The sequence below is a fragment of the Vulpes lagopus genome, chromosome 3 (assembly GCF_018345385.1).
Source record: "Vulpes lagopus strain Blue_001 chromosome 3, ASM1834538v1, whole genome shotgun sequence".
Classification (NCBI taxonomy): Eukaryota; Metazoa; Chordata; class Mammalia; order Carnivora; family Canidae; genus Vulpes; species Vulpes lagopus.
This window is the reverse complement of record NC_054826.1, coordinates 66792939-66923487: the sequence shown is the minus strand read 5'-3', so window position 1 is coordinate 66923487 and position 130549 is coordinate 66792939. Positions and strand designations below refer to the sequence as shown.

The following is a 130549-nucleotide window of genomic DNA, read 5'->3' as shown; positions in this document are numbered from 1 at the left end:
GTAGGCGCCACCACGTTAGGTCCTTTCCCACGGAAGCACACGTGCGATTTAGCTGTTAGTCTGTCCAGGTGATGCACAGTGGGCTGGGTAGTTGCTGGAGAAGCCAGTTGTCCCAGGTCACTTAGCAAGTAAGGGTGTAGCCTGCCATACACATCTGGTCTGGGAGGGCTTGGGGATGCTCTTCCCTCCCGATGGTACCCATAAAGGCCCTTTTGCCCAGTTTCATTGATAAAACAAAGACCATAAACAATGTGGTTTTTTTTTAATAGTTGGGGAGACATATTAGGGAAGAAATGACCATGATGTCTATATCACTGAACTGTTTCCAAGGAAAGCCCTAGTATTATTTTCACATATGCTACAGATTCTAGTCAAGAATAAGCTCCAGTGTGCCCTGGCTGGGGTCCCTGCAGCACCTGCTTCAAGTACCAGAGAGGAGTCACAAGGAGTCACTCAGAGTTTATAAGCTAATTTGCACGGTTTGCTTAATAAGCACATTTGCACAGTTTAAATGGTTTCCAAAGGACTTGAAAGCATTTTGGGTTCTTAACAGAGTCATAGAATTCCCTGCCATCTCATTTGCCCGTGAATTGGTTCTGCAAACTGTATTTTTGTTTTGTTTTTGAAATCACAAACAGATGTTTATGTTTAGACTGCCGGCTCCAGTTAAACACAGGCTTTTCTACTTCTCCTCTGCCCAGCTTGCTCCATCAGGGGTGGGAAGTGGGGTTCCGGCCAGGCTGCAGTCGGTCCCGGCCCCTCCCCTGAGCTACCTCCAGCGCCTGGCTGCTCCCTTTACAGCTCCTGTCCGGGAGGGGATGGCCCTTGGGAAGAAAGGGAGTGGGCTTGCCAGGCCAGTCTGCAGGGCTTTGAACAAGCCCTTGTCCTGTCCTGCCTGCGGAGTCTTTGCCTACCAGCTGAGGTCAGAGTGACAGAGGAGTGTCCGCAGGCCACTCTAGAGAGATGCTCTGCAAATGCGTGCTCCCCACTTTTCCTTCAAGCTTTCTGGAATTCCCAATTCAGCCATCCCCATGGTCTTCTGGTCTAGAAAGCGGGTGTGGGAGCTGAGGGTATATGGCTCACTGAGAGCCCCAGGGTGGGGAACCAAGGATGCCCCTAGTTCTAGCCCCCGGAGAGCTGTGGGCAGCCTGTGTGAATCATTTCCAAATGCCGTGGAGAGCAGAGGGGGTGGCCAGGGTAGGCTTGCAGTGCAGGATGGACCTGGGCCGAAGGAGTGGGGAGCCAGAGAGGAAAGAGGGGCCCCCCATGAGCCCTCAGCTCTGTCTGGGAAGAAAGGAGAGATTTAGGGTGGTGGGCATCGCCTCAGGTCTGCAGCAGCTAGGGGTCTGTTGCCCTGCGAAGGTCTGGGGACTGGTGCAGGACGTGTACTCTGGACCGTTGGCAGCACAGCTTCTGGTTCAAATCTCACCCTTTCCGGCATCCAGCAATGCAGGAATGTGAAGAAGTTACCATGCCTTCTTGAGCCTCAGTTTCCTTATCTGTAAGTGAGGCTTTAGGAAAACAAAATGAAATAATGCATATTTACACAGGGCCTGCCCCATAGCGGCCATTTCAGTCATGGTAGATGAAGGTAAAAGCAAACAGAAACCCCTAGTGTCCCATCCTCACGTTTGTGCCTCTTATGCACCTATGTCTGTGACCAGGGGCACCTTGGCTGGCTCTGGGGGGGTTCCTTTCTCCAAGTATATCAGCTCCCCACACCACCATGGGGCAGCAGGGAACCTGGTCCTTTACAAGGGGAAGCCTTAGAAGGTGAGGATGGGGGAACCCACAGCTCTCCCTCCAGCCCAGCCCAGCCTCAGCATTCCTTGCCTGCCTTCTCAGGAGCTGGGCGCCTGTGTTCACCGTCTCACCCACTCCTGGCTCATAAGTCCTTTGGGGGCAGAAATGTATGTCAACATCTATTCACTCACCAATGCTTATATGCCAGGCCCGTGCTCGGGGCTATGGAGCCAGTTATGATAAGACAGGACGACTTAGCATACTGGGTAAGAGAACCCCGCCACCCAGGAACAGGCGCCCACCCATTCAGCTTCCTACCCCTGCCCCTGCGTGAGTGTGAGGACGGTCTCCCCATTGGTGGATCTGTGTTCGAGTCCTGATTCGAACACAGGAAGGTCAGGGCAGAGACTGGCTAAGACGCCAGTGGCCGGCTACGGAAACAATTTGGTGGTTTCTCAAAGGTTAAACATAGAACAACTGTGTGACCCAGCAATTCCACCCCTCGGTATGTACCAAAAGAAGTGAAAGCAGAGACTCAAACAGATACTTATACCCCAGGGTTCCTAAGCGGCGTTGTTCACAATGGTCAAAAAGTGGAAACAACCCAAGTGTCCATGGACAGATGACTGAACAAACGAAGTGATGGACACGTTGGGTGGAATATTATTTAGCCATAAAAGGAGCAAAGTCCTGCCACGAGCTGTGACGTGGATGGATCTTGGAAACACTGCTTAGTGAGAGGAGCCAGACACAGAAGACAAACGTTGTGTGATGCCACTTATACGAGGCACCTAGAACAGGCAAATGCAGAGAGACAGGAAATGGACTAGGGGTTACAGAGGCTGGGTGGCGGGAAGGGGGGCTCATGGTTCACAGGGCGCAGAGTTTTTGCTGGAGATAATGGAAAAGTTCTTTTTTTAAAAAATATTTATTTATTCATGAGAGACAGAGACAGACACAGGCAGAGGGAGAAGCAGGCTCCATGCAGGGAGCCCGACACGAGACTCAATCCCGGGTCTCCAGGATCAGGTCCTGGGCCGAAGGCAGACGCTAAACCGCTGAGCCACCCGGGGATCCCCAATGGAAAAGTTCTAAGCAGAAATAGGCTTACACAACATTGTGGTTGTATTCAACACCACTGAACTGTGCACCCACAGATGGTTAGAAAGATAGATGCCATACTCTGTATATTTTATGACATTTGTAAAAAGCGATTGGCATAGAGAGACTCATTCCTCCCCCTGTGGGCATCCCCCTAAAGTGGGTCCTGTCCAGCCGCTCTGAGGCATGGAGGTGGTGGTGAAGACGATGACGACGGGGAGACAGTGCAAAATGTGCGCTTGACATCCCAGGAGTCCGACAGTGGCAGGAGTGGAGAAGGTTCGGGACAAGTGGGGGAAGGGACATCATTTCTCAGATGGGGATTAAATGCACCAATACGTGTCTGGTCCTTCAAACGCTACAGCCAGCGCTGCAGAAATGTTGTTAGCATTTCATCTGTGGTGTTGGTGACGGGGAAGGAATGGAAGGGAAGGGGCGAGGGAAGGCAGCGAGTCTCAATTCCTGTGGCTTGGAAAAATGCTTTCCAGAATGAAATCACACGAAGTCCCCCGTCCCCCTGGGAGAACGGTGGGTGTGGACAGTACGATGCCCTCCCTGGGTCACCGCCTCTGCCAGCAGCGACGGGACGTTGGGCAAAGGTCCCCGGTCCTAGAGGTGTTGATTCCTGTGAACATGGACAAAAGGGGGGCAAGGACGTGTTCCGGGGGTGGGGGGAGCAGGATGGTTGAGTGTCACAGGGAGTTTGGGTTTCCCAAGGGAAAAGCCAGTGTCCTGCCAGCGAGCTGACGTCACTGCCCTTTTAAGAGGAAGCTGGGGACCAGCTGTTGTGCAGATTAACGCTGGTCCTAGATGTCCCAGATGTGCAGAGGGAGCCCGGCCGTACGCAGATTCCAGCACAGTCTGCAGAACAACAGCAGCTGTTCTGGGTCCCGCTGGCTGGGTGGTGTGTCTGGGCCTTTGGGAAGAAGCAGGCAAGCGGGGCAGGGCTTCCTCCAAGCAGGGGGAGGGTGGTGCTCAGGGGGTGTGCCCGGGGGAGGTCCAGGTGTTGGGTCCATCCGGCCATGCCCACTGAGGCCCAAGCTGGAAGGTGGTGTAGACATCAGTGTTCTAGCCCCCGTTTTATGGCCGGGAACCCCGGGATGGAGCGGGTGTGTGTGTGTGTGTGTGTGTGATTGCAGTGTGCTACAGGGAACTAATTGAGGTTGGGACTCAGCCTTGGATCAAAATCAAGGTTCATATGATCTGTCTCTGGCTCATCTGGGGTGAATGTGTGGCCGGGATCATTTCATTTGTGGCCTGGCTTGGATGTCAGTCCTCGGCTGCTCTCGAGGGTCCTGTCTGTGATGGGGTTGATCTCCTGTGGTGCGTGACACTCACCCTAGCCACCTGGTGGGACTCTCAGCTGTGCCAGACCCACTCCCCACCCCGGCCCCCAGCCCCGTCCTGAACTGAATGAAGCCAGGCAGGGGCTCAGTCTGTCCTAGTCTCTGGGGGGTCCCGCTCAGGCTATGGAAGCCTTGGCTGGGAAAGGCCTCATCCGAGAGCAGGATGCAGGTCATGGAGAGAGATCCCATGGGGTGGGGCTGCCCTCCTGGGATCACACCTTGCCTAGGCCAAGTGAGCCCCAGCTGTGTCCAGAGACAGAACGGCCGCAGCTGGGAGCGACTTGGTTATGCCTGGGGCCACTGAAAAGAATGAGAGGCCATAGGTAACTGAAGAGCCATCCGTCCCCGTCCAGGAGAGGCTCCCGTGTCTGTTGGCAGGAACAGAGGTGGCAGCCGGGCCAGCACCGCCACTGGGCAGCGTGTGGTCCCTCTGGTGGCCTCACAGAGGGAGGCATGAGAGGCAGCCATGGCCCGCACTGGTCCCTCCACCCAACTAAGTCACCGACAGGACCAGAGATTTAGGTCCACAGAACCCCTGATCCACTAATGAGGGCTGTGCACTGTAAGAAGGCAGGTTTCCGGCTAACGTGATGGCTTGCGCTTAGAGCCTGCCACGTGTAGAAGGGCTGCTTCTGTAGGTAATGAGTCCCCTGCCTGTGGGAGAGTTCAAGCATAGACCGGAAGACTCTTTGGTGGGTTCCATTCATTTATTTATCCATTTCCCAGCTAATCACCCATCTAGTGTTTTTCTTTTTTCTTTTTTTTAAAGATTTTATTTATTTATTCATGAGAGACACACACAGAGAGAGAGAGAGAGAGAGAGAGAGAGGCAGAGACACGGGCAGAGGGAGAAGCAGGCTCCCTGCAGGGAGCCCGATGTGGGACTTGATCCCGGGTCTCCAGGATCAGGCCCTGGGCTGAAGGCAGATGCTCAACCGCTGAGCCACCCGGGTTGCCCCATTCAGTGTTTTTCAAGCATCAATTTAGGCCGCTGCTGCGCTGGTTGATGCAACGGTGACTAAGACAGAGATGACCCTTGGTCTGACAGTGGGCCGTGACCTAGACCTGGAAGCTGAAGAGAAGTTGCAGAAAGAGGAGGCAGCCGTGGGAAGGGCGAGAGAGACGTGGCCGGCAGAGGAGCGGGCTGCTCAGTGAGGCAGGGTGTGCTGAGGGGCACAGTTGAGAGGGAGCCGACATGTGGGTCGCGTTAGGGGGTCTGAGCTTTCTTCCGGGAGCCACAAGGAACCAGTGAAGAGTTTTAGGCAAGGCAATGACGCAGTCAGATGTGTGCCTTAGCTGGTTCCTCTGGAAGCAAAGCCTGAGGCAGGGATTCTCGGGCAGGTAGTCTATGTGGGGAGTGGTTCCAGAAACTACCAGTAGGGGAAGGAGGGGTTGAGACCAGGAGGCAGGCCAGCCAAGAGAGCACGTGTGGGCAAGCAAGTCACCACTGTGGGCACGGGAGCTTCCCCTGTGGGGGGCCCTGGGAGTCAGGGTTGACTGCGTCCCTCAGAGTTATTCCCCCCCATGACGGGGAGGGGGCTGGAGGTTTCTGCACCACCCACCTCCCATCAGCCATTGGGTGAAGGCTGTTCTGGGCCAGTGGCAGGGGCACTTCTGGCTTCCCCGTGGGGCAGGTAGAGGGGGCCTCACTCAGGGCCTCAGGCAGGGGGTGGGGGCCGGCTGGGAGTGGGCCGAGGGAAGGTGGCCTGCGTGCCAGCACCACAGTGACCGTGGGCTGCAGGGACCCCGAGAGGCAGACAGGAGCCAGGGATCCGTGAAGAAGCCACAGGAAGACGTGTCCGGGAGATGTCGCTGTCCGGGTGAGGCTGTGGTTATGAGCAGAAGGGGACAGATGGCAGGATGTGGGTGACGGACGTGGGGCAATCAGGCACATGGTGGAGAGGATGCACAGCCTCCCGAAGCTGCAAGGGCCCCGGCACCTCCCCAGGGCTCTCCCTACCCCCACGCTGCTGGCTCTCCAGCGGGTCCTCCTCTGCGTCAGCGGGGCCGTGCCCCAGAGGTCACTCAGTGTGTTGGAAGGGAGATGAAGGGTCTGGGAAGGAGCTGCTCCAGCAAAGCCCCCAAACTGGGCTGTGCTCAGTGCCAGCCCCAGGTCTCAGGAGAGGGAGATCCCTTGGACCTAGGGGAAGGGATGAGAGAAAAGCAATGCAGCCGAGATCCCCCAGCTCCCCGGCCTGAATGCCACCCTGGTCCCAGTCCGTGGGCACATCTGTCTCCCCGTCTGTCAGGCCGCAAGAGGGCGGGTGCTCTGCATGGCGCATCTGTGGGATGTGGCTGACAGGAGGTGCTCCGTAACCACCTGCTGAACCGTGGGACCTGCGAGGGGTCCCAGCCGTTCCGTGCTCCATGCGCTTGGGCGGGGGGAGGCAGGTGCTGGGGACAACTGAGCCGTGAGGGAGAAGATGGGGTGGTGTCATCAGCCAGGGTTTTGCCAGAAACAGAAGCCAAGCCTGGATTTATTTTATTTATTTATTTATTTATTTATTTATTTATTTATTTATTTATTTTAAAGATTTATTTATTTATTCATGAGAGACACAGATTGAGAGGAGAGGCAGAGGCAGAGACACAGGCAGAGGGAGAAACAGGCTCCTCGCAGGGAGCCCGATGCAGGACACGAACCCGGATCCGGGGATCACGACCTGAGCCAAAGGCAGGCACCCAACCGCTGAGCCACCCAGGCGTCCCTCAAGCCTGGATTTAAAATAAGCAGAAAAAGGATTTAGCTCCAACCAATGACCGATGGGAGGCGGTGTGCTGACACCCAGCTCCCTCCATGCCGAGCTGGGATAACTCGGGGTTCGTGTTCCTCGTTGGCTCTGGTGGCCTACAGTGGCGACCTGCTGAATGGGGCCACCACCCCTTCCCTGGCTCACTCCTCCTCTCCCCTGCCAGGCTTCGTGGAGTTGCCTGTGACATACATCACCTGTTCTCAAATCTTGGGCTCACCTCTGCTTCTGAAGGGACCCCCACACCTGGGGCAGGTGCCTCCTACGGGCCAACCCCGTCGCGTGTCCTTTCCTGGTTGCAGGGGACGATGGGGAAGCAAGAGTCAGGCATTTTCAGCTGCTGAGTGTGGGTGGGGTGGCTCTGCTTTCCACGGGACTCACAGGTGGTGTGTCACCGGAGCCTCTGTGGGTCTGCTGGGGCTTCTTTGACAAAATATCACAGACGGGGGGCTTATAAATAGGAGAAATACATTTCTCTGACTTCCGGAGGCAGGAAGCCCCAGGTCAAGGTGTCGGTGGACTCAGCGGGCCTGTTTGCTGTTTGAAGAGCACCTTCTTCCGTGGGTCCTCATACGGATGTCTCTGAGGCCTCTTTTACCTCGGCAGCCCTCCCATGGCACCCCGTCCTGATACAACCGCCTTGGGCCTGGTGACGTCAGCATATGGATTTTGAGGGTACGCGAACACTCAGACCATAACGGAAGCCAATGAGGCATTTGAATTATAATCATTTCAGGGAGGTCTGTTTGGACGATTGCATTAGAAATCACTAACCATGAGCAGCCCCGGTGGCCCAGTGGTTTAGCGCCGCCTTCGGCCCAGGTTGTGATCCTGGAGACCCAGGATCGAGTCCCCGTGTCGGGCTCCTTGCATGGAGCCTGCTCCTCCCTCTGCCTGTGTCCCTGCCTCTCTCTCTGTGTGTGTGTGTGTGTGTGTGTGTGTTTGTCTCATGAATAAATAAGTAAAATCTTTAAAACAAAACAAAACAAATAAAACAAGGGGCCTGGGGCTCACAGTCTCCCAAGTGTGGGCAGAAGTGGTGGTGTCATACTGGGTCTCCATCGGGGTGGGGGGGGGGGGAGCCGCCCTCCACGGCCTCGGCCATTCCTCCACCTGGGCCATCCCACACCCCTTTGGCTGAGGGGTCTTTTCTCTCGAGCCTGTTGGGCTCTCGATGGCGCTGTCGGGTGGCATCGCCGGGACCCAAAGACCTGGCTCTGCCGGTAACTTCTGCAGCCACAGGTATGTCCTGGGCCTCAGCTTTCCTATGTGTCAAACCAGGAGGGGCAACGAGATGACCTTTCAGTACCCCGTGTGTAACACTGACCTTCTAGAAAGGCTCACGGCCCCCCTTCCAAACAGTCCTGAGAAGGGAGAAAAATCAAGAGTAGCCTTTGGGGAAACCAAGGCCCCGGGCAAGGAGCGATGGCTGGAGGTCACTGGTCCTGTGGGCACATAAACAAAGCTCCCCTCTTTGGTCAGAGCGGGCCCCCCAGCCAGGCCCGCCCTGCCCCTGCTTTCCCAGAGGGGTGCGGCCCACACCCATGTTTATTTTTGATTGGAGCAGCGGCCAGCATGACATTCCAATGTTTTTCCTGTGTTCCTGGGTGTGTGCGTGGCTGTGAAAGGAAAGGTGTAAGAACATGGGCTGCAACCAGGCTTTTAGAGCCAACCAGTCCCTCCTGCCCCACTTGGGGATCCGGGCTCAGTGTAATGTGACTGCTGGGCGTTGGAGAGTCAGGTCCACGCGGACCTCCAAAGGCTGACTTGACTTTGCAGGGAGTTTCAAAGAGAGTCAGGAAGCCACGCCAGCAACTCGGAGCCCCTCTGAAGGCAGCCCCGCACGGCCAAATCCTGCCAGTTCCAGGAGGCTGCCCAAATCTCGCCACCCACCCCCTGTGGGCCTGTGTTCTAAGGCCTGTGTCCCAAGCCCTTGAAACAAAGACCATTTCATTTGATTTCAGAACCCGAGGCTCCAGGGCTTACTTCATGCCAAGGCCAGGAGGCCTCAGATGCCACCTTGTTAGAGCCACAGCCTTCCCCCTCGCACACCTTGTTGGAGCCACCGCCTCCCCCCCTCACGCTGTGGGACAGGGGAGAGCTCTTCAGCCCATCGGACGGGTTCTGTTGAAATTACAGCTCTCAAGCTGATGGCTCTGGGTGGACCGTAGCCTGCATACACATTCTCCTTTGGCTTTTACTGCGCCCACGTGGGTTTATTTTTGCAAAGTGCACTGCATTGCCAACAATTAGAGACATTGATCTGGGGTTTCTGGCTACTTGCAGAAGTTAGAAGACCTGCCAGCCCCCGACTCAACGTTCCTGCCTGGGAATGCTCGGTGGGTGCAGAGCTGCAGCCCCCACTGCCCCCCTCCCGCCCCCGACACGCACAGATGAATCACGTGCCCGTCAGCTCACCGTAGTCCTCACCACCGCTCCCTGTGGCCACCCAGGTGGGAGCTGAACGTCTGTTGCCTTTGGTCATCGAATTTGTGCTGCTGTTTCTTGAATCAAGACTTACGAGGGAAGTAAAATATTTTGGGTCCCCGCATTTCCAATAAAAGGGGGAAAGCCAGTTTGTTTATTACCCAGCCCACCCTGGGGTGAGCCACCTGTCCCACATGTGCAGGGTTGCTGATGGAGAAGTTGGTCTCCAGGGCCGTCTTTGGTCCCCATCCTCTCCTCTGCCACAACCATGCCATGACCGTCACCGTCACATCGCGTTTATTAGTCCTCCTTCAGGCAGTGCACGCACCAGGCAGGTTCAGACAGTTCTCGTTTTGGCTCAGGGGCAAAGCTGGGGGGTGGGGGGGTGCAAAGAAGACAGGGAAGGCAGAGACATCCGGGCAGGCAGGGTTAGACTCCAGAGGGTGAAGGATTGCCCGTACTACCAAGGGCCGCAAAGGAAGGTCTTTTTTTTTTTTTTTTTAAGTATTTTATTTATTTATTCATGAGACACACACACACACACACACACACACACAGAGAGAGAGGGAGAGAGAGAGGCAAAGACACAGACAGAAGGAGAAGCAGGCTCCATGCAGGGAGCCCCATGTGGGACTGGATCCCGGGACTCCAGGATCACACCCTGGGCTGAAGGCAGACACTAAACCACTGAGCCACCCAGGGATCCCCAAGGGAAGGTCTTCAATGACATGAGGCAGCCTAGGAGGAAAGGCCTCCTGGCCTTCTGCCCAGCTCCTGACCCTGTGTAGTAGGGGCTGGAGGCTGTGGCCTGGCCCCAGCTCGTTTCGGGGGCACAAGTGTATCAGAGAGCTAAGGCACCTTGGACTGGAAACTTGGGGCTGGCCTTTCAGGCACTTCATTGGAAAAAAAAAAAAGACCTCAGTTTTCCATCTGTCTAATGGGGGTATGAAGATAGGTCCTGGCTCCCTCTGTGAGAACCCCATTCAGTCCAGGCCTAGGCACCCTAGGTCCTCTCAAGGCCCACTCTTCTCACCACACTGGCCCACTCCGGTTTCCTGGAGGCTCTCCCAGACGACCATGGGGGGCATACTCCAGGCAGGTTGCCCCCGTCAGGTGAGGCAAACACTTGGCAATGTAGGAGAATTTCAGGTGACCGTGGGACAGGTTGCACCTGACCTCATGTGAGCCAGACTGTGCTTTCTGGTCACAGGTGCCAAGGAGGTCATCATCCCAGCCATAGTCTTGGTCCCAGACCTGAACCCTCAGGGGCCCTCCTGTGGACAGGAGCACGTTCCCGAAGTCCAGCCGCGTCATCCACGTGGGGTTATTATTGTCCCACACCGTGTAGGTTCTCTGCTCCTGGCCTCCAAAGAAGACTTTCAGATAGGCATCTGTGGCCGTGAAGTAGTCTCCCCACAGGCCCATTGCCTGGAAGTTCATAACCTCTAAGTGGGCCAGGCCCCTCTGCCGGGGACAGCAGTCCTGGTTGGTGATCCCTGAGTTGTGGCACACACAGTGGCATGGGTTGTGGGGGCTCTTCTGCTGCCCCGGGGGGCAGGGCCTGCTGCAGTTCTTCCAACGGGCTCTGTCCATCACGTACTTGCTCACTGCCTGCCTCAGCGCCTCCCGCCGTGGGTCCTGGCTCTCCAGGAGCACATGCAGAGGCTCCAGGGTATAGTCCACCAGGCCGGGTCTGTCCAGCAGTGAGGCCATCCAGGCTGAGAACTGCTCCGGCCCGGCCTGGTTCCCAAACAGCAGGTCACTCATGGAGGTATGGTGGCCACCAATTATCTCGGAAAAGCGTTCCTGGTAGGCCTGGTGGAAGGAGGTTGTCATCTTGTGCTTCTTCTTCTTTTCCTCACAGGCCTTGAATTCTGATGAAGGGTTGGCGTGGTCACTTATGCTGACCTGGGCCTCGACTGTTAGGCAGTCTGACACCTCATCGGCTGTGAGCCCTTCCAGGGCCAGCTCACACGTACGCAGGGCAGTGAGGGCCAGGATCCGGCCGCCCAGCTCCATGGACCGGATGAAGTGGGTGCCATAGTTGGAGATGAGCCTGAGGTAGTCAGCCTCTGTGGAGGTGTTGAAATTGGGGGGCAGGTCGCTGAGGGCCCTCTGGAAATTGGGGTGCAGTGGTGGAGAGTGTACCAGGTGGAAACTGAAGGAGGAGAGGAACACCAGTTGGTTAGCATTCCCCATCAGCCTTCCCGCAGGATTGCCCAGGGTCACGGGTAGGTGACAGAAAGAGAACTTGAACCAGGTGGCCTGGCGCCGAGCCCAAGCTCTAGCCGCTGAGCCGCCAGGGAAACCCATTCTGTCTGTCACTCCATGGTGACCTACGTGTGCCAAATCTCTCCTTTTCCATTTCAAAATAGTTTTTTCTTCTCTGTTCTTTTTTAGTTATAAAGGTGATGATGCTACACTGATGGTGACCTTCCAGGCTTGGAACCTACATCCTGAGGCCTTGGTCCATCTGGCCTCTAGATTGAGATCCTGACGGCTCTGGCTACCCTGTCTCACTGTGGAAGAAATCAGGGTGGGTGACTTGGGTCCTCCATGGACACCATGTGTTTCTGGGGTGTGAGACCCAGATCCCTGAGGGTGGGGTATAATGCTGCTGTCTGGCACTGTAGCCCTAATTCCCAGCACAGAGCCTGATACGTGGCAGACATGATCGTGGGCAGATGGGTGCATGAGGCCCAGTGATGGGAAGTCTCCTGCCAGGTGACCTGCCCACAAGACAGAGGGGACTCGGCACTCCGTAGATCTGAATGGCACCGTGTTGGGGATCTCAGCACAGCCTTGCTCGCTTCTCCTTCACCTGTTCTCTGTGAGGCTTTTCCTGTTTAGGGACCCCGGGAAGGAGACCTGGGAGCACTGTCCCACCCAGTGTGTGAGAACCAGGGTTGTGTCTCCTCCTGGGGCACTGAGTCCCCACCCTGCCATTCCAGTGCTCCCAGACCACTCCAAGTTTCCCCACACCTTTTCCCAAGCCCCTCCACCCCCACCTGCTACACTCACCTGTAGAAGCGACACTCCACCACGTCAGTGCTGAAGCTGTACCTGTCCTGGTGGGTCTTCTGGGCAGCGAAGTCGGCCACCCTGGAGTGCGAGCCGGCCATGCTCACATGCACATTGATGTTGGGCTTGGGAGACACATCCAGCCCCACGCGCCAGTCGTTGTGAATGTTGCTGGCTGCTTCCCTGGCCACACCCTCGGTGGAGCTGGCCTTGGCCTTGACCACGCGGCGCTGGCAGCCGGAGCCCTGGGCGCGCCAGTCGGTCAGTGCCAGGGGCAGGCGCTGGAGGGCACCCCCCCGTAGGGTGTTGCGGCAGAGGGTGCAGGTGCCGTCGGGCCGCAGGAAGCTCTCTGTGTCGACTGGGAAGGAGCCCGAGCGCTTGAGGCTGGTCACGTCCATGCCCTCCCCGGCCAGCATCGAGCCGGGCACGAACCAGCGGTTGCGCCGGCACTCGTTGCGCGTGGCAGTGTGGCAGGGGGCTGGGGTGGGTGTGGGCAGCAGCAGCAGGACGAGGCCCGGGAGGAACAGGTGGGCACCCATGGAGCTGCGGAAACAGGGGGTGTCTGGGCTCCGGAAGCTGTGGGCAGAGGAGAGGTGCAGAGGCTGAGCCATCGTGGCACATGGAGCGGAGAGGGAAGGGGAGATCTCGCAAGTCACCGAATGTCAGAGCTGCGCTGGCCTTGACAAACCTGGCCCATCCCTCCCCGGTGCAAACGGGCCCAAGGGGCGGAGTGACTTGCCCAAGGGGGTCACACAGGCAGGAGGTGCCCCTTGCTGGGATTTCATGATTTTTTTTAAAAGATTTATTTATTCATGAGAGACACAGAGAGAGAAAGAGGCAGAGACACAGGCAGAGGGAGAAGCAGGCTCCTTGCAGGGAGCCCAACGCGGGACCCGATCCTGGATCCTGAGATCACAACCTGAGCTGAAGGCAGGCGCCCAACTGCTGAGCCATCCGGGCGTTGCTGGGATTTCATTATTTAAGGCGTAATGGGGATCCAGGGAGATGGCTCTGGCCCCAGGACCACAGACGCTGCTGGTGGGGCTCTGTGTATAGCAGAGGGACATCACACATTTAGGGAGGCATCTGCGACCATAGAGAGGCCTGGATTCTGGAGCCCCAGAACAAGCAATGCTTCTCCCACCCTTCCTCTCCCATTCTCTGTCTCTCTCCCACGAAGCCCTTAGCAGAATTGGGAAAGAAAGAACACATTGCCCTTATGGTCCCTACCTTCCCGCTGGGGCTCGCTCTCTGAGCCTCATGGGAGGACAGCAGCCCTTGTTCCCGCCCGGAAGCTGGACATGTGCCTATGCCCTTGCACCTGTGTGGGGAGGGCTTTACGTTCCCTCTCCAGGGCTCCTGATGCCCGCGCCTCCTCTGGCATTCTCTGCCATGCTCTGCAGAATTTTGGCACTGCCTGCGAGCTGCCTGAGGCCTACTGTTGAACAACAATTGAAATTTCTTCCTTATTTTGAGGTGGCTCTGGAGCCTCACCCAGACCTGTTTATCATCTGGAGTCTCCACACTCTACCCCTATCCAAACCAGACCCCTTGGAGGCTGGTCCTTTCTAGCACCTTCCAGGGATCACAGCTTCTCTGAGGCACGGGGGGCTCTGGAAAGCAGGAGCCCTGTGTTCTAGCTGGGGCACCCTGTGCCTCACCCGAAGGAATGACTGGGTGGTAGGATTCCAGGCAACACGCAGGCCCTGGGGAAGTCGAGAGGAGAAGGCCCTGGGGTCATCCCAGTTAGGGTCATCCCATTTGGGAGGCCAGCACAGTTCATGACCTTAATCACAGAGCTGTCTCTACCTGGTCCTCATCATACGATCTCCCAGGCAGTCTGTTTCTAGCTTTACTAGCGGCCTTTCCCTGTCCACATCTGACAATGCCCTATAATGTCTCCACTATCTCTATGAGGACACTGAGGCCCAGAGCGGGCATGAGGCCACCCAGAGAGTCAGTGACAAGGCACAGTCTCATGGGTCACAGCACTTCCTGCTCCATCAGGCTCTTCTCGACATGGAGCAGCCCCACTGCCATGCCCCTCTGTGCCCACCCAGGGGCTCCCAGCTTCCCCGACGCCCTCCTTCTTCCCTACCTGGGGTCCCGTGTTGAGATGCTCTCCACAGATGCTCTCTCTTCGCAGAAGACGCTCCTGAAATGGTGTCAACACCCCGGCAGGCTCACCACCCAGCTCATCAACCAGACCACTGTTTATATCACTTCTGCTTCCTGTCCCGCCCCTCCTGCTGTGGCCACAGGTCCCTTCTGCTCTCCCCCTCCCACCAGCACCCATCCTGTCCTCACCTCTTCATCCGGCCCTTCTGACAACCCTCCAGGAAGCAAGCTGTGGGGGCCAGGGTCTCATCCCACAAGCAGAGCTCCCTGGGGCGTGGGGACCTGGACAGACAGGTGAGGCTCCGTGTAGAGTGAACACAGGCGTCTGGGGACTTTGAGATTCAGTTCTGGGCTTGATGGGCAGTCCCGCAAGGGCCGTTCCCCTGCTTCTGATCTATGGCACCACACACGTGAGACATAAGAGGTGGCGCAGCGTGGGAGCTCACCGCGGGGGCTTCGGAGCCCACTGCCTGGGCTTGGGCCGGCTCTGTTGGGCCCTAGCTGTGTGGCCTGGTGCACTTCTTTAGCCTCTCTATACCTCAGTTTCCTCAGCTAAAAAGGAGGATAATAAGAGTGTAGACCCTATTGGTTGTGAAGAATGAGAGACTTACTACCTGTGAAGTGCTTGGAACAGCTCCTGGCCCTCAGCAAGTGTGAGCTCATGAGAAATCAACCTCCTGGCCCACTTCCTACCCACACCTGCATCCCAGCTCTGGACCCCAAACAACGTACCCCAGGACATGGTTTCCGGTCCCCCCTTTTGTGCGGAGAACAGGTGGCCACATCAGCCCCCCCTGGCCTGAGGTGGCAGCCACAGGGTGGGTGGGTGAACAAATCAGGGGAGAGATGTGGGTGGGCCCAGCGGCCAGGGTCTTCATCCTTTGTCTTACCTGAGGTCAGGGTGGGGTGAGGTTTCCATGGGTTGAGTGACTCACAGGACAACTTCTGGAGGCCCAAATCACACGGTCTGAGGTGAAGACAGCTGGGTAAGTGGGGCGCTATTCTCAAAATGTAACACTCCAACTGGTGTACGTGACTGGAACAAATAGCTACAGACCCCAGACCACGTGTGATACTGTGGGGTAGCTCATCCCTTGAGTGTATGTCCGTCCTCAAGTGCCTCGCTCTTACGGGAACAGGGGCTTACCCAACCTTGTTGGAGGCCCTGTCTCCTCCTCTTGGGGACCCCTCCCCACCAGAAATTGCAGCCTCCTGACCCCCTGCTATCTGTCTGTGCCTAGTTTTGTCACATGGGCATGAACAGGAGTTGGGTTGTTTGCATGGCAGCGGGAAGACGTATATTAACATCTTTGGAACTTCTTTTTTTTTTTTAATATTTGGAATTTCTAAGACACTGTTACTGGGTAAGTGCCCAGGGTGAATTAGTATTCCTGGACTGGCATTCAGAGAAATCTGTCATTTTTGATGAAAACAGGTTGATACCTCTCAATGTCAAAAATTGAGAATGAAATGAAGTTTAAACAGGGAGGGAAAGGCCCTCAGGGCTGAATAATTTAGATATTAGTGCACAAAAGAAATTACATCTCTACGTTTAAGGAAAGGATAGGGACGTGCCATGGTTCTTTCAGAAACATAAAAAATATTTAGAAGCTAGTATGATTCAAAACATACCTGTCGAATGCCCGAGTTACTGCTGCTGTCACCTTTACATAAAAATCACATGCAAATGACTAAAATAAATAAATAAATAAATAAATAAATAAATAAATAAATAAATAAAGTTTTCTGAGACTGTGGATTTAGTTCTGTAGTAGAGACAGGTGAGGTACAGGGAACAAGTTCTAGACTCAGCTTCGCTGGCAACTTTTGGACTCTTGCCAGTAGAGTGTGAATCCCTTGCTAGGTTAATTTGCTCAACCATAAAATCAAATGGAGGACTTGGGCCTTCTAACAATTCTTTAATGAGAGAGACAGAGCAAGCGAGCAAGCACAAGCAGGGGAGAAGGTCAGAGGGAGAGGGAGAAGCAGACTCCCTGCTAAGCAGGGAGCCCGATGTGGGGCTCCATCCCAAGATGTGGGACTTGATCCCAAGACCCTGGGATCACGAAGAAGAAACAAATCCTGTATCACTGGTCACTGCTCGTTTCACTAGACACTGGTCCACTTTCTATCTCTCTGGATGGCCCCGTGTGGGACATTTTATATTAATGGAATCATGTAAGAGGTGACCTTTGTGTCTGGCTTATTTCATGTAACATCATATTTTCAGGGTTCATCCAAGTTGTACCATGGATCGGTCTTTCATTCCTTTTCATGGCTGAATAACAGTCCCTTGGATGGAGATACCACATTTTGTTTATTCATTAATTGTGGCCGTTTGGGTGGTTTCCACTTTTAGGCTGTTATGAATAATGCTGCTGTGGACATTTGTGTATAAGTTTTTGTGTGGACTTGGGTTTTCATTTCTTTCTTTCTTTTTTTTTTAAGATTTTATTTATTTATTTATGAGAGACAAACAGAGAGAGGCAGAGACATAGGCAGAGGGAGAAGCAGGCTTCCTGCAGGGAGCCGATGTGGGACTCGATCCCAGGACCTGAGCTGAAGGCAGACGCTCAGCCACTGAGCCACCCAGGTGCCCCTTTCATTTCTCTTGGGTATATACCTAATCGTGCAATTGCTGGGTCACATGGAAATCCTATGTTTAACCATTTTCCTATGTGCTGCACCATTTTACTTTCCCACCAGCAGTGTAGGAGGGTTCTAACTTCTCCACATCGTTGCTTTTATTGGACTTTTTAATGACAGCCATTCTCGGGGATGTGAAGCGGCATCTCAGGGTGGTTTTCATTTGGATTTCCCCCGTGACTAATGATGGGGACCTCCTTTTCATTTGCTCATAGTTCATCTGTGTATGTTCTTCGGAGAAATGTCTATTCGAGCCCATTGCCAATTTTTGAATTGGGTTATCTGTCTTTTTGTGGTTGATTTATAATAGTTTTTATATATTTTGGATCAGAGACCCTTTTCCAATTTGCCAACATTTTCTCTTATTCTGAATTATCTTTTCACTCTCTTGAGGGTGTCCTTCGGAGCACGAAACTTTTTAAAATTTCATGTAGTCCAAAATATGTGTTTGTCCTTTTGTTGCTTGTATTTTTAATGTCATACACTCATACGCTGAGAGGTCTTTGCCTAACCCAAGATCATGAAGATTGACTCCCATACTTTCTTCCAAGAGTCTCATAGTTATACCTCTTGCATTTAGGTCTATGATGCATCTAGAGTTTATTTTTGTGTTTGGAAAAGGGTCCAACCTCATTCTTTTGCATGTGGGTATGGTTTTGATGTCTATTTTCCTAAGGTGACAAAATATTTACCCTTGAGAGAAAAGCTACACAGAATGCATGAGGAAGCTGTCGTTCCTGATTGCATCTACTACATAAACTACTACATAAACTCTACCTACTGTATTTTTTTTTCTACCTACTGTATTGACTACACACAAAAACCATAATCGGAGAGGTCCTTCAGCAAAACAGAGGTGTTTTGTGTGGACCTGTTGTGTGCTTACTCTGAAGATACCAAATGCAGTCACAGTGGCTTTCCCTTCATCCCATGATTATTCTTGGTCCCCTCTTCCTCTGGGGTTCTTGCTCACTGGCTAGATGTGTCACCATGGTGATGCTGTTTTCTCCTCAGCCTCATGGAAAGACCTGAGGAATCTTTCCTCTTTTTCCATTCTGTGGAGGACCGGCCCCCAGTTTTGTGCTTGGACAGATTTTTAACACTGAGCTCATATCTTCAGCAGTAATGGCTCTATTCGGATTTTCTGGCTTTTTTCTGGTATCACTTTGGCAAGTTACATTTTTCTAGGAACATTTCCAATCTGTGTGAAAGTTCACTGTTGTGGCCATGAAGTTATTTATAGTAGTCTCTGTTTCTTGCTCTTAGCAAAAATATCTTTGAATCTTAGCGATGCCCCCTTTTTGATCAGTTTTTTAAAAATCATTGTTTCTCTTTCTCTCTCTTTTTCTAGATCTTGCTAACGATTTTTCTCTTTTTATTATTTTTTTCCAAAGAACCTGCTCTTGGCTTTATTGATCCTCTTATTGAAGCATTATTTCCCACTTGACCAATTTCATTCTTATCTTTTCATTTCCTTCCTTTTCCCCTGTATTCTTTGGGCTCCTTCTATTTTTCTTTAACTAACTTTTTTTTGAAGATTTTATTTATTTTAAAGAGAGAGAGAGAGAGTGTGTGTGTGTGTGAACAGGGGATGGGAGAGAGGGAAAGAGAATCTGAAACAGACTCCATACTGAGTGTAGAGTCCACACAGGGTTGGATCCCACGACCGACTATGAGATCATAACCTGAAACAAAACCAAGAGTCAGGTGCTCAATCGCCTGAGCCTCCCAGGTGCCCCTTACTAACTTCTTGAGTTTAATCCTTAGCTCATTAATTTTCATTTTTCTTCTCTTTTAATGTAAACATTGAAGGCTCTACATTGCCCTAAAAATCTTTTAAACTGCCTCTCTCTAGTTTTGTAGGAAGCAGTTTCATTATTGCCTGGTTTCTTAACATTTTCCAAATGTCCTGATGATTTTTCTTTAACCTGTGAATTTCTTAAAAGTATGCTTTTTACATTTTCAAGAAAATGGAGTTTTAAATACTATCACTTGGTTAGTGATTTCTTTTTTATTTTTTTAGATTTTATTTATTTATTCATGACATAGAGAGAGAGAGAGAGAGAGAGAGAGGCAGAGGGAGAAGCAGGCTCCATGCAGGGAGCCCGACGTGGGACTCGATCCCGGTACTCCAGGATCATGTCCTGGGCTGAAGGCGGCACTAAACTGCTGGGCCACCAGGGCTGCCCATGGTTAGTGATTTCTAATGCAGTCATGCCATAGCAGGACATGTTATCTGGATGACAGCCGTTCTTTGATACTGGTTGAAATTTTTTCTGTGGTTTGTTTTTGTAAATGTTCCTGTGTGCTTGAGAAGAGTATCCGTTGGCTGACTTTTTGATGCAGGGTACTGTGTTCAAATCTACAGTCTCTTGGGCAGCCCGGGTGGCTCAGTGGTTTAGCGCCACCTTCAGCCCAGGGCCTGACCCTGGAGACCCGGGATCGAGTCCTGCGTTGGGCTCCCTGCATGGAGCCTGCTTCTCCCTCTGCCTGTGTCTCTGCCTCTCTTTCTCTTTCTCTCTCTCTCTCTGTCTATCATGAATAAATAAATAAAATATTAAAAAAACCCAAATCTACAGTTTCTTGATACATGACTAAGGAAATCATGTTCAAGTCTCCCACTGTGAAGACAGATTGTTCAAGACCTATGGATTTATTTCCTCCTGCAACGATAGTTCTGTCAACTTTGGCTTTATATTTTGAGGCTATTTTATTAAACAAATTTAGTATTGCTTTGTCTTCCTGGTGGATGAAATTCTTTAAACCTTTTTAATACCAAATAATGCTTTCTCCCCCAATATCAATTTAGTCTGATATTAATAAAGCTATTCCAACTTTCGTTTTTGATATAATTATTTTTAAATGTGGTAACATACACATAACATGAGGTTTACCATCTTACCTGTTTTTCGGTGTGCCAACCATCTTTGATTAGTACTTACGTGGACATCTTTTGTTTTACTTTTAAATTCCCTTTGTTTCTATGTTTTAGATGGGTGTCTGTTAAACACAATTAGTCAGATTTTGTGATGTCACCCAATCTGAATAGCTGGAAGTGTCACCCTGCATTAAATCCATTTATATTTACTGTTTTATGAGAATTTATTTCTACGATGATGTGTTTGATCACTGTCCTGCTTCCCATGCTCTCTCCTCTTTTTTTAGGATTTTATCTACTTATTTGAGAGACAGCATGCATGAGCAGAGAGAGGGGCAGAGGCAGAGGGAGAAGCTGATTCCCCGCTGAGCAGGGAACCTGACACGGGGCTCCATCCCAGGACCCTGAGATCATGACCGGAGCCCAAGGCAGATGCTCAACCTACTGAACCACCCAGGCACCGCTTTACCTGCTTTCTTTTAGATTGATCGAACTTTTAAAAAGTTACATTTTTTTCTCTATACTGGTTTACTCTTAGAGCCTTTCTGATTCTTTAGCGGTTGCCCATAAAAACACTAACATGCATTCTTAGCAAGGTCTAACGTTTCCCATTGTTTGCCTTTCCAGGGATTTCATGATCTCAGACTGCTGTTAACTAAAATCACCCTTTCTCATTTCAGGGTTATTGTTGTCAGGTACTTCAACAAGGTTTTGGCTCTTGCTTTTCCTGTACCAATTTAGTCATGGGTGCTATTACTAAGGACAGTCAACATTTGTTTATATTTATTCACGCATTTGTCAGTTTCTTTGCTGCTTATTTTTTCATTTCTGAGCCTCCTTGGATAGTTATTTTTTCTTAAGGTACACCCACTAGAAGCGTCTCTGGCAGCACACGCTCTCAGTTTCTGTTTGCTTGAAATGTCTTTATTTCACCCTTAGTTTTGAATCGTAGTTTCAGCGAGTTGACACTTTGAAGTCCCTCTTGGTTGACACCTCTCAACACTTTGAGGTCGTTTCTCTGTTCCTGGCTTTGATCGTTGCTGTTGTTTAACTGCTATTCCCGTATAGAGAATTCATCTTTTTTGAGGGAGGAGAGATTGTTTGTTTCTAAGATCTTTTCATTTTTGATACTGGAAATCTTACTCCAAAGTATGTATCTAGATCTTAATTTCTTTTTAACTTATCCTCTTTGGGATTTATTCTTCCTGAATCTGAGGATTTGCATCTTTCACCATTCTGGAAAGCATCTTGGCCATCATCCTTGAATAAATCCCAACTTCCAGGCTCTCTCTAGTTTTGCCTTGTGGAATGCCCATCAGAAATGCAAAAGACACCCCCACTCTCTCCTTGTCTCTTATACTCTTTTTCTTGTTTTCTGCCTTTTGTGTCTCTGTACTATGTGCTCATTGGTTTTCTCTACTTCTTCCTTCCAGTTCCCTGATGTTTGCTTTCTCTGTGTCTAATCTGCTATGTAATCCACCCATTGGGTTTTTAGATGAGAATCATACGTATCCCAAGATGCAAAAATAAAAACAATATAAAAACATATTTAGTGAATAACCTCACTCCTGCCTCATTCTAGCCTACCTCCATGGGTGCTACTTTTTTTCTTTTTTAGTTTCTTTGGTGTGTTCTCAGAGTTTCCCCCCGGCTCCATAAATGTAAGCAAATACTAGTAAAAACGTTTTCTTATTTTCTTCCTTCCTCACATAAAAGGAAGCATTTATACATCTTGCTTTGTGCTTTTATTTTGTTTTAAAATAGTATACTTTGGAGATCTTTCCTTATCAACATTAGAGAGTTTCCTCATTCTCTTATTTGTTAATGGTTGCCTAGTATTTCATTACATAGATGAAACATAATTAATTTGGACAGCCTCCTATTGATGGCCATTTGAGTTATTTACAGTCTTGCTCTTACAAATAATGTTGCAGTTGAATAACCTATACATAACTCATTTGCTGAATCAGAACATTATGAGTATTTAATTTTGTTGTGTATAACACATATAAAACTATACACACACAGGGGCACCTGGGTGGCTTAGTCAGTTAAGTGTCTAACTCTTGACACTTATTTTTAAATGTGGTCATCTCAGGTCATGAGTTCAAGCCCCATGTTGGGCTCCACACTGGGTGCAGAGCCTACATTTAAAAAAATATATATATATGTACACACACAACTTACATATATACACACACATATATATGCATGTCTATACATACTTTACACACACACACACACACACACACACACACACACACACATTCTCCATAGGGTTGGTATTCAGTTTTCACCCTACCAGCAATGCATGAGTGAGTTGGTTTTCCCTCAGTCTTACCTATAGAATGTGTGGTCTTCCAGATTTTTCTTTAGTTAATTTTTACTTTCAATGGCTTATTTTTTATTTATAAGATCTCTGTTTCATTCTGTTCCAAATTTGTGATTATGTTTTCATTCTGTTCCAAATTTTGTGATTATACTTTGTGACTATATTCCTTAAAAGTTTTTAAAACATTCAAATATACTTACTTCAAGTTTTACATCTAGGCATGGGAGAATAATAAGACTTTGGTGCATCTGATTATTTATCTTGTTATATCAATGGACTCTCACCTCACCCCTTGCTGACTTATATTGTGAGTGTTTTGCTTGTAGTTTAGACTGTGTGCTCATACTTGGCTGCATTTTTTTTTTTTAGTTTTTATTTATTTATTCATGAGAGACACAGAGAGAGGCAGAGACACAGGGAGAGAGAGAAAAGCAGGCTCCCCCCAGGGAGCCTGGTGCGGGACTCCATCTCAGGACCCCAGGATCATGACCTGAGCCAAAGGCAGACGCTCAACCACTGAGCCACCCAGGCGTCCCTTGGCTGCTCTTTATCTGTGGAAATCCTGCAAAGCCTGGGCTAAGAATATTCTTTCAAAGTAGGCTTGCACTTGCTCTTGTGAGGCACCTCCCAGTTTTACCCACCCACCTAGTTATGTTCATTTGTTGGCTTGGCATATTTTGCCCCATACCAGTAGTGTAAATTTGGATCACGAATGTTGAGAAGGTAGGTCTGTGGTTATTAGGTTTTAGGAGAGACTCTGTTCTTTTACTCAGATTTAAGACTGAGACAAACAAGTGTCTTTCTTGATTCCCTTTCCTAGTAAATAGATCCTTTTTCTAGTCTATGCTTTCATTGACATTATTAGCCTACGGAGAATTTATTTAAGTTTTATGTGGGATGATCTCAGCTCCCATTCCCCTCTCCCTTCCCCAAGACATGATTGCCTTCTAGTTCATTGTACGTCATTATAACTCGGATCTGGTTTTCCTGGTTTGGAATGTGCCTCAGGGCATCCACAGCTGGTCTCCCTGCTTTTCTCTCTTGTTCATACTTCTTCAGTTTTGACTCCTTGGGCTATCTATTACTTATTTTCAATCTCATCTATGCTTTCTGATACATGTCATTCTATTTAATTCAGCCTTTCTAGATGTTTTTGCAGCAGGATAGATTTTAAGAATTTGTGATTTGATCTCACAAATATTATTTACTCAATAAATATTTCATTCAATAGCATTGAATGAAATAGCATTGAATAATATAAATATTGGTTGATTGCCTACTATGTGCTAGACTATTCTATTCTATTCTATTCTATTCTTTCTATTCTATTCTATTCTTTCTATTCTTCTATTCTATTTCATTCCAAAAGATTCAAAAGACTGGTAAGGATAGTAACCACCAGTTAATTCACACACTGTTAGATGAAGGGGAAATTTTTTCCTGTTTTAACAAAGAAGTCTAAACCCATGGTAGATGATGGCTATGACTAGATTTGTGGTAGCTACATACTGACAACCTTTTTTTTTTTTTTTTAAAGATTTTATTTATTTATTCGTGAGATACAGAGAGAGAGGCAGAGACATAGGCAGAGGGAGAAGCAGGCTCTTCATAGGAAGCTTGATGTGGGACTCGATCCCCAGACCGGGATCACCCCCTGAGCTGAAGGTAGATGCTCAACTGCTGAGTCACCCAGGCATGCCCTGACAACATTTTTTAAAAAAGATTTATTTATTTGAGAGAGTGAAAGAGCATGTACAAGCAATTTATTTTATTATCTTATTTTATTTTATTTTTATTTAGATGAGGAGAAGAGCAGATGGAGAGAATTTTAAGCAGACTCCCTACTGAGCATGGAGCCCCATGCTGAGCTTGATCTCATGACCCTGAGATCAGAACCTGAGCGAAAATCAAGAGTCGGTTGCTTAACTGACTGCACCACCCAGGTGCTCCTGACATTTTTTTTTTTAATATTCATGAGACACAGAGAGAGAGAGAGAGAGAGAGAGAGAGAGAGGCAGAGACACAGGCAGAGGGAGAAGCAGGCCCCATGCAGGGATCCCTATGTGGGACTTGATCCCGGGACTCCAGGATCATGCCTTGAGCCGAAGGCAGATGCTCAACTGCTGAGCCACCCAGGCGTCCCTCCTGACAACATTTTTATGTGAGATCGATCCAACCTAAGTGGCACTAAAAGGGCATTGGTATTCCCTTGGTTTGCAGTTTATCCCACCTTGTTAATCTCTATTGATTAATAAAACAAGACTCTAGATTGCTAACGTACATATCATGGAAATGAGTAGTAGAAGTAGTCTCTCACTTTTTTATTTATGAGTGAGAGACAGAGACAGAGAGAGGCAGAGACATAGGCAGAGGGAGAAGCAGGCTCTTCATAGGAAGCTTGATGTGGGACTTGATCCTGGAACTCCAGGATCACACTCTGAGTTGAAGGCAGAAGCTCAATCGCTGAGCCACCCAGGTGTCCCTCTCACTTTTTAAAATCAATGAAAATAATGAGGTTGCTATAAGGAGAGCCTACTATGGAAATCTCCCAGAATGCTGGCACTTGTAGAAACTGGAAAGACATCAGGCTCCTCAGTCTCTCCTTTTGTCCGTTCTGTATTTTTCTTTCAGATGACGTAGTCTTCATCTCCTTTCTTTTCTTTGCTCCATTCTTCACTTTCATCAGGCTGCCTTCTTGGCTCCAGCCATCTGCTTCAATGGTCTTGTCATGGCTGTTGAAAAAATGGCAGCCCAGCCTTTGCAAATGGCTCCCACAGCTTACCCTCTTGATTTTGTATGGCACAGACTTTCTAGCTCACAAAGACTATCACATACATTATTTGGCTATGCCTAACAATGTTGTGGCATTAAGCAGAATGTCATTATCCCTCTAATTATTTTTTTAATGGGAAAACAGAGAACCAGCAAGAAGAAGTACTTGCCCAACATTACATAGCCAACAAGTGGCAGAGCAGGGACCAAACCCTAGTTTTTTGGCTCAAGGCCAGTGCTTTCTCAGGAGTCCAGCTCACATACAGCTGCCTAGTAAATCCACATCCAAGTGAAATTCCAATGTCTGGAAAAATTGGATTTCTAACTCATCAGCAAGCTTTCAATTTTCTGATATTTCTATTAAAGAACAGTAGGTCTGGGACTTTTCTGTGAAAGTGGTGGTCCCTCAGATTATAGAATTTAGAAAATTGGTGTGGCTTTTGTGAATGTTCTCAGGGCTGTGCCTGGCCATGTCTGGGAGTTTTGTGATGAGTTAATAGTGGCCAAGGGTTTGTGAAAACATAAATATCTCACCGAGCTCAAACCTGAATGGAAAAAAGAAAAAAAGAAATTCTGAGTAAGAGTCTGACTAATGACTCTTTGGAAGAAATTGAACAGTGTCTGAGACTTTTCCATCTGACTTTCAGCTAGAAAAGTTTCTTCCTAAAACCCCAGATCCCTGTGCATTTAAGCAACACAATGTACTGTGAGCATTCTATTGTACCTCATTGATGAAATCTTTGCTCCACACCTACTGTGTGCTGGGTGCTGCTAGGAACTGATGATTACAGAGAGAGTGTAAAGGCATATAAGCCAGGACTCCATCCTTCCTGGAGACTATAATCCAGAGCTGTAGAACCATGATCAAGCTTATAGTCTCAGGAGCCAGACTGCCTGGTCAAAATACCTGCTTTTATCACAACCAACAATGTTGGGGTAAGTATCTAATCTCTTTCAACCTCAGTGTCCATATATGTAAAATAAGGCCATTAATTATATCTACCCAGTTATACCTATAATCAGGGTGCTGATTAAGAAGTAATATATGTAAAGGGCTTGGCATAGAACAAAAAATCTAGATAAAAGTTAGGTCATTGATATAAAATCTTAGAGCAGTTTTAGTATGTGTGGTTTAGAAATGAGGAGCTACGGTAGTCCAGAGTTTTTGGTTGGGTGTAGTTAGCCTACTCATATAACCAGAATGGGAAGCTCTTGAAGGCTTGGCAGGGGACAGAGATTGTGCAGAGATCTTTCAGGGGAAGGAATAGTAGGAGCAGAGGTATGGAGGCAAGAAAGAGAGCCACATCAAGGAAATAGCTTGCGTTTAGGGGTAGGACTAGTATGTATAGTACAAGGAGGTAGGCATTAATAATTATAACTATTATAAATATTCCATGCCTAATACTATTTGCCAGGCACCTTGGGAAGTGCTTTATTATGTAAATTATGATGTAAATTAATTCTCCCAAGAGCACGTGACATCTCCCTGTGATAGTTGAAACTCATCAGCCAAATATCTCTTGTAGGGCAAAGCCCTATGCTGAAGAAAAATGGCTGGAAGTAAACAACAGGATGGTGTAGTAGGGAGAAGATCCAGATAAAGCAGGGGACCCCAGTTTCTGTGAACACCTGTGTGTACAACGCACATATACATACACACATAGTAGGGAAGGGTAACAGAGCAAGCAGTTCTCGAACTCCTCTGAAACCAGTTTCAAAGACATTTTCCAGTACAACAGAAGATGGAGCCCTAGAGTCATGAATCTTGGCCAAGAAATCCTCTCCCATTTTCCTCACGTAGGAGTACAGGGAAGCATATCTTACTTAAACATGGGCAACAGAATTGGGATTGCAGAGAAGGAAACCAGCTCCATTCAGTGTCTTATAAGAAGAGATATTAATGAGCATAATAACAGGCCATCAGACTATGAAAGCCTCTAGAGAGATTTGCCCACAAAACAAATGAAAATTTTAATTTAATATTTTAAAACAAGCTAAAAGAATTTTTTAATGACTAAAGCTATGAAATTAAAGCTTCACTCAGGATTATAAAAATTTGTGAATGAGGTGATGGCACAAAAGGAAGACTTGAAAAGAACTCATGTAGAGTTAACAAAAACAACTTTTCTAAAAGGAAAAACCATTTCAGAAATGAAAAAAATGAGTGAATATAAGAGTGAACAAATAACACAAATAATGTCATAAGAGAAATAGATAAAAAGGAAGAAAATAAAAAAGAAATAAAAATAAATAGGGAAGTGAAAAAGAAAAGATATTGGAGAAAGTGATAGATATGGAAGACAGAGCAGATCCAACTCTTATGTAAAAGAGAACCTAAAGAAGAAAACTCAAGCAGTGGGACAGAGTAAATACACTATTGCAGTGAAAGACTTTATTCCCTCCTTCTCTCTATAACTAAGTAGACAACAATAAAATTGGTATTGATGTAGACTATTTGAACAGCACGATTGATAAGCTTGGCCCAATTGATGTGCACTGCATCCATGTGCTAAAGAAATACACCTTCTTTTCCAGTGCACATTAAATATTTTTCTAAATTGGCTGTATCCTGGGCCTTAAAATAAGTCTTAAAAATGAATTCAATTTCAATAGGTTGAAATTTTACAGAGAATATTCTATAACTCAGTGGATTAAACTAAAATCAATTCTATGAACAAAAAAATAAAAGAAAATCCCCAAATGTTTGGGAATTAAATTCTTTCAAAATAACCCTAAGTCAGGGAATAAATTGAAAAATACTTTCAACTGAATGATAATAAAAACAGGATATACCAAAATATGTGGGATGTGACTAACATAATGTTTAGAGGAAAATTTATAGTCATAAATGCATACATCAAAAGAAGAAAGACTTACTATCAATAATCAAAATAACTATCTCCAGGTGCTAAAAAGGACAACAGATTAAAACAAAACAGTGTGAGAAGGAAATAATGAAGAGAAGAAATTAATGAAACAGAAAGCTAATATACAATAAAGGAAACCAATAGCCATAGCTTGCTTTTTAAATGATAAATAAAATTTATGAGCCCTTAGGAATACTGATATAGACAAAGAGAAGGAAAAGACAAAAGTGACAATATCAGGAATGAAAAAAAAGTACTATTAGAACACAGCCTACATACATAAAAAAGATAAGAAGTTATGAATAATTTTATACCAATAAATTTGACAATTTTGATAAAATCAATACATTTCCTTAAAGCAATAGCTTACCAAAATTTACATGGAAAGAAATAAAATGTCTGAATAATCCCAAATCTAGAAAAAAAGTTTTTTCTTTTTTTGATCCTGTATAAAATATTGTCTTTATATAGAAATCAACTGATTTATTCAGGGTCACTGTCTCCAATGTGATGTCTTCCTGAGACATTTTTAAGAATAATTTGGATTATAAGTCAATTTAACTGTACACTGGCTATAAAACCGTTTCTCTCTCTCTTTTTTTTAAATTAAGATATGCATACCATCAAAGTCACTTATTTATTTATTTATTTATTTATTTATTTATTTATTTATTGACTTTATTCATTTATTCATGAGTACAGAGAGAGAGAGAGAGGCAGAGACACAGGCAGAGGGGAAGCAGGCTCCATGCAGGGAGCCCAATGCGGAACTTGATCCCAGGACTCCAGGATCATGCCCTGGGCCAAAGGTAGGCACCAAACCACTGAGCCACCCAGGGATCCCCAGGTCACTCTTTTAAAGTTTAAATTTTGTAGCCTTAAATACATGCACAATGTTGTGCAACCATCACCACTATCTACTATCAAAACGTTTTCATTACTCCAGAAAGAAATCTCCTATCTATTAGCAGTCATTCTACATTCTCTCCTCCCCTCCCTGTACCTGTCCCTGGCAACAATTAATCTGCTTTCCTTATCTATAGATTTGCCTATTCTGGGAATTTCATGCAAATGGAACCATAGGACAAGTATATGTGTTCTTGTGTGTCTGGGTGTATTCAATTAGCATAAGGCTTTCAAAGTTTGTCCATATTGTAGCATTTATTAGTACTTTATTCTTTTTATGTCTGAATAGTATTCCATTGTATAGTTATACCAGATTTTGTTTATTTAATGATCAATTGATGGATTGTTCCCACTTTTTGACTATTATGAACAAGGGAGCTATCAGCATTCATGTATATGTTTTTGTGTGGATCTACATTTTCATTTCTCTTGGGTATATACCTAGGTGTGGAATTGCTGGGTCATATGGTAACTCTGGGTTTAACTATTTGAGAAACTTCCAAACCATTTTCCAAAGTAGCTGCACCATTTTATATTCCCACCAACAGTGTATGAGGGTTCCAATTTCTCTACGACCTAGTTAACACTTGTAGTTGTCATTTTGATTATACCATCCTAGTGCATGTGAAGGGGTATCTCGTGGTGGTTTTGATTGGCATTTTCCTAATGATGTTGATCATCTTTTCATGTGCTTACTGGTCATTGTGTGTACTTTCTTTGGAGAAATGTATATTTAAATACCTTGTTCATTTAAAAAGTTTTAAGTTACTTTTCTTATTGTTGAGCTGTAAAAGTTGTTTATATATTCTGGATTTTAGATCCTTTTCAAGTTATAAAAAGCAGCTCTCCCCAGAACGGCCATGCAGGAGGAGGCCACAATGGCCGATGAGATTGCCAAGGCTCAGGCTGCCACGGCCTGGAGGTGATACGATCTTCGGAAAGATCATCCGCAAGGAAATCCCAGCCAAAATCATTTTTGAGGATGACCAGTGTCTTGCTTTCCATGACATTTCCCCTCAAGCACCAGCTCATTTTCTGGTGATACCCAAGAAACATATATCCCAGATCTCTGTAGCAGAAGATGATGATGAAAGTCTTCTTGGACATTTAATGATTGTTGACAAGAAATGTGCTGCTGATCTGGGCCTGAAGAAAGGTTATTGAATGGTGGTGAATGAAGGTTCAGATGGGGGACAGTCTGTCTATCATGTTCATCTCCATGTTCTTGGAGGCCGGCAGATGAATTGGCCTCCTGGTTAAGCATGTTTAGGGATAATTTTCCCTTCTCTAGGTAATGATCAATATTTCTAAGTTCCAGTATGTTAAACAGTATACTTACTTTTGCTTGTGTATGGATAGATTGAGGAAGTAATTTTTAAAACCCATACATAATAAAAGACAATGTTGCATGGTTAAAAAAAGTATATAAAAAGCATTTGATACAATTTAATACCCATTCATGATAAAAACTCTTAATAATCTAAAAATAGATGAGAACTGCAGCTGACATCATACTTAATGGTGGCATAATAAAAGCTTTTCCTTGGAAAATGGGAACAAGACAAGTGTGCTTCCTTTCGTCAACTTTATTCAACATTGTATTGGAGGTTGTGGTTAGTTAGGAGGTTGTAGTTAGTACAACAAGTAAACAAAGGAAATAAAGGCATATGAATGGAAAGTAAGAAATAAAATGATCACTTTATGAAGATGACATATTGAGTACATTGAAAATTAAAAAGAATCTAATAATAAACAATTAAATTAACAATAAATTAGTAATGTCCCTAGATTCCAAGTCAGTGTGCCAGCAATGATTATAAAATAAAATTTAAAATCTTCAAAACAGTACTGAGGTAAATATCGTCATGGAGGGATATACCATGTTCATGAATTAGGAGAGTCAAAGTTGTAGAGAAGTCATTGCTCCCCAATATGATCAATAGATATAATGCAATTCCATAAAATCCTGTTTTAATATGGAACTTTATAGGTCAATTCTAAAATTTATATGGAAATGCAAAAGGCCAAGGATAGTCAAGAATACATAGAAGAAGAATAAAGCTGGAATGGAGAACTTTTACCACCAAATATAAAGCCTTATTTTAATGCTCTAGTAATTCAGTCAGTATGATGTTGGCATACATATAGAAAAATAGACCAATGGATGACAGAATAGGGTCCAGAAACAGACACACATTTATGGTCACCAGATTTCTGAGAAATGTGCCACTGAAATACAATGAAAGAATGTTCTTTTCAATAAATGGTATGTGAAATTTGAGTACCCATATTGGAAAAACATGCATGTTGAACCTTCTTGGACTTCATGTAAAAGTAAATTCTAGATGGATATAGAACCAAATGAAAAAAAAAAAGTAAAACTTCTAAAAGATAACATGAGAAATCATCTTTAAGACCTCGGTGAGGTGAAGATTTATTAAGTAAGATTTTAAAAGGGCTTATTAAAGGAAAAATGGATAATTTAGAGTTTATGAAAATGAAGAATTTCTGTTCATGAAAAGATATGGATAAAGCAAAGAGGATAAGCCACAGAGCAGGAAAAAACTTTTTTTTTTTTTTTTTTTTTAATTAAGTAGGTTCCAAGCCCAGCATGGAGCTCAACGTGGGGCTTGGATTCACAACCCTGAGATCAAGACCTGAGCTGAGGTCAAGAGTCAGATGCCTAACTGACTGAACCACCCAGGCACCCCAGATGAAACCATTTTTAATAGACATGTCCAACAAAGGATTAATATCTAAAATATAAAAAAATTAAAATCTAGAATATAAATAAGCTTCTACTAATCCATAAGAAAAAGACAGACAACCCATGGTCAAACCATTGACACAAGTGTTTAGTAGTATTTTTTAAAGATAAACATACATATATCCTATGGTCAGGTAATCCCAAACCTGGGCATATGCCCCCCAGGAATGATTGCTACGCCCAATTAAAGCTGTGTACGAGAATGGTCATAGTAGTGCTATTTCTAACAGCCCAAATGGAAACCACTAAAATGTCCATTTATAATAGGATGGGTGAATAAATGGTAGTATTTTTCATGCTGTGGAATTCTACACTGCAAAACAAAAAGCCAACAAAGAGTACACGGAACAATTATGAATGAATCTTGCATGTAAAATGTTGAATGAAGGAAACCAGGCACAACAGAATGTAAATTGTATGATTCCATGTATATGAAGTTCGAAATAGGGAAAACTAATCTATGGCAGCAGAGGGCAGAATGGTGGTCATTTTGTGAAGCTTTAGGGATCGGGTGACTACGTGGTGGGGCTTCTAGACAGCGCCCAGTTCTTTATTTCTTGGTCTAGGAGGTACTTATATGAGTTAGATGTGTCTATTTCTTATATTTCTTGAGCACGTGCTCTTTGTACACTTTTCAGTATATATGTTACACTTCAAAAAAATTTACTTTCTTTAAAGAGATCTTATATTTTAAAGATATATACTGAACTATTTATAATTTGCCTCAATATAATCCAGTGAGGATGCACTGTGTGTGCATGTGTGTGTGTGTGTGTGTAGGGGAGTGGGGAGTGTATGAATGAAGCAGATTAGCTACAAGTTAATTATTAAAGATGGCTTATGGGTACATGGAGGCTTATTATACTCTTTGCTTTCGTATATATTTGAAATTTTTCACCCCCAAAGTTAAAAGATAAAAGTAAAAAGCCCCAAACACTAGAGTTTGGCAAGGGACTTGATGGAGATGTAATTTGCATATCCATTCACCTTGGAGAGGAGGGGAAGTCACTGGAAGTCCTATTTGCAGAAGGCCCCAGAATCCTACTGGGCAAATGCATTTTGAGGATGGGAATTAAGTCCCTGGCACACAGGGGCTGGAGATTTATGTGCAAAAGGGGTTGAAAATCAATCCTATCCCAGTAAGATGCTCAGTAAATTGCCCAGGAGTCAGAAAACTCAGAGGACAAGACCTCTAGCTACTAGGAGTCAGTGTTCTGGTAATTTCACCATCAAGCCTCTCTTCTGACTGCGCTTGCCCCAGAGTCAGCTCACCAATCCCTGTGGCTTCTGCTGCCACCCCAAGGCTGATGATTCTCAGATCTCTCCTTGCCTCAGAGTGCCAGGCTTGGGTGCTCACTGCAGGCGGGGGGTGGGGGGTGGGGGAGTGGGTTCCCTTGGTTGTCCCAGAAACTTCACATTCACCTTGTTCCAAAGGAGCTCTATCCTCTCCCTTCTGAACTTCCCTTCTCCATTTCAGGGGATGCTTCCCACCGGCCCCCAGTCACCAAGGCAAAATGCAGTGGGGTCATCTTTATGTGCTCCCTCCCCCTCCTCCTGGCCTCTCCCCTGACTACTAGGAACTGTCTAGTATAGTCACCCAGCTTCTTCTCAGAGAGTCTGCCCTTTCCTAAACCTGCAGCTGGCACCCGGGGCCAGACCTCCCCATCTCTCCCAGGGCCTGTACACAGCCCCTGTCCAACCACCGCCCATGCCTCCGTGTCACCTAATGGATAAATGTCCAATTTGGGAAGGGCACCAATTAGGAGTCATGCATCTACAGGGTGCAGAATCTTGGAGGCAGGAGAGCTGGCAGTGAGGGGAGGGTGCATACTGTAGATATTGGGGGATAAAAGGTTAAATCAAAAACGACTGTTTGGAGCATCTACTGGGAGCAGACACCACATTGAGCGCTTCACCTGCCCTCCCCAGCCACCCAGCAGGCCTCACCCCCGTGCCTGACAACCTGTGGAAGTGATACGCCACCAAGTTTGTGTTGAAGTTGTACCGGTCCTGGCACATCTTTGGGGCTTTGACATTGGCTGCCTTGGAGTGGGGGCCCGCCACGGCCACAGTCAGGTTGACCCCTGGCACCTGGACATGTCCATCCCTACCTGCCAGTCATGATGGGTGTTGTCCGCCAAATACTGGGGACACTTCCTCACAAGAGCTGGATGTGCCCCTGGCGAGGTAATGCTGGTGGCTGGGGAGTGCCAGGGGCAGGTGCTGAAGGGCACCCTGCTGCAGGGCATTGTGGCAGGGGACACAAGGGCCATCAGGCTGCAGGAAGTGCTGTGTGTCCCCGAGGAAGGAGCCCAAGCCCTGGTGGCTGGTCACATCCTTGCTGTCCCCCTCCAGCCAGGAGCCAGGCAGGAGGGCAGCAGCCGGAGGAAGATGCCTAAGAGAAGCACGAGGGAGGCCATGGAGCTGCAGAGATGGAGCGGGGGACACTTGTGTACATGGAGTGAAGCACGCACAAGAAGGGAGGGTAAGAAATAGTTCTCCTTCTCACCTTCTTCCTCACCTCAACGTCCCTGCTACAGACTCAGCCACACCCAGCCCTCTTTCTAGCACCTCCACCTCCTGTGTGGGGAGGTCTCCTAGGCAACGGTGCAGCCGGGATGGGGTGCAGAGCAGGAGCTGAGAGTGGCTCCACTGAGGGAGCTCGGGGGTGCTCCGGAAGGGAATAGGCCCCGTTCTGAAGCCAGTGGGTCTTGGCCACAAGTGTGTGACCAACCACTCCAGGGTGCCCAGGACAGGGATTGTCAATGCCCAAACCGGAGAAGCCCGGGCAAGCGTGGACAAGCTGGTGACCCCCGCCATGTACCCAGCCCTGTACCCAGCTGGTGCTTAACCTGATCTGTGAGAAGTAGGACAGAGGCCCTCTAGATGCTGCAGAGCCACCTGGCTCTGGCCCCACTGTGGCACCTGCCTCCGTGGGAACTTGGGCGCTCTGCTGAATGGGTTCCAGCTCTGGATCTGTGAAACCGTGGGCCAGAGCCTCCATTTCCACACCTGTAAATAGGAGTATTGATCCCCACCTGCCCGACAAATCACGTGGGGTCATTGTGAGCGTGAGAGAGCCTGGTGGGGCCCTCTGATGGACGGCTGCACACGTTGTTGTCATCTTCTCACTTTGGTGAAGTACCCCAGAGGGACCCCAGACAACTGAGTCCAGCCGGTGGTTGCCGTGTACTTCCACCGTTGTGGCATCATGTACTAGCTCCTGCTTCCAGGCCTTTCTGACAGAGGCATGTGTATGAGCCACTTAATCATGGTCAGCGCCCTTTCACCTGTTCACATTTGAGACACAGAATCCACAGAGCCCCCAGATCTGGGTGCCTTCATTTAGAATAATAATACTGAAGGCTAATAATAATACAAAGCTGATATTCGTTGAGTCCTTATTATATGCCAGGCATCTGCTAAGTACCTTGCATCTAGGCGTCCTCACCACGGTCCCATAAACCAGCTCTGTGATTTTTCCTATTTTACATATGGGAAAACTGAGGCTCAATGGGGTCGTTCTGCAAGTCACGAGCTGGTAAGTGGCAAGCCAGCATTACGGACTTTCCTGAAGCCCTTCTGGATTGTGCATTTGACAGGGACAAGCCAGGGACAGTGGGTGAAATCCCGTCGGCAAGGTGTCAAGCACCCAAGGTGGAGGGTGCCAGGCTGCTTGAGGCAGGAGAGAAGAGGTGGAAGGAAGGAGGTGGGGTTGGTGGATTGGGCAGCCCCAGTGGGTGCGGGCATCCCGGGGGGCAGGTTAGGGCAGCCGGTTGGAATACCAGAGCTTACGTTCTCTTGCAGTGTGATCTTGGCCGGTCCACCTCCACTTTCTGCCATTAGTTTTCCCACCAGAACAATCGTTGGGAACCTGGTGGTCATCATTCCTGGTGCTGCTACTTCATGATAGCTTAGCACTTCCCGTGGATTGGAAGGTTACTCTTTATCTCTCATGAGTAGTCATCTTTATCTCTCTTTTAATTTTACATGGAAGGAAAGCGAGGCACTGGAGAGGTGATGTGACTTGCACCAGGTCTGAGGCAGCACTGGGCTTGAGCCTGGGCCAGTCTGGTGCTGGGGCCCGAGGCTGTAATCTCTGGGATAAATCCAAGGAGCCCTCAAGTTCCTACCAGCAGGATGAGCTCCGGAGTCCCCAGGGGCCTTCTCTTTTGCTAGGACCAGGAAAGTCATGTGGGTGAAGCAGGGAAGGAAGTCCCAAGGGGAGGGGTCCTTCGGGAGTGCACACAAACGGGTCATCTAAGTCAGAGGTTGGGCTCCTGGGGCCCCCTTAACAGTTCGATGCCCCTTCTGTGGCCTCCTTCCCCCTCTCGGACCCCAGGTACCTGGTGCTCCCACCAGCCTTCCCCTGGATGTATCAGACTGTGCTTCTCGATGCTCTGGTCTGAGACGAGGCTCAGCCAAGGGAGAACGGGATGTAGCTCCCACTGCTCTTGCACATAAGGAGATGGGGGGCCTCTCTGCTCAGCTCACAGGCTTGCGTCCCTTCCATAGAATCTGTTGGGACATGATTCTAAGGAGTCTCTGCTTGTCTCCTAAATAGCTCTGGTTCTGGACTACTTTTTTGAGGGCATAGCAGATGGCCCTGGCAGGTAGTGATCTTGCCTCTCTCCAGGGCAGGGCCGTTTGCTAGCATATATGCCCTTATAAGATGGGCATTTCCTAAACTTGGGGTTCCTCCCCTGTGATGCATATGCACTGCGGGCCCAGCAGCCACCTGGGCCCACCTCCAACCGGGCCCCGCGGGACTTGGCGTGAGCGAACAAGAATCTCCCGCTGCCCTCTGTGCTGTGAACAACTCAGTCCTTGGCCTCTGACCCAGGCGTTTAGTGTCTTCCTCTGGGAACCAGGGCGAGCCTACAAGGAGGGTAACATCTCCCACCTGCACGGCTCTTTACAGTTCTGGTGATGAGGTTGGGTGCAGCACAGTCATGGCTTTCTGGAAGTGGGAAGAGCAAGAGCCCTGTGGGGGCCACGATGAGGGATAGAAGAACCCCATGGATGGTGTCACCCAAGTGGTGACGGAGGATTGAGGAGCGAGCCGCGCTCACTGTCCTTCCTGTTATTGAGGCTGTAGGGCCGGAGGTAGGAGGGAAGCAATTGGCCTGAATGTCACTTTGGCTGGGAGGAGGAGGAAGCACCAAGGAGTCCCCGGAGCTGACAGCTGACAGCTCTGGGCAGATCCAGTCTGAGCCCAGGCTGCCACAGGGCTGTTTGACACCCCAGCATATGATGGGCGGCAGCTAGTGACATTTCTTCAGGGGACTGATAAACCTGTGTAGCCTTGGCGCTAATCTGAGGCTTGTGTTTGGCTTTCTGGGCCATTTGCCCTTTGATAGGGGTGCACCTTCCAAAAGCCACTCCCCAGGGACGGAAGGAGGGCCCCACCTACTGCCTCCCCCTGGTGCCCCGGCTCAGTAGTGAGCAGTGAGGTCACTGGCTGTGGCTGCCTCCTGGGAGGGCTCACCTCTCAGCTGCTGCTCTCTGGGCCACGGGGCTGGAGAGGTATGTGGACCTATTTGGAACGTTCAGTGGAGGTCAGCTGCGGCCGGGTGGGAGGAAGCTTCCTCTTGGCCAGCTGGAGCCGACTCGGGAAAGCACACAGCTGGTAACATGCAATCTACGTGTTTTTTTAGCTCGCTCCGGATTTGGACCTTTACCCTGCGCTTTCCATTCTCCGTGTATTTTGCTCTCTCCGTGACCTGGTCTTCCCGCAGCTCTTGGCACCCCTCCGCCCAACGCTCAGCTCCACTGGCCCTAAGTAGCTCTTTGGTGGATGGGAGGGATTTCTGACCCGGTTCCCATCCCACAAACCTCCCAGCTTCTCAGCACAGACTTGGCTAATTGATCTGGAGGCCTTGCCAAAAAGCATATCCTGGAGGCCTGTGGAGCATAAACGTTAGGGCAGGTGTAGGGCCCGGCTGGCCTCAGCTGCCCGGAGTTATAAAAAGAACAGAAGTGCCTGTGGCGGGTGGGTGACTAATGGTGGCCGCGAGGGTGTCACCATCAGCTGTTGGGTGAGGTGATGTGAATCAAGCCTCCCTTAGTTCTGAAGGCCTGAGTATCTCTGAAGGCCTCTATCCTTTGTTACCTCACAGCCTTCATGTGGAGGGGTTCAAACCATTAGAAGAATGATCTAGCCCTCTGGAGAGCGCTGCTCACCCAGTGTGGAGGGCTGAGGGAGGGGACCCCAATGCTAGTCAATATGGTATACTTTTATTGAGTACCTACTGTGAGCCATGCCTTGGTGAGATGGCACCTGAGCCGGGCCCTTAAGACAATTGATAAGAAATGCTTCACTGGGAAGTATGTGTCTTGATGGGTTCAGGGATGAGGTGCCTGCTGACAAAGGACCAGGAGGAGTCCCAGCTTGCAGGTGGAGGTGGGGGGGAAAAGCCACCCCCACCCCGGCTCAGGAAAGAGCCTGAGTACAAAGCCCTGCAGGCTGAGTCATGGGTGGGTGTTGGGTAGCTCAGAGGCCCCCCGCCGAGGTGATCTCATCCATGAGCTGACGGTGCAGGGCCAGAGCTCCCCAGCCAGTTAGCAGCAGAGTTTTGGCCAGATCCCTGGCCTCCCAACGTCCCTGCTGAGGGTTTTCTCTCGCTGGGCAAATGCTAGACATGATACAGAGCCTCACCTTCACCACTGGAATCACAAGTGGGCATGCATCCAGGTCACCTGATCTGGGTTCAGGGTTTGTACATGGAGACCAGAACTGGAAGAGCAGGTGTTTCCTGGATCCTGGGTGGTGCTTGCCACAGCACCCAGTACATAGTCGGTGCTCAATAAAGGCCTTGCCCTCCTTTGGAGGACACAAGACAATGACCAACCCATGATGACTTTGAGGCTCGGGCTTGTGAAAGTTCTGTGCTGATGGAAGGCAGGGATCCCACAGCAAAGTGTGGGTGCTTGTGATCCCCCTGTAGCCCATCCCCATTTGAAGGAGGCCGGGTCATCCTGGAAATGAGCAAATGTCAGTTCACCTCCAACCCACCTGTGGCAGACGGGGAGGCCTTTCAATCACTCAGGGCATCTAGTTTTAAGGGCTAAGAAGGAAGCAAAATGCCAATAATATTATGCCTCCTCTGCCCCAGCTCTTAAAGGACTTCCAAATACATATCTGGTATTGTGTGCATCCATCCTCAATGGGAGGTAGATTTCTAGTCTTGTTTTCCAGGTTTAAAAATGGAGTGCTCCAGGGGGATCCCTGGGTGGCTCAGCGGTTTGGCACCTGCCTTCGGCCCAGGGTGTGATCCTGGAGTCCCGGGATCGAGTCCTGCGTCGGGCTCCCGGCATGGAGCCTGCTTCTCCCTCCTCCTGTGTCTCTGCCTCTCTCTGTCTGTCTGTCTGTCTATCATGAATGAATGAATGAATGAATGAATAAATAAATAAATCTTTAAAAAAAATGGAGTGCTCCAATAGGTGGCTTTGGGTGAAGAAAGAAAGGTGTCATTACAGAGGTTCAGTTCTGTCATTAGCATGCCACCCTGCTATGTACCCCATGATGCTGAAAACACATAGACCACAAGAGCATTGTCTTTCTGAAATACGTCAAATATAATTCAGATAGACATCTTTATATTTTCCATTGATATATAATTTAATAACTGTATAATAATATATAAATAAAAATTTATATTAAATATATAATAAGCAATGCATTTTATACACCATGATATAATTACATATTTTATAGCATATAATGTATAATGTGTAAGTATGTTATTTTTTTAATTTTAATTTTAATTCAATTAATTAACATATGGTGTATTATTAGTTTCAGAGGTAGAGTTCAGTGATTCATCAGTTGTATATAACACCCAGTGCTCATTACATCATGTGCCCTGTTTAATGCCCATTGCCCAGTTATCTCATTCCCCACCCACCTCCCTTTTAGCAATCCTGTTTTTTCATAAATTGTATATTAAAATAGAGATTATATACTATGAAATATAACATAAGGATATATGTATTAAAAATATATATTTGACATGCTTTGAAAGGACAAAATACTACTATAAGCACCCCTTACACTATATCCTAACAATTTCACCCCATGGGGTCTAAACACCCCAGTATACGACCATGATTGGCTCATGTGTCAGCTTGAGTGAGGAATCTGATAGCAGGTTTTATATCTCACTAAGCTTTCTGAAGCCTAACGCTGGTCCCAGCCCCTCATAGAAGCTTCCAGGGGCTGCTGAGAACTTCTGGATGCACCAGAGTCTTCAACAGGGCTTTTCAGCCCTGAAGAGGTCGGATCCTGCCCCACCCTCCCCACCAGCCCTTGACTACCTCCTCCGACTGCGCAAGCGCGGGCTTGGCATCCCTTCTCCATGCCCTCACAGCACCTGTGCCTCCCCTCATCCCAAGAACACCCTCATAGACATGGACTCAGAATACAGACTGGTCTGCCATGGTCCCCTCCGGATCCCTGATGTTGGGCACAGAACTGGGAGAGGGGGCGTTTATTAGATGCTGATTGCGAGTTGGAAGATGGAGCAAGGAGGGAAGGCACCCTAGGGAGATGCAACCCCCTCAGGCATTTTGGAAGGTTGGGCTCATCACCTTGGTTTCCAACCTAACCATTCACTCCCCTCCCTCCTTCCCAATAGAAACCCAATTTCGTTCATCTCACGAGCAGCCATGTGCTTCTGAGGATGGCCTCAGCCCTTGTCAGGCACTGGCTGTGGAAGATTCTGGGTATTGAGACTTGAGGATACAGTGCTGTAGGTGGGCCTCTGGAAGCTTCTACCTGGCTCTTTAAATGGTACACCAGAAAACGTGGAATTCTGTGGGACAAATGTCTTCAACCTAAAACATGGAAAGGAAAAAAAAGGCAGGGGAAATTGTTTGGATCAGGGGTCATCAAACCTTGCTTGTAAAGACTAAGTAATAAATATTTCAGTCTTTGCAGCTCATTCTGGCTCTATGGAAATAACTCCACTCTGCTTTGCAGCATGAAATGAAGCTGAGAAAGTATAAACAAGTGAAGGTGGTTGGGTGTATGTCCAAAAACAGGCCGTGGGCTGGGTTTGGCCCCACGTGTACCTTGCCCACCCATGGCTGAGATTACAGACACATCAGCCAAACACATTGTGTGAACCTTGTCTGGACCCTGATTTGAACAAACCAAGTCTTTAAAATAATACTAAGGAAAACAAAAATTTTTGTGACCGAGAAATTTAAACAGTGAGTGCATATAAGACCATTTTAAGAAATTGTGATTAATTTCGTTAGATGTGACAAAGGCATTATGCTTTTTGTTGTTGCTGTTGTTGTTTAAAGAAGAGAGAGTCTTAATCTCTTTAAATATCTTTAAAAAAAAGCTACTGATACTAAATGATGGGTGATGTCTGAGATTGCTTTAAAATAACTCAAGATGGGGACGCCTGGGTGGCTCAGTCAGCTAAATGTCTGCCTTGGGCTCAGGTTGTGATCCCAGGGCCCTGGACTTGAGCCCTTCATCCGGCTCCCTGTTCAGTGGAAAATCTACTTCTCCTTCTCCCTCTGCTGCTCCCCTGCTTGTGTTCTCTCTCTCTGCGTCAAATAAAGAAATAAAACCTTAAAAAAAATAACCCAGGATGTATGGAGGGAGAGTGGGTAACAGTGAAACAAGACCTATCTTGTGCTAACAATGATGGAAGCTGGGTTGTGGGTAAATGTAGGGGATGTCGAGGGCAGGTGGTAGCTTCATACTACTCTGTCTTCTTTTGTGTATGTCTAAAAATTTCCATAATAATAAATTTTTAAAAAGAGACGACAAGAAAAAACTCCCTTTTCCACTGCCTCTGGTCACCATTGAATTTGGTGAACATATGCATTGGGCTGGCGCTAATGCAGCTATTTTGTGATTAAGAGGGGACAAGCCTGAGGACAAGACTAAACACAAACATGGCAGAGTGGAAAGGGGAAGAAAATGGGTGCTGGATAATTTTGTTAGGCTGCCAAATTAATTAGGGAGGCACAGGTGTGTTTCAGTATTCCATATTATGTGGAGTAACAAATTAAGCCATATTTTAAAATTGATTTTGTTACATGTCATCCAACTGATATAGAGAAAGGACCAGAATGGAGGCCTGGCCCATGTTTGCTGCAGGATGCCACCATGACATCTAAGAGGATGCCAGGATTTGAAGAAAGGCTTGTGAGCAATGAGTCTTGGCCAAATTTCTCTGAGATCTTTTATCACGAGCCAAGGGGCTCCAGGAAATAGGAGAGGGTCTCTGCTTTCTGCCTGCCTCTCTTGAGCTCCAAGGGGCCAATGTCAGGGGCTGCACTGGACTTTGGTTTGCAATTGTAAATCTACAGTTTCGGGAAAGGAAATGGCAGTAACAGAATTCCTGAAGGACAGCTGGACTTTCTGGCATCCCTCCTTACAAGGACAAGGAGACCTCCTCTCCCTGAACCCCTCTCGACATGCAGTAACCACAACTGTACAGTGTCTACACACAGGGCACAAACAGCATTGTTTCTAACTGATCTCATGGTTCAGCCGGTCTCGGGGGTGTCAGCTGTTCTGTAATGTATGACAAATCACTGTGGTTAACTTAACCCATCCGGGTCTCCTAGATACAGTCACTAGACACTCGCCAAGAAATGTGCAAAGGGAATGCTAGGGGGTGGGGGAGGAGGAGCGGAGAAGGGTGATGTGGAGAAGGACCATAAGGCATGGTCTCTGGTTGCTCTGGATGCTCCTGGAGCTCTGTCCAGACCCAGATTCAGATAGGACTTGAGGCCAGGCTTTAGGGACTGGGGATAGGAGATGAGGGAGGCAGCCTTTAATGAGGAGCAGGTCACAGATCCTCAGGGAGTTCGTTCTCATCCTAATTTGGCCCTGATTTTCAAAGCTTCGCCTAAAATAGTGATTCTCATATTTGAGTGTGCATTAGAATCCCCTGGAAGATTTGATAAAGCACAGGTTGCAGGGCCCCACCCCCCCGAGATTCTGGCTGAACCTCAGGTGGAGCCTGAAAATTCAAATTTATAACAAACACCTAAGTGATGCTGATTCTTTTTTTTAATTTTAATTTTAATTTTTTATATATTTTAATTTTTTTAGTGATGCTGATTCTGCTGGTCCCAGGGACCCTGATTTGAGAACTACTGACCTGAAACTTGTTAGTGAGACTGCAGTTCTCAAGTGTCAGGAGGAAGAGACCCAAACCTTTCTTCTTCTCTTAGGAATGAGGTGAGAACCAATGATGAGTAGCCAAAGGCCTGAGGTCCTGGGTGGGAGGAACCAACAGGGTGATGCCCTGGGATCATCTGGCCAGGAACCAGGAGTCGTGGGGTGTTATCCTGCCACCGAATGAACCTACTATGTGGCCTCGGGGAAGTCACCTCTGCTCTCGGAGCCTCAGTCTACCCTGTGTAAAAAAACGAGCAGATGGCACTTTTCTGTGTGTGTTCTAGTTTTCTCAACAGAAAGGCTTTTAGAAAGAAAAAAGGAAGACAAACTGAACTACATGGCCTCTGAGGGGATGAGGGTGGGAGAACCTTGTGCAGACACCATGGTGCGCTCTGAAGCCTGTGGGCTTTGGCTTGGACACAGGTTTTCCACTGAACTTGCCCCGAGCCCCTCTCCTTCTGGAATCCCCGTTGCACTCACAGCTGACTCTGCTCCTTTGTCCAGAGCACGCTTCTCTTTCCCGTCTTACCTGGTTTCCGGCTTTCTCGTGCACCTGTCACGTCTTCCATTGGGTTGCTGACTGTGTGCAGTGCCAACTGTTTGCATCTCCCCCTCCTCTGCCAGGGCATCAGACAGAAGGAGCGTTGGGTGAACGTTGGAGGGCCATCAGGAAGAGAAACACCTGAGCCATACTCCATTGTGCAAGAATCTCAAGGTGGGAGACAGGGAAGCCAGAGTGTGCCTTCCGAGGAGGGTCCCCAGCTGATGCCTGTAGATTTTTTTGCTTTGGCCCTGTGCACCTCCAGAAATGGGGCCTGCCACCCAGCCATTTCCTCTACCTTCTGCCCAGACTCTGAGTTATGCTCCCCTGTCCCCTCTTCCTAACAAAGGCTTCCTCAGTAGAAAAGAGCTTGGACATACAATACTTGCCAACAAAAGCAACCGTCGTAGCCCTAGGGAAGGGGGTGGGGGTAGAGAACCCGGGTGAGGTTTTGCTCTCTGCTCGCCAGGACTGGCTCCAGGGAAGGCCCCAGCCCATCGCTCATGAGTCAGGCTGCTGGGGTCCCAGCTGCAGTTTGTCCCTCTTGACTTACCAAGTCTAAGGCAGGAAGAGCGGGGTGGGGCCCTGGGAGGGGGCTAGGCAAGCTGCTGGGGTGGCGAGGGAGAAAATTAGCAATCACAGGCCTTGGCTCTTCTGTCCCCACAGGGCCCCCACACTGCAGCTGGGAAAACTGAGACCTCGGGAAGGGAGGTCATTTTATCCTGAGCTCATTTAGGGTATTTGTGGACAGCCAGATGGAGACACTTCTAGCCTGGTCATTTCACAGTCTCTCCTCCAAATTCCCACTGACACATGCCGCACCTCCCCCCACCTTACATTTTTTTTTTTTCTTAAAGATTTTGCTTATTTATTCATGAGAGACACACAGAGAGAGGCAGAGACATAGGCAGAGGGAGAAGCAGGCTGTGGGGAGCCTGAAGTGGGAATCAATCCCAGGATTCCGGGATCAGGACCTGAGCCAAAGGCAGATGCTCAACCGCTGAGCTACCCAGGTGCCCCCACCCCTCACATTCTTGCTCCATCTGCCCTACACACAAAACCACAGTCTGGCTCCTGACTTCATAGATCTTAAGGGACCAGAAAGAGGAGAAAAAGGAACTCTATTTTTCCTGAACTTAATATAGATCAGTTTGGTGGTGCCATTTTCAAATAACTGAATGGTCTCGGTATTGCTTGGAATAGAATATGCTCTGCATTTCCACAGAACCTCAGAGTTTGCCTGGGATTCCTGTGAGTCTCATGGTTTCCCCTTTGGCAGATGACGTGCTGCAGCCCAAAGAGAAAAATGACTTGCCCTCAGTCACACAGACTGTACTTGGCAAAGTTCAGCCTAGAGTAGTCTACTGACCCCTAATCTTATCTCCTTTTTCTGGCTCAGCACTAGGCGCTGGATTCTGATCTGGCTCTGTTGCAAATGAGCTGTGTGACCCGGGACACTGCTTCAGCTCTCTGAACCCGCTTTCACAAATGCACTGCCCCTCCAAAGCTTGCTCACTCTATCAGCACTGCCTCTCAGGAGGCCCAGGGCCAGGGCCTGGGGGCCACAGGGATGAGGACTCCAGCTCTCTCTGCCCACAAGACAGGAACATATTCAGAGCCCAGCAAGGGTGCAGACTGGGAAGCCTCACGTCATCGGGGGAAGAGTGCAGGCAGCCAAGGCCTCTCTCAGGGGATCCAGGGATTCCCAGGAGAAGTCTGGTTAGGGAATTTCCACCCACAAGTTGGTCTCCTTTTAAGAAGGCCCCCAACAAAATGTCTGGACTCAAAAGCAGAACGATTAGGGGTCTTTATGCACTTTATACAAAGATTCTTTATTCCACAGTTCCTTAAAATACACACACACACACACACACACACACACATAAAACTTCTTTCTCCAATTCCCACCTCTGGCTTGCTTGAAATACAGTTCATTTGCAAATTGTTAGGAACACATTTATACAGTCAGGCAGGAGCTGGGCTATTTGCCCTGACTACTGAACTGGTCTCAGGAACATTGCAAAACCAGCAAACCACTCTCATCTCTGACTCTTGGTTTCTTCCCACCTTGGGCTGTGGAGGGGCTATGGGTGCCAGAGGGGGAGGATATTTATTTATTGAACACCTACTAAGTGCTATAGTTAACACTCTAAGGGAGGCTCAGGGCTAGGATTTCAATGAGGGTTGTGTGAGCATCAAGCCCAGGCTCTCTCCTCACCTTGCGGAGCCCCACTCTCCACTAGGACACAGGCCGCCCATCGCATTTGGGGGCACAGAGAGCTGTAGTCTGTGAAATGGGTAGGTCCAGGGTGTGTGTGTCAAAGGTTAGAAGGGGGGTATGTCAAAGGTTAGAGAGGGCATCAAGACCTTGAGGAGAGAAAGGTGACACCCTCTTGCGGGGAGGAGAGGTGCTCACTGTCTCCCCATCCACATGGAGTTGGACACCCCTTGGGCCCAGGGGCTGGAGAGGGAGCCCCGCGGTCTCGGAAGGGGAGCGGAGGGGACGAGGAAGGCGGCTGCGGACTGTCCCCCACCCCCCCATCCCCGGGGTGGGGGGTGGGGTGGGGGGAGCCCAGGCGGCTGGCTCCGCGTGGCACTTCCGATCCGGCAGGGCCGCGCGCCCGCTGCGCTCCCCGGCCCCGCGCTCCGCCCCGGCCGCGCGGCGCCCCCCGCCCGCCCTCCCGCCCCGCCCCGCCCGCGAGCCCACCCCCGGCCCGGCCCGGCCCGCGCCGCCGCCCCCTCGGCGCTCCCGCCGCGTCCCGGAGCGTCCCCGAGCGTCCCGGAGCGTCCCGGCGCGGGCGGCCCGACCGGCAGGCGGCAGGCGGCAGGCGGCAGGCGGCAGGCGGCAGGCGGCAGGCGGAGGCCGGGGCGGGCGCTCGGCAGTCGGGGCGCGCTGCAGCCTCGGGGCTCGGGGCTCGGCGCTCGCGGCTCGGCGCTCCCGGCTCGGGCGCCCTCGGCCCGCGTCCGCGCGGCCACATGGCTCGGCTCCGCGCGCTGCTGTCCTGCCTGCTGCCCCTGCACTGCGCGCTCTGCGCCGCCGCGGGCAGCCCGACCCCAGGTGCGTGCAGGGCGGGCGCGCGGGGCGCGGGGGTCAGGCCGGCCCGGGGGGGGGGCGCCCCGAGGACCCGGGCAGCCTTGCAGCCGGTGGGAGGCGGTGCGCCCGGGGCTGGAGCTCGCTTCTTCCCCCACGTCGCAGCGCTGACCCACGATTGCTCTTCCTTTCTGGCACAAGCGGTGGAGAGAAGCCCTGGGAGAGGTTTTGGGGCTATGGAGTCTCTTCTCAGGGGGCTGGACATTGGCCTTTGTCTCTGTACTTCGCACTCTCTCAGCTTTGCATTCTCTCTCTCTGTCTCGCTCACACGCACGCACACTCTTGGTCTGGCTCTGTCCTGGGTGCCTTTTACTTTCCGCCTCTTCACTGTCTCCAGCTTGTGTGCGCGTGTCTGACGGTCTCAGCCTCGCAGGATCGAGCTGGCAGGTGGTTGCCCCGCACCCCAGGGAGCACCTGGCACTCACGCACAGCCCTCTCCTCCCGCATTCTGGAGCTCTGTGCACACACTCTCCCTCTCACACACACCGACCAGACACCCCGCACCCTCACCTGCTGTGGCTGTGAGCATGGGGGGGCCTGGGGGCGGGGTGGGCTGGTCATTTCCAGGCAGGGTGCCTGCTTGTCTGAGCTCCGTTCATGTACTGGAGTGGGGTCTCTGTAGCAGAGATCTTGGGGGGGGGGGTCTTAATGAGTAAACCAGGGGAGAGTCTGCACTCCCCCACCTGAACTGCCTCGGGCATGGGGGGGTTTTCAGGAGACCTCATTTTCTAGGCTTCTTCAGTAGCATGAAGGGGGCCAGGGAGGCGGGAGATGGAGCCACGCGGAAATGAAAATCCCTCAGACTCCAGTCCCTGAATCACCACGCCTGGGAGCCAGCGAGCTGTCATTCCTGCTGGGCCTGGCCGGGCTCAGGGAGAGCTGTGTGAGGACCTCGCTGCTGGCATGAGGCCTGGAGCACGGGGTCGTGACCTCACACTTAATTCAGTCCGAGTGGGCAGGTCACCCCACGCGTCTCCTTTTATTTTTGAAGATCTATATTTACCGGGCTTGGTGCTGGGCCACGAAATCTCCTCAAGCCTCTGTTTACTTTAAAAAGTTTTCTTTCTAAACTTGGAAGAATATAGAACCTGTATTGCCTCCCTCCCCTCTGCTGCTCCTCCTTTCTCCCTGACACGTGCCCAGGATCCCCTGGGTTTCTAGGTGTGTTTGTTTTGCCAGCTGTGTTCAGAGAGCTTGGCGAGGCGGGCCCTACCCCAGGCTGGGCTCGCGAGTGACTTCAGCGCACTGCGCCCAGGGAGTTGAGGCAGATCCTGCCATCCCTCTCTGTGCCCTGGGGGCTTTTGGGGAACATGAGCCCATCCCTCGGTAGTGCCCAACGTTGGAAGGCTCGTTGCTTGAGTGACAGACAGGACTCTGGCCTCATTTCTTCTGTTAAGTTTAACAGGGCCTTGGGGACTACAGGGAGCAAGTTTTGTCCACAGAGAACTTGGACCCCATTCATCCAAGTGTAGAGATCCAGAAGCTCTGGATGAGTATTGGATGAACTTGGGCTAAGGGGTCCCTCCAAGGTGATGCTCAGGGCTGCAGACCACTCCCTCGCCCCCGTACAATTGCCCCCCATCCCACCCCACCCCATGCTACCTCACCCCACCCCCGGCTTACCTTTGCACAGGCTACTTTGATAAAACTCCTTGTTTACTTCCAGCAGAACCACGTCTCTCCAGAAAGCTCAGTGACTATGGTGTGACAGTGCCATGCAGCACAGATTTTCGGGGACGCTTCCTCTCCCACGTGCTGTCCAGGCCAGCAGCAGCCTCCACGGGGAGTGCGGTAGTGGAGGGGCCACCGGCAGCACAGTCGCCCTCCGATCACCTCCGGGTGGCCCGCAGCCTCCGGCGCCCAGAAGGAGGGAGCCTGCAGCCCGGCCGGGTGGGGCGCTCCTCCCTCTATTTCAACGTTACCGTGTTTGGGGAGGAACTGCATTTGCGCCTGCGGCCCAACCGCCGGCTGGTGGTGCCCGGAGCCTCGGTGGAGTGGCAGGAGGACTTTCGGGAGCTATTCCGTCAACCCTTGCGGCGGGAGTGTGTCTACACCGGGGATGTCATGGGCATGCCGGGGGCAGCTGTCGCCATCAGCAACTGCGACGGATTGGTAAGGGACAAGCCTTTCATCAAGCTTCCTTTTGCCCCCTGCCCAGGCTACCTGAACCCATCCGACTGTTTACTCCTGGATTCCCCTGTATTTGGGACTCCTAGGGGCACAATGTGTGGTTTGGGCCACGGGCTTCATTGCCTCCATGAGCTCTGCATACCCCACTGGCCACAAGGTTCACACTTAGCAGGAGTGCAGGGCCTGGTTAGGATGGTGCCTTGTTCCTTCCCTCACCATCCATGGACACAGGGGAGCTACAGCTTGCCGAGGGCGCTTCTCGGAGCCCAGACACGTGCAGGAGTAAGGAGGGCAGGCTCTGCTGGGGTTCAGTCCTGGCTGTGCCACTCGCTGGCCGTGAGGCTTCGGAGATATTACTCACCTTCTCTGCACTGCTCTCCCTTATCCGTGAAGCGAGGATTTATTCATAATGCACGTACTTACTTGGTGTGTCCCCTATGCTCAGCACTGTTCAGGCTCCGGGGGACGCCACAGGGCGTGGGTACACGTGGTCCTTGGCCTCATGAAGCTGATGTGGTAGTGATGATAATAGGACCTACCTTACCCTACTGGGCAGATGGTTGGTGGTTGGCACCTGCCTGGCATGGGGTCAAGGCTCTGTGGGTGTGAGCTGCTGTTATGATTCTTTTTTTTTTTTTAAGGACTTATTGATTTATTTATTTGAGAGAGTGAGCATGGGCATGAGTGGGGAGAGGGGCAGAGGGAGAGGGAAAAGTAGACTCCCTGCTGAGCAGGGAGCCCGACGCGGGGCTCAATCCCAGGACCCTGAGATTATGACCTGAGCTGAAGGCAGAGGCTTCACTCACTGAGCCAGCCAGGTGCCCCTGCTGTTATGATTCTTACTGTTACGTCCTTCTCATCCCCCACTGTCTCTGGTCCTAAGGCCAGCCTGCTCTTTCCCAGTGCTCTGCCCTGTGAGTTCCCTTTCTCAGGACCTGTTTCTTCCTCCAAAGCTCAGAACGCCCTGCTCATTGGCTACCTATTGCAAACCAGAAAGCCAGGGGTGGCCCCCCATCTGCAGCTTGACTCGTGCTGGGGTGTGACTCCATCACCCCGTGTTTCGGGCCTTTGTGAGCCTGTGTGACGGTCCCAGGACCCTGATGAGCATTCTGGCCTCTACTTTGTCAGGGATGAGCTGATGTGTCCTGGCACCTCAGCCACAAGGACCCCCTTGTTCTGTGCTTTGGCCATAAGTGAGGGATGGGTCAGATTGGGGATGGGAGAGAGGGTCTTTCTTTACTAGCAGGGCTGCAAGCACTTCTCACTGTCTTCCCATCCTTGTCAGGTGTCTTCCTGCTGAATGTCACACTACCTTTGTCTGGGCCAGTGCTTCTTGATCTTTTTTTCATTATCACCGCCACCCCTGAGGAGTCTTTTTAGCCATTTTTTTTTTTCTCTAACTGCCTTCCTCCATGAAATTTTAATACCACAGATGTGCTGCACATCTGTTTATAAATTGTATGTGTATCTGCCCTTGATACATATATGAAAAGAATACATCTTTTGTTTTCCAAAGAAGCGGTTTGTGTCTCACTGCAGGTGATAGAGGCCCTGTTGAGAGGAATGGTCTTGGCAGTGGTTGGTTCTCAAAGTGGAGCGGATGCTGGAATTACCTGGAACAGAAGGGTTCTGTGAGGCAGACTTTGAGGAACCCAGGTTGTCCTGAGGCCTTGTCCTGACTCCAGGGCAAGCCTTGGCTGCCTGCCACCTTCCCTGGATCAGCGGGTTTGTGCAGCCGAAGCCTGCTGGCTAGTGCTGTTCTGTGGCCGCAGTTTGGGTTGAAAATCCAAGGGCTGCTTGTAGTCACCCAGGGATCCAGTGTCCGTGCAGACAGAGAGACAGAAAGTCCTGGTGCAGGCCAGTGGCTTGACTGAATTACATGGTGAACTCCCACAGCCCTCAGCCCCTGAGGCTGTCGGCCGTTCAGTGACAGGCCTGCATCTCCCACTTCTTCTGCTACCGCTGTAAAAGTACACCGGGGCCCCAGCAAAGGGGTCAGTGGATGAGCAACACCATTACCATGTAACTGTCCACAGTCTTTGCTTGCCACCAGGCCACCGTTTCTGTTCGTGGCTGTCTCCCGAGCCAGTGCCCAGCCACAGCCCAGCACAGAGACCTCCCCGGGGCAGGGATTTCCTCATTTCCATCCCATTCTGGAAAGCTACCCTGTCCCATGAGAGCAAGGGGCTGTTCATAGTGACCTAGGTGAGCCATCTTTGGACACATGGGCCACAATGCATCTCTGATAAGATTTAACTCCCTATATGTATGTGGTCTTTGGATTTTAACCACAATTTCCTCAGTACCTCAAGTCCCGAAGTTATTCTTTCTTAAAAAAATATGTACTGACCATTGGCGATGGGCAAGGCCCTCAGGGAGATTAAGAAAATGAACGTGACATATAGAGGGGCGCCTGGGTGGCTCAGTTGATTAAGCTACTGCCTTTGGCTCAGGTCATGATCTCAGGGTCCAGGGACTGAGCCCTGCATCAGGCTCTTGCTCAGCGGGGAGTCTGCTTCTCCCTCTCCCTCTGCCCCTAGCCCCTGCTCGTGTTCTTGCTTACGTGCGCTCTCTCTCAAATTAAAAAATGGAAAATCTTAAAAAAAAAAAAAGTGACACACAGACTAGGGAGCCCTTCCCACTGCAGGCCCAGGCCCTGGTGGGTCACGTGCAGGAAACTGAGCCATGGCAGGGAGATCTGAAGATAATGCAGACAGCTTCTGGTAGCACAGGACCTTATAGTGTGTAAAGCCCTTCAGTTGCATGTGGTGTGTATGCAGATGTTGCCTTTACCCTGCTTTGCAGAGACCCGTCCCTGACCTCAAGGAACTTGGGTGCCAAGCAGGAGAAACCCCTCTAGTAATTTCAGCATTAACTTTTTGGTTTTCTGAAGCATGGTTGGGATGGTACTGTCGATGGAAGTGAATGTTGTCTTTGGTGCCAGAGAAGGTGATATTTGAACTGGCCCTTGAAGGGTGAGTGGAAGTTTGCTGGGGCCAGAGGGTGGGAAGGGTTTCCTGGGCAGAGGGAAGCCTGAGTGAGAGCTGGAGGGGATCATCCCAGGAGACACACTAGGAAGGTGGGCCTTGGCCTGACCTTGAGAGAAGGGTAGGATAAGAGAGGGAGCCCAGAGTGGAAGTGGGGCAGCCTGTTAGCTGGGAGTCAGAGGCACATGTGTGACCCTGAGCAAGCTGCCTGCCTTCTCTGGGCTCCACTTGCCTCCTGGGTACATCTCAGAGGGTGGAATGGATTGGCTCAGAGCCCCTTCCAGCTCTAGCATTGGTGCTTTTGTGACACGGGGAGGCCTTGCTGAAGGAGTTTGAAGCCAGACCCCTCTAAACCTATAGCTGACACCTCCCTCCCTGGCTGGTCCTAGGATTTGCTCTGTGCCAGACCAGGGTTGCATTGCAGGTACAGCGAGGAAAGACATCAGCCCTGAGCATGGCCCTCATGGCTGAGCAAATCTTCTAACTGTGAGGTCTTGAACAAAGACCTCTTTGTGTGGACAGACTGCAGCCATTTGGATCTTAGCTACTCTGGTGAGAAGTGCCATGTCTAAACTGAGGGCTTGATCCTCAATTCCAACTGGAACCTGCAGTGGGGGGCAGCCATCTCCTGCCATCCCATAGAGTCACTCAGCCATGGGCACTGGGATAGACACTGGGAGGGTTCTGTGCACAGGGGTTAATTCATGCTAACACTGAGGATTGGGTACTTCACCTCACTTCCCACCTGTTCTCCTGAATGGCCTGGTGTGGCACAGCAGTGGGGAGGGGGGTCACGAACGACTTAGGGATGAGGAAGCCAGGACCTCTGCCCTGGATGAGTTTGTAGGATAATGGGGACCCAGATGTAAAAGCAGACACATTACAATCCTGTGTGAGGCTGCAGGAGGACCAATTTTTGGTTAGGGCATCTAGGAAGGCTCCCCGAAGGAGGTGGCATTGGCTCAAGACTGTTAAAACATTATAAACATGAAAGAAAGTGCTGGGCCTCTGGCCAGCAGGAAGAATGACTGACCCAGGGCAGGCTTGAGAATGTTTGGGTGAGGGGAATAAGAGATGTGGGGAGGCCATGGTCTACCTGCAGAGTGTTTTCCCTCGGGGCCAGGGGCAGCTGTCAGACCCTAGGGTCCTCCACTGGGAATGTGCCCAGGCAGCAGCAGCAACCTGATAGACCGCTGTCCAGAGCCTTTCTCGGGGAGCCCAGCCAATCAGTGAGGTGGTTCCTCCGACACTGCTGTGACCTCCAGCCTCTAAGGGCCTGTCGGCTGGGGGCCAAGTATAGAACAGACCTCCGTTAGCCATGCTCTGAATTCCTGGGAGGAACATGGAGCCCTGGAGTCGGGGCCAGTTCTTTGTAGGTCCAGGAGAGATTGTGGGGCACAGGAATGGGGCCAGCAGAGTAGAGACCCCACGTACAATCTAGAGCCCAGACTGCCTGAAAGGCTCTGGCCAACTGCCATTTCTGCCTCTCTGGGTCCCGGGCCTCACTGCCCCTGCACTGGGGCGATGGGGACTTGGCTGTGCTGTGCATCCCCCCTTTGGCCTTCAGCGACTCCGTGAGTCACAGGCCTGATGTGGAAGCAGAAGGCACGTGTAAGCTTTGTCACCATCTGGTTCCATTTTCCACCCTCTGCAGATCCTGCATATTTAACGGGTTACAGAGTAGACCCCTGGCAGGCTGTGTGAGGAGGGGCAGGGGGGGCTTGAGTCCCAGCCCTGCTTCTTACCCCTGCCTGTTGTACCAATCACACCAGCTCTCTGAGCCTCAGTCCTTTGTCTGCAGAATGGGATTATAGCAGGGGAGGGGGCGGATGGGGACGGATGGTAATAGGGTTCCAGCTTTCATTATGGGGTGATGAAATGTCCTGATTGTGGTGGTGGTTGCACGGCTCTGTGCGTTTACTAAATGCCATTAAATTCTACACTTTAAATGGGTGAATTGTACGGTATATGAATTGCACTTCAATAAAGCTGTTACAAAATGTGGCTGGCCAGCAGAAGGGCCTGAGAGAGGTGTTGTTAGTAATTACGGGGACACAGTCTAGGGTGGCGGAGACTGTGGGGTCTCTTTGCTCCGGTCCAGACTAGCTGCATGACGTTGAATGAGTTTCTAAATCCCTCTGTGCTTAGATGCCTCATCTTTAAGGAGGGTGGGGAAGAGCAACCACCTGTGGGATTGTTCAGAGGATTAGGTAAGAGAATATAAAAAAAAAGGTACAGGGTCTGGTATATGGTGGGGTCTCCGTGGTTCTTAATACTAACATTTATTACTTCTCTACAGTAATTACTCCAGTAATTATAGTTGTTATTAATAGTGGAAAACACTGTAAATATTGTTGGAGTCCGTTGTATTGCAACAGTATGTAGATGAGCACTGTTCTCTGGCGCAGGTCTGAGGCCGTCTCTGGTCCCCGGGCTGGCCAAGCCCTTGCCTTCCCTCTGCCTTGGCAATCTTCTCAGTTCGATTGGCCGATTGCTCCACGCATGGACGTGTGAGCATCACGACTGATCTGATCTAACCCCACATGCCTTCCAGGACAGGGATACTGAGAGGCTCAGTGGAGCATTATGTTAACAATCTGTGGGCCCCTGCTCAGGGCCCAGCCCTTGACCAGGTCCTGGGGGTGCCGGGATGAAATCAGCCGTGCCTCCGTGTACTCCAGAAGCCCACAGTTTAAAGAGAAGGCAGGCGTGCACGGTGGGCAGTATGAACGAAGCAGGACAGGCCACACTGCATTTGAGTGTTTTGTGGGAATGTAGTGAAGCATGATGCACTGGGTGGGTGGCCTGGAGGTGAAGATTGAGAAGGAGGGGTGCCCGGGGGAGGTTTCCCAGGGGAGAGGACATTGGGACCGCATTTTAAAGCTGCGACAGGAGTTTGTAAAGCCAAGAGGTAGAAACTGGAGGCGTTCTGCAGGGAATGAAATCCTGTGTCTTCGAAGGATTCAGGAAATGGCAAGTCATCCCAGCTCTCCATGGGAGAGGGGGAGTAGGGAAAATGTAGTTTGGAAAAACCTCTGCCTCCCCGTGGAGCTTAGACTTGCCTTTGCGGCCATAGGGAACCATGGGAGGTTTGCAATCTAGAGGTATGTTAGTATTGGGGGAGGATGCCCGAACAAGGATGCTGTCGCAGGTTTCCGGTGGCTCACTGGTGTTCCTGTCAGCACCTGTTCTTGCTCTGGGGGCTGCTCCTTGCTGGCTGAGGCATGGGTTGGCTTGGCAGCTCCTTGGGAAGCCCCCGGGTCTGCCCAGCTGTCCTCCCCTGCCCTGGGGATGTGGAGTGTGAGGCCTAGAGTCCAGAGGTACCTCCATCCAGCCAGCCGGCTGGCCTGTCTTGATCCATCTTGGCCTGTGGGCTGCCTGCCCTCACACAGCTGTGCTGACAGCCCTGGGAGGGACAGGGGTGGCCTGGTCTCACCTCCTCGCTCCCCCAGCCTGTCCAGCCTGGACGGTGGCTTCTGCTCTGTAGCCTCCCACCCCCACCCCAGCCAAGCTGATGTGTTCACACCTCCCTTGGCAGCCCCCCACCTTTGCTCCTGCCCTTTACCCCTCCCACAGGGCCTTCCCCTGCCCTCCACTTGATGCATCCCCCATCTCAATCACCCGGTTCCCAGAAACCAGAGACCAGTGTACATCTTTTCATTTATCTAAGTGTGGAGCATTGGGTGGGACTCACGAGGCACAGGAGGTCGTGACTTCAGGGAGTAACGGGAGAGAGAGAAGGGGCCGGGCATAGTAGGGGGCGTGAGGCTGGGGCAAACTGGAGAGGACATGCCCTGTTTAAAGGAAGTGCCAGTCTTGCTTTGCAAGATCTCAGAGTATTTGAAAGAGAAATTAGAAATAATGATTTTTCAGCAGTGTTCTATTTCATATAATGCGTGGGCCCGACACAGCAGGATGATTAGCTGGAAGCGTTGGGTTGCCAGTGGGGCAGTGGTTGACACCCCAGCTCTGGCTTCTACATGCCGCGTGGCCCTGGACAGTTACTGGGCCTCTCTGTGCCTCGGTTTCCTCGTCTGTAAAGTGGGGATTGTAATGGAGATCACTCCGTAGAGTTGTCCTGTGTGCAAGGGGCCTGTTAGCATGATAGTTGATGTGCTTCTGCTGTTGCTGTGGAATGGTGTGAGGTTATTGGTTGAGTCTGGTGGGTCTGAGGGGATGGATGGTGGGAAAGAAGAGGAAGTCAAGAGTACCCTATTAGTCGGCTTGACAACCCCCCATCCCCCTCAAGAGAGGTCTTGTCCTTGTCCTGACCCCGCCAGGCCTGTTAGTTTTTCGAAGGCTGCACCCTGCTCCTGGCCCCGGTTTGCATTCCCACTGGGAACAGTCCCACTGGGTTCCCCAAGGGGGTGGGGTCTGTCCCAAAGGGTGGTGTGTGTCCTTAGGCCCCAGGCCTGCCTCAGGGTGGGCTCTGGGTGGCTGCTGGGCAAGCAGACCTGGTGAGGGAATGTGGACGACTTTTTTCCAAGGTCATTTGCATCTTCTCTGCCCAGTAGATGAAGAGGGACAGTGCATCTGTCATTCTCTCTGTGGCTGACCGTCCATCTGCCCCAGGCCAGTGATGACAAGCATGGCACGCACACTGCCATATGCCCCCCTGCACGCCTGGCAGACATGCTGGTCAGCTGTGGCACGCTCTCCCCTGAGTGTGCATCCCCCGGCTGTGGTCCTCACAGCCCCGCTGCAGGGGCCCAGTAGGTGTGTGACCTCAAGCCCGTCAGCCTCCCCGCTCTCTGCAGTCTCCTCATCTCTTCTGTCGCCAGAGCTCACCTCCTGTCCCGGGGTACAGGACAGCCTGCCTGCCCACACTTGCTCTTCAGAGTCTGCTCTTCGGAATTGATGTTTGTGGAATGAAAGCAAGAAATTGTCTGTCTGGGGGGGGGGCCCTCAGGAAGCTGACTTGGGTCTTGGGCCGGGAAGTGGCCGGCAGCCCTCGTGCTTGGAGTGTAGCCCCTGCGGCCCGTTCCTGGCTGCGGCTGTGAGGGCCTGGGGGCCTCCGCCAGCTCCCTGGGGGCGGGCAGCCCGGGTTTTGCTGGGCAGAGAGATGGTGTGGGGAAACCGAGGGGCTGGACCACGCCGCTGGAGGGGGGACCGGCCTGGAAGGCCCGAGCGGGCCTCACCCCCACATCTGGGGATGTCTGCTGGCCAGGCAGCCCCTGCCCATGCCCTGGCTCTGGTGGGCAAGGGGGGCGTTGCACGTGGCTGGGTCAGGCCGGCGCCCCAGGCAGCGTGGTCGAACCTGCTGGAACCCCTTCGGGGGCCCAGTCTGGCAAGTTGTGTGATGTTGCTTCGCTGTGTCCCGTGAGCCACACGGCCAGGCCAGATTTTCCGAGGGTGGGGGCTGGATGCCACCTCTGGGGGTAGGAGGAAGCCGAGCCCCCTGCAAAGAGGCAAGTGGACGGGGCCAGGACAATTGCCACCAGCTTTGCCTTCGTTCTTCCACACTGACTTGTGGCAAGTCACGTGACCCCTCTGAGCCTCAGTTCCCACATCTGTAAAGTGGGGGGGCCCTACCTTGTAGCTTTATTCCTTGGCACCACGCGTGCTGCCAGAGTGCCTGGAACAGTAAATGGTGGCCTTTATCACTATCGTTGATCTCTTGGAAGAAATACGGAAACTGAGGCAGGCACAGTGGGTTTATTTCCAGACCTCTGGTCACCTGTTCCGGCGCTCTTCTTGCTTCCCGGAGGGCCCTGCCCGTCAGGGAGCCTGTCTCTCGGAGCGGGTGCAGGCTCTGGGCCCTGGGTAGTTTCCCGGTCCTCAAGGTGGTCTGGTCTTGCAGAGTTTCACCTCCTTCGTCTTCCCCCGGCTGTGCCGTGCCGTCTGCCCCGGGTTCATAACTTATTTATGATACGGAATGAAAGCCAGACATCACCTCACTGCTGCTCCTCCTGAGCACAGCCGGTGAGGGCTGGTCTGGGGGCTGGTTTTATTTTCCTTCCCCAGCATCCTCAGGCTGGCTGGAGGGAGGGCCACTGAGTGTGGCGGGGGCTGCGCTCGCCTTCCATTGGCCTCCCCTGCTCAGGGGGGCAGAGGCCCGGGGGGGGGGGCTTTTGGAGGGGACCCAGGGGATACGTGCATTCCCCGGACCCTGTCGTGGGACGTGTCCAAGCCATCCGCCAGGCCTGGCATTCCGTTTTCAGCGCGTAGGCCTTGCCCTGCCTTCAGAGCCTGAGAAACAACAACAATGACCGGGGCGACAATGATAACAGTAATCTTTGCAGGCTGCCTCAGCTCTGGCAGCCGGGTTTCCTGTTAGCACAAATAATCCTTGTGTTGTGAAAACCTCCAGTGATGAGTTCAGCTCAGCATCATTTCCACATATCACCCTGACTTTGGCCCGGGTGCAGACAGCTGTGGCCAGAGGAGGCTTTCAAGGCCTCTTGATCCCCTCTTCATTTTCCAGACGAGGAAGCAGAGGCTCAGGGAGGGGAAAGGACTCACCCAGGGTCACACAGCAACTGTCAGGACCCCTGACTCCCCGTCCAGTGCTCCCCCCACGACCCCACTCAGCCTCTCCCAAGTCAGTGGACGAGGATGGAGTAAATGTTGACAGTGGCTCAGGTCATAAGCCCTGTGCTGGCCGGAGATGAGATGCAGCAGCCATGGCAACGGCTCCTGAGCCCAAATGCTAAAGTGGTTGGGGCAGAAGTTGCCCTCTGGGGCGTGTCCTGGAGGTCCCCGCGCCTGGGTCCCACTTTGAGAGCAGGGTGCTCCACTTTTACATGTCATTTTTTCCCCAAAAACTGGGGAGCCAAATAAAAAAAGCCATTGTCAGCTGCCCGGATAATGGGATTTGAAGGTCAAACAAAACCTTCTGGTGTTTCTCGGCCCTAAGTCCACACTATCACTTGTTTTATTCATTTTCTTTTTTTTTTTAAGATTTTATTTATTTATTCATGAGAGACACAGAGAGAGAAAGAAGCAGAGACACAGGCAGAGGGAGAAGCAGGCTCCATGTAGGGAGCCCAACGTGGGACTCGATCCCGGGTCTCCAGGATCAGGCCCTGGGCTGCAGGTGGCGCTAAACCGCTGAGCCACCCGGGCTACCCGGGCTGCCCTGTTTTATTCATTTTTAAGACATTGTAGGGCAGTGGGCTGCTGTTATGTACGTGTTACTTGTCAGACAATATTAAACACGCTACAGTCTCCTTTTCTTCTGCTTTCCCTAACTCAGCTGAGGGGCCCGTAGAACAGGCCCCTTTCAGAGGAACGTTTGAAGGTGGGAGCGTTTGTCAGGGTACAGTTGGCTTGAATGCAAACCCTGTTCCCAGCAGGTTGCCTGAAGCCTTTTGTCAGCCTTTGCTTTTCAGCCAACCAAATATTTATACCTTTGATCTGTCCAGCAAATGCCCGTACCCCCCAGCCACCCCCGCCCCACAGCAGAGGTTCATTTCCGTCCCTGGAGGCTGTCAGAAGCCCACACCCTGAATGAGCAACTCCAGCCCAAAGGGGCCTTGTGTTCTGTAGCCCAACAGGCTGGCCTGGGTGTATTGAGTGCTTGGTGCTTTGTCACCTCATAATTCATTGTCGCTAGATGGGGAGACTCTAGGTAAAACATGTTGCCCCCTAAGCCACACCGCATGGGGGAGTAGATGTCTCTCATTAAGGGCCATATGCCCAAAGGGGTTCGTTAAGGAGGCTTGGCCCCAAGGAAGCTTACTGAAGGGGGTTTTATTCTAAAGTTGGTCCCCTGGTATGACTGGGGACTTGTCCTCCTGAAGCCCACGTTTCAAAGAGGAATAGACAGGAAGATCCCCTGGATTGGGATAGAGCCCTGCCAGAGCCACTGGGGGCACAGAGGGTGGAGTGATGATGGGGTGACATGTGGGCTGGGCTGGAGGGGCATTCCTGGTGGAGCTCACAGCAGCCACACAGGTGTAGGGCCTGCATGAGCACATGCGGTTCCAGGTAGGGCACAGGGCCTGTGTGTGGCTGCAGTGGGTATGGTGGGTATGGTGGGGGGGAGTTTTGTTGCTAATAATTCCAAAAGGGAAACAAATGGAGCTGGACAGGAAAAACAAGTGGTGGGGCGGTCCAGACACCGCCTCTCTCTGGGATGACTGTTGTGGCCTCCCTAACCGACCTCCCTGCCTCCATCCATGCCTTTGTTGTCCATCACCAACAGTAGCCAGGGCAGTCTTGTTGGATCCCAGCCCTCCCTTGACACACCCGTGGGTGGAGCCACGCAGGCCTGGGCTGCCATCCCTCCTCCCTGTGGGACTGGGACCTCCTTTCCCCCCTCCCTGAGTGCTCCCCTGACTGCCCTCCTTTGGAGCACCCCTCCCCCACGGCTCTTTCCTTTTTTTTTTTTTTTTAAGATTTTATTTATTTATTCATGAGAGACACACGGAGAGGCAGAGACACAGGCAGAGGGAGAAGCAGGCTCCCTGATGGGGGACTCGATCCCAGGACCCCGGGATCATGACCTGAGCCAAAGGCAGATGCTCAATCACTGAACCACCCAGGTGCCCTCATGACAGCTCTTTCCATTTGGGATGCCACAGTTTTACCTACTGATTGCCTATCTCATCACTTGGTAGAATGTTAGCTTGACATGAAGGATTTGGGGATGTGGCCCCGGCACCTAGAGTGGGGCTTCTCAGCAGATATCTCATGAATGGATGAAGGCCTAGAAGACCAGTAGCAGGCAGAGGTTTAGGAGAAGTGCGTTCGCAGAGGGGTTCAGGAGTCGGGAACCTGGTGAGTGGCCCAAGCAGCCAGGTTGTGGTCATTTATTTGTGTTGCTAGTAACTGTGACAGGGCTTAGCACAGACAGGGGTTGGTGACGTGTCAGAGTTTTAAGAAATCTGGAACATACCTCATGATGCCAAGCACAGGTCAGGAGCAAGGACAGTAATGTGCCCCAGCTGGTCTGGGTTCCTCCCCACCATGCAGAGGAGGGCAGTGATGCCCAGAGGCCGTGTGTGGTCAGGGGCCACTCGTGGGCTGGAGCCAGGCCCAGCGCAAGAATCCGGGTGACTAGGCCCATGCCTCTGTCCATCCCCCCATGCCTGTCCCCTTGCATAGGGAACCTTCCCTGCCGCCGCCACATCCCTCATTTATCACTCGCAGAGGACCTGCTGTGTGTCAGACTCTTACATGCATGACCTCATCTGGGGGAAGCATGCCTTAAAATCAAGTCAGCACCCCTCTGGGCCAGGGTGATGTGGGATGGATCAGAGGGGAGGTCTGGCTGGGACCAGTGATCTGCTGGGGGCTGGCCCTCGGCTTGGGGCCCGACTGGCTGCACCTCTTCCTGGAGCTGCCCCACAGTCAGCTGCCTTGCTTCTGAGCTCTGGGGATCAGGCTGCAGGGCCTCCATGCAGGGAACCACTCCTCAGCTCAGGGCCTGGCAGCCACACTGCCTCCTGGCATTTGATAGCTGCTTCCTGTCTCCTTGTCCTGAAGCAGCTGCCACTGCCGGCACTCGGGGCCAAGCAGGGGGCCAGCTACAGCTCCCAGCCCGAGCTTGGTGGGCTATGACAGTGATGGCGGGGGGACACTTCAGAGTCACGTGGCTCCTGGGCACAGGGAATGGAAAGTGGGGGTGCCTGCCAGCCTGGTAAGGTCTGCCCTGAACTCTGGCTGGGCTCCAGGGTGGGAGTTTGCTGCAGAAGGGGAGTCTCTGAGCACCTGCAAGGGTGAGGCCCTGCCCTGCCCCTGGGCCAGGACCTCTGCTGCTGGGGGTGCAGGGAGGGGGTGTCATAAAAAGGGAGCACCCTTCCTTTAAAAATATCTACCGGGCTTTTGAAGACCTAAGCCACTGCTCTCCACAGTGCCAGAGGACAGAGTCAATCATCACCTTCATCGTCATCAGAGAGGCACTGCTACTAATTGTTCTCACTGTCTGCACTGTGGACTCTGCAGCTTGGGTGGCCGTGACATCACCAACTTGCCGCTGGCCACCCAGCTGATCACAGCCCCCTCCTCTGGCCCACCCAGCTCAGGGCAATTTGGGTGAATTATTTTTCACTCCCAGTGGAGTCACGCCTCGAAGGAAGGAGATGGTTCGGTCCTCAGACGGTGCCTAAGGCACAAATGCAAACGATGTGGACCTTCCTTGGTCAAGCTCAGCCCAGGGACAGCTCAGGACACAAGAGGCATGCAGTGATGAAGCCTGCCCACACTCTCTGCCCAGCCCCTCCTCATTCAGGGCCTGCTCTTATTGTCCTCTGGTTCCCTCCCTGTCTTGCCCGTTTCCTGCATTATGGCAAATGGATTCTGGTCGACTGACCCCAGTTGGTACTACTCTCTGTGAAACACGGGTGATCCTTAAACATTCCATCGTTGGGAAGCTTCTGGAGTTTAGATCAGTGCGATCCAGCCCTGGCTGCACAAGGGAATCACCTGGGCAGCTCAGAGAAAGTCCTGATGCCTGGGCCTCACCCACTGAGATTTGATCCGTTGGGTCTGGGGTGTGGTCTTGGCACCAGTAATTCTGCAAATTCCCCTGGCGATTCTAATGGGCATCTATTGGTGACACCCACTGCTGTGGCCTCCTGGAAAAGTCTACTGTGTGTTTGATGGAAAAGTTGGGGTCAGGCCTGGGGTGCCAGGAAAGCCAGGCCAGAGGAGGACAGAACCAGAAGAGGCTACCGCCCTGCTGTGGGTGGGGCCTCACGACTTCCCTTCCTGCCAGTAACCCTTTGGTTTCAGATGGGGACACTGAGGCTTGGGCAGGGCCTGGCTCCCAGATGCAGCCTTTATACCACTTGCAGGGAAGCTGGGTGACAGAAAAGGAAAGCTTCATTGGGGGTTTGTTTCCTTTTTTTAAAACTTAAGATACTTCTTATAGGGACGCCTGGGTGGCTCAGAGTTGAGCGTCTGCCTTTTCCCTTGGGTCAGGGTATGATCCTGTGCTCCTGGGATCAAGTCCCACATCGGGCTCCCTGCGTGGAGTCTGCTTCTCCCTCTGCCCTGTGTCTCTGCTTCTCTCTCTCTGTGTCTCTAGTGAATAAATAAATAAAATCTTTAAAAATAAAAAGATAAAAAAAAGAGATACTTCATATATAATGTTTACTGGCTCATTGTAGTAGGCCAGCATTCTGTGCAGAATTGACTTTCCTTTGCAGATGGGGAATCATAGAAAAGTTAGAAAACACCTCAGTGTTTAAAGAGAGGGAAATTGCTGCAACTTCACCAGCCAGAGACATCTCCCTAGCAGCTGGGTGCATTTCCCCCAACCTTTGGTGTGTCCTCTGTCATTTTTAAAATTGCCCCGAACCAGTACAGCCACTTCCTCTCCTTAAGGACGTTTCCCCTTAAGGATGCTCAACCCATGGTATTTTTTTTTTTTTCTCTCAGCTATTTCTTCCCGTTTCCGGGCAGGGATATGAGCAGGTCAAAGCCAGGTCACAGTGGTTAGAGACTAACCGTCCTATTGTTCTGGAATGCTGCTCCTTTGGGCATCCAAGGGATGCTCATCCCTATGAGCACTGAAGCCATAGGCTCCCTACCTGAGCCACTGGGACTCCTGGGCACACCATGAGTGGTGATGACGATAGTCCTGGCAGCAAACAGGAGCATGGGCATGGTCCTTGCCGCAAGCTGGACTGTTCTGCGTGTTCCATGTGCATTTCTCAGAGCCAGCCCACAGGATGGGTGCTGGTGTAATCCTGAGACACGGGGATTTTGTAACTTGTCCAAGATGACGGTTTGAGAGTGTCAGCCCCCAGAGATTCTGGATCTCGCGTCTCTGCCTTTACCCAGCACACCTACCACATCACTTCTCCCCTGAGAAGGATTTTTTAAAAAATATTTTATTTATTTATTCATGAGAGACACACACAGAGAAAAGCAGAGACACAGGCAGAGGCAGAAGCAGCCTTCATGCAGGGAGCCCGACGTGGGACTCGATCCCAGGACCTCGAGATCACGACCTGAGCCAGAGGCAGACGCTCAACCACTGAGCCACCCAGGCGTCCCCTGAGAAGGATTCTTGCTGCAGATGGACAGGGCCTAGTGAGCCTTTCACCCAGTGCCTCCCAGGATGTGGGGCCTGCAGAGATTGTGACCCCAGGAAGGGGTGGGGGGGGCAAGTGGTCCTCCCGGATAACTACCTCCAGCTGGTGGGGGCTGGCTGCTTCCTGATGCTTCTTCTGAGACTTTGGCCTGTCCTGGGAGTTTTCCTGCTGCCCGTGTGGGGCAGGCGTGCAGGGCATGCCAGCTGAGGACTGGCCTGGCAGCTCTCGGCTCCGTCCTCCAAGGGCTCCTTCCTCCTGCCCGTCCCCGGAGCTACAGCTTGGGAAGAATCCGCTTTCAGACTTGCCTTGGCCGGGGCCCAGGCCTTGGCCATCCAGCTGCAGCAGAGCTCCTGCGGCTTGGGGCTTCCACATCAGGTTTGAATTACGCGGAACCTCGGCGTCCGCGGGCCCCGTCCCAGCCTTGCTGACTCACGCTTCCGTGGTCACGGGCGGCCTGCACGTCTCGTGCACGAGTGTCGTCTGAGTGCATGTGTGTTGTCTCCGTGCCTGGGTGTCTGCTGTCTGCCCGCACATGCGCGGGCACCATCCCTCTGTGTGGCCTCGTGGTGCGTGCGTGTCCCTGTTCACAAGCCTCTGTAAAATCTCGCATTTCCCTGAAGGTGTATCGTGTTTCTTTTTTTTTTTTTTAACAGCTTATTGGGATACAATTCTCATGCCATGCGGCTCACCTAATTTCAAGTGTCCAAATCAGTGAATTTTTACAATGTGCCTAGAGTTGGGTAAGGATCACCACATTCAATTTGAGAACATTTTCACTATCTCAGAAAGAAGCCCTGTGCCCTTTTGGTGTTGCCCTTGCTCCCAGTCCATTTCCCCAACCCTTGGCAACTGCTCATCTTCCAGTCTCTGTAGACTTTCCTATTCTGGATATTTCATGTGGATAGAATCGTATAATATGTGGCCTTTTGTGGCTGGCTTTTTTCACTTAGTAGGATGTTTCCAAGATTCGTGTGTGTTTGAGCATGGACCAATTCTTCTTTTTTGTTTTTTGTTTTTGTTTATCTATTCATCTGTTGACAGGCATTTGGGTTGTTTCTCCTTTTTGGCCAGCGGGAGTAGGGCCGCGGTGAACATTCGTGTACAAGTTTTTGTGGGGACACTTGTTATTTCTCTCGGGTGTGTACCAAGGAGCAGAATTGTGGGGTCCTGTGGTAACTGTTTAGTAGTTTGTGGAGCTGCTAGACTCTGTTTTCCAAGGTGGCTGCATCGGTTCATGTTCCCAGCAGCCGCATCCAGTGTGGAGGGGAGCGGAGACTCTGGCCATCGGCGTCCAGAGCTGGGAGGGAGGGAGCTTCTCATATGGGACATCCTGGAGTGTGTTCTCAGGCCAGTAAGAATGATCCAAGAGAGGGTGAGCATGGTGATGCTGGGAAGCAGGGCACTAATTGTGGGAGCTAAGTCGTGGAGAAGGTGAAATGGAGGTGAGCGGGAGGCGAGGAAGGGCACAGCGGTGGGAGTTCATAGGGTGGCAGCAGGGTAGGGGACAGCCTGTGTGATGGTGCCTTGTTTACTCCCTAAAAACAAGAGAGGAGGAGGTGGGGACGGTGTTAGGAGCCTCAGCTGATGGGAGAGCCGGGATGCAGACATAACAGGGAAGTGCAATCGCCACCTGGCATCATGCTCACACCAGAGTTGTGGCCGCTGATTTCAAATGACACCAGTGGGCACTGTGTGCATTTCTCCATCAGTACGCAGACATGGAGAGGGTGACTGCTTGAGTTGAACAAGGGCAGAGGCTTTTCTGGAACAGTGGGAAGGAGGGAAAGACAGAGAGCTATAGGTGTTCACAGAATTATTATGCATCTAGACTGAGGAGTCTAAGGTGGTAGGAGGGGAGGTGAGGACTTGGTGGGGGGAGGTGGTGGTATCGACAGTGATGAAGCCATGAGGCCAGGCACTGGAGGTCTTGATGAAGCTTGGTAATAGCTGGAGCCAGAGGGCAGGAGTTGGGTGAGCAGGACGGTGGTGGGAGTGACACAGACACCTGCAGTGGGGCTCTCTGAGTTTCAGCCGGTGTCGTGGTCTAGGAAGGGAGTGCGGCTGGGGGTGGAAGCAGGTTGCTGGGCTGGCGGTGAACCTGAGGGAAGCCATTTCAGATTCTCTTGCCACTCCCAGCTATGTACATCACCTCAGCCTCTACTTGATAGGCTTTCTTTTATTTCCTACAGTGGAACAGTTTTCAGCTGAATTTGCTGGAAGTCTAGAACCTGAGACAGCACAGCTGGCAGTAAAACCTTAGTAATGGAATTTCCAGAACCAGTTTGGGCCTGAGAATGTACTCTCCTTGGGAGGTGATGGGATGGTTGGGTTGGAGGCCTGCTCTGCCGCTTTCTCTTCTGGGGAGGCCCCACATAGGCTTACCTTGGAAGAAGAAGAAAGAGGGCACCTGGCTTACCCCTCACCTGGCTTCATTGGAACTGTCATCTTGGAATAGGTCCTCCTGGGCATTCTGCAAAGCTTAGTGAATCTGGGGGCACCTTGAGGCTGTCCTCTCAGAGCTCTGCCATTTACCTGTGCCTGGACCCCAGGCTGGGTCCTTGCTCATTGTCCCTGCACTTGACCTGGCACAGACAGTGTTTTCCTGTCTCAGCCCAGACTTTGGCACCTCCAAGCACACATATTTCAGTCTTTGGGGGGGGGTGGTCTCTTCCTGTGGCCTCCCAGGAGATGTGTTGGCTTAGTCTACCCTTGCCTCAGAGTTTATGTGCAAGTACATGCTATTTCAGAATAAACATGTTTATATATACACTTGGACTAATGCTGAAATAATGTGGCTTCAGTTGCCTGCTAAGATGTTTGGGACCTCATCCTGATGGTAGACAGCTACTGATGACCAGCTGAACCTCTTCAGTTACGACCTACAACAGGATACAAGGATAAGCCAATGCCTGCCTCCCCCATCACCACATGATCCTATCTCCTTCAGGCACCCCGGACTTACCCTCTGGACCTGGGAGCTTCCCCTGAAGGGAAGCAGGGCTGAAAAATCTGGAATAGCATGGCTTAGAGGCCTCAGGATGAAGATATAGCGGAAGGCATTACCCCTGCAGCTGATGTGATGTCACCAGTCATATTGGAAATGTCAACCAGACCCCCCTCAACCAATCATGTCTCACGAAAGGTCCCTCAGGAGCAGCCGTAGTAAAGGGGTCCAGAGCTTGGCTGATGGTGGCCAGGCCTGCACGTTAGAGAGTTCCTATTTGGACAAGTGGCCTGAGGGCCCACATAGTATGTGGCTCAATAGCTGATATAACCAGCTATTTGTTGTTGTTTGTGGTGCATTAAGAACTTTTCTAATATATATTTCTACTTACTTACTGTTTCCGAGAGAAGAAGGTGGAGGTATGGGTGAAAACAGATAGGGTTGCCATTTATTTTCCAGCAACTTATTTTCCTCCTTTTCTTGATGTCTTGTACAGAAATGTGATTTGATTCTTTAAAATTAGCCACCACTTTTCAGAAATATAAACATCTCATAAATTGGGAGACAGGAGTCATTTGGCAAGGAGGCAGAGAACCAGAAAGTTCCTGTTGCCAGTCTGTCTGCCCCAAGTGGTGCCTGGTTTCCTGGCCAGGGCAGAGCTGGAGATAGTCCGCCAAACCTCTCGTGGTGCAGATGGGGAAACTGAGGGCTGTGTGGCAGGGACCTGCCCAGCCTACTTCCTGATCTGGTGGCTCAGCCCGCCTGCTCTTCCCCTCTCCAGGAGGAGGGTCTCAGAGGCTGAGGGGGCACCCCAGCCTGTGCAAGAATGGCCTGTCAAAGCCAGATGCAATGTGCAAAATGGACCAAGAACACTGCTGGGAGGTTCTATCCTTGACTCCTGGGGTTTGGTCCAGTTTGGTCCTCTTGGGGTTTGTGAGATCCATAGTCATAAAGAGCTTTGAAACTTATTTCCCAGATCGTATATTCCAGGGTTCAGGTGTTTGCCCTTACCAGGTAACTGGGATGGGGAGATAGGGATTCACTAACTCTTCTCTGGGGAGAGGCCTGTGCTGTCACTTATTTGCTGGGTGACTGGGCATGTTTCTTAACCTTTCTGAGCCTGTTTCCTTATCTGTGAAATGCGTCTAATATTAGTATCTACCTTATAAGGCTGTTGTAAAGATGAAAAAAGATATGTAAATATAAGTGGCAGATAGTGTGGTTAATATCACTGATAATAAAACCATTTACAAAGGGTGGGATGTAGGGGAGTGTGTTTCAGCTCAACAAAACGTGACCTGGGTCCCTGCACACAGTAGGTTAGATCTTGAAGGAGGGAGCTGTCTGTTGCTAGAGGCATCCAAGCCAAAGTTCAGAGCTCCCCTGATGAGGGAGGTGGTTGAGGGATTGAAGCTTCAGACTGGGGCAGGCACGGTGATCTTGAAAAGTCTTGTGTGGTCCGCAGTTGTGGACAGGAGGGGTGAACTGGACGGCTGTGCCTTGCAGCCCAGCCCGATGCCGTGCAGATCATTCCAGAGACTGCATCCCTCATGTGAGGCCCTGAGATCTGGTGGCCACATGGGGCAAGGAGTGCCAGATTTTGAGGAGCTGCAGTAGCTTTGGTGGGAGGAGGATTGGTGGTGGCTGACTCATGTGCTCGGTAGATTTCAGAGGATGTTCCCCAAGAAGTCGTCTCAGAACAGGTGGAGGTGGGAAAATTTGGTGGAGTTTGGTTGCCTAAAGTCATGGCTTCTTTCTAAAAGATTGTTTATTTGAGAGAGAGGGAGCATGAGAGAGAGAGCAAGCACGCACAAGCAGAGGGGAGGGGTAGAGGGAGAAGCAGACTCCCCATTGAGTAGGGAGCCTGATGTGGGACTTGATCCCAGGACACTGGGATCATGACCCGCCAAAAGCAGATGCTTAACCGACTGAGCCACCCAGGTGCCAAGTCATGGCTGCTTTAAAAAGAGGCAGCTCCTATTCAAGTGAAGAAGGTCTGATAGATTTATAAAAATGGTTCTTTCAGTCACTGCCTGATGTTTACAGCTGCATCTCCAGTGTCTGGAGCACGGCTGGTATGTAGTAGGCGCTCAATAGATACTTGTCGAATGAGTGAAGGAATTCAATAAACATATATTCCTTGGGGCGCCTGGGCGGCTCAGTTGGTTTGGTGTCCACCTTTGGCTCAGGTCATGATCTCAGGGTCCTGGGATCGAGCCCCTTGTCAGGCTCCCTGCTCAGTGGGGAGCCTGCTTCTCCCTCTCCTCCTCTCCTCCCCTAATTTGTGCCCACTATCTCTCTCAAATAAATAAAATCTTAAAAAAAAATCTTATAAAACAAAACAACTCCCCCCCCCCCCATATTCCTTAAGGATTGCCTACTATTTTCCAGGCACTGTGGTGGGTGGGCTGGTCTGATGCTTCCTAGAGCTGGCGCTGGGGGAGGGTGTGAGCTTATGCCCTGAACATGTCTTCACACACATCTAGTTGCATGTCTCATTGGCCTCTGTGATTACTGCTTTCACCGGGGGCTCATAACACATTTTCTGGCCTTGGCCAAGATTATATTTTTAATGTTTTTATTTCCAAGGCCAACACCTGATTATTTTTACAGGCATATTTTGATGCAGGCAAAAAATTAGATTAAAAACAGAGCATGCATTCCTGTGCCCTTATCCAGGCTCTTTCGTTGTCGGGGAGCATTAAGTGCTGTCCCGGGTCTACACACACACGTGCTTTAAATCTGAAATAATAGCCCTTTGTATTGGAGCCGGGGACCAGCACCAATGTAAAGGATAATTAACCTTTACCAGTAGGAACTTTCCACCACTGGTCTTCCTATAGGTAGAGGCAAATTTACAGGATGGGGCTTTGGGGCTGGAATTCTGTGCCCTGGTCGGTGTGTGTGTGCGCGTGCGTGCGGGTGTGTATTTACTGCAGCAGGGCCTTTCCTGCCTCCCCCTCCCCTGTTTAAGGGCTGAAACCCTTTGTTTATTTTTTTAAATATTTTTTAAAAATTTATTTATTTATTTATTTATGATAGACATAGAAAGAGAGAGAGAAAGATGCAAAGACACAGGAGGAGGGAGAAACAGGCTCCATGCCGGGACCCCGACGTGGGACTCGATCCTGGGACTCCAGGATCGTGTCCTGGGCCGAAGGCAGGCGCTAAACCGCTGAGCCACCCAGGGATCCCCTGGAACCCTTTGTTTAAATGAAATGTTATATGGAACCCTGCATACATGACACAAAGTGGATCTGCGTTGCTGGAAATGGGCCTGGGCCCCCTTGCTCGCCGTCCCCCCTCCACCACCCCACCCCAGAGGAAGAGTCTGCACGTGTGTGGTCACATTTGCATTCACAAATGCCCGCCTGTTCTGTGCTGTGTATTCACACTTCTTCCCTCTCCCCCTCTGTGCTCCTCCCGCTTGCGGCGGGCCTGGTTCAGGCGGGCCTCATCCGCACGGACAGCAGTGACTACTTCATAGAACCCCTGGAGTGGGGGCAGCAGGAGAAGGAGGCCGGCGGGAGGACGCACGTGGTGTACCGCCGGGAGGTGGTCCGGCAGGAGTGGACTGAGCCCGGCGGGGACCTTCACAACGAAGGTAGGCACTGGGCAGGTCCCTGAGCTCCACCTCTGCCGGTTACCTTCACCTCTTGAGTCCTGGCCTCGGCCTTCTCATCTGTAAAGTGGGACTGGACCGTGTATACCAGCGGAGAAACCCCAGTGGGTTTTAGGGGTGACTACAGCTGGCTGGAGTTGGGGGCTGAGCTACTCGAGCCCCCTGAACTGTGACCCTAGGGACTCCAGAGGTCACTGAGGGGCTCTACGGTTGCTTGTGAAGGCTAGTTCCCCGCCTGGCAGGAGGTGCAATGTCTGCAGTTAGCTCTTCCCCTGAAGATCAACTCAGCCCCTGGGAGCCTCAGGAAGGAAGGTCTCAGGACATTTGTAGGGGGACTGCCAGGTACGAGGGCATCGGGGTCAGCTTTGTGTCCAACAGACCATTTTTAAATCCTATGTCCAACATCGTTGGCTGTGAGACCCTAACCGAGTTACTTAGCATCTATATGTTGGCAAATCGAACTCCAATAAAAAAAATGCAAAAAAAAAAATCCCAAACAAACAAACCCCAAAACAGATCCATGAGGAGAGGATTTTTTCTTTTTTTATTCTCTACTGTATTCCCTAACATCTAAAACAGAGCCCTTAAGTATTTGTTAAATGGATAAATGAAATATCTCATTGTATTATGTGACCTATGAGCTCAATCAAAAGCTTAGTACTAAGTCTGTGCTTGTATGTCAGGCATAGGAAGGACATTCTCTAAATACATGGAAAAATGACAGAGTAAAAAAGAAAAAAAAAGTCTCTGAACCTCATTTTCTAATCTGTAAAGTGGGGGCGATTGCTAATCTCTAAGCTTGTGCATATTAGCAATAGTGTATATAAAAATCCCAGTGTGGAGCTTGGCATCTAGTAGGTGCTTGATAAATGATTGCTCTTATGACAGTATTGGTTTTTTAAAAGATTTTATTTATTTATTCATGAGAGACACAGAGAGAGGCAGAGACACAGGCAGTGGGAGAAGCAGGCTCCCCGTGGGGAGCCCGATGCGGGACTCGATCCTGGATCCCAGAATCATGACCCGAGCCGAAGGGAGACGCTCAACCACTGATGTTCCCAGGTGCCCCTTGACAGTATTGTTATTTGGGTAACTACTGGCAGGTTAGGGCGAGAGCCCCTGAGAGCAGGGGCGGCCTCGCACCCCGGCAACTGGCACAGGAGCCCGCGCAGCAGCAGCGCGCAGGCCCTGGGCTTGTGTGAAGGAAGCGGTGGATGCAGCGTGTGCTGGCCCTGGGCCCACGGCCAGCTGCATTGTCCAACTCAGCTTTGTCACGAAGCCCCTTTGGCCAAGAGGATATGAGAAGGGCTTGGGTGGAATCTGGCCGTGCCAGGGCCCCGGTGGGGTTGGGCCCAGCGTGAAGGAATGCGTGGAGACCAGCTGTCCCCACATACAGTGCCTCCTCTGAAGCTCCAGCTGCTCTTCCAGGGTCGCCCAGAGGAGAAGCTGCAGCACCAGAGTCTGACCTGGGTGGTGGGGGGCTCTGCAGGCCTGGGGTGGGGGGCAGGCACTCGGTGGAGCCTCGGGGGGCTGGGGTGGATTACGGGGCCAGGATGGGACAGCACTGTGCTCTCCGCTGTGGCTGGGAAGAAGGACAAGTCTCCCTGGGCTCCATTGTATCTGAGGCCAGTTCTGAATCAAAAGACGATAAATCTCCCCTTTTGGGGAGACCCTGGGGGGTGGGAGTTCTGTTGCATGGCCGTGGGCCTGGAGCCAACCACAGCGTCTGCCACCACGGTCAGTGGCCGGGAAGCCCAGACCGCTGGGCTCACAGGGTTGGCCCCGAGGCCCAGGAAGGCTGGTGGGGCTCCCCGTCCTCAGGCTTCCTTCTGGGAGTCCTGGGCCTGTGGGAGATGCCATGCCGGGGCCCACCTGGTCCCTCCCTAGAAAGGCAAGGAGCCGTGGGGGGCTTCCTTACAAACCCGTGACACTCACTGCTATTTTAGGCCCACTGGTGGGTCTGAGCCCGGTGAGTGTATTGGCGTTTCTGGGTGTCCCGTCTCCATTTAGCCTTCTTGATTGGGCCGAAAGGTGTCCCGTCCCGTCTGGGGGTACACCCAAGAGGGGGTGTACCTCTTGGCACACACAGAAATGCCAGAGGCCTAGGCCCGCCGGTAAACGGGCTTTTGAGAGATCTGCCTCAGCCCGGGCACCGTGCTCCGTCTCCACTGCCCCGAGGGTCCGCCCAGCCCAGGGTCCCCTCTCCTGGCTCCCGGAGCCCCCCGGACATCTCCTGGCACCGTCTTCTTGTCCCAGGTAGGCTGCGGGCTTCCCGGAGGACAGACGCCACGTCCTCGTGGTTGTCGCTCCTTCCCGTGAGCTCTGCCACCCCCAGGTTACGGGTTTCCTCAAGGAGGGAGGGGGGCATCCGGTGACCCATCACGTTGACCTTCTAGCTGCGCTGTGGCCTCCGGAGGGCTGCAGCTGCCTGGGCTCCCCTCTAGAAGTATCCGCGACACACAAGTGACCTTCCGGTGGGGGGACTCCTCTGGGCCCTCAGGGTATGGGCTTGACGGCGGCTTCCTGAAGGGAGCTAGTGTGTACCCACACACTCACCCACTCACACATGCACACTCACACACACGTGCACACCCACACACCTCACACACTCACCACTCACACATAGCACCCACTCACACAGCCACACATGCTCACACATGCACACTCACACACCTCACACACCCACTCATAAGTACTGCACACAGCCACACATACACACTCATACACTTCACACATATACCCACTCACACACGCTCACACATGCACACTCACGCACACTCACACATAACACACACAGTCACACAGCTCACACACATGACACACATACACACTCACACACCTCACACACCCACTCACAAGTAACACACATAGCCACACATGCACACTCATACATTTCACACATGTACCCACTCACACATGCTTACACATGCACACTCACACATAACAGAGTCACACATCTCACACATGACACATACACACACACCTCACACACGCACCCACTCACACACGCACATTCACACAACAGTCACACCTCACCCTCACACATGACAACAGTCACACACAGGCACACTCACATACCTCACACACGCACCCACTCACACACTCACAATGCTCACACACACACACTTATGCATACTCACGCATAACAGTCACATACCTCACACACAGGATATACACACACACATGCACTCACACATGCACCCACTCACCCACTCACGATACAGTCACACGTATGCACACTCACACACCTCACGCACACACCGACTCACACAGCACACACGCACACTCACACAACACACACACACTCACATACACACATACAGTCACACACATGCACACTCACACACCTCACACACCCACTCAAAAGTAACACAGCCACACACACACACACTCATACACTTCACACGCACCCACTCACACAGTCACACATGCACATTCACATGTAACACACAGTCACACACCTCACACATGACACACATACACACTCACATACCTCACACACCCACTCACAAGTAACACACAGCCACACATGCACACTGATGCACACTCACACATAGCACAGTCACACATTTCACACACATGACACATGTGGTCACACACCTCACACACGCACCCACTTACACACGCACATTCACACATAACACAGTCACACACCTCACACACACAGCAACAGTCACACACATGCACACTCACACACCTCACACACGCACCCACTCACACACACTCACACATGCTTACACACACTTATGCACACTCACGCATAACCGTCACATACCTCACACTCACATGACATACACACACACATGCACGACACACACAGTCACATGTATGCACACTCACATACCTCACACATGCACCGACTCACACATAGCACACATGCACACTCACACACACTCACACGACACACACAGTCACACACATGCACACTCACACACACCCATACTCACACACAGCACACCGAACTTCAAAGCCTGCAGGTAGATTGCCTGCAGGTAGATTCCCTGGCTGGACGTCCAGGCACGGCCGGCCCCCTTCCAGCCCGCGGGGACTCCCCCGTGGACCCTGCCTCGGCCCCCGGGGCTGAGCCCTGGATGCTGCCATGCTCCTAAAGCCGCCCCTTCCCTCTTCAGCCCTGGGCCCCGCTCTCTATGAGCCCGTCCCACCCCACAGGTCCCCCTGGGGAGGAGCGGGTCCCTTGGAGCCGCAGGCACCTGTGGCCGGTTCCAGCTCTGTGGCTGGGGGCCAAGGCTGCCGGATGTGAGGACAGCTCATCCCTTCAGGGGCAGCCTTCGGGCTGGGCTTCGGGCTGCTGCGCTCGCTTTATTTTAACTCGAGATAAAATCCACCAACTTAATCATTTTAAGGTATACAATACAGTGTTTTTTTACTATGTTTAGAGTGTTGTGCAACCATCACTGCTGATTCCAGAACATTTCTGTCACTCCCATAAAAGGCCCAGAACCCATTAATTAGTTACCATTCCAGTTTCCCCCCTCCCCACCCCCCGGCAGCCACTCATCTCCCTTCTCCCCTTGGATGTGCCCATCCTGGACACCTCATATAAAGGGAGTCATGTACCATGTGGCCTTTTGTGACTGGCGCTGTCACTTAGCCTGTAAGGTTCACGCACGTGTAGCGTGCATTGCACGAATAGACCACATTTTGTATGTATCTCTTTATCTGTTAATGGACACTTGGGTTGTTTCCATTTTTTTTGTTATGGTGATAATGCTGCTATGAGCATTCACGTACAAGTTTCTGTGTGGATGTATGTTTCCAATTCTTTTGGGTATAGATCTCGGAGTGGAATTGCTGGTTCCTATGGTAACACTATATTTAACTTTTTGGGGAGCTGCCAAACTGTTTTTTGAAACAGCTGCACCATTTTAGATTCTCATGGGGCTTCTTGGGTGGGCTTCTGGAAAGCCTCCCAGGGGCCCGTGGCTCCCCCCGCAGCTCCCCTCTTGGAAGGTTACCTATTTCTGGCCTGAAAGGATGAGAGATGGAAGAGGGTGTGGGGGGCACCTCTCCAGGGCTTGTGGCTGATGTCAGCAGGCCCTCCCCACTGCTCCTCACTATTTTTGCAGAGAGGAAAATCTGGGTGGGCCCTGACAGGGCGTGATAGTGGGAGAGTGGGAGCCCTGGGTTTGCATTCTGGGTCATTGCCAGTACTTGCTGTGTGACCTGGGATGAGTCAGGCAACCTCTCTGAGCCCCCCTTTGCCAGACCTGGCTGGAAGAGCCGTAAGGGGTCAAGCTCCACATTTTACATATGATTTGAAAACCTACAGGCACTGTTCATGTGTTGGGAGTGACTGTTATTTATTTTGCCTGCTCCATGGAGAGAATGCTTGTCCTTTCTTCGGCCTTCCTGGGGCTTCTCCCTCCTTTCTCCCAGGTGTTTGTCCCTGGGCTGCTGTACTCACCACTGGGCTCAGGTGCCAGGCCACCATGAGCTCCTGTGCCAGGTTGAGTGAGGGTGACAGCAGCGTGAGCCCTGCTTGCCAGGCTGTGCATCACTCAGGGGACTGGCCACACTTTTCTGGTTTCCCCCGTGGGCACACATTTTACCAACCCTTTAGTCTAGGTCTTTCCTTCCTTTGCACATGGAGGCCACTAACCGAATGGAAGATAAAAAGAAAGGGTAGCAGAGTCCCATGGTCCCCTGTTGCCCTGCCCTTAAATTTCAGTTCCTGAAGCATCCATATCGATAGAAACTAAGAGGCAAAACTGGGGTCTCTGCCGAGGCACCTGTGGAATCCTCCACGAGGGTCCCCCGCATTGTGGATGGTGTCACCTCATACTTGCTCACAATGGATTTTGCAGGTACCGTTCCCTCTGCTAGGGACTCTGTTCTCCATGCTCCAAGCAGCTTGCTCCAGAAGTTACTGTCAACTCCCCTGTCCTGGTTTGGGTCTCCAGTGTGGAAGCTTTCCCTGGTCAGTCCTCCTGTAGGCCTTGAAGTTACTGCACTGTTACCTTCTGGTTCCTTCTCTGTCACCTGAGGCAGGCAGTGGGCTCAAGGGCAGGGGCCCTACCTTCATCACTCACCTACCATCTACCCACCTTATACGTTTGGGCCTGTCCTGCAGCCACAACCCTTGATACGTGCTGGGGATGCACTGGTAGCATTTTTTCTATCCTTACCCCCTGTCCCACTCTCTGAGAGATTCTCACTAACTGGATATTCTTGGAAATTAATGGTGCAAGTATCAGAACTTTAGAATACACATGCATGGGTGGCTCAGTGGTTGAGTATCTGCCTTCAGCTCAGGGTGTGATTCCAGGGTCCTGGGATTGGGTCCCATATCAGGCTCTCTGCAGGGAGCCTGCTTCTCCCTCTGCCTGTGTCTTTGCCTCTCTCTGTGTGTCTCTCATGAATAAACACATAAAATCTTAAAGAAAAAAATAAAGGAACTTCAGGGTAGGATGGTGGGGAAGTCATGAAATGTTAAGGCTTTGAAACCTTCTCAAGAGACCCCAGGCTCCTATCCTGCTTTCTTGGTGTGGGGGAGGAAAAAATTTTTTTCCTTTACCCTTCTAGGTTCTTGGCTGAGGCACCCTGTAATAAAAGACAGATTAACAAGAATGAAACAAACAGAAGTTTAATTACATGGATACCTCCCATAGACGTGGGAGAGAGCCAGGGAAACCCAGTAACTCCCCTAAATGGTCCAAGCCACTACCTTAACATCTCCAGCTAAGGACAAAAGAAGATGTTGGTGGGTGGGGAGGAGGAGTGAGTTATGGGAGGTTACCAGGAAAAGCACAGTCAACAAGGGGAAGGTTATTACGTGGATTTAAGTCATTTCCTTCTTTATTGATAAGAGTTTCCTGAGATATGTAGAGTCATCCTCCTCTTCCTGGTACAGACAGGGAGACACCCTTACAAATGGAGATTTTCCTTCTACAGGAAAACGTCTCTTGCAAAAGCCTCACTTATCCACGATTTCCAGAGCTTTTCTTGTGTCTGCCATTTCTTAAAAATAATCAGTCTAAAATGGTCCTTACACCATGGAGGCAAATTTTGGGGTGGCCAATTCTGCTCCCCGTCACTAGCTTTTCCCACAGTGTCCTCAGGAACCCTTGACTCCATTGTCCCAACAGATGTCGCTCCAGTCTCTTTGGACTGGTAACTGCTTTGGGGGCCACCTTTCTGGGCAGCAGCACCAATGATGATGCGATGTTTCCAGGTCTGCTCTCTTGATTTCGGACAGACCTGGGCAAGCTACCCTGGGTCTTAGTTTGTTGACCAGCATATTGGGGACAGTAACCTGAGAGTTGTAAGGATGGGATTGGATTCAATTAGATTGGAGGTCGGCAAACTAAAGCCCACCACGTGTGTTTGCAAATTAAGTTTTATGGGGACAGACACACTTGTTGGCTTATATGTTGTCTGTGGCTACTCGTATGCCAAACTGAATAGCTGAGACGGAGACTGTAGGACCTACAAAGCCTAAAAAAGTCACTCTCTGGTCCTTTCAGAAAAGGTTTGACAACTCCCTGATTATATCACACAAGTTCATAAATCCTTGTTAAAGAAATATTTAGCTTTTTTGCCAAAAAGGCAAAGTGGTGGTGGTGAACTTTTGGGTTGCTGGTAGTGATGGGGAGGGATTGGGGGGGAGCTTAGTCCAGGGGTTCTTAAAACGCCCTGCATAGGCCACAGTGACACCACAATTTTTCCCCTTAATTGAGGTGTGTCCACCCACTGCCACCTGTGACTTTTATAGCAAGCATGTGGGTAAGAGATCAAGGATACCTCATCCCTGTGTCACAGGAGGGGAGGGGGACTTGGAGGGGTGAATGGGCAAGGGGAGGGCACATGGGCAGATAGCACTGGGTGGGGACTGGGACCTAGGCTTGCGACTCCCAGCCAGATCCCCCTTCTCTGCTGTTTATTGCCTCAAAGACTGAGCCGTGGTCTGGCACCAGCCCTTTGCACCAGCCTATGAGTTAAGCCGTGTGGAAGGAACCGCCTCATGCTGGGTTGGCTTCACAGAGGCAGGGAAAGGACCCACACGATGGGGCTGAGTGGGCTGGTGGGTGGCATCCGAGGGGCAGCCTCTCCTGTGGGTCTGACCCCTGTCTCTCTTCTCCTCCTGGTTGGCAGCTTTTGGCCTGGGTGACCTCCCCAACCTGCTGGGCCTGGTGGGGGACCAGCTGGGCGACGGAGAGCGGAAGCGGCGGCACGCTAAGGCGGGCAGCTACAGCATCGAGGTGCTGCTGGTGGTGGATGACTCGGTGGTGCGCTTCCATGGCAAGGAGCACGTGCAGAACTACATCCTCACCCTCATGAACATCGTGAGTGTCCCTGTGTCATGGGGCGGTGGGTGGGGTGCCACCTGTTGTGGCCAGAATAGACTATTTCTCTCCAACCTGATGTTTTCCGGTGGATGTGCTGGCCTGACGTCCACCCCAGGCTGAGGCCTGATCTCAGCTGTGCGTACCTGTGCTGAGGTGCCCATAGGCCCTGGGTCCCGGCCCCCCTTCCCCCAGCAGGTAGGAGCCTGGGGAGAGTGGCTTCAGGGCTGGGACACATTCAGAGCCTGAGGCAGGTGTGGTCTGAGGGGTAGGATGGGATCACATGCCTTGGAGTTACCTCGACTTCCCTGAGATTCCTCATCTGGAGATAATGCCCCATCCCAGGCTGGGAAGACTGGCCAACAAACGCTAGCTGGGGCTGGGGTTGGTGTGTGAGGTGGGACCCCTAGGCCCTGAAGGTGGGCCTTTGGTGTTCACCGAGAACAGAAAGGTGGTTGTGCCAAGATTTAGGTCTTGGCCTTCACTGATGAGAGTTTCCAGAGCTTGAATCATCCCCCTCTTCTGGTCCAGCTCAGGAGACGCCCTTACAAATGGTTAGTCCTCTTATACCTGTAAATGTCTCCCACAAAACGGTAAAACTTCCACTGGGGTTTTCAGAGCTTCTCATACATCTGCAGAGGCATCTCTTGGGGTGACGAACCTGCCCCTCTTGGTTCTTACAGCTCTGTGGTGTGTGTGTGTATAAAAGTGGTTCTTGGTCTAAGCCCCTTGAAGAAAGGTCCTGACATGGGGGCTTTATCTTATACTTTTTTGAGCCTGACTGCACCCAGACCAGTGCCTGGCTCCTGGTAGGTGATGGGTAAATATGGAAGCGAATGGTATCTAGGGGGCAGACAGAGAGCCAGCATCTGCTTAGAGGGACCAGGAAGGCAGCAGATTTGTGTCTGCAATGAAGGTGTAAAGAAAAGGGGGAGGCTAGAAATCAGATCCAGTCACAAGGAGCCTCAGGGAGAGGGGAGGGCTGCCCCAGTGTCTGCTCCCCTCACCCCCTCTTTGTTTGGATATTAATTCTTCTGTCCCTTTAGGAACCTATGGTTTGGGATGCAAGGAGCAAAGGCTACCACAGGGGGCTGTTTGTGACAGAAAGAGGATAACTATGAATATGGACAGACCCACCTCCCTGGAGCACCTGACCACCCACCCAGACTCTAGATTGCTAGTCGAATTTCAGGCCAGACAGCCAAGTACTAATCCCATTAGTAGGAGAGCAAGGTTAGCCACTGGAGCCAGCAGGTGGAGAACAGGAGTGGTGGGGAGGGAGAGGGAGCTAGGGAGGCCTTAGGGAGCCCTTGGGTGCTGGGAGCCTGGGTCTGGGTCCAGAGTAGGGGCTGAAGACCCCAGGGGTGTGAGCCGGTGAGCCAGGCCCTATTCAGTCCCAGAGACCTTCAGTTTGCCAAAAGGTACTTTTCAGGAAAAGGTAAACACATGACTCTCAGAAATAATGGACAAGTGTTAAAGTCTCTTTTTTTTAAGTGTTAAAGATTTTACTTCACTCCCAAATCAGTGAGAGAACCAGGCAAATGTGATAACCCTTTCAAAAGAGAACCCCAAGAATGGAAACATTTATAATCAGGACTTTTTGAAATGAATGTGCAAACAGAGAACAGAATGGCCTTTCTGACAGGGTGGAGGAGAAGCCCGACTCTGTGCATCTATAGGCCGGGATTGTACGTTGCTATCAGGTGTCGAGCTCTCAGTTTTAAGGTAGCTTCCGTGGAAGCAGATTCAGATAAGGCTGAAAGGTGTGCTGTGGGCAATGCAGTTTCCATCAAAGTACACGTTATAATTATTCTCTTGAGTTGGAGGCCTGGCCGGGGTCCCGGGTAGAGCGCCCTTCCCGTGGATGGCAGGGAGTCTGGTGGCCCATCTCTCATATGGGCTGCGTCCCTGTTCCTGGAGCTGGTGGGGAGCAGCCTCACTCAGGACACACCCCTGGGTGCTGGCTGTGTGACCGTCCTAAGCAGCTAAGTGGTGGAGGTCTGCTGGTGAATCATATAAGGAGATACTGTTTTCGGTAGAGCAAAGTATGCTTTTGGAACTGTTTTCCAAAGGCTTGCCCAGACTGAGATGTGACTTGCTGAGAAGGATCTCGTTGAATCCCTCAGATCTGGGGCCGTGTGGAGGGTGGTGGCGAGTGAGTGGGAAGTGCCACCAAGTTCTTGAGGTTCGTGGTGTGGAGGGGAGTCGCCTGCCTAGTAGTCCTCCTTCCCTGGCATCCCTCCCCATGTCCCCTGGACTTTATTGAGGACGTTTATTGGAGAAAGGCAGGCCCGTGTCCCATTCAGGCTCTCTTGACCTCTGACCCATGACTCACAGCCTTGGCCAGGGAGCTTCCCTGCTTGGCCCTCACTGAAGACTGGGGCCCCGAGGGCCTGCCTTGGAGACTGCTGTTTCTGTAAGCTTGGTGCCACTTTCTTTCTCCTTACCACCTAGCAGAAAGCAGGGGAGGAGAGTAAATGTCTTCCAGAGGTCCCTGAAGGCTGCTTGAGGCTGGTTCTTCTGCTCATTGCTGGCTTGCTTTGTGGATGTGAGAATAGAAGGGGAAGTTGAGGCAGGCCCGTTCCCCTGAGGAGCTGTTGTGTGTCGACCCCTGCTGCCACGGGGAGTACGTGAGTAGTGGGGTCCTGACTCCCCAGGTGCAGAGGACAGCCACAGAGTTCTGGCCCATGGAGGTGAGCAGATGGGTGGCTGGCCACCTCTCCTCCCAGGGGACCAGCAGCTCAGCCCATTCATTGTGTGGGAACTTTATTTGGCTGGGATGCTTGAAACACTAATTTCCTGAGGGATTTCACGAAGCCAGTAAACAGGGTGTCCCTTTGCTGTCTCCTTGGAGTGCCTGCCTACCTGCCTGTGACCATTTCTGATCCTGATTTGCGGGGCCAGCGCTGGTCTGGTAGGATCATGGAGAGATCCTGTTCCCAGGATGTATGGTCCCATTGTGCTAACCCCAGAGGAGGGGCCAAAGCCCATAACAAAATACTCAGAACCATCTGATCAGGCCCTGCCTACGGCAGCTCTCAGGGCATCATGCCTCTCACTTTTCCCTTGCATTACCCTGGGGATGTGCTATACAGATTCATGCAGCTGCAGCTGGTGGCAGGACTCCCTCCTCTCTCCTCCTCACTTGCTGGTGGGCCCTGCATGGGTTTTATTTGCCCATGCCTCAGTTTACCCATCTGTACCAGGTCACTCTCCTTAAAGCTTGTTCACACCTCAGGGCTGGGGAACCATTTGAGAGCTTTGAAACATAAAGGAGCAGTTGTGTTCAGCATTTAGTGAGTGCCTGGTGTATGCCTCGTATGACAGACTTTTATTCTAGAAGCTTTGGTCTGGTTGTAAAAACAAGCCTCAGCCCACGGAATAATTTGGGGCAGTGCTGAAGATGCTTAGAGGAAGCAGCCATCCCTGTGGACTGGGGAGAGAGGCTCTCTGGGACGGTTTGGAGCTGAGCCAGCCTTGGGGTGGGATGGCGGGAGGGTTTGGTGAGGTGGAGTGTGCAGGCCTGGCGAGGATGCCAGCGTGCATGGCAGGGTTGTGGAGGCAGGAACGAGGGGGGGAGCCAGGCCGGCAGAGACCTCTCAGGAGCTGAGATTTGGGGGTGGGGCGGAGGAAAGGATGGACACCAGAGTCAGCTGAGGCTGTGATGGGCCAGCAGGAAGGCTTTGGAAACAGGGACGCTGAGCTTTCTCGAATATCACAGTATCGTTCCCATACCTACCACATGTCAGGCACGGGGCTGAGAACTTCACAGACAGGCTCCGTGAATCCTCACTGTGGCCTTGTGCCAGTGACATTCCTTTGACCACTGTGGCTTTGAGAAGCAAAGTGACTTGGCTCAGAATAATCCGAGGCAGAGTTGGGATTCAAACCCGGATCTGTCTGATTCCAAAGTTTGTGCTCTCCCCCTACTGCTGCTTGGGTAGGACCTGGGGCAGGCAGCTCTGAGGAGGAGGGAGAAGGAGGATCACGGGCTCCTGGCCTGGGAGGTAGGGAGGCTGCTGCCACTTTGTGGAAGGAGCCTCTCCCCAAAATGGGTCTCCATATCGGAGTCAGGATTCTGAGGCTTCACCCCTGGGCTTGCTTCCTGCTCTTGGCTCCTGGCTGTGGCCAGGCTTGCTTGCCAAGGCCTTGGAGAGAATCAGGCACTGTTAGGGGCCCTCTGCTTGCCTGGGGTGACACATCGCATCTCTGGGGGCAGGTGAGGACTCCCTTGGACAGGGGGATGCGGGGACCCAGAGCTGGAGCAGAGGGAGGGTGAGGAAACAGAGAGGCCCCTTCATCGGTCTTCATGAGCCAGTCTATAGCCAGGCCCTTCTTGGCAGCCTACCCACTGGGGTGGTAGGCTTCTGCCCACCCTGCCCTCCACCCCACCCGGCCAGCCTGACACCACAGAGGCGTTGGCATGGTTGCCAGAGAGATGTTGCCTGGTGTCTCAGAGTGGGTCCTTCCCCCTCTGACCTGTGCATTGGGGGCCCCTTCCTGAGGCTTCTCAGATGCCCTGCTGGAAAAGCTTGGCCCAGATGGCTGTCAGACCAGGGTTTTGGTGGCCTCAGCTTGGGAGGGTGGCATTCTCTTGGCACAGACCTGTGTTAAATATTCATCATAAAGGCCGGTTTGGAACACCACAAAAAAACTGCTTTCGTGCTGACAGAGGATTGCTTCGCCAGACCTTTTCCGTTCGGGGATATGTAAGCCTCTGGAGCAGCTCATCCTCCCTGCTCATTGGAAGGACACAAATCCTCCCCCTCCCTCTCTTGTTAATCCGTTCTCTTCTCCTGTCTCTCTTCTAAAAACCTTCTGCTGCTTTTTAGGGCACTCGAGGCCCTAAATGCAAAACTAAATGCAAAATCTTCTTACCTTGTGGTGGTGGTTCTTAACAGGGGCAGTTTTGCCTCCCAGGGGCCCCTGGGAAAGATTTGGAGATATTTTTTGGTTATCCCAGTAGGAGGGGGTGGGATGTTTCTGACACCCCCAAGGAGCCTAGGGTTGCTGCTCATTATCCTGTGGCATACGGGGTGCCCGCAGCCGGAGTGGTCCTGGTGGGCAGGGGCCCTGTGCTCCCCTGTTCGCCCCAGTTCCCATATGCTGCCATTTGCGTTTTCGGAGTAGATCCCCTAGGAAGAGAAGAGTGCTCCACAGAAGCAGGGATGCTGGGGTTCTTGGTAGGAAAGACATAGTAATAATGAGTATCCCTCACGGTGGTGAGAGCCGTATGGTCGACAGAGCCCTTTCATGCCAGGCATCTCAGTTGTCATATAGGAGGTCACACTCCTGAAATCCTATTCCTGGGCTGATCTCCCAGACCTCTCCTCAGCTCCCAAAGTGGAAAGCAAAAGTTCTAAACCAACCAAGAGATTGCACACATACATGTTCCAGGCCCTGTTCCAAATGCTTAACATTTGCCTCACCTTCTGTCCGCAGGCTTCTCTGCAAGGTTTGTTTGTCTACACTCGGATGGAGAGTTGGGCTCAGCCGGGTGAGGTCATGGGCAGTTCAGGCCTTTCCAGGCCTCCATGGGGCCTCTCTTTACACTCAGACAGGCCAACCTCGGGCAGAAAGGCTGCTGCCTTGTGGAGACAAGTCGTGGGGCCTAAGTGCTGAGCATTGAGGGCCCGTGAAAGGGCCTCTGTTGGGCTGGTGGTCCATCCCTGTGTGCTCTGGAACCACCCCGTACAAGTGGCCTGGCCCTGAGGTGGGCCAAGTGCCTGGATGGCCAGAGAACCACTCAGGCCACCCTATGGGTTCTGGGAGTCTTGAAGGGGCATGCTGTTCTGAGACAGCTGGAAGAGCCACTTACAGCCTGCACCCAGCCCTTTGAAATATAGGGCCATGGTCATGAACTTGTGGGGAGAAGATGGAGCAGCTGAGCCAGGAGAGGAGGAGAAAAGAATCAGAAAACTCAATGCATTCCTCCCACCACTCGGAGAGCAGTCTCAGCCTCCAAGATCTCTCTGGTGACCTCAGAGGCTGGGCCTGCCCACGTGCTGTGGGAGTGAGAGCAGCGCCTGGGTCAGGGCTCAGCATCCCAGTCTGGTGGAAACTGGGGCCCGGCTCTGGCTACTGCATAGGTCAGCCCTATGCTGGGGGCTGGGGGTGGCAGGGTTTCTGGGCTGCAGGCCACAGAGTATTACTGATGTACACCCCCACACCGTGCACACAGCACAGATAGGGTGCATGTTTCCACGCATGTGTGTGTACATGCGCACACATCTACTCATCCGTATGTATAACACAGATGTGTGTGTGTGTGTGTGTGTGTGTGTGTAGATACATGTACCACATGTGCCACACCAAATCAGGTGCACACATCCAGAGTTCACACATTATATGTGGACATATACTTGCCATATATCATCAAAATTGAACCTATCGATTATCAGATGTTCTATTATTTTACGTATCTAAGAAACAGAAAAACTGGGGGTGTCTGGATGGCTCAGTTGGTTAAGTGGCTGACTCTTGATTTAGGCTGAGGTCAGGGTTTTGGGGTTCTGTGATTGAGCCCCGTGTTGGGCTCCATGCTCAGTGGAGGGAATCTGCTTCAGGATTCTCTCTCTCCCTCTGCACCCCCTCGTGCATGTGCGTGCGCTCTCTCTCTCTCTCAAATAAGTAAATAAATCTTAAACAAAACAAAACAAAACAAAACCCAACAACAGAAAAAGTGCTACCCTTTAAACTCTGATAATGATGTTTTCTTATCACTTAGAGTTTTATTTGTACTCACTGGAAAAGCTTTTTTCACTTAATTAGGACTTAGATTTTTATCATATGTTACTTGCGTACATACGTAGGTAGGATAGTGTGAGAAAGTAAGGTATTCCCTTAACGTCTTCCGTTCAGAGTATTCCTTGTCCAAGTCACTTTCAGCACAGAGCCACCAAAGTGTGTGCTTCTCTGCACAGCATTGTCTCCTATGCCATCTGGAGTATGGGCGATGCCGCAGGAGTGCCCCACTCTTATCATTGGGATTTCCTGCAAGCCAGGACCTGTTCTGCGAGCTTTCATGTGGGTGCCTTCTTGATTTTACTGGAAGGTGGCAATGGAGGTTTTCAGGCAACCAGGACTTGCATTCCTTTTTCAGATAGCTCCTAAAGTGGCTGACCACCAGCAATGTCAAAGGGTTATGGTGGCCTTTGAAGCCACCAGGAATAACATGAGATTTTTGCTTGCATGAATGGTGACAACATGCTGTAACTGCCACCTGACCTGCTGCGAATCCAAACGGGGGAAGAGGAGCATCTCAGATACATGCAATGCAGAGCTTGTTGGAGCACTTGGTCTGCAGAGTCGCTGTGTGCCCTCTGGTTGGAAGGTCCAGGACTGGGAGACAAAGGGCTAGTCCCAGGGTCTGGGACTGAGAAAGAGCAGGACAGGTGATTGTGGCCAGGTCTCTCCTTCAAGCAGTGCTGTCTCCGTTCTGTTTGGCCTCAGAGGTCATACGTGACCAGGGAAGGTGCATGAGCAGAGGCTGGACATGAGCTCCGAACCTGGCTGCTGAGCTCATGCAGGCTCCACTGTCGCTGTGGGCCTGCTTGTCCCCTGTTAGGAAGACGGGTCATGTGCCATCCTGCTTGGAGCACCTTTGAAGAATGGCTGACTCTTAGACCCGAGCGAGAATGTCCAGGATGAAGACCCTGTAGTGCCAGAACATAAGGAGGGGCTCAACAAACAAACAAAAAAACACCCCAGAGTCAACAGCGAGAGTGTGTTCAAAGGGACACAGGCCACCTGAGAGAGCTCCTGGTGGCCAAAGGTGGGACAATTTCAGTTTGAGCAACAAAATAAATAATGTGGCATCGAATTATATATAACCCATCTTATATTATAACCTAATTATATCACGGGTTCATACTGATAAATGACAGAATAAATAAGCAGATAGGAGGAGAAGAACTCTAAATAACTGATGTACTCTGTCCTCCAGGAGGTGAGTTTTACCTCTGCTCCTGCATCATGGTTCTTAAAAGCTGTTTTGCTGGGCTGTGCACAGTGACTTTGTTCTGAAGAGCACGGCATGGGGGCGGACACTGTCCCAGCAGGCGATCGAAGGTCAGCCTCGTCAGGGACGGGTCCTGTTGGCACCAGGTGCCCTTGACATCATGTGGGGAAGGTGGCACTTCACCTCTGTGACCTTCCTCCCCTAGGCCTGTGCGCTGCGCTCCCCGCCCCCCCCCGCCCCGCCCCATCTAATCAGGAGACAAATATCAGACGTACCCAAACAGAAGGACAGTCTGCAAAATCCCTCACCGGTATTCCTCGAAACTGTTTGGGTCATCAAAACCCGGGAAAAGTCTGAGGAACTGTCAGAGAGGAGGAACAATCTGGAGCAGCCCAAGGAGATGCAATGGCCAAATGTAACCTGGTGCCCTGGATGTGTTCTCAGAGCAAAAACAAAGGATATTAGGAGAAGATCGGGGAGATCTGAAACAGATATGGGTTTCGGTTAATCATAATATGTTCTGTTGGTTCAGCAGTTGTGACAAAGGTACCATGGTCATGGCAGATGTTAATCATAGGGGAAACAGGGGAATTCTCTGGACTATGGTTGCAGATTTTCCACAAATCTGAAGCTATTCTAAAATCAAAGTATACTAATTAAGAAGAAAAGTTGGGATAGTCCTTCCTTCTGGACAGGTTGCTGGGAGGTTCCATGGGGCGGGCAGGGGCTGTGGCCGTACCAGCCCTTGAGAAGCAGTTCATGCCCTCTCCTGCACAGGGGATGGGCTAGAGACCTCGGGGTCATGCTTTCCCAGCATGGCCCCTCCCTGTTTGGGACCTGCCTCAACCTGGCTGAGCAAGCAGGGGGACATGCTGTCCCAGAGCTCTCGGGAGCAGGGTTCCCTAGCAGTGTGGGAACTCGGGGCTGGCGAGGGAGCATTCTCGGCTGGACCCTGTCTCCACACTGACAAGGAGAAGCCCATCTTGGCCTGGTCCAGAAGAGAAGGCTGCCAGCTGCCCTCCCATGGGCTCCCCAGGGGCCTAGCTCTGCCCTCCAGCCGTAGACAGAGGCCTGGCATTTCTGCTGTAGCCACCCAGAGTCTGACCCTCCCTTTGGACAGGAAAACAGATTCAGAGCTCCCACCCCATTAGACGCTCTTTCCCTTCTTCTTGCTGCCCGGGCTTGACCACAAGGCCCCCAGGGGGCCTGCCCATGCAGGGTTACAGGAAAACAGAGAAGGGGCTCTTGCAATGACTCCCTGGCTGGCTGTGTTGCTGTTTACTGGATGTGGAAACCCATTTTCCTACCTTCTCTCCCAGGCCAGAGAAAGCCCACTCCAGCCAGCCTGCCACAGGGGCTGGTTCTGGAAAGCAGCTGGGTGTAATGGCCAAGAGTCACAAAGATCTGAATTTAAACTGAGCCCTCTCATTTTCCAGCTAGGTGGCCACAGGCAAGTTACTTACCCTCCCTGAGCCCTGGCTTTCTTACCTGTGAAAGGGGAACAATTCCTCTCTCCATAAGGTTGAAAAGAGGTCGTGTGCAAGCCCTCAGCATGGTGCCTGGCGTGTCGTAGGTGTTCAGTGAATAGCAGCTCTTCCTCCAACCCTAGGGGTTTCTAGCTTCTGCTTCATTATCACGTAGCTTCTCCCTTCTTCTGTTTTGTCTCCCCTTGGCCAGAGAGAGAGAGAGTCCTGACCTTTGCTTGTTTTTCTAGCACATACCCAGTGGGCATCCTAAGCCAACACGTGAGGTGGAATCCTAACCTGGGGGTCTTGGCAGATCACGTTGAACTTGGCTGGCCGAGGTGGGGAAGCAAGGAGACCAGACACAGTGTTCTTTTCTGCCCCGTGGGTGTGTCTTGCTGCCGTCACGCTGGTGCCCACAAGCACGGGAAGCGATTCCTGGTCCCCCCAGAGCTGGCGCACTGGCCTTACCTCTGGCATTTGGGAGACAGCTGTGAGGGGCAGCGGCTGACAGAGCCAGTCCTTGAGTGCACAGCTAGACCGGAGCTGGTCAGGGGGCCTCCTGTGTGTGTGTTCCAGGGGTTTTGGGCCTCTCAGGTAGCTGCACCTCCTGGTTGTGGTTCCAGCACCAGCTCGTGGCTGTGGCCAGAACCTGTGCCAGGCGGCTTCTGCAGTTCTGGGTGGACATGGGAGCCCTGTCCAGCCACCTCCTTGGCCTGTGCACACGGTCAGGACAGCTTCAGCTGAATCAAAGCCCTGAGGTCCTCCTCAAGGGCTGAGGGTGGTAGGGGTGTGTGCAAAAGAGCGTGCCAGGGCCCCAGAGATGTGGAATGGCAGGGCCAACCCCACCTTTATTTTATTTAATCTTATTTATTTATTTATTTATTTATTTATTTATTTATTTATTATTTTTTCCCACCTTTTTTTAAAATGATGGAGTAAAGTCATAAAATAGAATTACTTTATTTTTTTTTTATCACCCTTATGTAGTAAAAGAAAAAGACTAGACTGTCACTCACTGCTGAACGGTGCTCCTATCACCCCTCAGAGCTATTCATCCACTCTTGCGCCTTGGGCCACCTTTTGGGGATCACTTTCCATCTTCCCTGGCTGCAAACCCTTTGGTGGGGTCTGTGTAACTGTCTCAGGTTCCATTTCCCTGATAATGTCGTCTTTCATCATGGTTCTTGAAAGCTGGTCTGCTGGGCCAGGATCGTGGGCAGACGGGTTCTTTATCTGGGTGCTCTGATGGTATTACTTCAGTGTCTCCCCTTGTCACTGTTGAAAACCTACTCCTAACCAGATGGCCCTTCCTTGGCAAGTGGCCCATCCCCTCCTTTGCCGCCTGGAAGGTTTTCTCTTTGGCTGACATGAGCCACGGAGAGAAGATCCCCCGAGACCGTGGCTCCCATCTCTCCCCAGGAATGGAGCAGCTGTGCTCAGTGGGACCAGAGAGACTTGAGGCCAGCAGAGGAGGCAGGTGGGAAGGTCGAATGGGGCTTATGGCGCCCAGAACTTTCGAACAGCCTGTGCTTACACGTTGCTGAAAGTGTACAAGCGCAGGCTGGGAAGAAATTCCCCATCACATGAGGGGCTGGCCTCAGTTGCCCTGATTCCCACAGGCCTCGGGGCTCTCTTGATGCCTCCACATGACTCCTACTTTTCTCTCTCTTGTTCTGAACCTCTGTCCATCTCCTGTAAAGGGCCCATGACCTCCAGCAAGCCCTCCCTGGCCCTTCCCACCCATGTGTACACCATCTCCCTTTCCCCCAACCCCTGGGGTCTGGGTACACCAGTCACCTGAAGCATTTGGCCTCCAGATTATTTCAGAGTCCTGTGCTGTGCTGAGCAAGGTCCCTCCAGATGGCGTGTCCCTTACTGCTTGCTCCATATTGCATTTAGGCCAGTTCCCCGGGAGTGGGAGGTGGCATCAGGAGGTCCCACTCCCTCCCCATCAGTGTTGGACGCTCGGGCTCTGATTCTCCCTCCTGTTCAGAGAGGCAGTGGCCTCCTCCTCCGTCCCTCCGTGAGTACCTCCCAGTGTCTTGGGCTGAAGATGCCAGCTGTTGGAGCAGAAGTCACTGGAGGTTTTGGTGGGTGGGTTTGACCTGCTGAATGTGGGGACAGTAATGAAGGGTACGGCCGGATTCCGGCAGCAATCTGCCTGGCCCGCTTTGGAGAGAGACAGGGCAGGAAGACGACGGGCCTGAGAATTTCCAAATGCCCAGCGGCCCTGCAGATGCCTCCACCCAAGCATTCCAGGGACTGCTCTCTTTCCCTGCCCCGGGGCAGGTGGTGGGTTTACATGTGTCCATGTGGGGCGCAGATGTGGCTGTGTAGACCATGCCTTGCTTATCACCCCGTCTTTGGTCTGCATGTGTACAGGGCACATCAGGGAGGTCTGAGACATTGACTGTAACCCATGGAGAAGGACGGCCACGTTCTGAGTTGGAGGGGCTGAAATGTGAAGGTTATTTAAGAGTAAAATTCTGTTATAGGCTGATTATTAATTCAGCAGAATAGCAAAGAATTCTTAGGTTGGAATTCTGTTGGGGAAGAAATGTACGTGTGGCCGATTGGTCCCCCACCACATGTGCCCCCCCGCCCCCGCCTCCACCACAGTTCTCCTGGGATAAGTCAGGGGCACGTAGATTGAGAAGGACATCATCTCCTTACACATTTGGGCACTACTGCCCCTGTGATGTTGGCTGTGGAGGGGAGGAGGGTGGAAGGAAGTGTCACTGCCCATTGGACTTTCTGTCATTCCCTATGCTGGGGTGTCGGGGGGCCTGCTGTGGACTTTGGTCTCAGTTGGCTCCAGACATGGGTGCCAGGTAGGCCCTGGTGGAAGGAAGCCTGACACAGGCTGCTCTAAAGTCTGCATGCTCATGACTTGGGGCAGCTTCCAGTTCTGGGGGAGTGGGTGGGGGCTCTGTGGTGCACACGGCTTCTGCTGCCAAGCTCTGCTGCCCAGCCTGCTCTGTCTTTGGCTGGCCCAGGAGCAGGCCTCCGGTTGCCTCCTGGCTTTCCTCTCCCTGTGGGAGTCTCATATATAGGGTTGGCAGCACTGCTCCTCTCCATTTGGTAGACAGCGGTCCCTTTGTGGGTTGTAGGCTGGTTTCTTTGCTCATGGGCTGAGGGGCACAGAGAGACGGAAGCGGTGAGAAGAGGGCCATGTATGAAACTCCATCCAGCCAGGGAAGGACGTGTGGGTAGGAGTCAGAGGCTGGGATCCACTTCTGCCTCTCTGTTTGTGTGGCCCACTCATCGTTCCCAGATGTTGAGTTGGCATGAGATGTCCACATGCCAGCGCTATGACAGCCATGACGATCCCCATTCTACAGAAACAGAAACAGAGGTCCTCAGGAGTTGCCTAATGTGCCTCGAGCCACCCGGCATCCAGGGCAGAGGTGGGATTTGAACCCAGGACCCTGGCCCCAGTAGCTGCATTACGTAACCATTGCTGTGTGCTGATGCTGACTTGCTGAGGAAGCCACTCCTCTCTGGGGTTATGGCCAACTAGGCAATTAGTTATATAAGTTGTGGCCCATCACGTGCAGACATCGCAGGTGATGCTTTTAAACATACCGAATAATGTTTCATGAAACGAGCAACATGTAAACAGTATATTTGGTATGATTGCTGTTTTGTGAAATGAGCCCAATGCACATACACACACATGGCAAGCAGCGTGCTAACTGTGGTTATCATACATTGATCTGGCTGATGGTAGATTTTTTTCTTTCACCTTTTTTAGACTCTTCAAAGTTTATAGGGTGAAATGTTTTATATTCAGAAAATAAGTTAGTTAAAACAAAAAAGCTGAGGAGCACCTGGGTGGCTCAGTCGGTTAAGCATCTGCCTTTGGCTCAGGTCATGATCCCAGAGTCCTGGGATGGAGCACTGGTCAATCAAGCTCCCTGCTCAGTGGGAAGCCTGCTTCTCCCTCTCTCTCTCTCTTTGCCCCTCCCCCTGATTGTGCTCATGCTCTTTCTCTCTCTAATACATAAATAAAACCTTTTTTAAAAGCTGGACTTATTCAAGGGGCATCCTCAGGAGATGGGCTCTTGGGGGTGGGGGTGAGCTCCCTGTCCTTGGGTGTGGATAGGCAGAGGTTTATCCATCTGTCATGGAATCTCTTCTGGGGTCTCCTGATTAGGGGGGTGGGGAGGACAGCATTCTTTGGTGGGCTGTGTGTGGCATTGCCCCACAGTTCCTGGGCCTGTGGGAGAAGGGAGTTCTCCAATGCCATCCTCCTCAAACTTGACCATGGCTGAGAATCACTGGGGCTTGTGGTCATATTGCAGACTTTGACTTGGGAGGTGGGCCTGAGACTCTGCATTTCTAAGGCCCTTGGGTGCTGTCCCTTGGATTTGCACCACAGAGCAGCGCCAGGGGCATCAGCCAGATGATTCCAGTGGCAACTGGAGAGGTACACGGGGATGTGAGGATGAGCAGTTGGGACCAGATGACATTTGTGGAACGACTCGTCCAAGCCGTGGAAAGATGAATCTTAGAGGGCTGAGTTTGAGGCCAGATCCCCTCATGCTTGGCTTCATGGAGAGAGTGCGTAGGTGGAGCCAGCTGGGCCAGGATTTGAATCCTAACTCTGCAGCTTCTTAGCTGCGTGCCCCGGGAAGGCCTTTTTTGCCTCCCTGCCTCAGTTTCTTCATCGGTTCAGTAGGGATAAGAATGGCTGCCTTGCTAAGGCCATGTTGAGGATGAATCCAGATAGCATGGTCATTCCCTGGTGCCTGGCTCAGACCTGCTGTGTGGTAGGCTCTTAACACACATTTCCTTCCCCTAAAAGCACATGCTCTTTCCTCCTTGCAGGTGGATGAGATTTACCATGATGAGTCTCTGGGCACCCACATAAACATTGCGCTGGTCCGCTTGATTATGGTCGGCTACCGACAGGTAACCCTTCCTCACCAACAGGCAGGGGTTGGAGGGAGAAGGGGTGTGGGGCCGATGCATTGCACTGGCTATGGGATGGCGTGGGGTTGGTTAGCGTTCAGGAAGCATTTTGTTTCCACGATCAGAACCCTGAGACCATTATAACCAAGGCTTCAGGGAAGAAGCATTTGGGGATGTTAAGTAAGAACTGGGAGATTCCCTCCAAACTAGTAAGTGGACCATCCTGTGCAACCTTGCAGCTGGAGAGCCCTCTCCTTGAGGAATCCTGGTGGAGATGGGCTCAGGGTGGGGCAGTGGCTGAGACAAGTCCTGCTCTGGTTGGATGCTGCAGCCCTGGGCTCTGCAATCTTAGACTCTTCTTTTCCCTGAAATGGGGTAGCAACAGGACTTGCCTTCAGGGGCTTTTGTGAGGATTACCTGAGATGGTGGTAAAGCATAGAAGTGCTCAGCAAGTCAGTTGAGGGACGAGAGAGAGAATGCGTGTTGAGGTCTCAGGCTTCAGGTGTCCTGGCACAGGGCCTGGAGCGTGACCTCTCCCTAAAGTGGGAGGGCTGTGTGCTGGAGGGCTGGAGTCAGGACTATTGAGGACCCAGGGACCCTTGCGCCTCAGTGTCCTCTGCCAGTGGGAGGGGAGTGGCGGTTGCCCCCTATGGTCTGGCGGCTCTGGCGATCACCCCTCTGTTGATGTTCTTGGCCCCCAGTCTCTGAGCCTGATCGAGCGTGGGAACCCCTCTCGCAGCCTGGAGCAGGTGTGTCGCTGGGCGCACTCTCAGCAGCGCCAGGACCCCAGCCACGCAGAGCACCATGACCATGTCGTCTTCCTCACCCGGCAGGACTTCGGGCCCTCAGGTATGCAAGGTACTGTATTAGCTGTGGCCGGGGGTGAGCAGCTGCAGGCAGAGGCCGAGGTCCGGGGCTGGGCTCTCTGGAGCCACTCCAAGGAGGTTTGAGGGGCAAGGGCCTCTGTCAACAGAGTCATGGGACTCTGGAGATGGGACCTGGCCAGACAGGTGGCCAAGCTTGAATTGGTTTCTTGGGGACCAGGGGAAGTGAATGGGTCCTCATTCTGGTCCCTGCTGTCTTGGTTGAGCCCATGAGTGGCTGTGAATGGAGTGTGTTTGTTGACCAACTGACTGGCTGGCTGGGGGGTTGCGGCGTGGAAGTTGGCGGTGCGCAGGCTTGGGGCATCTAGAAGTCTCACTGTCTTGATTAGAGGAAAGGCTGACAAGCATAGAAACTGCAGAGGCCCCGAGGGGAGCTGAAAAGCGTTAGGATGTGGGAGCCTTGGGCTCAGGTTGCTCTACTCTTGGGAGGGGGGTGGACTTTGCAAAGATCCTTCTTCTCCAAGCCCTCTCTGGCAGTGACCACATCAGCATGTCCCTACGGTGGCTTGCTGGACACAGACCTTGTTGAGTCCTGCTTCACCTTCCTGTGACCTCTCTGTGCCCTCTCTCCCTGGCAGGGTATGCGCCTGTGACTGGCATGTGCCACCCCCTGAGAAGCTGTACCCTCAACCACGAGGATGGCTTCTCCTCAGCCTTTGTGGTGGCCCACGAGACTGGCCATGTGTAAGTGTGTGCAAGCGGCACCCAGGAGGGTGGGCCGTGCTGGGAACTCCAAGGAGTCCTGTGGGTGTGAGGGGCTTAAACCCAGATCAGGCCCCCATCCCAGCCCCCAAATCCCAGGGCCATGGAGAACCTGATGTGGCCCTGCCTTTGGGCAGGTTGGTGCAGCGTCCCATCAGAGGAGGTGGTCTGTTCCCTGGGTGACCTGTCCCTCCTCCAATCCACAACCTGAGGCCCTTGCGAGAGCCGTTCCAGCCCACACCACTGCTCAGGACACGCTGGAGCACTGGCCTGCACCCATCGGAGATAGGCGCTCATGGGCTTGGGCCTCGGGCCAGGCTGGCAGCTGGCGTGCTTGATCTTTGGGCCTGGATTTTGTTTAGAACACATCCATTCATTCATTCAACCACTATTCCTTGAGCACCTACTGTGTGCCAGGCCGTGTTGTAGGAATGGACTGTAGGGAGGAATAGGCCGGGGGGCTACGTTCCCGGAGAAAGCAAGTGAGCCACGGTCATCCAGGTTGTCCTTTGGTGACGTGCACAGGCTGCAGTCATGCCTCCTGGCCTCGTCTGCTCCCTGGGCAGAACCGAGGGTCGCACTCCCAGGCCCCCAGCATGTGTGCACACACACAGTGAGGGCTCTTTCCTGCAGGGGGAAGGACCCGGGAAGGAGTGGGGTGGGCCAGCCCAGAGGGAGCCTGCCACCTGCTGTCCTCGCCAGCTCTGTCAGCGCAGGAGGCCCCTGTGGACCTCATGCTAGCTCTGTCCCTGAGGGGCCCCCCAGCTTCCTCCTCTACAATGTGGAGGCTGACATACGGGACCCCTCAGGGGTCCCTTCCTTTCCCGGAAGCCCTTGGTTCCACATACTTCAGAGTCAGGAGTTTGTCCTCCTGTGTGTGGCAGGTGGGGATGGGGGGGTGAGGGTGGTGTCCACTCCTCGCAGAGCAGAGCCTTCTGTGGAGAGACCAGGACAGCCTTAGAGGTCTGTGCGTCTGTCTGGTGGTCAAGGCCAGATGCGGCCACCTGGGAGTATTTGAGAATTTACAACCTCTGGGCTTTGACATTAAATATTAATGATAAGAAACAGATGTTACAATTTGAACTTTGTCACGGGGTGGGTGCGTACCATGCACAAAGCTCTGTGCTCCGTACCTCAGGGTCTCAGAAAGGCTTAAAAGTTGGCGCGTGGACACACTCAGTAAATGAGGTTGAATTGGACTAAACGAGACCTGGTCCTTGCACCTGCAGGCCTTGGGCCTGGTGGGGAGACGTGTATGACGTGCTCGTTGTTAATAGGTGGCCCCTGCTGTGGGAGGTCAGCCCTTGGGTCAGGGTGGCCAGGGAGGGTGTCTGGGCTGGGAGTGGGGCTTGAGCTGGCCTCGGAAACTGAGGATGTGGGTGGGAAGGAGGAGGGGGCAGGAGGGCAGAATGGAACCAGCCCTCCTGGGAAGCAGGGTGGGGCCTCAGCATCCACTCAGAGGGGTGGTCCTTCCTCCTGCATGGTGGGGAAACTGAGGCCCCGAGGAACAGTCAGAAGCCTGGTCGGTGCATGCTGTCCTATTGCTGGCCCACCTGCCTGTTTTCACAGGGACGGGCTCCCTGGCGTGACTCCAGCTCCCTTCTGTACCCCACCCCCGCCCTCTAGGCTCGGCATGGAGCACGACGGTCAGGGGAATGGCTGTGCAGACGAGACCAGCCTGGGCAGCGTCATGGCACCCCTGGTGCAGGCTGCCTTCCACCGTTTCCACTGGTCCCGCTGCAGCAAAGTGGAGCTCAGCCGCTACCTCCCGTAGGTCACCTCCGGCTCCGGGCTGGGGACAGGGGAGCATGCAGCCTGCCACTCCATCCCCCACTCCCAGCCATCTTCTCTCCAGTACCACCCTGTCCCTGACACATGCTCAGCTCCCAGCTTTGCTGCTTGGCTCCTGGGTCTCCAGGGATGTTGAGGCCCAGGATAAGCTTTAGACTCTGGATCTCAAGGCCAAGAATTGGTGCAGAGTGGATTTGGATGGGGGCAGGTGTGGCAGAGACACTGTCACTAGCGTCATGCGGCAGCCAGCCAGGGCCCCCAGAGTATGTCCTGCGTGGCAGGCTGACTTTCCTTCCCTTAGTGCAGTGAGCCCTCCGGGAACCATCCCTTCCTCCCAGGAAGACACAGCTCCTAGCAGAGGGTAGCAGGGGCTGATTCCTGTAGGCCATCTTTGCTCCTTAAACCCCCAGCTCTGGAAAAAGAGAAGCGTGGGAACCCCTGCCTCAGCCTGGCTCTCCTTCTTGTCTCCACCTGCAGCTCCTACGACTGCCTCCTCGATGACCCTTTTGCGCCTGCTTGGCCCCGGCCCCCAGAGCTGCCGGGCATTGACTACTCGATGGACGAGCAATGCCGCTTTGACTTCGGCTCTGGATACCACACCTGTTCTGCGGTGAGTTCCCAGCAGCCTCTGCCTGCTGGGGTGCCAGGGCCATGTCCTTCTGTGACACAGGCTGGGCATCCACAGAGCTCCTTCCTCCCAGCTGGCCGGGTGGCCTGGTGATGGGCTCACAGCCTGATGCCACCTGCCATGGGGGAATGCAGGGTGACCAGAGCCCAGCCCTGCCACCTTCTGCTGCGTACCTGCCCCACCCAGTCCCACCTTTGGAGGCAGGTGTATGCAGTGGCTGGAGGATGCTTTAGTCCTGGGAAAGATGGAACAGAGTAGAAGAGAGAGGGCAGGTGGCTGATGGGATCCTGGCTGGACTGCTTCCTGGGGAGCTTATCTGCCTGGTGGTCCCTCTGTCAGGTGCTGGGCTCTGGCCCAATGGAGGAATAGTTGCCCCTATCTGCTCTTCAGGGATCTGACAGGATGTTTTGGACTGATTTGTCACCCTAGTGGAAATCTCTTGTGTCCTCCCATATTCTCTCTCCAGGGGGTCAATTGCATGCTCCTCCTACCCCATGCCTAGGAGACAGATCCAAGGGAGCATAGCCCTTCCTTGCCCTGCAGGACAGGGCAGGGGAGAGCCTGGCGCTGGGGGTGGGCTCGAGACCCCCAGGAGAGGACCTCACAGGTCCCAGGCACAGGCTCACATCCGGGGTCATGGGTCTTTCTGAAGGGTCAGGCCTTGGGGACTCGAGTGCTTCAAACCTCCCATTCAGGAATGCAGCCCCCTCCTCAGATCTGCAGGACCAGGAGTGCCAGTGTATGGTCACCTTCCTACTGCCCAGGCCATGCTGGGACACATAGTTTCTGAGCTGGGGCTGGAGAAACAGCTTGGGATGTGGGATTTCAATGCCCGAGGCTGTATCTGTAGGACACTGGTCTGGCTGACGGGGGATGATAGGAGAGAGAACAACCTGGAAATCTCCTGGACAGTGTGAGACAGGAGGTCACCAAGCTCTGGCACAGCCTGGGGAGACCAGAGTGGGGTGGGGGTCCTGACCTCACCTGGGTGCATTGGAGTCTGGGCTAAACCGGCAGCCCCTTGAGGGCCCTGATGTGCACTGGGCTCGAGGGGCATTAGCCGGCCCAGGCGTCCCCAGAGCCTCCAACCCTGGTCCCTGCCCAGTGGCACAGTTTCTTCTGCAGACTCAGGGAGGGAGGAGGGCCTGGGGAAGCAACATGGGGTGTGCGGGCATTGGCCTGCCCCTTCTTGGTGCCCTGCTGGAGAGAGGAGGGGTCCCTGGAGGCCACGGGGACTTGGAGTGGGGTCCAGCTTGAGGGTGTGGACCCTCTTGCCTCCCCCCACCATGTCCTGGCCCCAGTATCCACATCTTCCTCTCTCTCCCTCTGGACGAATTGTGCCCAGTGACCACTTTCCTCTTACCACACAGTTCCAGACCTTCGAGCCCTGTAAGCAGCTATGGTGCAGCCATCCTGACAACCCGTACTTCTGCAAGACCAAGAAGGGGCCCCCCTTGGACGGGACCGAGTGTGCACCCGGCCAGGTACCTGTGGGCCCGGGGCTGCAGCAGGACTGTGCAGGCCCCCAGGGAGCCCATGTCCCCCAGCCGTGTGTGCAGCTGGTGTGCAGAGTCCCCCCATAATCTCATATGTTTGCACCCTCTCTCCCATACCACAATCCCTTGCTTCCTCCATTTGCAGAGCTTGGCATGATCTCCTAGCCCATCTGGCAGGAAGGCCTATTCCCATTTTACAGATGAGAAGAATGAGGCCCAGGCAGGTGAAGGAACTTGTGGAGTCAAAGAAGGGGTGAAGGGATACCCCAGGTGTCCTGCCTGCCCTCCCTGGCCTGCTGTGCTGTTTCTCCCACATCCACACCTGTTGCCTCCCCTGCCCCAGACACACGCTTTCGCATATTTGCTGTTGTGCGTTTCCCCCCGGAGTGTGTGTGGGTGCCAGGGCTTCATTTGTCAGGGGGGCCTCATAGCCGGGTGTGAGAGCCCTGACCTGGGGTCTGTAACCCACCTCTGCTCTATTGCTAGCCCCGAGCCTGACCTCTGTGGTGCCCTTGGGCCATTCACAGCACTCTTCCAGGTCCTGCTGACCCCTGACCAAGTGGCCTTTCCATTCCTCAGAGTTCTGAAGTCATGTCAAAGCAGAGAGCTCTTGGAAGAAGCAGGGCGTTGTGAGGCTCGAGGCTTACTCAGCATCAGCTCTGAGCCCAGTCGTGGGACCTGCCTGTCCCTGTCCCCTGCCCCCTAGCTTGCCCCCTGTCCCTGCCCCCTGCCCTCTGCCCCTGCCAGGCTTCATCCACTCAACACATGTGGGGGCGCTGCTCTTTCACAGATGGATGGGGCTTCCCATGGCCTTGCACAGGGCCCAGTAGGCTCTACATCTGGCGGGCTCTTATCCTGGACAACTCGGTATACCTGCTTCAGGTTATTTCCAGAGTTCCAGGTCCTTCCGTCACATTTTACATGACAATTAATTCATGGCTCGCAGTTTTGGCTGCATTTTGGAACCATCTGGGGAAATTTAAAAGCCCCTACTGCCCCAGGGCAGGGAGTGACTGCAGATGGGCACGAGAGATCTCTTTGGGGTGATGGAAATGCTCTAAAATTAGATGTGATGACAGTTGCACAATGCTGTAAATTGTGAAAAGTCATTGACTTGCACACTTGACCTGAGTGAATTTTATGGTATGTATAGTACTGCTGCTTTAATTTTTTTAAAAGATTTTATTTATTTATTCATGAGAGACACAGAGAGAGGCAGAGGGAAAAGCAGACTCCATGCAGGGAGCTTGACATGGGACTCGATCCCAGATCCCCAGGATCAGGCCCTGGGCTGAAGGCGGTGCTAAACCACTGAGCCACCCGGGCTGCCAGTACTGCTGCTTTTTAAAAAAATCCCTCCCCCTAGAGATTATGACTCAGTTGGTCTGAGATGAAGTCAAGGCATCTAGAGTTTTAAAAGTCTCCAGGGCTGAGATCCACTCAGTCACCTCTTAAATAAGACCCACGGAGCTTTGCTGTATTTCTTACATGATGCCCTGCAGGAGAAGGGAAGGGAGTTACTTGGGTTGAGCCTGCCTTGGTGCCTGGCCCTGAGCTAAGGCCTTTGTAGGTGTTCTTGCTTCCAGTTCTTAGAACAGTCCTATTTAACAGGTGAGCAAACAGAGGCCCAGCAAGGTGACATTATGCCAAAGCCGCACACAGCTAGTAATGGCTGAGCTGGGATTCAAACCCTGGCCTTGTGGATTCCATTCATATACTCCCTCCATTTATGCGTGGATAGACCCCCCCCTGTGGGGCTAGGGCTTGCCTCCCACAGACACGCCTGCCTGTGGCCCCTGGATGGGGATTTCGAGGTACAGAGCCAAGATATCGACTCTAGATGGCATGGGAAGATTGTGTCTTCTACCCCCCATCAGCTCTTTTTTCCCTCCAGGAGGGGTAGACCAAATAACTGCAGTTAGTGCCGTCATTGGCTGCCAGTTTGGAGGGCCGTGTGTGCCAAGCATGATCTCCTTGGGGGCTCCCAGCAGCCCCGTGGGCAGGTGTGCTAGCACCACATTGTACAGTGGAGGGATAGGCTCAGAAAGGGGGACCCTTTGCTGAAGGTCACTCAGCTCAGGGTAGAGGTGGCTTCCGCGAAACCTTGAGGCTTGTACTCTTAGTGTCCCTCCCTCTGGACTCAGCTGTGGTGCCCACCAGCTGTGCCATGTGCACAGTCAGGGCATCTCCATAGCAGGCTGGGCGGCAGTGGCCCTCGGGTAACCTCGTTCCCTCTGCTCCATCCCAGTGGTGCTTCAAGGGTCACTGCATCTGGAAATCGCTGGAGCTGACTTACGGCCAGGATGGAGGCTGGAGCTCCTGGACCAAGTTCGGGTCATGTTCACGGTCGTGTGGGGGCGGGGTTCGATCCCGCAGCCGGAGCTGTGACAATCCCCCGTGAGTGCTCTTGGCTGAGGTGGGCAGGGCAGGGGACCCCCCCATTCCCTAGGCCTGAGGAGCTGGGAGAGGAAGCCATGGGGGAAGGAGGCTGGACACTAGAGACAACGGCCCTGAAGCTGGGTTTGTATTCTAAGGGTGAGAACCCCGAATTGTTGGGAGGTGGGGCTGGATCACTTCCACCCAGGCCTGACATGGCCCATCAGGCGGAGCATCCGAGAATAGGTCTGAACCAGTGATTCTCCAACCCTCATGCGCAGAAGATTCTGAGTGGGCCCGGGACTCTGCTAATTTAACGCATCTGCCCATGACCCTGATCCTCTGGCCGAGCTTTGAGAAAACCTTGATCTAAATGCTCAGTAGTCATGTTTGTTTTCTTACCACATGGAGCAGAATTTCCATTAATTTTTTCTTAACTTACCTTTTTAAAAGAAAAAAATTTATTCATGAGAGACAGAGAGGCAGAGACAGAGGCAGAGGGAGAAGCAGGCTCCATGCAGGGAGCCCGATGTGGGACTTGATCCCAGGACCCCGGGATCATGCCCTGAGCTGAAGGCAGATGCTCAACCACTGAGCCACCCAGGTGCCCCTACTTCCCTCTTTCTGACATCAAATCCTGCCTTTCACTGCCCCACTCACATTCCCCCAGCATTCTGGGGGAGCATCTGTTTCTCTCCTTTTATCCCCTCCTATGGTTTTGAAACTTGCAAGTGCCAGCTGGCTGTGGTCTCCCTCTCTCAGGCTGAAGTGACCTGGTCAGAATAGCCTCAGGCTAGATGGGGGCTGGTGGGGTGGCCGGGTGGGTCAGTGGGCTCCAGGAACCAGGGGTGCCCAGCCTCTACAGAACAGCAGGGCCCTTGGATGCTGTGCCTTGGTAGTGGCTGCCCTCCTTTGCATCCTCAGCAGGGGCCCTCCATCCTCTGTTGTTTACCTCCAGGGATAGGAAGCTCACCACCACTTGGAGCAGGCCGTTCCTTTGTCCACTGGCTGTGCTGACCTTTTATAGACATGAGCCCAAATGCACGGCCCTATAACTTCCACCTTTTGGGAGTGTGACAGCCTGGGCTGGAGAAGGGCCCAGTGGGGCCCACTCTGAGTAAGCCACCTTCCAGTCAAGACGGATGGCTCTCCTCTTGATCAAAGCTGCCATCCAGCAAACTCCTCTGTAATAAGAATTTTTTATTTTATGAGGCTTAAGTGAAATAATATGTGTACTCTCAGCGCTCTGCCCAGGCCAGATTTAGCGCTAATGAATGGCAGCTGCTGTTATAATTGTTAGCGTGGATCGAGCTCGCTGTCCATGCCAGGTGGGACGCTGAGCACTTCAGCGCACACACCCATGAGATGCTCCCGGGTCTGGGAGCAGAGTACCGGGAGCCTGTGCTTCGATAGTTTGCATCCATAATCCCACCCAGTCCTCTCCCTAATGGAGAAGAGAATACAGATTGCTTTAAATACCTTTTTTTATTTATTCTTCACAGACACACCAGGAGGTAGGTAAGGGAAGAGGTATCCCGGTGTCACCTTTAAAGGGGAAATTAAGGCTCAGCAAGACTAAATGACCTACCTGAGATCTGCATAGGCAGGGCTTGGGGGCAGATCCAGCGGGGGCCTTCTCGCTCCAGATCCGCATCTCTCTTTACCCCTCCTTAGTTTATTATGACGTGAAGCAGAAGCGGATGCAAATCAGAATTGTTGAGGCACGTTTTGAGTGCCTACGGTATGCCAGGCCCTGTGCGGTGGTTGAAAGCGTTCGCAAAGATGAATAAGACTGCTTTCTCTTCCAGCCCCATCGGAGTGACTTAGTCATCCTTGTCCCTGACACCACTCGTCCCCTGCCTGCCCTGTTTCTCGCCTCTCCCCGTCTCCCCTCCACACACACGCACACATGGTGGGACAGGTCACATATGCCCAAGGGGTGGGTGGAGCAAGAGGAATCTAGAAGGGCTGTGTGCACAGCAGCCCCCACCATGGGGGTCCCTCTCTAGTTTATAAGTTAGAAGAGCCTCTTTATGTTCCTCTAAAAGGCTGAGCTGCCCCCAAGTGGCCATGAGGGAAGCCTGGCCCTCCCCAGCCTTCCAGCAAGTCACTGGTCTCTCTGTGCCTGCCCCAGCCCAGCCTACGGAGGCCGCCTGTGTTCCGGGCCCATGTTCCAATACCAGGTGTGCAACAGCGAGGAGTGTCCGGGGCCCTACGAGGACTTCCGGGCCCAGCAGTGTGCCAAGCGCAACTCCTACTACATCCACCAGAATGCCAAGCACAGCTGGATCCCCTACGAGCCTGAAGATGGTGAGTGGGTCCTGCCTCCGCCCCCACCCGCTGTGTCCTTGGGCATCTGCTGTGTCTGTGTCTTCCCAGGCGGGCTTCCCATGCCTGGGGCCACCAGTGGAGGTTGGAGGGACAGTAGGGTGCCAAAAGGGACATGTGGTTGGCAGGCTTGCCACATACCTTTGTGCAGGCCCTTGTCCTGTGTGCCGTGGGGCCAGCTGTCCTCATTAAAGCCATCCCTGATTTGTATATGTATGGGGACTGTTTTCTGACAAGGAAAATATCTTGAACCAGGGGCCCTTCACCCAGAGGTGCCCAGAGGCTGGCAGCAGTGCTGGCTGTTGGGGTCGGTGCCTCTTACACTGGTCCTTACCTGTATGGGAAGACACTATGCGGGTGGAGGTGCCCTGGCTCTGTGTAGCCACCGTCCTGAGAGGCTCTGTCCTATTACACACAGCATTTTTAGGTTTTACTGACAGTGCTACTGTTTTAGTGTTAATGAAAAGGAGTTAAAAGGCAGGCAGATGAGAGCCTCTGGGATCCTTATACTGACTCCCTCCAGGCTGCTCTGGGGCAGACACGGGCCTCAGGACTCAGGCAGGGGAACTGAATTTTGAGACCAAGTGCCAGGGCCAGTACCGGTCTGCTCTGGAGGCTTCCCACTGATGGCTCTCCTAGTGGCAGAGAAGAAGTGGCCAATGAAGAGTTGGGATTCACGGCATCTGAGGGATTTCAGACTGGAAGGGCCCTCAGCAGTCCTCTGTGTCCACTTCCCCTGCCTGTCTCTCCGCCACCCTTTGCTGGACAGATGCTCAACCCCCACCATGCAGCCCTCAGCCTCGGATGGCACTTACTAGAAAGGCCTGTTCTCTCCTGAGCTCAGGGCCACCTCTTTGTAGCCCTGGTTCCAAAGTATTAATTGCAAGACCCTTGGTTATTCAACTCACATTTAGAATGACAATCTTCAGGTTGGAAGGGACCTCAGAGGCCTGTGAATTGCCCACCAGTGCACATACTTCTCCGGAACATGATGACAGAGAGTGCCTTCCTTCTGGTTTGAATTCCTCCCACCCTGGGGGTTGGCCACTCCCTTGCCACTATGGGCTGGCTTCCATGGCTGCCTAGAAAGCTCCCTGCCTGGAGTGTACTGGTCAGCATCCTACGTGTCTTTCAGAGGGTTAGAGTCCCCTATCCCTCTCCCCTTGGCCCAGGTCCCACCAGGAATCAGGCTCCTGTGCGTGAAATCCAAAGTGGTATTAGATGCTATGGCTCTGGACTTGAGCCCTGAGCACTGAGGCAAGATGTATCCTGGGGGGTCCGGGGACCAGGAGCGGGAACCAGATCGTTTCATATTAATTTTGGCTGAGGGGGTGGCTGGCTTTGAAAGCTTTGCAGATCCGTTCAAGTCCAAACAAGCCAGTGTAAGGGGATTGGGTGGGTGGGTGGAAGCTTCCAGGCCCATGGGGCAACTGGTCTTTGGATTTTCCCAGGACTTTTAGACAAAGTCCAGAAAGTTAGCTAAGCCCCAGCTTCCCTTTTTTTCTAAGAAATACAGCAAGTGTCTATATGTTCTCTGGGACTTTCTTTTCAGGACATCAATAGCCCAGATCGGGAACAGAATAATTAATTGTTAGAACTAGAAAAGACCTCCTTTCCTCTCTCACTGCAGCTTCATTTTGCAAACCCAGACCACTGTCCTGCCTTCCTTTCACACAGCCACCTAAAGTTTATGAACATGTTAAGGTACACCATCATTCATGTGGCTGGTGAAGCGTATGGAGAGGTCAGCGTGAGTCTCAAACCAGACTGCCTGGCTCAGAATCCTGGCTCTTCTACTTAGTGTGTGGCTCTGTGGCCTTGAGCAAATTTCTTAACCTCTCTGGTCCTTGGTCTCCTCCTCCATAATGCTAGAACTTACTTCCTTGGGATATTGCAAAATTTAAATGAGCTAATTCGCAAAAAAACATTTGAAGTTTTAGGGATCCCTGGGTGGCGCAGTGGTTTGGCGCTTGCCTTTGGCCCAGGGCGCGATCCTGGAGACCTGGGATCGAATCCCACATCAGGCTCCCGGTGCATGGAGCCTGCTTCTCCCTCTGCCTATGTCTCTGCCTCTCTCTCTCTCTCTGTGACTATCATAAATAAATTTAAAAAATTAAAAAAAAATTGTTTGAAGTTTTACATCAATAGTGTGTAGGGGCACCTGGCAAGACCAGTCGGTAGAGTAGGTGACTCTTGATCTCAGAATCATAGGTTCAAGCCCCACCTTAGGCCTAGAGCCTACTTCTAAAAAAAAGAGGGGGAAAAAGGTATGTAAAGGTTTTGGAAGTATCTGGTACAAAGTAAGCATTCACTAAGTGTTGGCTTATTATTATTGCTATTAGTATTATCACTTAATTTTCTTTTTCTTTTCTTTTTTTAAAGATTCTGTTTATTTATTCATGGGAGACACACAGAGAGAGGCAGAGACATAGGCAGAGGGAGAAGCAGGCTCCAAGCAGGGAGCCCTATATCAGACTCCATCTCAGGGCCCCAGGATCACGACCTGAGCCAAAGGCAGACGCTCAATACTGAGCCACCCAGGTGCCCCTCACTTGCTTTTCTTTAAGATCCTGCTGTGGCATTTTACTGATCAAAGATAATAAATAAGGAACTGAGGCTCAGAGAGGTCGGATGATTTGCCCAGGGTCACGGGGCTAATAAGTGACACAGCAGGGATTTTAAGCCACCCCCCGCCCCAAGCTCCCCGCCCAGTGCCCAGAGCTGGTCCAGGAGCTTCCTGCTTGGGCCCGGCGCTGCTGTCCTGGGCCAGCCCGTTTTCTCCTCGGTGCTGGGAATTCAGCATGGTCCCTTTCTCCACAGATGCCCAGAAGTGTGAGCTGATCTGCCAATCGGAGGACACCGGGGACGTGGTCTTCATGAATCAGGTGGTCCACGATGGGACACGCTGCAGCTACCGGGACCCATATAGCGTCTGTGCCCGCGGCGAGTGTGTGGTAGGTCTGGGCTGTCCGCCTCTGCCTTCCCTGGGGACACCTGAATGCTGCACTGCCTGCCCCTTTTTCTGCTCCCTAGGGAGACAGGCGTCTCCTCACCTTCCCCACCCACAAGACCCTTGGTCCTCAGCATAAGCCCGGGATTCTAGAAGTGGGTCATCACCCAGCCCCATTTAAGGGAAGAGGAGAGGCCGTTTAAGACACGTCCATGTCAAAAAAAAAACAAAAAAAAACAAAAAAAACCCGTCCATGTCACATGGCGAGTTTGTGACAGAGACCTGTCCAGGAATGCCTCTTGGTTCATGGTCAACGAGTGGGGCCTGGGGAGGGAGCCAGGGGCTGCCAGCCTGGGGGTAGTGGCAGGGGGCATGGGAGCCTTCTCCTGCTGACCCTACCTCTGCCTCAGCCCGTCGGCTGTGACAAGGAGGTGGGATCCATGAAGGCAGATGACAAGTGCGGGGTCTGTGGAGGAGACAACTCTCACTGCAGGACTGTGAAGGGGACCCTGGGCAAGGCCTCCAAGCAGGCAGGTGAGCAGGTTGGGGCTGGAGTTCCGGCCTAGCCAGGTTCCCTTTAGGCTGGACCTGAGTCCCTCAGGCTGGACCCTTCTTCCTCTGCTGGGCCACAGTTCGGGGCGAGGGAGGCACCTGGAGCTTGCCTCTGGACTGGAACATTTTTTTCTCTTCTGTTTCGCCATTGTTTTGGGAACCTTGTGGTGCCTCCTGCTTTGAACTCCTGGTACCTTAGTTCCTTGAATTCCTTCCCCTCCTTCAATCTGGCCACACTTGGCTGATACTCATCCTTTATACCCTAGGATGAATTAGGTCCCATTTCCCCTTTGGGAGTGTCACAGCTTTGCCTGCCTCTCTACGGGGCCAGGCTTTGAGAGAGGTTGTTTCTAGGCTTGGGATAGGGAGGGTGAGAGGGCCCAGAGGAGCCATGCCAGACCTTCATCTAAATCCCTTATGGCCTGAGAGGAAAGGGGGAGGGGACAAAAGGAGAGAAAAGGAGGCTCAAGAGGGTGGGGAAAAATAGGTAACCAGGGCCCATGCGGGCTTTCCCACAAACCCGCACAACGCAGCCCTTAGATTCGAGGGAGCATTGAGCGATGCATTTCGTTTGACCCTCTCAGCACCTTGTGGACAAGGGCCCATTCCTATTTTACAGATGAGGAAACAGGTTCTTGGGTGTGTGAGGGGCAGGGGTGGTGGGGTATGCTGGGCAGCGGGGCCACAGCTCAGGGTGCTCGCCCATCTTCCTGTGCCGCAGGAGCTCTCAAACTGGTACAGATCCCAGCTGGTGCCAGGCACATCCAGATCGAGGAGCTGGAGAAGGTTCCACACCGCATTGGTGAGTGTTGGGAAGCCATGAGAGGGGGCTCCCTAAGGTGTGGGGGAGCAGGAGAGGGCTTGCCCTCAGGTGTGGGGGAGCAGGAGAGGGCTTGCCCTCAGGTGTGGGGGAGCAGGAGAGGGCCTGCCCTCAGGTGTGGGGGAGCAGAAGAGAGCTTGCCCTCAGGTATGGGGAGCAGGAAAGGGCCTGCCCTCAGGTGTGGGGAGCAGGAGAGGGCCTGCCCTCAGGTGTGGGGGAGCAGGAGAGGGCCTGCCCTCAGGTGTGGGGGAGCAGGAGAGAGCTTGCCCTCAGGTATAGGGAGCAGGAAAGGGCCTGCCCTCAGGTGTGGGGGAGCAGGAGAGGGATTGCCCTCAGGTATGGGGAGCAGGAGAGGGCCTGTCCTCAGGTGTGGGGAGCAGGAGAGGGCTTGCCCTCAGGTGTGGGGGAATAGGAGAGCAGAGGAGGAGGATCCTCATGCAGGGGAGATTTCAAAATAATTTTTGAAATTTTTGTGTTTCTTTGTGTTTTACTTATGTTGAAGAGAAACCCATTCCAGGGTTCAAATTTCAGATATGAAAGGGGATCCGGTGAAGATCCCCCCACCCCACCTCTGCCCTCGGAGGTGGAGTTTCTTTCCTGAGGGGCAGCCACTGTTGATTAATTGTGCACAGTTTTTTTCTTTTAAAGATTTCATTTATTTATTCATGAGAGACACACAGGGAGAGGCAGAGACACAGGCAGAGGGAGAAGCAGGCTTTCTGGAGGGAGTCTGATGAGGGACTCAATCCCAAGACCCAGGATCACAACCTGAGCCAAAGGCAGATGCTCAACCACTGAGCCACCCAGGTGCTACTTGTGCTCAACTTTTTTTTTTTTTTTGTGCTCAACTTTTAAAGGAAAACCATTTTTATAGAATGTATCAGTCTCCTTTTGCTCTATAACACATCATCCCCAAACTCTGGTTTCGAACAAGAGTTTCTATTGGCTCATGGTCCTGTGGGCTGTCAGGTTGGACTGGGTGCAGCATGTGCAACTTCTGCTCCTCTGCCTGGACTCACTCATGCCATGGAAGCATTTGGTGGGTCTGTAGATCCTGATTGGTACTGGCTGTCAGCTGGGGTCACGGGGGCAGAGGAGACAGGGCCATGTCCCCAGCAGGCTAGCCTGGGATTATTCCCATGGAGCCTGTCACACGGTCCTGAGGGTGGGCAAGGGCAGGCAAGCCCCCATGTGCACACAGTTGCCAGGTCCCTGCTTGCATCATGCTTTGTGATATCCCGTTGGCCCAAGCCAGTCTCAAGGCCAAGCCCAGACTCAAGGGGTAGAAACAGAAGATCTCTTGGTGGGAAGTGTGGTACAGTCGGAGCGCAGGCGTGCACACGGGAAGAGGAGGAATTTGTAGCCGTTTTTGCAGTCTGCCACACGAACCCTTAAACTATCCTTAACATAATAGCACTTAAACACAATCATTAGGCCACGCCTTATCATAGTTATACAGCTATAAAACCAAGAGAGATGAAAAATTAGCCCCCCCCCCCAACAAATCGACACAATTCAAATTGAGAACGTAAATGTATTGGGACAGAGTCTTGTATTCCTTTGTTTGCTGTGTTCTGTTTGTGCTGAAACTAAGTTGGTGGTTAAAAAATGAATGTGTCCAGAACAGACAAATCCAGGGAGGCAGGCGAGCAGATGAGTGGTGCTCAGGGGCTGATGGGAGGGGGATGGCAATGTCTGCAAATGGGGGTGATAAAGTGTCTTGGAATTGGATAGTGGTCCAGTAGTCACTGACTTAGACACTTTAAAGGGTGGACTGTGTGGTATGTGAATTATATTTCAATTCAAAACACATAAGGATGGTTTGGAGCAGGGACCCAGGGGGCAAGCAGGGAGAAGGCTGCCGCCCTGACATTGGGTAGTATCTGGGTTCTCCCACACTTGTCTGTGTTCAGACCCCTTACAGGGGGCATGTGTGCCTTGATGTCACTGGGCCTTAGCATGTTCCAGAGGCCCCTCTTACCTGTTAATGCCCACTGGGTCACACTGCTTATCACCAGCGCTTCATAAACACGAACACAAAACATAACCTCTCTGGGCAGGCTCATATATTACAAAAATGCTGATATTTATATTTTTAGGTCATCACCAAAATAATAGAAAATATTTTAAAGTGTCTGGGAGAGGTTGCACCCTCTGGGGAATACATTGACATTGGCACAACTGTAATAGATACCTAACCTGCTCTGGAAGGCACCTGACAGGCAAATAGGCAAGAGGCACAAGGGGAAACTGAGGCCCACAGTGGCTCATGGGCCTTCTGTGTCCCCTGATTCACCCACACGGTGAGCCAGTCTGGGCCGGGGTCTCCTGTCTCCCAGCCCCATGCCCTTGCTGCCCACACAGCTCTGCACAGGGAGTGTGAGTTTGGAGGGCTTGGCTTGGCCAACTCCCTGCCCTGCCTGTGTGGCTCTGGGTATTTTGCTGGATGGAACAGGGGCTAGGAGAGGGGAAGGGTGAGGAGAGAAGGGTCATTTACTCCAAGAGGAGGGTGGAACTTGCAGACACTCCATCTGCTCTGCCCTTCCCCTTGGGCCTCCTGGGCCAGCTCCTTCCACCCCTTCCCGGCCCCTACCTGCCCACTACCCTGCCCCTTACCTGGTCCCCTACCTGGCTCCTTCCCGGCCCCTACTCGCTGCCTGTAGAAGTCTAGCTCCTCCATCCTCTGCACAAGGGCTTCCATGGGGGCCGGGGCAGAGGCTCCCAGAATCCAGGGCAGCTTCTGTGCAGCAGGCACTCTCGCCTGTGTCTGTACTGGGTGAGCTCCCTGGGGGGCTGGAGCTCCTCAGGGGCTGGGCAGGGAGGGAACTGGGACTGCGGCCTGATGTTGGCTCGCATCATGTGATTACGCATGTGTGAGGGACAGGGTGGGACCCTGGTAAAAATGGGTGAGAGTGTGTATGCGTGTGCGTGTGTGTGCACACGTGCCTATCATGGTACTTGCTCTCTGGAGAAGTCCAGGACAGGTGGCAGTGTTGGCAGTGAAGGCCAGGGCCCTGGAATCTGGGGATGTGGATCCTTTGAAAGGAACGGAAGAGAATCCTGTTGCTGCTGTCACCCCTGCGCTGGGCCTGGAGCTGGTGTTTTTCGTCCATTACCTCCTGTCACCCTGGTGATGATCCACGGAGGCACCTCTCCAGCCGTGAAAGGCCTAAATGGCATCTTTGAAAAGGAGATGGTCTCATCCACATTGAAAATCTGTTGTTTAGTGCAGCCACCTTCATGACTGATCTCAGCTGAATCTTCTGGTTAACTTGCTGCAGCTTTTACGTCAGCACCTGCTGCCTCCCCTGGCACATGTTATGGAGACGGCTTCTTAAACCTCAAGAACCATCCTCCCTAGCTTCTGACTTTTCTGCAGCTTCCTCTCCTCTCTCAGCCTTTACAGAGCAGAAGAACGTTAGGGCCTTGTTCCGGATTAGGCTTTGGGTTAAGGGAGTGTCATGGCTGGTTTCATCTTCCCTTCAGACCACTTGACCCATATCAGCAATGAGGCTGCTTCGCTTTCTTATCATTCCTGTGTTCACTGGAGTTGCATCTTCAGTTTCCTTCAAGAATGTTCCCTTTCCCTTCACAACTCGGCTGACTGTTCAGCATAACACGCCTGGCTTTTGACCCATCTCCGTTTTCGACATGCCTTTCGTGCTAAGCTTAATCATATGAAGGTTTTGATTTAAAGGGAGAGACGGTGACTCTTCCTTTCACTTGAACACTTAGTGGCCATCGTAGAGTTATTGATTGACCTGATTTCGATATTGTGTTTCAGAGAATTAGCAGACAGGGATAGAGACAGGAATAGCCTGTCAGTGGAGCAGTCGGTACATACACGACATTTATCCATTCACTGCGCTATGTGGGCAGCGTTCATGGCACCCCAAACAATTACCAATACTAACATCAAGTATCACTGACCGCAGATCACTGTAACAAGTATCCTAATGAAAAGGTTTGAAATATTGCAAGAATTATCAAAATGGAACTCAGAGACATGAAGTGGGCAAAAGCTGTTGGAAAAATGGCTCCAGTAGACTTGCTTAATGCAAGGTTGCCACAGATTCTCTGTTTGCAAAAAGTGTAGTATCTGCAAAGCACAATAAAGTGAAATGAGGGATGTCTGTAGTTGCTCGGGGTACACAGTGGGCCAGCGGTCAGGCCAGGACTCACAGGTGCACCTGGGTGGTCAAGCCCATGCTGAGTCCAGCCCACTGCCCCTGGAAGGAGGGGTATACAGCCAGGGGTGGGCACGGCAGTTGCTGTGAGGTGTGGGAGCACACAGGGTGGCGGGAAGATTTGAGACCAGGCCTGGCCTGAGGAGCTGCCCAGCTCTGGATCTAGGTCTGGGGATTCTGGGAGCTGAGAGAGATAAGACAATGACAGGTGGAAGGGGATCTGTCCTCTCGCTCAGCAGGAAGGCTGGTCCTCAGCTGGGTCACCAGTGCTCTGTGTGTCCAGGACAAACCCTTGCCCCTCATGGGCTTCTGACTTTCCATCTGGGATAATAGTAGCACCAACCTCAGGATGTGTGTGAGGATGCCACTGAGGCAGGTAGCAGAGTGACCAGAGCGTGGTTAGTTGGCTCTCGTGGTATCATAAATATGCAGAATGGTTTTCATCCTCAGTAGGTGGGGACATTGGCAGGCTTGGGGGCGTTTGCTCTTCTACGTGGCTGAGGGGCTTGGATCCCAGGCTGTAGTCCTTCCCCAACCTGCTGCTTCCAGGGTGGCCAAGGCCAGGCTGTCTGCACCTGCACACCTCCTGCCCACCTGCCACTGGGCACCTTTCACTATCAAGCTGCGAGTTAATCACTGACTGGGACTCTAAGGGGTAGGCAGTCACAGATATTTTTAAAATGCTCACTCTGTGTCAGGCCCCAAGGACACCAGGATGGAGGAGATACCCTGACAGGCTGCAGGTGGTAGGGAGACAGGACATCTATGATGGCAACAATGCTAAATGTCAGGGACTGTTCTCACGACAGTAATAGTGTGTACCTACTGTTTATTGATTGCCAGCTGCATACCATGCACTCTGCCTCGTTCTTTACACGTTTGAACTCCTTTAATTGTCCCAGGAGCCCCGTGGTGGGTAGTGGGGGTGGAGTACTGTGGTTAGCCTCATGGGGCAGCAGCCCTGTGAGCTAGGGATAATCATGATTCCCATTTTATGGATGGTGAAACTGAGGCAACACAGGGAAGCTAAGTAATTTCCCCAGATCAGTCTGACTCTAGAGCCTCTACTCTTAGCCTTAGCTCTCTGCTATAGAAGTTTTAGGGAGTACAAATCCCTGAGGACTGGGCTCTCAAAGAAGACTTCCTGGAGGAGGAGAGAATTGTACTGAGCCTTACGTATGAGTGAAGATTAGGCAGGCAGGAGGAAGGGAAGACAAGGTGGGTTGCGCCAGGGTCCAGAGGCAGGGATGCTGAGTTCAGCCAGCGTGGTGACTCATCTGAGTGTGGAAGACTCTGGAGGAAAGGAGTGACGGGTCATAGGGAGCCCTGAGGGGTTCACTAGGAAAGTCTGGAAGCCCCTAGTGCTCCTGTGAAGGGGAATAGAAATCTGTGTGACCCTCTCCCCATGGCCAGCGGTGAAGAACCAGGTCACAGGCAGCTTCATCCTCAACCCCAAGGGCAAGGAAGCAATGAGCCGGACCTTTACTGCAATGGGCCTGGAGTGGGAATACGTGGTGGAGGATGCCAAGGAACGCCTCAAGACCAGCGGGCCCCTGCCTGAAGCCATTGCTGTCCTGGTGAGCCCCCACCTTGCATGATGGCCCCCGTCCACTCCCCTGCTGCCCCAGCCCAGTCCCCTCTCCCAGCTCACTGTCTTCACTGTTGAGCCAGCACAGGCCTGGCGGAGGTCCTCCTATTACAATGTCTTCAGGAGCCTGGGCAAGGCCAAGGCCGAAGTGCCTTTTGTGTTTAAAGGCAGGCAGGGTGGCAAACGAGGGAGAGAGAAATAATTGTCTTGCTGTTAGAGGGTGTCTCCTTAATGCAGCGTCAGAAATAGGGCCTAGAAATGAGCAGGAGGCACCTGGGTTGGTTCCCTCTGTCATCATGGCATCATCCAGTATCCGTTTGTATTATGGCATTGCCAACAAGTGACCTTGGTGGAGGAGGGGTGCTGTCTCATGCTGCCAGCCTCATTGTCCTTGCTGGGGTCTGCCTCTGCCCACACCCCCTCTTCCTAGACCATAGACCAGGGCTTATGGAGGAGGGACTGTTAATACAGGAGATCAGACCAGGAGGAGCTTTGTCTGCAGTGCTCTTGACACTGGCTGGTGGCAGGGAGACCGTGGACAGGCTTTGTTCCTGGTGCTACCCTCACTAGCTGGGGAGGTCCTAGAGGGCAGCATCTGAAACCTCTTGGTGTCAGCATATGAATTCAATCTACATATATTTGCATTCACCTTGTATGTAATGACCACCCATACTCCTATAGCCAATGATTTTCAACAAGGGTGCCAAGACCACTCAGCGGGCAAAAATAATCTCTTTAACTAACAGCGCTGGGGCAACTGGATTATCCACATGTAAAAGAATGAAATTGAGCCCCTACCTCACACCATATCCAAAAAAGAGCTCAAACTAGATCAAAAGCCTAAGTACAAGAGCTAAAACCATAGATCTCGTAGAGAAAATAGCAGGATCAGTTGTACAGCCTTGGATCTTAGTTGCGATACCCAAAGCGTGAGCAACAAAAGAACAATAGGTGAATGGGTCTTCCCGGAAACTGAGAACTCTTGTGCATTGGAAGGCACGATGACGACAGTGAGAAGACAAGCTGAACAGGATGAGAGAAACTATTTGCCACCATGTATCTGATAAGAGTCTAGCTTATAGACCGTCTACCTCCATCTTCTGGAGGCAGGTAGTGTGGCTGCCCTGGTGAGGATGACAGACCAACAGACATGGTTCCTGCCCTCACTAGAACTTAGGTCTGTGGGAGGGAAGATTATCTGCGAGCACACAGGCCGCCCTCGGGCTGGCTGTCCCATGCCTGCCACATGGCTTGCTGGTGTGAATGTCTCCCAGGCCATACTCGCTGCTAACCCCACATCCTTCCCTTTGACTCCACCTCCCTGCCACCACCCCGCATGCTGGACTTGCCTCCCTGCTCTCCAGGCCTGTGCCAGTTGCTCTGCCTCCCCTCAGGTGCTCCCCCCAGCTGAGGGTGGTCCCCGCAGCAGCCTGGCCTACAAGTACATCATCCACGAGGACCTGCTGCCCCTTATTGGGAGCAACAACGTGCTTCTGGAGGAGACGGATACATACGAGTGGGCGCTCAAGAGCTGGGCCCCCTGCACCAAGGCCTGCGGAGGAGGTAATGACCTGTCCAACCATCTGGCAGCCTCGTGGGGGGAGCCCAGGGCTTTTCAGGGGAGGAACAGAAGTGGTGGGGAGGGCACTATCACCTCCGCTTGATGTGTCCCTAACTTGTGCCCCACTTTCTCCTTAAAGATCTCTTGGTGTGACAGCCTGTCTGGGCAGGGCCTTGGGGCAGGAGCTGAGAGTGCTAGCAGCACTGGGGCAGGGCCTGTGCCCTGTAAGGGCTCCCCAGCTATGCGGAGAGGTGGCTGTCCAGAGCTGGGTCCCCTCCTCTCGCACCCTGCACTACACTAGGGACACAGGAGATGGGCAGATCAAGGAAGGCTTCAGAAAGTGACCAGGGCAGGAGGGTGCAAAGTCACAGACAGAGGTAGGATTGGCCCCCCAGGATCTCCAGAGTTTGCCAGCCTGGGAGACCCCAGCAGAGCAGTGGGGGCCTGGAGGGACCCGGCCCAACTCAGCCTGCCCTCCCCACAGGGATCCAGTTTACCAAATATGGCTGTCGGCGCCGGCGAGACCACCACATGGTCCAGCGGCACCTGTGCGACCACAGGAGGAGGCCCAAGCCCATCCGCCGGCGCTGCAACCAGCACCCATGTGCCCAGCCCGCGTGAGTGCCCCAGGGGAGGGACTAGGAGCCTGACCTGTTCCCAGGGCCATTGCTGACCCTTAGTCGGGAGGAGATGCTGCTGGGCCTGCTTCCTCTGGCCTCAGGGCGAGAGGCACACGGCCCGCACACCAGACTCTGCCCTGGGCCAGCGCTGCCCTCCTTGCCCATCTGTCCCCTATGGGGTTTCTAGGTTAACTTCCACTCCCAGAAGAAGCCCGATGCTTCCTTTGTTCTGCCCCTTCCAGCATTCTTTTACAGTGGGGAAACTGAGGCCCACATTGGGGACACGGCTTTCCCTCAGTGATCCGAGGGGACTGTGAGGTGAACTTGATTCGGTACTTCTGGGCTCCAGGCCATAGCCCAGGGTGCTGACACCAGCCGCCAGCCGTAGCCTAGGCCCTGACTGGGTTCCCTGGCTGGGGAGACAGGCTCATTGGAGCACAAGGTCACATTCTTGGGGTGATTTGGAGGGCACTTTGGGGAGAAGAAGAGCTGTGACTTGTCGGGGATTCGAGGTCTGGCCTTCAGCGTGTCACAGAGATGGCCCAGCACCTCCTCGGCCCACATGCAGAGGCTGTGTCTATTTTCCTGCCTCATCGGGGTCCAAGCAGTCCAACTTGGCCTTGCTGGCCCACAGCAGCTCTGCTTCCTCAGGCAGGGGGAGCCTCGGGGCCGGGGCAGGAGCTGGTGACCAGCACAGAGCCCACGGTGTCCTCCCTATGCTCAGCCCCCCTGTGCCCAGCCCCCAGCCAGGATACCCCCGCCATTCAGCCCTCTGTGCTTCCCATTCCCACTGTCTGCAGGCCACTTTGCCCACCACTGTCTGTGGTCACAGCGCATGCGGCGCCCACTCTGCTGTCATCCTGGCTTCTCGTCTGTGAAATGCCAAGTGACACTTGGGGACTTTTTGTTGTTGTCTTTTAAAGGAAGGAGTTGACTGAAAGAGCCTTCATTCACTAAAAGATATCTTGGGGAAGAAGGGAGTGGGGATGGGGGGCCCTCCTGCCCCACTGTGAGAGCCTTCTGGTCTTTGTCTAACTCAGCCAGCAGTGTCTGCCTCTGGTGCTCTTGGGAGTTACTCTGTGGCTTGAAGCTTGCCAGCTTAGCAGGTCAGCACCCAAACCCTGTAGGTGCTGATGGTCATAATCCTATTTCCTGCAATTAAGGAGGGCACACGATGAGATGAGCCCTGGGTGTTTTACTATATGTTGGCAAACTGAATTTAAATAAAATTTTTAAAAAATAAGGAAAAAATAATAGCAACCGTATTATAATAATAGTACCCCAATAATAGTACATATCTACTGCGGGCATGCACTCTGCCAAGTGCTGTAAGTACACAAGTCCTTTAATTGTCCCAAGAGTCGCAGGGGGGGCTTCAACTCCACAAGCTGTGACTCTCGTCTGTCTTGCATACGCTGTAGCTCAGCACCTGCGATAGCACCTGCCCAGGGGAGACACTTAGCTATTTACAAGGTGTTGAAGGAATCCTGATGAAAGATGGGGTCACTGGATCAAAGGGGTTACAGGATGCCAGATAGAAAGATGCCTTATACCCATTTTCCAGATGAGGAAACGGAGGAGGACGTTAGTGACCTCCCTAAGGCTGCACACCCTGGCAGCTAGAGAGCCAGGACCATGTGGTCTTGGCACTTTGAAGCTCAAACCCACTCCCCAGCTCCTGCCCGCAGCAATTCAGGGTGGTGAGGTTAGGGGGTTGGGAGTGCAGGGAGTGACCCTGGGAGGAAGCGTCCCTCTAGTCCCCCCTCCCCTCCACCTTTTGCCTTGTCTGTCTCCAGGTGGGTGACAGAGGAGTGGGGTGCCTGTAGCCGGAGCTGTGGGAAGCTGGGGGTGCAGACCCGGGGGGTGCAGTGCCTGCTACCCCTTTCCAATGGTACCCACAAGGCCATGCCGGCCAAGGCCTGCCCTGGGGACCGGCCCGAGGCACGGCGGCCCTGCCTCCGCGTGCCCTGTCCAGCCCAGTGGCGCACGGGCGCCTGGTCCCAGGTGAGTTGTTCTTGGAGCGGGGGAGGAGCTGGGCCAGTGGGCACCTTCTCTGGGGAGTCGGGGAAAAGGTGGATCTGGGTGGGGGGCGGCTAAGAGGTGTGGTGCTCCCAGCAGGTAGAGAGTCTCTGACTGAATTTCTCTCCTCACATCGGATCTGGTCCAACCTGATTTCTCTCAAAACTCAGTCCAGTGGCTCCTACGTATGCTGGGCCACGTTTCTGGGCCAGGCCTTTGTATTCTTTCATCATTTGCTTCGACCTAGAACTGGGTCACAACTGGGAGGCATGGGCTAATATCCTCGTGACACGAGTGAGCAAACTGAAGCACTTTCTTGCATTTGAGAAATATTTCCTGAGTGCCAACTACATGCCAGGCGTACTGTATTGGGAATCCTGGAATCCATCATCGACTAGATAGACACGATTCTTGTCCTCGTGTAGCTTACAGTCCACTAAGAGAGACAGCAGAGATAAGCAAACCAATTACAAAAGCGTTTACAGGTTGCAGATGGAGCCGTGCAGAAGTATATGGGGGTAACGTATCCGGGAGGGCTTCTTGAAGGCGTCACGCTAAGTGAAACAAGCCAGATGCAAAATGACACACACTCTATGATTCCACTTACCTAGAGTAGTCCCGTTCCTAGAGACCCAGAGTAGGAGGGTGGGTGCGTGGGGCTGGGGGCAGGGGGTGAGGGACTTCATGTTTGATGGGGACAGGGTTTCAGTTTAGAGAGAAGAAAAAAGTGCTGGACCTGGAGGTGGTGAGGGTGGTGCTTAATGCCACTGAACTGCACACACTTAAAAATGGCTATAATGGTGTTATGATATATACGTTTTACCATAATTTTCAGAATCTCATTTGGTCACAAAGATAAGCACGACAACGCTCATCATAATAGCAGAATTTCAGGCAATGTCCTAAATGCCCATCCGCAGGAGACTGGACCAAACAAATCAAGGTCCATTCATACAACAAAATAGCAGAGATTGAGAAAAATAAGTAAGCTTGAACTGTACTTAACCAAGATAGATAAACCTCAGAAAAACAGGTGAGAAAAAGCACGGGCGTATGAAGAAAAATCATTTCCAACGGGAGACCATGCACTTAAAGTTTGAAAAGGCACGGCACGGTATTTGAACATGTGCCAGAATGCTGATTGATGAAAGCTGCTGGTGGTATTTGAACAGGCTCTCGTGCCCAACTTCCTCATATGTTTCCATATGCTGGAAATATTACATAATAAAGAGTATTTTTAAAATAACCAAAAATCCCCGTACAACTTATGCAAATTTTATTTTCTTGTCCCTAATGTAAAGGCGTTATTTGTCTTTTGAGCCCCTTTGCTCCCAACGCCTTTCCCTTTCCGGAAGGAAGACACTTTTGAACCTGCCTCTGCCAGCTGAGTTTGGGTACATTGAGTCACAGAGTCATTGAATGTCAGAGGTAGAGGGGGTCCGCAGTGTCCCTGTCACCCAGCTCTCTCAGTTTAGAAGGTGTCACAATCCCGGTCCCTGCATCCCATTGCTAAGGTAACGTCAAGTGAGTGGACCTGCCCCAGGCCCCTCAGGCTGGCAGATCACAACAAGGGAGTTTGCCAGAATGATCCACAGAATATTTAAGGCCCTGGGCGCAGACCAGAGGGTGGGCACAGGTAGAGGTGCTGGAGTGGGGTCCCTAAGGTCCCCTCCTGAGCCAGGATTAACTGTTTAGGTGACAAAAGGGGTCAGGGGGCTCCGAGCTGAGGGCGGTGCTGTTCAGCACCCCGTACAGGAGTACTGACCGTCGGTGTTCTGTCCTGGTGAGGCACTTAGAGCAGTCTTTGCGCGTCCCTCTGGTCAAGGAGACACTCAGCGCCACCCTCTGGTGATGTCCTGGGCATTGGTTGGCCTTTGGAGCTCACTGCCCCCTTCCTCTTGTCTCTTCCCCTTTCCTTCCCCGGCCACGGTGGCCCGGCCCACAGTGCTCTGCTACCTGCGGGGAGGGCATCCAGCAGCGGCAGGTGGTGTGCCGGACCAATGCCAACAGTCTCGGGCAGTGTGAGGGGGACAGGCCAGACACTGTTCAGGTCTGCAGCCTGCCGGCCTGTGCAGGTAAGCCAGATAGGATGGGGGGGCAAGGCCCAGCTCCTCTGTCCAAGCCCTGAACCCAGCCCGGCTTGCATTCTTTCCCCCCACAAAATGCCAAATGCTAGAGCTGCTTCTCTCCGCTCACAGGAAATCTCCAGAACTCCAGAGTGAGTGCTGACATTCGAGAACTTGTGACCCCAAAAGGACAGTGGGTGCCACAGTCAGGGCCCCTACATCCCATTAACAAGATATCATCAAGTAAGTCTATCTCTGGAACCCTCCTCCCCGCCCCAGACCTTCCCGTGGTCACCATGTCACAAGCATGGGCCATGCGGTGGAGCAGCCCCAGCTTCCAGTCTCTGTCCATGTGATCTTAGCCTCGTGGATCCTCAGATTCCTCAGCTGTGAGCTCGGGGTGTTGCCCATGCTGGTCCACAGGCCCTTATCTGCACTTCCAGAATGTTGAAAGCTGCGAGTGTTTCCCTAAATTTGGTGCAGACTCATTTGGCAGCAGAACTGGCCTTACCAGGAGATCAGTTATTTTGCTATTGAAACATTACCACAGTTACAGGGGGACGTCCCACTCCCCAGAGGGGTGTTCTGTAACATGAATATTACTTTTCTCACTTCGAAAGTTCTGAATTATGAATCACTTCTGATTTCAAGATTTGGGGATAAGCAGTTACAGATCTGAGCTGTCTTCATAGGGCTGTTGAGAGAATTAAATAAGATAATGGACGCACTCCTGCCTAGCTGTCAGCTAACAACAAAAATAGTAGTAGTACTTTCTCTCTGCCTCATGATCAAGAGTGCATTGGTCCATCCTCCCACCTTTCCATTCATCTGTCTATCCACCTACCTACCTATCCATCCATCCATCCATCCATCCATCCACCCATCCATCCATATCCATCTACCCTTCGATCCATCTACCAATCCGTCCATTAATATTGACTGAGCACCTGCTATGAACCTGGCCCTGTGTTCTGTGCTTCCTTTCTAGATTCTTTCTCTCTTTTCCTTCCTCACCTTCTCAAGGACCAGTGTCTGACATGAGGAGTAGAAAAATCATGACCCCAACTTTTAGTGGAGGACTAACAGCTGTGTGACCCTGTGCAAATCCTTAAACTTCTCTGAGCTTAGTGACCTCATCTGTAAGAAAGGGGTCTCACTAGATGTCCTCAGAGTATCTTTTGGCTCTAGCCTTGCTGCACTCTGCCCCTGTGCCGGCTGCACAAGTGCCAGGTTTCCTTCCCTTTTCTGCCCTAAGCAGAAGATGGGCTCGGGATTCCGGTCCTGGAATTCTGGTGCCATCTAGAGGCCACTGGCTATCCAATTTTTCTCCCTAATCTCTCTCCTGTTCCCCTAAACCAGCACCTAAGCACCCAACCCCCATTCCATCCCACCAGCCCCCCACCCCAACCCCTTCCCCAGCAAAAATTAATAGAAAGCAAAGTTCCTGCCTTTACATTGTCTGGAGAGATCTATCTGGAATTGTCACAGAAACACAAGAACATTTTTAGGTGATATTTGAACCAAAACAAATAAAACTCATATAGAGGGCACCCCTGTATGCCAGGAGCTTTATAAATGGTATTTATAACCATAATGTTATTATTCACCGGTAAATGTCCAGCATTATCTCCATTTTATAGGAAAAGAAACTGAGGGTTGGAGAGTTTAAGTGACGTGCCCAAGGGCTCACACTTTTTAAGTGGAGCACCTCAGTTGGAACCCAGATCTGCTAGATTCCAGCTTTATTGGTGGAGCTGTTCCAAATGTTGTTGACATGGTTCATCTGCTGGTCACAGGTGTGGGTTACCAGGCACCTGCCTGGCCCTGGCCCGAGTGGATCAGTTCCTTTGGGTTGATCGGGAGGGGGCGAGGGTTCCCACTTCATCGAGAGTGGGGTTTCCAAGCTTTGCTGCAGATCCGAACCACCCAGTGCCCAGGCCACACCAACTGTCCCGTCTCCCTGGGTGTGGGAGATGGGCACTGGCTCGCTGTTAAAGCTCCTGGGCGATTCCACTTTGCAGCCAGGTCTGGCGACTAATGATATAGGGCCATGGTTCTCAGATTTCTCCATGCATTGGAATCTCCTTGAAGGTTTTGTTAAAACCCAGAGCCAAGCCCCACCCCCAGAACTTCTGATTCGGTAGGTCTGGATGGGGCCTAAGAATTGACATTTCCAACAGGCTTTCAGGGGATGATGCTTCATGTGTGGGGTCCCTACTTTGAGAACCACTACTCTAGGGGCCTTAGTTCCTCTTCCTCTGCTTACTCGGGCCAGTCTCTCTGTTTAGGCGGCCCTGTGGTGCCCTCTGGGGAAGAGCTTCAGAGCAAGTCCAGCTAGGGCAGGAGCTAGAGGATCTGCTGTTGCTGGGCTGAGTGGGAGGCAGAGGCATCCCCCCCACGCTGGTCCTTGTGCTGTGTGTGCAGCGGAGCCCTGCGAGGGGGACCGGTCCATCTTCTGCCAGTTGGAAGTACTCGATCGCTACTGCTCCATCCCTGGCTACCACCGGCTGTGCTGTGAGTCCTGTACCAAGAAGGCCCTGGGCCCTGACACCAGCCTGGCCCCTGGCCTGGCCTCACCACCACCCTTCTCCACTCCCGGGAACCCTTTACCGGGACCTAGGTCCCCTCCAGATACTGTGGAGCCCACTGCGGGGCCAACGGGATCAGATGACCATCAGCATGGCCAACCCACCCAACTCCCAAGACCTCTGGGCACCAGCTCCCCGGTGACCCAGCACCGCTTTACTCCCCAGAAACTGCACCCTAGAGCATCGTGGGGCACTTCCCCCAGCACCCCCCGGGGACAGCCTTGGGGCTGGACCCTGGCACCTACGTCGGTCTCCGAGGATGGAGGGGAGCTCAGGGAAGACCCGAAACACCCAGGCACCAGCCTCCCCGCCACCTCCTTGGTGACATGAGCCCCACCGTGCCTATCCCGCCAGTCAAGTTTACACTGTGTGCTGCCTCAGAGACCGCCAGCTCGGAGGACACACAGCGGGGCAGGGGCAAACACAGACTTCCTTTTAAATTATTTGCCTTCTTGTTGTTCTAGTTTGGGGCTGTGACACTTCACCCTGCAAAGCGGGCGTGCGAGGAAGAAAAAGATCAGGGAAAGCCCTAACCGGAGATACCTCAGCCAGCAGCCAGGGTGACACAATCGAACCTCTCAGGGGCTCCTGTCTATCTCCTGGCAGGACTGAGGGCCAGCTAGCACCTCCTCCTCACGGCCACACTGTGGGGGGCCCACACTGGATCCTCTTTGGCTGCCTGCCTTTGCCGGAACGTGTGGGGACCGCTGTGGAGACCCTGTCTATCTGGCCCCTCTGCTCAGAGAGGCCAAGTGGGACCAGGGGAGGTGAGGAGGAGCGCTCTCAGGGTTGGGGTGCACGTGGTCACGAGGCTCTGGCTGCCGGACTGGGGTGGGTGGGAGGCAAGCTCATCTCAGGCCCAGCTCTTCACAGCAGGGGCACCACACAGCCCTTGCAGTTGAGGCCAAGAGGTGGAATGCAGCTCAGTGTTGGTGGCCACCTCTGCCCTTGCAGATGGCATTTCATGTTACTTCTGGTGCTCCCCAGCCTCACCCAGCCCACCCCAGAGAAGGGGGCTCTGGGCATTCTGGAATGCGTGTCTTCATCATCCCGGGGGATCACAGCTGGTGCTAGACCACCGGCTGAACAGGGAGTGTCAACTTTGGTCATCATGCTGTGGCATGAGGGGAGGCTGACCTGAAAGGTGACTTTGTGGGACAGTGAAACATGAGTTCTCAGGTTGTGCCCCATTGGTCACTGCTCTCTGCCAAAGAGTGCTCCTGCTGGGTTCCAGGGTCTTCTCCCACCTGGCTTGGGCTGGGCCAGACATTTGAGGTGCTAGGGCAAGGGGGTATGGTCAGGTCCCCAGGCTGAGGACCAGAGTCCCCCCCTCTGCCCCCGGGGCCCAGTGCCCCAGGCAGGATGTGAGCCTTTGCCCCATCCTGAGAGGACATGGCCCACAGGGCTGTGGGGCCTCAGCCGCCCTCCGTGTTACTTCCAAAGGCAGGTAACTTCTCTAGACCCTCTGGTTCTCAGGAAGCCACTTGGGTTCCCAGGATTTCTCCCAGTGGTGCAGAGGGTCTCCCAGGCTCCTCAGCAGATGACAGAGGTGGTTGCCAGTCTTCCTTCCCTGGGGCAGGGGGGCTATTCTGAGCCAGGCAAGAGGACTAGGAGCAGTGGGTCCCTGCCTGCAACCCCTGGAGAATAGAGGCCCTGGAGGGGGCTCCTCACATATCCTCTCCGCCTGCTGCCACCCACCCACCCCCGCCTGGGATGCTGTGGCACACGCTGCATCATTCCTGTGAGACCCAGCCTGCCTGTGTTAGGGGTATAAATTCTTGTGCCTTGGAGATCCAGATCTTTACACTTTCATGTATTTATTAACATTGTCCTTGGTGTTTTGTTGGACCTCAAAATGTTGTGTTGTGTTTTTTCTTGTTCTCTCTGTTTCAGAGGAAAAAGATACTGAAGCAGCTTTCTCATGTGCTCTGCTGGGCAAGATGATGGAGGGGGTAGGGGGTGGGTGGGGGGCCCAGGGGCATAGACCCTCAGCCTCTCTGCCTTGACCTCACTCATTCTGGGGCTCCCTGGAACTCAGTGTGGAGAGGCAGGAACAGAGCCGGGGGCCTCGGGGTTCTAGCATCGAGTAGCTCTGTGGCCTTGGGCAGGTCACCGTCCAGAACTTGAGCCAAAGGGTGGAAGTGCCTGGGAGGTGGTTTGGGGTGTGCTTTGGCGAGAATGTTCTAACTAGCAGAGCTGTTCGAGCAGGCAAGAGGTGGCTTCCGTAGGGGGGGGGGGGGCAAGTGTTCTCTCCCCAGAAAAGTCCAGGCTGAATGAGAGTGCCACGCAGGAGGGGGAAGGAATGTGACACAGCCCAGTGAGCGGGCGGGCTGACCTAGAGCACCTGTGACTTAAAACCACCCATCCGTGCCTCACAGCTCTTTTGTGTCACACGTCACTAACCCACCAGCATGCTCTTCTGGGCCGGGGGAGGGGGGCTGCAGAGACAGAGGGAGAATCCTACACAGGTTCCTATAGGCTCAGACACGGATAGGGGGCTTGATCGCACAGCCCTGAGATCGCAACCTGAGCTGACATCAAGAGTTGGACGCTTAACCGACTGAGCCACAGGTGCCGTGCCCCTCGCCCCCGCCCACCGCCACTCTTCCCAGACCTGTCCCTGCCGGCTGTGGGGCTCAGAACCAGGCACAGAGACCCCCTCCAGGCCTCACATTGCCTGTGTGAGGACAGTCTGGCCTGCAACTCCAAGCTCCAGTTATATCCATGTGCAAACAGCATCCCCCTGAGAATCACCTGAGCTAAACAACCACCACTGGAGCCTAGGAGTGCACATAGTGACCTGTCACGCCTTGGGGGGGGCAGTCTTGGGAGATGTGAGCATAGGCCCCACAGTTGCCCTCGTGACTGTCCAGGCAGGGAATTCTGTGGGCTAAGGCACCCAGAGTGTGGCCTGCAAAAGGCAGGATCCTGGGGCCCCGGTGAGCATGTGCCCTTGGCATGGTGGGCAGAGTGGGGTCCTCTGAGAGCCCCAGCGCCCCAGCTCTGACAGCTGGCAGGGATCACGCGTGGGCATGCATGCCGACGCGCCCCCATCTTGTGCCATGGCAGACAATGCCAGTCTGTCGCCACACTGAGCCTGGGCTGCCATAGGAACCCTTCATAGAGTTGCCATCACCAGGACGAGGGGCAGCGCCGCTGGGCTGACTTGGTAATTTTAACGCCGTCAGGAAGCCCTGTTTAGCCATCTCTGGCAGTGCCGTATCTCAAGACAGGGCTATGGTGCTTGAGTCCAGGGAAAGGGACCCAGAAACCAGCCCTGAGGAACCTCCACTAACTCTTAGGGCCCCACAGAGTCTAGTGTAGGGGTGAGACCACTCTAGAGAGCCTTTGGGCCCTAGATTCTGAGGGACATGACCCCATTTGTGCATCTGAAAAATGGCAGTGAAAGCATTGGCCCAGCCTACCTGTGAAAACTCAGGAAACCATACAACTAGGAAATGCAAGGGACGACGGAGAAGGTGTCTCCTAGGGACAGCATCGTTCCTGGGGTACCCCTGCTGTGGAGTGTAGAGGACCCGCTCTGCTGGGAGGGCCAGGTGAGCCATTGGGTGTGCACAGAAGTGCACAGGAGTGGGCCAGAGTCAGAGTTTGGGTTCCTGAGAAAGCCCCCAGACCCCTACTTGTGGAGTCCTGCCCCTTCTCTGGTTTCCCTGTGGCCTGTCCCCTGCAGGGGCTGTGGGCCCAAACCTGGGCAGCCCAAGCCACAGCCTGGACCAAAAGGTACCCATATCCTGCTTAGGACGTAAAACACTACAAGAGAACATCAGTCCCACCCTAACAGCAAGAAAAAGAAACAGCCTGGTAGTCTACAAAGTGGTACTTTAAAAAAATTTTTTTAAAGAATTTATTTTAGAGAGTGAGGTGGGGGTAGGGAGGAGAAGGAGAGGGGGAGAGAAACTCAAACAGACTCCAGGCTGAGTGTGTGGGGCTCAATCTCAGGCTCCTGGGATCAGGATCTGAGCTAAAACCAGGAGTCAGATGCATAACCGAATGAGCCAACCAGGAGCCCCTACAAAGTAGTACTTTTTTTAGCTTATCATAGGGGTGCAGTTGCAAGGCAGGCAGGTGAACTAAATTCCAAAGAGCAACAAGCCCCTGTCAGCAGAGAGGATACATATGCTGTTCTACGGAGACAGAGCATGGGAGGAAGTGGCCAACATAGGAGCAGATAAGAAAATACAAGCGGAGTTTTAACAAATTTCTAAAGATTAGTGTGACAATTTGGTATCATCAGGTGCCCTGTGCGCAAAGGAGACAGCCTATGGCTGCTCTTGTCCACAGGCCTCTGCTGGTTGCACGCGAGAAAGATATAGAGCAGGACAAGAGGCCCAAGAGATCACTCTTCTGGGCTCCAGCCAAGTTGGAAAGTGCAAAATAAGAAAACAATACCTTGGGGTGCCTGGATGGCTCAGTGATTGAGCGTCTGCCTTTGGCTCAGGTCGTGATCCTGGGGTCCTGGGATCGAGTCCTGCATTGGGCTCCCTATGGGGAGCCTGCCTCTCCCTCTGCCTGTGTCTCTGCCTCTCTCTCTCTCTCTCTGTCTCTCTCTCTGTCTCTCATGAATAAATTAAATACTTTTTTTAAAAATAAGAAAGCAATACCCATTTTACAGTGCATCAGGGACACGAAATACCTCTCTGTGGAAAACCATAAGAATACCTGAAGGTAGACTGTTCATGAATCCCAAGTCTCAGCGTTGGTAAGATGTCAGTTCTCCCCATGGTGACCTACACAGTTAATGGTATTCCAATCAAAATCCCAGCAGACTGTTTTTTATTTGTTTTAGAATTTGACAAAGTCATTATATGATGTTTATGGAAATAAAGAGGATCTAGAATAGCCAAAACTATTCTGGAAAAGCACCAAGTGGCAGATCTCACACTATCTGATTTCAGGCTTATGGTGAAGCAGCAGTCATCAGACAGCGTGGTTTAGTGTAAGAACCGACAGAACAGCGGAACAGAATAGAGAATCCAGAAAGACACCCACAAGACTGTGGTGCCGGGATAATTCAGTTAGGATTGGATAGTCTTTTCAGTCAATGGTCCCAGAAAATTGGAAGTTCCAGATGAAAAAATAAACCTCAGCTCTCATATCCTATACAGAGATCAGACCAAATGACAATCTACTTTAAAGGTGTTAACTGGAACTATAACACTTCTAGAAAGAAACATAAAAAAAGATACCTTTGTGGGGCATCTGGGTGGCTTAGTTGGATAAGCATCTGCCTTTGGCTGAGGTCATGCTCCCAGAGTCCTTGGATCAAGCCCCATGTGAGGCTATCTGCTCAGTGGGGAGTCTGCTTCTCTCTCTTTCTGTGCTCATTCTCTCTCTCTCTAAAAAAAAAAAAAAAAAAAGCCTTTGTGACTTTGGGTCAAGCAGAGACAACAGGAAGGGCCCTCACCACAAAAGGAAGGATGGACAAATTGGACTAGGTCAAAACTAAGAGCTTCTATTTCTCAAACGACAGTGGTGAGAAAGACAAAACATGAGAAAAATCTTTCTACATCCTATATCTGAAATTGGACCTGTGTCGTCCAAAAAACATAATGAACACTCACACGACCCAATAAAAAATAGGCAAAGGACTCAGACGCTTTACCAGAGGAGATGTACAACGACAAGCACATGAAGAGGACGCGCCATGTCCTGAGTCAGTGAGACACAAATTCAAACCACAGTGAGATACCACCTCACACCTATTGTAAGAGTTAAAATGGAAAGAATGGATTGCATCCCGTGTCGGGGCGGCATCGGGCTAATGGAACTCATACGTGTGGCTGGGAATGCAAAGTGGTACAGGCACTTTGGAAAAGATTTTGACAGATTTTTATTTAAAGATCTTATTTATTTATTCATGAGAGACACACAGAGAGAGAGGCAGAGACACAGGCAGAGGGAGAAGCAGGCTCTTTGCAGGGAGCCCGATGTGGGACTTGATCCCGGGACCCCAGGATCACACCTTGAGTGTGAAGGCAGATGCTCAACTGCTGAGCCCCAGATGCTATCACGTGTTGGTGGTTGCACACATTTGTCACACATTTTAAAATGAATTTTCTTGTGTGCAAACCATATCTCAGTTAAAAAAAGTTAACTTGAGATGCCTGGGTGGCTCAGTCAGTTAAGCGTCCGACTCTTGATTTCAGCTCAGGTCGTGGGGTCTGCTTGAGATTCTTTCCCCCTCCTCCTCCCTGCCCCTCCCCCTCTACTCCTCCCCCTGCTTGTGTGTGCATGCTCTCACTCTATCTCAAAATAGATAAGTAAAATCTTTTAAAAAATGTCAAATCACTGAACCAAGGCAATGGGAGACACGCTGTCCACCCCGGGTCCCTGAGGACAGGCTGCACTGTGTTCCTGGTGGAAAATGTCTCCCCTCCCGCAATCAGACGGGGATTCACTGGATTCCCAGCATCGCCGTTTACCACCTGGGAGGACTTGGGGAAGTCATTTTACCTCTCTGGGACTTAGACCCTCTCATCAGCAAAATAGGCGTAATTCTTACCTATCAGATTGCTGATCATTATGTAAGGTGCTGAGTGCTGTGTCTGGCACAGAAGTGCTTTATAAGTACTAATTATTCCTTATAATTGTTAACATATTTGACTCTGCCTACCAAGGCTGTAGGCTGCCAGCAGGGCAGTTCTTTCTGCATTTGTGCTTTTCTCTCCCTACCCCTTGCCTCAGCAAAGAGAGCAGCAGGGCCTCCGGGGCTCCCTGCTGCCCTGGCCCTGGCTGGCATGATGCAGGACAGCACTTGGAAGGCCAGCCAGGGCTGCTCAGACTGAGCCTTCCTCGCCTAGGAGCAGGGCCAGCTCCTGCTGCCAGGCCTCCCTGGGAGGGGGGCACCGCCCAGGGCCGGCAGTGCCTCAGTCTCCCCAGAGAGGCAGAGGCAGGAAGGCACCTGCTCAGGAAGCTCAGAGTCCCGGGACAAGTGCAAAGAGGCAGGAGGTGCTGTTCTGCCCTTGGCTCTGGGGCCCACGTGCCGCCTGCCCATCCGTGCTCCCCTCTCTTCCTGCCTCAGCTCCCTCATCTGCAAAATGGGAGTATGGAGCTGTTCACGAGATTGATTTGGAGCAAAGGAAACCATGTCTATGAGTGTGCTGAGCAGGCGAGGGATTATTATTGTTTCAAAAAATGTGGTGATGAATAATAATACCCAGGGGACCTGCTGGGCATTGGGGAGTCTGGCTTGGGGCTCATTCAGTTCTGCCTCATGTGAGCCTGGCTAGAAGCTATTTGGTGGCTTCTAGCATCTTTGGGGAGAAGACCAAGTCCTTTCTGTGGCTGCCGAGGCCCCGCTGGCCTTCCTTAGGCCGCCTTCCGCCAGCCTCTGCTTCAGAGCCCTTGGTGTGCCTGTGAGTTTATTTCTGGTTGCTGAAGGCCTGTCTGCCCCCCAGACCTCGCGCCCCTTCATGGGGGCTCTTCATCTCAATAGATGCAGTATTTGCGGGATAAATAGTGATGGTGGGTTCTCTGCCTCCCTTCAAGGTCCCATAGGGCTCACATCCTCTCACTAGGCCCTCCTGGGGAAGGGGGGTCTGGAAACCAAGAGGTGACCGGGAGCCAGGGGAGGAGGGCTGCCCACTGGGCCTTGGAGCTGGTTTCAGCCCCGGGAGATAGCATCTTCCTTGGAGGAGCCCGACACTGGCGGTATCAGTAAGAGGGCACTTAGGCCCTCGGTTTGTACAAGATTAGCAGCAGGCGAAGGTGTAGACAGTTCTGATCTCCTTCCACAACTAGGGAAACTGAGGCCAAGAGAGAACAAATGATTATTCCCAACGCAAATCTTTAGGGTTAGGGTCCAGGCCAAGATTCAGGGCTCCATCACCTAGTTCACAGCTATTTCTGTGACTCTGGGAACTTGGTGGTGAGGGTCCAACATGTCGCGGGGCCCGTGGGAGGGAGGGCCTCAGCCAGCGTGGTGTGGGGCACATTGGCCTGTTGCAGGGGGGAGGAGCTGGCGGCCTTGAAGGCGGGCCCTGCGCCCTGGGCGCACAGTGGAGCCCCACCAGGACAAGGTGGGGGGCCACTGAAGTGCTCCCCGTGAAAGAGAGCTAGAGGGAAGGTGGTCCAGCCAGGGGGAGGGCCCACATCCTGCCCCGGCGGCCAGAAAGAAGCAGGGCTGCAGGAAGTGGCACCCCGAGCTCGCCAGGAGAGACCTGGATTCCTGAAGCCTCCCTTCCACTCTTGGACCACCAGCCCCTCGCAACGTCTGGCAATGTCTACCTGCCTTCCTGGTCAGTGTGGCATCCAGAGCGCTCCCTACCCCGCACCTGACTGGCCTTTCCTTCCGGCTCCAGCTCTGCCCTCTGGCTGTGGCCGAAGGAGCCCAGAGAGCCCCTCTGCCACAGTCCTGCCCTCGGTAGTGCCATCCACTCGGGGGGCCGTGCTACTGGCAGGGCGAGTGTTGTCTTTGGAGCCACCGCTAGCTCCAAATCCCAGCCCACCACCCATTTGCTGGAGCCCCTTCTCTGAGCCTCAGTCTCCCCTCGTAGGGCTGAGAGGGGCTCTGAATGAGCTCGGGCTTTGCAGGACCAGGAACAGTTTTGGCATGGCCCAGGCTTCTTCCTCCATGCAGCCCCCATGGCCCCCGCTGAGTGCCCA

At 52.3% G+C, this 130549-nt stretch overlaps 2 protein-coding genes and 1 pseudogene across 7 annotated transcripts; 2 read left to right on the top strand and 1 right to left on the bottom strand.

Annotated features, from left to right (window-relative positions):
* Positions 1–9964: 9964 nt before the first annotated feature.
* PRF1 (perforin 1) lies at positions 9965–14583 on the bottom strand. Its single transcript, XM_041749810.1, has 3 exons — positions 14487–14583; positions 12389–12964; positions 9965–11525 (listed from the first exon to the last, which is right to left on the bottom strand). Exons 2-3 carry the CDS (start codon positions 12925–12927, stop codon positions 10397–10399), a joined length of 1668 nt encoding a protein of 555 aa, XP_041605744.1. The 5' UTR covers positions 12928–12964; positions 14487–14583; the 3' UTR covers positions 9965–10396.
* A 15202-nt stretch (positions 14584–29785) lies between these two features.
* Positions 29786–30309, top strand: LOC121488087 (annotated as a pseudogene).
* Positions 30310–46242: 15933 nt separating this feature from the next.
* On the top strand, positions 46243–123760 carry ADAMTS14 (ADAM metallopeptidase with thrombospondin type 1 motif 14). Of its 6 annotated transcripts, none has more exons than XM_041746898.1 (22): positions 46243–46425; positions 48128–48570; positions 69951–70107; positions 78238–78428; positions 92685–92768; positions 93470–93617; positions 94231–94336; positions 95981–96124; positions 96623–96755; positions 98144–98257; positions 100518–100666; positions 102780–102955; positions 105794–105927; positions 106334–106457; positions 107197–107277; positions 112896–113059; positions 114465–114633; positions 115116–115248; positions 117048–117255; positions 119216–119345; positions 119469–119579; positions 121761–123760. In XM_041746898.1, the coding sequence occupies exons 1-22, from the start codon at positions 46344–46346 to the stop codon at positions 122252–122254; spliced, it is 3675 nt and encodes a 1224-aa protein (XP_041602832.1). In that variant the 5' UTR covers positions 46243–46343; the 3' UTR covers positions 122255–123760. The 6 variants fall into 6 exon arrangements, with proteins under 6 accessions (XP_041602832.1, XP_041602831.1, XP_041602828.1 ...); XM_041746897.1 differs by having other exon boundaries at positions 93470–93626; XM_041746894.1 differs by having other exon boundaries at positions 93470–93626; positions 114435–114633.
* Positions 123761–130549: the final 6789 nt, after the last annotated feature.

Coding starts and splice junctions, on each gene's coding strand:
- PRF1 (XM_041749810.1), bottom strand. CDS start 12,927: ATGGGTGCCCACCTGTTCCTCCCGGGCCTCGTCCTGCTGCTGCTGCCC. Junction 11,526..12,388: donor GTGGAGTGTCGCTTCTACAG/GTGAGTGTAGCA, acceptor CTCCTCCTTCAG/TTTCCACCTGGTACACTCTC.
- ADAMTS14 (XM_041746893.1), top strand. CDS start 46,344: ATGGCTCGGCTCCGCGCGCTGCTGTCCTGCCTGCTGCCCCTGCACTGC. Junction 94,337..95,980: donor GCCCACGAGACTGGCCATGT/GTAAGTGTGTGC, acceptor CCCGCCCTCTAG/GCTCGGCATGGAGCACGACG. Junction 114,634..115,115: donor CACCAAGGCCTGCGGAGGAG/GTAATGACCTGT, acceptor CCCTCCCCACAG/GGATCCAGTTTACCAAATAT.